General features: G+C 38.0%; 1 protein-coding gene across 1 annotated transcript; it reads left to right on the plus strand.

Annotated features, from left to right (window-relative positions):
- The first annotated feature begins 23452 nt into the window (after positions 1-23452).
- On the plus strand, positions 23453-85505 carry LOC131072161 (cyanate hydratase). Its single transcript, XM_058008241.2, has 4 exons — positions 23453-23789; positions 24664-24735; positions 84784-84892; positions 85093-85505. The coding sequence occupies exons 1-4, from the start codon at positions 23524-23526 to the stop codon at positions 85126-85128; spliced, it is 483 nt and encodes a 160-aa protein (XP_057864224.1). The 5' UTR covers positions 23453-23523; the 3' UTR covers positions 85129-85505.
- Positions 85506-144179: the final 58674 nt, after the last annotated feature.

Raw genomic sequence — 144179 nt, forward strand, 5'->3', positions numbered from 1 at the left:
TCCACACGCTTCAACAATGATCTCCAAATGCCAAGTCTCGAACATGATCACCAACAATATCCCTAAACTCCATCAGAAGCTGCACCAACACCAATTATGCAATGCATCAAAGATCTCCACCAAAAGCTCTAGTGATGAAACCCTCGCTGAAACCAGAAACTAATCTTCATAGCAAGCAGGATAGCATTCAATCACCAAACCAAAACCAACTGACCAAATATGAGTATAATCATTATGAACAAGTAAATTCCATCACCAAATTATACCAAAGTCAACCGGATCATGTCAGATCCAAGTTAACCAAAAAATACTCAACCTACCAAACCAGAAGGGTGTCCGTAAAGCATCCAAACAACTAGTGTTGACATAAATGTCAAAACATCAATGCAACACATAATCAATTCTACCAAATGGCCAACATAAGCTAGATGGAGATGTTGCTCTAGGAAGACATGATGTTATTTTTATCTGAATATAACAATGTGTGAAGATAGCAAGATCTTTGAAATTTAAAGAAATCTTGGTCAACCAAAGTAAATTCGTCAAATGAATAACAACGGTTATTGCAATTTTGGAATCTCTTTTGAAATGAAGTTAAGTTTCCTTTTAAATTTCCAAATATAAAAGGAGGTTCATTTTAATCAACACCAAAAGAAAATGATGTTCAATTTTAACCCTTTGCAGAAATGGGTCATTTTGTTTTGTTCCTTTTAGAGCCCAAAGAAAGATGATCCTATCTTGCATAAAAGGAAAGATTTGATTTTGTTGTTCTTTTTAATTATGCAAAAAAGAAAGATGAAGTCTATTTTAGGCACCAAAAATAAATGATGTTGTTCTTTTTAAGCCTCCAAAAGAAAGGTGAAATTCATTTTAAGCCTTTGTAATAAGAGAAAAGTGAGTTCTTTTTACCAATTTATACAAGAAAGTAAAAAAAAACTAATCAACTCCTCCTTTTCCTGCACTGAAAAATGTTAGAACCTGCACAGAGTTAGTAAAAAAATAATTCTTGAAGGTGGGCTTCACAAGCCTAAATTTTCTGATTCCATTACAAATTTTTCTTCTCTATCAGAGCCACGCACTAAACTTTCGTACAAATGCGCTATAGTATGGTGTAGAAGCGCTAAAAGAGAGAACCCACGCACCACTTGAATGCCTGAATGTGCTATACTGATACTCCTATGCGCGAAAAAAGCAGAGAATAACACGCGCCCGAAAGAAAGTTAAATGCACTAAGGAATGGTTTCTATGAGCTAAACAGTGTGATGAATGCGCTAAAGTTTGCCACAAATGCACTACAGAAAGTTCCAGATGCGCTAAAAGAGTATTCCAGTGTGCTTTCAATCTTTAACCTGCACAAAAATGATGTTATTTTTGGGGACGTGCCCCACAGTGGGTGCCAGAAATGTACGTGGGAAAATGCGGTGACCAAAACGAATAAACCGAAATCTAAAGACCCACGTACCAATGAGACTCTTGGTGTAAGTATATAAACTAATTGAACTAGTTTAACTTCCCAAGGGGTTTCCCATTGTTCTCTATCTCACGGGATCCCTAAAGACAATGTTTTGCTCTCAGATCATTGAGCAAGTGACTTAGGAATGAAAACTCCAAGAATGAGGGATATTTGATCTACATGCATGAATGCATTCTAAGATATATATGATGTGTTAAAACTATGATGATTAAGTTAAGATGAATATAATGATATGATAAAAGGTTAATAAATTATCCTAACATGATATACTAGCCTAGCATGAATATTCTATGATATGGAAAATGCTTCTAAATACTATGATGATGTTTTTAACAAAGAGAGGCTTAAATGCTTAGTAAATTAGGCTATAATGTAGATGCATAAAACTTGGAGATATAGATAATGAAGAATGAGAGCTCTATTTATAGGAAAAATAGGGCAATGAATGGTTAAGATTGAATAATCTTAACAAGGGCTAGGATTGAAAGTTAATCAATCCATGTTTACAATTTTCACCAATGAAATGGTGACAATTGTCAACAAGAGGTTGCTTGAGAGGAGGTGCAAGAGGCATTAAATGCCTGAGAAGACATGAAGGTTACCCTAGGAGGCAAGGGTCAAGGTTAGGTTAGGGTTATCCAATGGACAAAGCTTTTACCCAAGGGGTAAACTCTTGTGCAAGGGTTAATAGGATAACCAGGGTCAAAGCCATAATTGTTTGATGAGACCCTTGAGTCAAAAGGATGGTTAAGTTAGAGGAAAGTCTCTAACCAAAGGTCAAAGGTGAGTTAACCATAAATGGTTATGTAAGAGCCTTTAATGGTTTGGAAGACTTTAGAGGTTAACCATTTGAAGACACAAATCCTTTAAAGATTATTGAAGACTTTGGAGGTTTTAAGAAGTGACTTCCCTTTTGCTTAGGAATGTGACAATAATTAGGAGATGAATTAGGCTGAATTGGAAGTGATTAGAAGAATCTAGAAGGGGTTTAGGAGGCAAGTGGGAGATGTAGGAAAATGCAAGTGGATGAGGGAAAATGATTTTAATTAAAATAAAATTACTTTATTTTAACAAAAAATAGATGCAACTTGCATAAATACATGTGGGGGATTTAATAAATAAATTAGATTTATTTATTTGCAAGGATCAATTTAATTAAATGTAAGTTTAATTAAAAAGGGAGAAAGGGGAATTAATTAAATAAAATGATTTATTTAATTAAAGGCTAAAAAAGGTTTATGTGAATTTAATTAAATAAATTGAGTAATTTATTTAATCAAATAGATGAATGCGAAGAAATTAATTAGATAAAATTTAATTAATAAGGGGAATGAGGTTAAAATAAATATTAAATATTTTATTTTAGGAAGGTGGTCAGATTTATACGTCTACATATCCTTTCAAGGATAGGGTTTCTCCTCTGTCAGAGCCAATTCAATCACTTCCAATCTGCTATTTTAAAGCTTATTCCAAGTTGCGATTTACTCCCACCATTGATCCTCAAGGACCTTTCCCTATAACCGGCTCTCTCCCCCTTCAATCTCCCACCAATTCCTCTCACCCAAGGTGCTCGATCTCCTCAAAACTATTTGGGCTCCCTCTCAAATGCCATGCACCAACATCCCCAAAATGAACCTCCTCAACCATTCACTGTTCCTGTCCATGTGGCAATAGTAACATGAAACTTTGCCACTAATGATGTCCTCTAGAAGGTGACCACATGTTAATAAGTTGGAGATGAGGAAATGACCCCAAACTAAAAACAAATGATTAGCTAGCAAAACAAAACCTAACCAAACCCAAAATTTGAGGAAGGCAATGCCCCTACATCAAAAAATGAGTATTTATGACCTTTAATTTTTTTAAAACAAAAATAGTCTCAAAATACGTGTTTCAAGTTTTCAATATGCTAAAGTAAGTGCACGTAGCTGATATTATCTTCATACATTTTAGTCCTCCACTTCAAACTTCCAAATTTGAGTGCATTTTGTTGTGCACTCTTACTCAATCTACAATAATGAGTGAGTGAGAATTATGGTGTGGAGGTTAAAAAAATACTTTAAAAAGTAAAGATAAACATTTGATAATTATGATACTTTAAAGTGATATTGAGTTGTCAATGGTGTAAGATAGTGTAACTTTCTTTGTTAAATTGAATTTGTTAATGTTTTTTATTAAGGTAAAATAATTTTTGAAGGGGCCCAAAATACTTTCCATCAAAATGTTACCAAAAATCAGAAGACAAAAGAGACCCGGTAGCCAACTAACAACAAAACAAAAGTGACCAAAACATGGACACAAACCTCAACAAACTTACTGTGATTCCTTTAGAATTCTATAATCTTCAAAATCCTTCTAAATTAGGTAATCATGTAAATCCATCACCTCTTAGATGACTTGTGAATGGTCATCCACCGATTTAGATTGAGTTTGTGCCTTGGATAATATGGACATTGAAATAATTGTTCTTTGTGAACCTTGAAATTGTTTACGAACATAGGTCAATCCTATAGTGATGGATCATATCCATACGTTGGAGACTTTAAATATTTTGTGTGGATTTGACCTTTTCATACAAATTTGAACCTAAGGTCTTCAAATATTTAACAAATGAACTAAAATTTTACTTGTACTTGGTCTCTAAGGAGAAGACTTGTTGATGTTGAAGAACATCTTTAGAAGTTGTTATGCTAAGGACTAAAAAATGTCTTGTTCCCTCATTATACCTTGGTCAAAACTCATTGATTGATTTAATGATTTTGGTAGTTAGAAGACAACAATCAACAAATGCAATTGATATTGATGTGATTGTGATGATGCTATATGCTCAAGGATTGAGACTTGATGCACAATAAAATGTAACTCAATACATGTTGGAGTGGCCTAGTAAAAGAATTGAGATTTTGATATTTGTAGATGTAATTATAGATAGGATTAAACACAAGAGACTAAGAATTTTTTGTTGATTGATCCTTTGTGAAAGATAGATGTGGAGGGACTATCTTAATGATTGATCTCTTGAATGAATTGTTGATATTGTTTATACATGTTTTAGGTACACAATTTGAAAGTTTTAACTTGAAAATTGATGAAATATATTTAATTAAGAGTAAACTAAATTGAATCTATAATTAAATTTAAAATGCAAAGTGTGTGCTCAAAAAGTGTGGAATCTACAAGAGAGAATCAAACAACATCAAACACACACATGAAACATTATGTTAGAGTTAGAAATCAAAATAGAAACTAAACTAAGTTAGGTTCAAAATCAAGAACCCCAAGAACGTCTCATGTTCCTCTATCTCCAAGGATCTTCAAGATTCAAGGTGGCTCTCACTTGGAAGAGCACTTTATCTTTTAGATGTCAACCTAAAGAACGAGATTGAAGGATATGCCAAGATCAAAATGAATGCAACTAAGATCCTAGCTAGATGATCAAATGATATGAAAAGATGAAATGCAAGATATGAGATTAAGATTGATTCCAAATTGAAATCTTAGGTGTGCTAATTAAACTAATATGGATATTTCTATGAAATTGATATACAATGGCTATGAATTAAGCTAGCATGAAAATGGGATTAGCATGATACTATCAACTTGATGAAAGCTAAACTAGCATGCCACTAAGATGATCTAAGTGCTTGAAGATGACAAATTGAGCTCCTTGATAACCTGCAAAATGACTATAAGTTTGATGCACAAGATGATGGATCCTAAAATTAAAGAAATGGGCTTTGTTTATAGACAAAATAAAGAAATGGATGGCCAAGATTGAGCAATCTTAACAAGGGCTATGATTGGAAGTTATCAATCCGTGAGGGGGATTCAATCCAATCCCAAGTTGACAAATGTCACCTTGAGATAGCTTGAGAGCATGCTAAGTAAGCATTAGGGATAACCTCAAGGGATGTCATCATTGGATAATGCTATTATCGAAGGGAGCATGCTATTGTCCAAGAGGTAAACTCTTGTGCAAAGTTGAGGGATGGCCAAAGGGACAACCATCATGGGCTAGGGTGATGTCTTTGTAAGAGGCATTAAATGCCTTTGAAGAGTTTGGAGGTTAACGTGTTGTAAGGTAGATAACCTTCAAAGCTTTTGTAAGAGCCTTACAAGTTTGGAAGACTCAACAAGTTAACTTGTTGAAGAAGGTAAAGTCTTCAACACATTTTGAAGAGTTTCCCCAAACTTGGAGAAGTGACTCCCCCAAATTTAGGGATGTGACATGATTAGAGGAATTAGGATAGTTAATGAGGGATTAGAGGGGTTCTAGAAGAATATTAGCATGCTAATGGAAAATGTAGGAGAATGCAAGTGGAGGGAAATAGGCATTTTTAGATAAAATAAAAGATTTATTTTAGCCAAAAGGGGGTGCAACTTGCATTTGTAAGATTTTGCAAGTGGGGGGACTAATCACAAATAAATAATGATTTATTTAAATGCAAAGAGATTTTAATCAAATGTAAATTCAATTAAAAGGGAAAAGGGGGGTTTTAATTAAATAAATAAGATTTATTCAATTAAATGGATAAAGGGTACTTAATTAGACCTTAGTTTAACTAATAGGTTAGGCTAGAAGAAAATGATTTTAATCAAATCTTTAATTTGATTAATACGCTGATTGGAAGAATAGGGATATTAATTAAACCTTAGTCTAATTAATAGGCGAATAAATGATGATTAAATGAATAGAATTAATTTAATTAGTTGTGCAAGTTTTAGGTGTCTACACAAAGAACGTATATATAATCTTGAATCTAAAAGAACAAATAATAGTTCTAAAATTATTTAATGTTGATATAAATTATATATGGATTACAATTTGAACGTGCCACTAAGATGTGTAATATGATATTTGATTTAAAATAATATTGTTAGAATAATTAATTTTTCAAAACTACTAATATGATTAAATATCACTAAACCACTTGACATATTATAGATAAAATTTGTTGAGTGACTTCCAAAGTTTTACTTCTAAATGATGTTTAAAAGGTAAAATAAAAGAACTTAATTCAACAAAAGTAAAAAATTATGTTGCAAATATGATCAAAGAGAGGCAATACTAAATGAGAATTAAATCTCCAAATATGATGTAATTTAGTGATTACATTTTAACGTGGAGTTTATCTCATAGTGGATGATTAAGTGGTGGTGTTGTTATTGTGGCAACCAAGGTTCAAACACCTGTTGGACCATTGTGATCACAGTTTTGTGCCTTAATTGATCCAACATGCTTGCAGATTTGAACCATAGCATTGATGTTGTTGGCATTCATGTTAGGTGACTTAGCAAACGTTCATGTCTGTGTGCCTCGATTGTGGCCCCACTTGGTTTGGGTTGGCTAAAAATATCATATTCATTAAAACATGGATGCATTTAATTTTAAATTGATGTAATGTGTTAGAATTTACATATATAGTGTTTCTTGAGTAACCTATAAAGCAAATTATAAATATAAAATAAATTGAAAATATAACTATTCATTTTATATAAATATTTTTATGATTAATTTTTTAAATATTTTAAATTAAAAGGTGTAAATTTTAATTTATATTATTATCGATTATTTTAATAACATGCTCTCATATTTTCTCTATTTCATATTTTCAATAAATTAAAATTAACTCAAATATGATTAAAAATTGTTGCATTCATTGGCCCACAATCCTTTAAATTAAAAATAATGTGATTTATCATATCTAGGATAATAATTATGACATGAAAATAAGTTTGCACTATTAACTTTTTATAGTCAAAATAATAGTTAAAATATTCAATTGCTTACATCACACTTGTAATACTATTCACAATTATTATCTAATAGAATGATAGATAAATTAATTTTAATATATAAATTATTATCATTTATATCATCATTGATTAGTTTAATCACAATATCCCATATTTTCTCTATTTCATCTTACAATTATTTTTAATATTTTAAAAATATACATTAGAAAATTTAGGTAGACTACTTTAATTCTAGCATCTCATTGGTTCATTTGTTGACAACTAATAAAACATATGAATACATTAGTATTTTCTCTTGGTAGGAACTAATAAATTGAAAGACAAACAATTAAAATCTTGTACTTTAACCAAGCATATTGTGGCTACGTGTTCAAACCCCAATCATTACTATATTTGTGCTACTATCCTCATTAATGATATGTTGTAGGATTTTATTCTATTTAATCACCCAAGTCTTCCTTTGAGAGAATTGATCTGTAGGAGTGGCTTCATATTGGATTTTCGAGGGTGATTTTAACATGGTTGAACATCCTTCTAATTGCAATTAGAATAATTATACTTGTTTCTCTCATTCTAAATTTAAAGTTTGGACTCTGACCCAAAATTCCCTTGGAGTGCACGATCCCATCCTTGGAAAGACTAGCCTCCAAATGCCCAGTATTGCTCTCACATGTTGGCCTTCTTGTTTCGTTGGATCTTTCAGCTACCCTATTTGATCACCTTCCCATCTTCACCACCCTTTCTCTCTCCACCCAACTCCCCTCTACAATGATCTTCCTTTTACACTGAATTTTACCATCTTACAAACCAAGACTACATTAATGGCCTCTTAGCACTTGGAATGCTAAACCAAAACCTCAACAAGATAGGTGTATTAGTCAGTGGGAGTGAACCATTGCTAAATGTTTCACTTTTCCTTGTTATTAAGGTCAAAGGATTGGTGCGAGGTTTCAAAGAATTGAAAAATCTCTCAAAGGTCAATCAGAGCATGGGCATACTATTGTTGCTTCCAATCCTCACAACTTTCCTCGTATCAATGTTGTTAATGCTTTTCAATAAAATGACTTCCTGTAAAGGAAAAGGTGTTCAAGTGTGAATCTGTCTCTAATGGATTTAGGATGGAAATTGTGGGACAACATTTTTGTTTTAATTCCTCAAGCACATGTACAAAATGGAATACATTCCTACTATTAATTCTGAAAAATGGGATTCTTCAAACCAATCAGATTGACATTATGCAAACCTTCTATGATCATTTAAAAAACCTATTTATTGATGAATTAGTGAAAGACTTCCTTCTCCCTATCCTTTAAGAATGTGTTGTTGGTTGAATTCCCAAAAAAATACATCCTAATGCAACAAATGCCTTGACCATCTTCTTTTTATTGAAGCGATTGATGAAGCTTTACAATTTATGGCCTTGAAAAAAAGCCCAAGAATTGATGGTTTACCAGTTGAATTTAGTAGATCTCTCTGGCCCCTTATTCGAGAGGATCTTTATAATGTCTACCTTGAAGGCATTGGAGCTAGTTATTTGGGTGTGGTTATTAATCAAGGTCTAATTAAACTTATTCCCAAAGGTAAAAATGAAGATACTATTAGTGATTGGAGACCCATTACTCTCCTCAATACCTCATATAAAATGATTGCTAAAGTGTTAGCAAGAAGAATCAAGGCCATCATACAAAGAGATTTCTTGTCCAAAGCATATTGACTTTTTGGAAGGAAGATTCATATTACATAACCTGGTCCTTTCTTGGGAGATAAATGAATGGGAACAACAAATTGTTCAATATTTTTTAATTATAAAACTTGATTTTGATAAAGCCTATGATCACATTCGTTGGTCCTTCATTCTTAATATGTTAAGTGGCTTGGATTTGGTCCCAAAATATGCAATCAATCAAAATATTGCTTGTGGATGCTAATGCCAAAATTTCTATTAATGGAAACCTTTCATCTCAATTCCCCTTGCAAAAATTCATTCACAATGTTTTCCCCTTGCGCTATTCTTGTATGTGCTTGTCATTGATGCTCTTGGATATGTTTTTTAACGTGCTCTATCCATTAAGATTATCCAAGATATCTCTCTTCCTAACAATGGTAAAGCTTTAAACTTACATTTTTTTTACGACAATATGTTATTTATTTATATTAGAATTGATTTAAGTTATCGACACTTTTGACATATTGGAGCTTTTTTGTTCTATTTTTGGGTCTAAGCTAGTCATGCATAAAATTGAGTTTTATGACCCGACCTAACCCTCGTCCACTTTGGATTCCTAGTGAATAGAGTGAAGTTAAATATTACATGATAACTAGATACCTTAGTATTTTCTTTGGTATAGGGGTCTCTCTTAAATATGTGTGGAATTGGTCCTCTCCAAACTTAATGCAAACTATTAAATTTGACCAACAAATTCTTATATCTAGCTAGATGAAGACAAGTTGCCAACAAAATCTTCTTGGCCAGCCATGTGTACATCTCTTCTTGTTGGATTCCTTATAAAACATGTTATAATTAGATCACTCAAATGAAGGGCTAAATGGGGAAACAAGAAAGGGTTGTTTACTTCGTGGGTTCATTTCATGGAACCAAAATATAGAGGGGGGTTGGTAATCATTGACCCATTTACTTAAGGTATTTTCCTTACAACTAAATAGATTATAAGGGCATTAGATGGGGATTCTCCTTGGAAGCATTTGGTTTTACATCACATACAAACTGCTATAGTTGATCAATCTTGGGACTTGGTCAATAGGAAGGATAAGCTTCTTCTAGTACCTTTTTTCAAGACTCGTGGATCTATCCCCTTTAGCTCCATTTGGACTGCATGCCAAATCACTTAAAAAATACTATAATGGTGTAATGTCGTAAATTATATCCCTATACAATTTTCATCCTCACTTAGGCCTCACTTTAGCATTTTGGTCTTTCGTGCTTTTGACCGTGTTTGACTTTGCTCACATTGGTTTCAATTCTCAAACTTCACCTAGAATATGGTCTATGGATCTTTCTTCAACATTGATTGGCTATACAAAGGCACCTCAGGTGCCTTTGTCCTAGGATGGGGATGCTCTAGGCACTCTTGTCTAGACAAAAGGGGCCCGATTTTGGTCCCGATAATGATCATAAAATGTCGGTGGGAATCTCCTTCCCGTGTTGACCTGCCTCAAAATTTCACACACATTTGATGTAGTGGGGTAGAAAAGAAAGCCTTAACCCCTCATTGGAACAATCCCTCTTACATCTCTTATCAAGGTGAATTTTCTCTGCAATTCAAATTCAATTGAGCAAGAAAATAAGTATTTTTTAGACATTGAATGAGGGGTCAAGCATTTAGATTCAAGAATTCAATATGACATCCATGGTCCTGATATTTTATGAAGACATCCTACATGACAACATCAATCCTTGCATGAATACTTCAGAGCAAGACTCATCAAGTTATAATGTTTCAATTACAATCTTTTCAATTTAGATCTAGCTCGTGTCCTCAAAAGGCATGCTTTACACTTCCAATACATTTAAATTATAGGGTTAACGCCAAACTCAGGGTTTGACTTAGGCAAACCCCTATCCACAACACCTTTCTTCTTATTTTTCTGTGTACGTTACCTATTTAGGAGTTGTAAATATAGAATTATGTAGAGTAGATAGAGACAATTAGATCTAGCTTTTGTAGGTACAAAAAGTGAAGGATAGGGTCACTTCACACTCCTTTGTTTGATGATTTTTTGGTAGAATTTGAGAAGTATTCTAGTTTCAAAATGATAAATTTCATCTATATTCAACATTCTAGGGACAAGGTCATCTAGAGTTCCATTTTCCTACCTTTTTAGACTCAGAATCCAGTCACAGGTTCCATTCATCTTCCTCATCTCAGATCTGTGTTTACAGCTTCATATCAAATTTGGAACTTTTTGCTTATGATCATTTATGTGAATTTTCCATATTTAGCCCCAGATCTAGCATTCACTTTACACATTTTACAGTATCTAAATCCCCAAAACAAAAGAGGAGTGAAATTTAATCATTCAACCCTTTTCACACAAAGGAGGTTGAATCTATTGATCTCACTCCTCTCCAATGTAATGCTTTTGTGGAAATAGGTCTAGTTTGCATGCCTAAACTTATAAACCCTATTTTTACCACCTTACAATTGGTATGATCAATAATTAAGTCATGGCTTAAGCTTCACCCCATCTTCCATTTGGTGGAATTGGCTAGTTAAACCAAACAACATTCCTCTTGCTAAGATCAATTGTCTTAAATGAAGATACCTTTTTAAAAAAGGTATCCATTTTTTTTGTAATTTGAGGGGTCCCAATATTTTTTGTTGGAAGTATTGGAAACATCTCAAAGCCCAATTCAAAATCTTCTCTAGCTAACAATGAATCAATTTTGAAAGTCTAACAACTTGTTAAGCCTGAGTTATCATGTATGCTATCCATCCCTTGTCATGATAACTTTCCCAAAGATTTCAAATGACCCAATTATGACAGCTTCCATTGTTTTCCTCTTAAGATTGCTTATCCTTCCTTCCTTCTCCTTTTCTTTTCGACTTAACTATTAAATAAAAATTTAATTTTAACCAAGATAGATAGAACAAGTTAAGCTCTAAGATTTTGAAATCCTAAGTTGATGCTCAATTCTAATTGATTGTGTAGAAAGTTCTTCACATTAAATTACCTATTGGTGATTGTATTCCCTTCAACATTCCCTCTCCTTCATGACCCTTATGCACTAAAAGGTATTCTATTAGACCCACATTTTGGCTTTTCTTTCATGCTCGTACCCTCTATTGTTATCTTTCCGACATTTTTTCTACTATTTTTCTTTGGAATTAGACCTAACAATCTAAACTTCTTATACTTTCCCAACACGATAATATCATTTCTCAAATCCTCAAACAAATTATCCTTAAATCCATTTGGAGATTTCAGTGCTCTCCTTCCTTATCTCACACCTTTTTTCCCTTGCAAATGAGGCCTTGATATTGTAAGCATTGAAATTTGAAACGTAATGATCTTCCTAGGGCAACCACAAAACCCTTGAATCAAAGCAAAAATTTAGACCATTAATGAAGAGAAATAAGAAGGCATGCAAATAAACTAAATAAACATTAACAAAGTAATATCAAACATCCTCCTCATTGTGATTTTCCATTGCTCATGATTCTTCTTCAAAATTGAACTATTATTGCCCGTAGAAATCTACAAGTAGTAAGTTAGATTTATAAAATAAAAACTCATGAAGTGTGGTTAAAGAGAAAATGGAGGGAGATTCAAAAATATAGATTTTGAAGGGGGGGGGATCAACAACAAAGTTTGAATTCGTCCCAGAAGGGATGGATGACGAAGATCACATAGGAGAAAGTTTGTCAAAGATAGGGAGAGAGTGAAAATATGTTGGAAGGAATCCAAGGACAAATGGAAGAGGTTGTAAGAGAGTAGAGAGGTGAAAGGGAAATAAGAGATAAAATTGAGTAATAAAGTTATTTAATTCACTAGCAAGGGAAAAGTAAATAAATATTTTATCTATTTACTTGGTTGGAAAGAAAAAGATGAATAGTCTAATAAATTAAATAATTCATTAGATTATAGAAGAAAATGTTAGATAATTAAATAAACAAAATTACTTAATTATAAAGGGATAGAGGAGTGTGAAAAGATTAATCAATTAATTAAGGGAAAATATCAATTAATTAAATAATAAAATTATTTAATTAATGTTAGAAGAAGGGGGATAGTTAGTAAGGCAAATAAATAATAAAAACTTAATTATTAGAGAAAATTGATGGATAACAAAAGGCTCAAATTTTTATGTTTATATTTTGCCCCTCTTTAAGACAATGTGATTTAATGAATTAGAAGAAAATGTTAGATAATTAAATAAAAAAAATTACTTAGTTATAAAGGGATAGAGGAATGCGAAAAGATTAATCAATTAATTAAGGGAAAATATCAATTAATTAAATAATAAAATTATTTAATTGATGTTAGAAGAAGGGGGATAGCTAATAAGGCAAATAAATAATTAAAACTTAATTAGTAGAGAAAATTGATGGACAAGAAAAGGCTCAATTTTTTACGTTTGTATTTTGCCCCTCTTTAAGACAATGCGATTTTGAGTGTTGTTTTAAAAAAGAAGAGGAAAATCGAAGCAATATGTCTCAGTATGCCCTATAAAACTATGATAAAGAGGTACAATGCCCCCTTGAGAAATTGAGATAATTTTTTTCAAAGGAGGCTATTTCTCGACAAGATGAAGAAATCAGATAGAAGAAAAGTTAGTAGGACAAAAAGAAAAGTTAGATTGGTTGGGGAAAATAGATAGATCAAGGGAAAAGGAAGAATGAATTAGAAGAGAAAAGACAATAGATAGATAGATAGGGAAGATATAGATAGATATGGAAGACTAGGATTGTGAGTTTTCTTTGTAAAAGTGCTTATTATCATTATAGGGTGTTTGGATTTTTACAAATAAATAGATATACATGAAGGCATGAAAAGACCAACGTGAAGATGATATCACTTTGTAAAGACAAAAACATTCCAGGTAAATAATGATCTCTTCTATCATGAGGCACAAATGTCTAAGGTTGAGGTATGTGCGAAAATCATAAAAGCATGATGATCTGTGTACAAAAATCATTAGATGACCTTTAATTTGCATAGGATGTAAGAGAATTCCATAGGATGCAAGAGAATTCCTTGGATAGTGTTCTTGTGATATGTATTGAAATGTACCATGGCTACTGAAGGTATGATCAAAGATGTTGGTAGGATAATGATAAAGGGAGATGAGATGGATGAGGAGATGGAAAGGGGTATGAATTTTTGCAAAGGAGTGGATGAGAGGGATAGAAAGCTGGAAAATAGGTGTTGGAAAATGGATGGGGTTTGGAAGAATTGTGTATGAGTGGATGAAAATGTTGGCAAGATCAACATTGGTACACACCTTGATGGGTGATGGAATGATTCAGGAAAAGTGGATTTTGGATTTGGATATTTTGATGGAGAAGATGTGGATTTTGTAACATGAGGACTCAAAGTGGATGGCAGATTTATGATAGTGGATTTATGAATGAAAGAATCTTTTGAAATAGCAATTTTGGATGCTAATTTTGAGTTTTCTTTGGGATACAATGCTTCTATGAGAAATTTGGGGATCCATATGGTTTTTTATTTTTATTTTTCTTAATGAACCTTTGTGGCCATTTGGATTTTTCCTTTTTCTTGATGGGACTTTGTGTCCTTTTGGATTTTTCTTTTTTCTTTTGGATAATGCTTTGCTTTATTTTTCATGTCTTTAAGATGAGACATGTTGATCCTTGAATGTATGTGGATTTTTTGATTTATAGATTTTATGCCCGACATCCAAATTTCTTTCAAGAGGAATGGGGTTCATGGATGGATATGAATGATTTGGAGGTATTTTGGATGGTTTGATGTGGGTATATGGTTGAAAGGCTCTCAAAGATGTGTGCATTTGTTGATCTTGATTTATCACAAGGTAAGTGGATTGCAAGCTAGGGGTGATATGGATAGTGGATGGAAGGATATAAGGGTCCAAAATGAATGGAGGGGATGAAGGATCTGGTTTGGAGGATAAGAAATGTGCGTGTTTGGATTTAGAGGGAGAGATGTGCGATTTTGTAGGGATACCAATGTCTTGAGGGTGAGATATGTAGTTGAGGCCATGATAATTGGGATTTTATTTCATATGAAGGGATTCTAATATACCTTGTTCATGGATGCCTAACCCCTTTCCTTGATAATGCATGTTTTGACAAATCTTTTTATCAATGTGATATTGATTACTCTCAAAAGAAAAAGCGAGTCCATTTTGAGGGGGATATGGTATGGAAGGAATGACAAGCTCATGGAGGAAACTAGATTGGATGAAAGTGGAGAAACCCATTTGATAATTAAGGTGTACATGAATAGATTGGATAGAGGTGATGGGATCTTGAGAAGGATTAGGATCATGAGGGGGATTAGGAGTGATGTTGGGATCTCAAGGAGGATGAGGATCACGAGGGGTATTATAACATGAAGATGAAGGGATAATTTGATCTTGACATGGAAGAGGATCATTGGATGGAGTGGAAAGTGTGCTTTGCTCTTTATTTTGGATGGAATCATTGGATAGGATGGAAGGGATACTGTGATATTTCTTAGGAAGTGGATTATGAATGATATATTTAGGGACACTTTTTTTGTTGAGATGGAAGGGGATAATATTGGATAGAATGAAGATGGATGGTGAGATCATCATGGGATTATAGGAAGATAAGATCTTGGTCAACAATTGGATGGAATGGGAAAGCTTCGAGATCTTGATCTTGATTCATTTTGGGATTTGTTTCTCTAGGGAATAGATCTAATTCCAACAATGGGGTATGATTTTAGACCTACATGGGAGATTCTTGAGTGCATTCAATATTTTGGCATGATAGGAATGGATTTTGAATAATACTCTATGTAGTGGGTTTGACTGGTGATGAAATATATGATGGCATTGGATCTAGAATTTATGAATCATAAAGGGGATTTGTATGAAAAAAGGGATTTTGGAATGAGCCATTGTTAGACATAGATATATGATTTTGGTCATACTTAGAAAAAGTGCCTTGACATATGTCTAATTTCTCATTAAGTGAACTATTGAAATGTTTTTCAAAAGTAATGTCACCTTGATCAATAAAGGTCCTGAATGAGATTTTTCAATTTTATACAATCATAAGTTCTATATCTTTTAGTCCCATGGTATTCACAAAATTTTGTATCTTGTCACCATGTAGGTTTGATATGAGGTTCATAGTGAACAATTTTAGGTAATGTGACGATGTTTGATTGGACCAATTTTCTTAAGAAAGATTCCTTTGGTTTTCCAAGATTAGTGTATATTTGTGTTGATGTTTGGAGAATTATTTTATGGGTTTTGTTGGTTCCCAAATGGCTTTACACTACAAGAGGTAGAAACCAAGCTGATTCTTCAAATATCTATGGAGAAGCCAACTCCAACTATTAAAATCCTCAAGAACTTGGACCAACTAACAAGGATTCTGCAAATCCTTCTATACTTTGGGCTCTACATAACTCAGGAGGGTGTTCCCTTATTGAATTTTATGATCTTTACACCACACTCAAAGATTCACTAAAACAAGGCAGATGATCTCATATGCAGGCTCGACGACAGGGAGAATTCTCAAGGATGGCAAATCCTTCAGTGATCTTCAACCTAATTGGAGCATGAAACAGGTAGAATACACAATAACATACATAAATTGAAAAATATTCTGATAATCAACCAATTTATAGAAAGGACAGAAGAATCGAGCACAAAACTGACTGTAAAGACTCAAACAAGCTAATGACCAGTGCCTTATTCCATTGGGGAGTCAAAATCCTGAAATATAAGGTGAATTACAACATAAATAATCTGATAGCATATTGATCTAAGAAAATATTGCCTTACAATACATCTCAACTATAACCCAAGCCCAAAACTACTTATCAAAATCTCTGCAGAAGCCTTACCACTCTGCAATTTTGTTTAAGCATTTAATCGACCCCTTGGATCAAAGCATACACACAAATCACATACATCATAACAATGCACTGAAGGAAATAAACACTTGATTTATTTCATTCAAAAGATAGTAAAATAATACATTGGAGAGAAATAAATCTGAATTCAATTTTATTTATTCAAATGCTATATCTGCCATTAAAAAGTATACAATTCAGTCCTTCAAAACCTGCATAAAACATGACAGAAGACTCATTATATTTTGCTCTGCAAAAGACTCTACACTTTGCTCATTTGCATCTAAAACCTGCTAAAGGAACAAAAAAAAATCAGAACCCCGTCTCAAGGCCTTGAAATCCCTTTTATAGAAATAAGGGAGCAAACAAGCTATGGGCCAAGAGAGACACATGTCAACAAAAGATTTAATCTTAGCAATTAGGCCTAAAAGGCCATATGTAATTCTGTTACAAAAATATTCTTAATAACTTCCTAAAACTATCCATACACTAGCACCCGTGATAAAACAGAATCACAATTTGTAACTGAACATTGGTAGAAACAAAAGCGCTTGAGCTGTGCCATTATCACCCTGATGCCTTCAGATGGAGTGTGAGATGCTACGTTCTGCCTTACAAAGAGTTTCCCTTCCGAGAAGGGAAGCTGGATCTTGGCAAGAAGTAAAGTCACCCCAAACTAGAGGAAGACCTCTAGCCTTTATGCCCAGGATCAGAAAAAGTGGAAGGAGGAGCTTACAGGGAAACATAATATGTTGGGAAGAGGTTGCATCTTCCATGCCGTCTCAAAGACGATTGGCTGTCACTCCCCACTCAAACAAATCCTTCTTTCATTCCCCTGTGGGCTCCTTCCTTAAACCCTCTGCTAGCCAGTGGCAGAGTATAAGCAGAGGATGTATCATGCGTGGCCTTTTCTGATGAGAAAATGCTTTCACGCCCCCTCTGACAATCCTTTGCACTTTCACAACCCCTCTGACAATAAGAAAACTCACACAAGAGAAAGAAAACCCATCCGGTATCACAGAGCACACAACAACTCTATGCACTATACTGCTCAAACATCATCTTCTTCGCTGATGAAAAACCGCTCTCAAAAAATGAAGAGGTTTCTTTTCTCTTCTACCAATTGAATCACCACCCCATTGAATTTATAATCAAAATCACTATTACTTGGTGGTGCTCATTCATGCGAAAAATCATCGTTCTGGTGCTTTCTGCTCATCTCGCCAGCTATAGACTCTAGAAGTCATGCCTATCAAAACCAGGACACTGTCACATCAAAGCTACCAATCCACTGCCTCCTGCTAAGGCTCATCTTATGTGAATGATTCTATTCTGATCTTATTCTTCCTTGATTGCACAAATTCTCTTCAGAATCCCTAACAACAAGCGACCTCTAATTTTACAGAGAAGTCCGTGATCTCTCATTTCTAACTCAGAAGTTATCCAAATCACCTTATGCCTCTGAAACCATCATCCTTTCTTTTCTAATCAACCTCGACTCAGTAGAAACCTTCAAACTAGTCTCTCATGAATGAGTCGGCAACCAAGTGTCCCAACTTGTCCCTATCTATTCCATGTTGACAAGCCTGCACTTTGCCTATTCTAAATTTCCCGCATGGGTGACAAATAATGCCTTTAATTACCTTTTTAAATTTGGTTTGAAATTCCACTGTAGATCTTACCCAGCCTGGCGAATCAAACGATTGCCAATGGTCAATCTGACATTGACCTTCCATCATGGCATGTGGACCCATCAAAATATGTGACGTAGCAATACCATGCCATCTTCTATCCTAATGCTATCAGCGGCCCTACCAATGGTCTTCTCAGTCAGCCCGAGACACGTGGCATCACCTCGTGATGCCATGGTCCATAACCTTCCTACATCTTCCTTCAGGGGTTACGAGGGTTGTTGGATCTATTCGCATTTTACCTTGCGGCCACAGTGCCCGCCAACCTTTGCAAATTAAACGTTGAGCACCTTTTCACCTAGATTATAACATTGTCGTCCATTAAAGCATGTGCAAAATGATGGAACCATTAGTAGTCCAGTCTTTACCCGCTAGGAATCGGTAATATCAAAAATGTTTGAAAAGTCAAACCGCTGGCTTAACCTTCCTCGTCAAGGACATGTGGCATCATCTTGTGATGTCGCCGTTCTTACCTTCTTTGCACTTTCAACTGCAGGGTTGCGCGAACCTTAGGATCTTCTCGTGGTTTATCATAAAGTCACTAGAAAAGTATTAAAGTTTAGACTTAGGAAAATTTAATGCACTGGCAGAAAAAAGTTAAACGAGACCCGCCTAAGATAATTTTATGTGCAATCTTAGGAAAATATAAAAGGGCCAACAAAAGAATTAATTGCTAGGAAAATAACATGCCCCCCTCGACGATAAAACTAACCCTCAACTTAAGTGGAAAAAGGTAATGAAGGAATATAACAAGCTTAGGGTTTTTTTAAATAAAACGTATAAACCCTAAACCCTGAAAAAAGGGCAAAATTAATCCATAATGACCAATATCTTGACTAAGGCATGAAGATTTTTGCACAGTCACTTTTAGGACTATTAGGTTTGTCGTCCATTTTCAGTTTCTTACTTTGGGATCTGCTCAAGATTGACATGTAAGAGATCTAGAGACCATAAAAATGTTGATAAAATGCAAGTTAAAAGTGAGATCTAAAGACTATGTGTTTTTGGATTCCTAGATATAATTTTCTTTTGGATTTTTGGGATATTTTGATTTTTTTGATATGTTTGATGATAAGCTGAATGGTTTTGGATTTTTGAGGATATTGGAATGCAATAATGAAAGTGAATTCAAGATTTTGAAAGGATATATTTAGACCTCTCTATAGTGAAGGCTTAGGTGAAGATTGATAGGTCAAACTTACACTAATGAGTACAAGCCTAATGAATGAAAGTTTGACTAATCTGACTCTAGATAGGGGTCAAATCAATGACAAAAGAGATTTAAGATCCTAATCATGATTGATGAAATCAGAATTCACAGTTAAGGAAGTTGATCTAAATGCAAATGATTCATTGAAACTAAGGATGCAAAGCAAGTGCAAGGAATTGAAAAATGCAATCCTACTGGTCTAAGTCTCAGTTTCAGACTTAAACTCTTGTGAACCCTCAACTCTCTAGTTTTAGTTTCAGTCTCAACACAATATGACAAAAGCACAGGTCTGGTGCTTAAAAGCGCACCACCAAATGTGCAAGCCTGGTTAACACATGCACAAAACTAGTTGACAAAAGCAAATTTTTGTGATAAATGTGGGCTTTTGGTGAACAAAAGCATACTTTCAATTTTAGGTCTATTTTGAAGCAAGTTTTGGTCAATTTTTCTAGATGTTTGACAAATTTTGAGATCCTTTTGAAGCAAGAAAACACTTGACAAGCACAAAGGAAAAATTTGACTATTTGACTTTGCCTTTGAAAGTATGAATAGGGGGCCTAAATGAGCCCAAAAAGTGTTGTTTCACCGGTTTCACACAATTGAAAACACAATCGTGTACAACTTAGATATTGAAGTGGGTTGTTATTTGACAAGACCAAAGCAATTGAAATACCCATCCAAATTTGATAGCTAGAGGTCTAGTCGCAAAAGCACAATGGCAAGTCGCTCACCTTTCCTCTTACCTTAAAGGTTTGAAAACCTTATTAGCACAGGGACTAAAGGGGGTACGTGTTGAGTATCTTAGGGTATGATCCACAACCCTTGCAGTAGTCAAATAATGCCAAAGGCTGACTTATTAAATCACAAAGGTGTATACTGGGGGAACTCCTAAGAACACCAACTTGTGCATAGAGTGCTAACACCTCGGGTCCTACATCACCAGGGAATCCAAAGATATGCCTAACATAACATGATTAGATTGAGCTGCAAAATTCACTCTCGCCCCTTTATATAGCCTGCTAGAGATACTTGCTTGAGGTCAAACCCTAGGGTGATGAGGTCCCCAGGCAGGCCTCCTACTAAAAATGTAAAAGAAGAATGCTATGGTTTCTCTTGCACCCAAGGTCCATGGAGGCGAGGGGAGAGGATATGCCACAACACTCTTGTCTAACACAACAAAAGGTGTGCAAGTGCACAAGACACTTATAAAGACAAGAGTTCATTTTATTGCACCAATTGGGAGTTTTGTTTACCCTAGGAACCAAAGATAATAAATCAATCAAAGCCTTGCAAAACCACAAGTTAGAAGTTTCAACTTCACCCCCCTTTTCGACATTTTGAATCCTATAACAAGAACATTAGTAGGCTCAAGGGTCTTCATCACTTGTAATATAAGCTGCACAAACTGGTTAGAGAGAGATTCCTTATAAAGAACATGCCAATGAAAAAATGACTAGAATCAAAGAACCAAAACATGAATGGCTAATAAAAACTTACTCAACTAGTATACCTTATAGAAGTGCAACATTGGTGAGTGGATGTGCATCACTGGTGAACAAAGGCATATGTTTAGTAAACAAATGTGCAGGTTTATCTAACAGATGCACAAATTCTCTACAAATGTGCAAATCCTCTATAGTTGCACAATTTGAGTTTGCAGAAGCGCAAGAACGACCCAATAGGAGCACAAATCTTTGGAGAAAACTTGTAAATTTGACAAAACTCACAAGAAATGATTAAATTCGAGACGTGGGGTCCTATCGAGCGTGCCAAAATGTAAGCTTAGAAACCTGAAACACAATGATCTTCCTAGAGCAACCACAAAACCCTCAAATCAAAACAAAAATCTAGACTCACAATGGAAAAAAAAGAAGGAATGCAATAAACGAAATAAAAATAAGCAAAACAATATGAAACATCCTTCTCATTGTGATTCTCCATTGCTCATGAGACTTCTTCGAAATTGAACTACTATTGCCCTCATAAATCTCCAAGCACTATTTTAGATTGATAAAAGAAAAGTTCACGAAGAGTGGTTAAAGAGAGAATGTGGGGAGCGATTCAAATTTATTTATTTTGAAAGGGGAAGATCAATGGTGGAGTTTGAATTCAACCCAAAAGGGATGGACAAGGGATGGACAATTGAGACCCTAAACCCTAAACCCTAAACCCTAAACCCTAAACCCTAAACCCTAAACCCTAAACCCTAAACCCTAAACCCAATAGGAGCACAAATCTTTGGAGAAAACTTGTAAATTTGACAAAACTCACAAGAAATGATTAAATTCGAGACGTGGGGTCCTATCGAGCGTGCCAAAATGTAAGCTTAGAAACCTGAAACACAATGATCTTCCTAGAGCAACCACAAAACCCTCAAATCAAAACAAAAATCTAGACTCACAATGGAAAAAAAAGAAGGAATGCAATAAACGAAATAAAAATAAGCAAAACAATATGAAACATCCTTCTCATTGTGATTCTCCATTGCTCATGAGACTTCTTCGAAATTGAACTACTATTGCCCTCATAAATCTCCAAGCACTATTTTAGATTGATAAAAGAAAAGTTCACGAAGAGTGGTTAAAGAGAGAATGTGGGGAGCGATTCAAATTTATTTATTTTGAAAGGGGAAGATCAATGGTGGAGTTTGAATTCAACCCAAAAGGGATGGACAATTGAGATTGCATGAGAGAAAGTTTGTCAAAGATAGGGAGATAGTGGGAATCTATTGGAAGGAATTAGAGAGTGGAGAGGTGAGTGATAAAAAGAGATTAAATTAAATAATAAAATTATTTAATTTCATTAGTAAGGAAAAAGTAAATAAATATTTCATCTATTTATTTGATCGAAAAAAAAGGTGAATATTCTAATAAATTAAATAATTCATTAGACTATAGAAAAAAATGTTATATACTTAAATAATCAAGATTATTTAATTATTAAAAGATAGAGGAATGCAAAAAAAATTAATCAATTAATTGATTTAAAAAATGTCAATTAATTAAATACTAAAATTATTTAATTAATATTAAAAGAAAGGGAATAATTAATATAATAATTAAAAATTATTTAATTAATGAAAAAAATTGATGAACACAAATGGGTCAATTTTGAATGTCTACAATACTAAATATTAAGTGCAAATTTTTCAGTCCATGTCACTATTCTTCTTTCACTCCAGATCCCTGTTCTTCACCATAATTTCCTATCTAACTCTGATCTCCAAAACAATTTGGCCAACTTGCAAGCACAAATCCAAGCATTTGAAGCCAGTTTGCACTTTGCAGGCTACTAATTCAAGTTCTTGCATTACATGAGGCAAAGGATAACAGTACAGGCTTCCCTTGATCCGGAGGATGATCCTTATGGTGGCCATTGCGCTACTGCAATGGTTCTGGAGCAGAAGCTTTATGCTGTTGAGGGTGTAGACATTACTTCCTCTTTCATGATGCAACGGTAGAATTTTGATAGCAACCATGACTTCTTGTCGGGCCTGTGTATTTTCATAAAAAGCCTTTTTTTTTAATGGAAGTACTCAGAAGATTTTTTAATTTCCGTTCATGGTTATCAAGTTGCTGTTGTTGATGTAATGGTGTTAGTTTGTAGATGCTGCTGTTTAACGGCTATTAATCGTAATTTTTTTTAATTGTGTAATTTCTGTTTTCTTATTCCGATAAGAAAAAATAATCATGTACTTTATAAAAAATAAAACGAAAGGGAAGAGCCAAAAGGACAACACTTTATCCCCGAGACAATCCAAGGGTACACGGGTTTATATATATATATACATATTGGGACGAAGTATTTTTATGAAATCTTAGTGAGCGGTTTCTATGGAGAATAAAGAAGGTGTAGTCGCTTCCTTGCAGTCGATCAAAGAACTCAGTGGAAAGACCTGTTCTGATATAGCTGCGGAAACAGGGCTTACAAATGTTTATGTGGCGCAGCTGTTCAGACGCCAAGCCCAATTGAAGCCCAACACTGTGGAGTCTCTGCGCAAGGCTGTGCCTTCCCTCAAGGATGATCACATAGCAGCCATGATGCGCCCTCCTATGCGCTCATATAATCCCAATATCTTGCAGGAACCGTGTATTTACAGGTATGGCATAACATCCGCCTTCTTAAATTATCTACAAATTTTTGGCCCTCTTTCTCTCATTTGAATTTAAGATATGGCTGCTGTAATATATTTCAATTGCTCGAGGATTGTAGAAATGGCCGCCATTGTAATTGTAGGAGTACTGATATTAGAATTGATTTTGCTTTTTAATTTATTTTTAATTTGTTAATTTGGAGTATGCGTTGTGGAGTAAGCTTTAGCATCTTTGTCACAAAGAGGGGTATCTGTTCTGTCATATTCAACTGTGATTTAATCCGGCCTCATCAGTTTGGGTCTGCCACAGCCAAGATTTAATCCATTTCAGCACTTCATCACGTGTTTTCTGTGGATTTGAACCAAAGGCTCCACTGTGGAAGCTCCATATATGTTTTTTTTTAAGTTGATAGGATAACCATGCTGGATTTTTTGCCAACCTGTTTGTATCAGGAGTGTGGAGAAATAATTAGCTTTTTTTTTTTGGCTTAGTACAACTGTACAAGTATTAAGGGGTCTCCATTCCACCAAGATTGCAAAATTTGGATGCACATTCTAGAAAATTGTTTGATAAAAATGCATAATTTACTATTTCAGATTCTTTTTGGGTGGAGATATAATGATCAATTTATCTTTCTTTAATAAATATAGTATATTTGTCCTTTGGGGAAATTTGTTTTTGAGATTTTGGTGCAAAAAATAGCTACTTGGTGACATACAGCTTAAAGATATCCACTTGTATGTTGTGTTTGATCATATCCTAATTACAGGGAGTTCAATGGGAATAAAATATGGGAATTTACTGTAATTGCTTACAGACAAAATGCATTTAGGTGGAAGTGTGGTTGCATTTCTTATTTGGGTTTGTGTTTGTGCGCAGATTGAATGAGGCTGTCATGCATTTCGGAGAGAGCATCAAGGAGGTTATCAATGAGGATTTTGGTGATGGCATGTATGTTGTATCTTTCCTTAAACTATTTGATGTAGAGCTCATATGCACATGGCTTCTTTTGCATGCCATTTTTATTGTTCTGATTGGTAATCATTAATCGATTCTAAATCTTACAGCTTGATTTATTGAAATTGGAATCACTGGGTCCAATTTGATCGTTATGCTCCAACAAGTGGGGTTTGAATGGAACTGTTGATACGTTATGTCAATTCCTTAGCAGAATTCCCTATGCATCTCTAGTTAAAAAAAGGAATTATTGTACGTATTAGAATTTGGGTGTCAATGTCAGATGGCAAGGTAGTTGAAATCCTCTCCTTTCGTCTCTTGCTGTTAATACTTATTGACCTCTTTAAGAGTATCATTTTCAATAAGTGTCTTAGGGTAGCAACTGCCTCTTTTCTCAAAATTATAAGTCGTTAACTGTTCAATAACTTTAAGAGAAAAGAGAAATATTGAAAGTATCAATGTTTCTTTATTTAATGGCAAATTCTATTAGTTCTATGATTAGTAAAATCCTTATAGGAGGGCGTCCTCTTTTGGAATTGAGCTATACATCAGACTTATGAAAGGTCAAAGGAGTGAACTATGACTTAGGGTCTGCTGATTGTTTTGAGTGTCTCTGGCGTTGGTGCCTATGATACAAGATACATATAAGTAGACCCAATGAAGCCTTGCGTACGAGAATGCTATGATTTGATGAAAATTGATTTAGATATTATAAATTGAAACAGCCAAATACCACACAGAAAAGGGTTCCTGTCCTTAGGTAGATCAAACAAATTTCAAGTCATACACTGCATCAATGCCATCATCTCCTCCGTGGAGTTTTCCAAGACTTTTTCTTTTTGGATGTGAGAGCCTCTTCCATAGAATTTGGTTCACTATTAGTACAAATAAGAGCAAAAACATAATGAAAATCTACTTGTTAGGTGATCTCTGTTGTCTTGTAGATCGTCTCACAGCTATCAATGAAGAATTTCCTATTGCATATGCACTTTGTTCTTCTTTAGACTTTGCACCAGATGAGCTTGCCTCTTCTTCTCTCAAATTATTATGCCCGCTATGCTATTCAGCTTTATATGCATTCTACTCCTCCAATTTTGTTTCAAAATGCACCTTTTCTCTCTTGTTCTCCTTTAATTGTTCTTCCTTGGTCAAGTCTCTAAGTGCCTTGAATATAAACAGATTTTGGATTTTAGAGCTTGTAGCCTTTAACCTTCTCACCATAACCAATGAAAATACACCTTTAAGCTTTGAAATCCAACTTAGACTGCTCTTCATTGGCACTTGAACAAATGCCTCACAGCCAAAGACTCACAAATACGTCACAACTGGTTTTCTACCAGTCCACATTTCATATGGTATCTTTTTTTCTAGTGTAGAGATAGGAGTCCTGTTCTTAAAGTAGCATGTGGTACTAATTGCCTCAGTCCACAATTCTTGTCCTAGACCAACACCATTCAACAATTTTTAGCCTGATTTAGCAAGGTTTTATTGAACCTCTAAGCCACTCTATTTTGTTGCAGTATACATGGTGTTGGCCTTTGCTTTACAATTCCAATATGCTTATAGATTCTTTCAAACTCATTAGAGAAACACTCATCACCATTTTCTGTTCTAAGTACCCTTAGTTTCTTACCGGTTTGATTCTTAACAAGAGCTCTAATCTACTTAAACTTGAAAAATACCTCAAACTTATTCGTAAGAGAATTCACCCAAGAATATCTAGAAAAATCATTAACGAATGAAGCATAGGATAGAGACATACTAATGGACTGGATATCCACAGGACCAAACACATCATTGTGTATCACCTCCAAAATCTCCTCTACTCTAATGCTTCTAGAGTTGAACTACATTCTATTTTGATTTCTCAGCACAAAATGCTCGCAAAGGTTAATATTGGTTGAACAATCAACAATACCATCTATTGTATCTTTATTTACCAAGGTTTTTAGACCTTTGTCACTCAGGTGACCCAACTTAAGATGCCACAACAACCTTGATTTGAATGCAATTACATTACACAACCAGATAATGTTGATGCATCTAACCTATAGAGAGTACCATGCTGCACTCTCTTAGCAAGCACCAAATTACCTCTTGCCAACCTGCAACCTTTTCCATCAATTGTGACATGTATTCCCTAGTTAGCCATCTTTGACACAAACATAATGTCTCTGCCAAACTTAGAATATACAGAACATCTGAGAGTGTTCGAACTTTACTATGCATGAAGGCAACCTTCACCTTTCCTTGATCAGCTGTCTTCAAGGAGTTGTTATCACTGAGACAAACTTGTCCTTAATTGCACTTGGAGTACCACTCTGCATGCAGTGTCATATGAAAAGAAGCACTTCAGTCAATAAATCAGGAATCATCACCAATAATATTAGCAGAGATAAGTGCATCATTACTGAATCATTATTGTTAGAGGACCTATCAGAAAGGTCATCCTTCTTCTTGGACTTGCAATCCCTTTTTATACGACCTTTCTTTTCACAATTCTAGCATTTTACTTTAGACATATTCAAAGATTTAAACTTGTCCCCTCACATTTAGACTTCTTATCTCCGTCCTTATTCTCACCTTTCTTCTCCTTAGACCTTTATCTAACAACTAGGGCATCGTGAGAATTATTATCCATGGACTTTTTCCTAATCTTCTCACTTAACACAATGCCAATGACATTTTCTAGTTTTAGTGACATAACATTATTGCAGATAGATATAATCAGGTTTTCTCATGAATTCGGTAAGGAACAAAGCGATACAATGCACTTGTCCTCTTCATCCATCTTGACTCCTATTGATGCAAGTGGACTTAAATCATACTAAAGATATTCAAGTGATCAGTTACTGAATCTCCCTTCCTCATTTATTTAAAGATTATATCTTCTTTTTCAAACCAATTTTATTAACTTGACTCTTAGATTGATATAACATACTTATCTTCTTCCACAATGAATTTGCAGTTTGTTTCTTAGACACATTCATTAACAGAAAATCTGCCAGATATAACCAAATGGTACTTCTTGCTTTCTTATCCAATTCTACCCAGTGTTTGTTAGACATACTTGAGGGTTTGGTTGAAGAAGACTCCAAAGTCCATCGAGCTCTTTTCACTGGATGGTCCTCCATCTTCCATGTCCATAGTTTGGAGTTTCACCCATTGAATATCTCAATTTTAGACCTTGATGTGCTAGCCATAGATTTAATATTATTTTTCTCTCTTATAGATCCTTTCAAAGTCTTCTTTTGTGTCCAGTTATACATGAATCACATCAAATGAATTGCTATAAGGTTTACCACCACCCACACTAGGGTTTGGACTCCCAACAAAGTAGTAACCACCCACACAACAACCTACACTCTGAATTAAATGCTGGGAATTTTGACCCCAGTTGTAGATAACTGATAGAATGTGATGAAGAAAACTTACGATTATATATTTAGATAACAATCAACAACACTTGCAAAATCTATCTAATGTATGTAAGTAATGGAACAATATGTATACACAAGATTACACAAGACATAAAGATATACGTGGGAAACCTCTTTGGGAGAAAATCCCACCACTAAAAGACATTCACAGTTACATTATTCAGAATCAAGAATGTCTTTTGACTTTTATAGTCTTAATCTAAGTATCTTTCTTCTGCATTCGCTTTAATGTTCACACTAGGCAATGTTCAATTCGGCCAACTTGTATAACTATTTAACCTTCTAACCTTGATGCATTCACATGAAGTGATATGTATAGACGTTCACATGGGAATACCAACCATTTAATCATCCAGACAACACCTGGAATACCAAGAGACAGACCACAAAATGACATCAGCTTGTAGCACATATCACCAAGTATGAAGTTTCCACATGGACAATCACCTTACACACATAGCCATTGCCACACTATGAAGCAATAGTTTTATCCTGAACACTTTCAGTATTCATATATGTTTCTAGTATAGCCACCACTACCAGCTCTTTGCTTGTGGTAGCTCACAGAAACACAAACTGCTTCTGACTACTTGCGGTATCTAATGCCATCTTCTAGAATATTATCCAACTCTCTTGCAAGTGCTCAGGTATCATTGTTCATACTTCCAACAAAATTATTTTTAGAAGTGTTTGTGAGTACTTCTTCCAGATGACTTGCAGTTGCTGTCATAGCACCACCGCATGCAAACAAACCTTGTATGTTGTACCACGACTTACTGCCACAACATCACTGCATGTAAGACAACAAAATGTGAAAACTCACTGCAAGCTACTGCAATGTACATTGCAGACAAACTCTTCCTACATGGACTCTCTGTAGCTGAATATCTCCCAAATCCCAACAATTTACACCAGCAAGATACACATTTAATATGCAAGTTGCATCGGCAAGGGACACATAATCCAATCAAATACAAGTATTGGTAAATCAAACGGAGCCATCAAGGTGTTTTTGTTTTAAAATTGAGTAAAAGGTTACAAATGAGAGATGTGTCCACTAAGGACAAACTCATATCTAAAAAGACTTAAAGAGAATACAAAATGACTGCTACAGCAGTATACATCATACCAACAGCTAACTACAGTATCAAAATATAAACCTACTATCAAACTGCGCCAATAATATCAACAAAGTTCAAATAGCTCAGTGTAATAAGTATCGGTCCTTACAATGTTGTATGATACAGTTGAATAGTATAAAGGAGGGTGTGAACATCATAACCTACAACAACAAGCAAATCAAGAAGTTGGAGAAGAAACTCTGGGAGCTAGTCGAGAAGTTCCTTATCCTCAGGCTCATTAGCTTCCTTAGTGTTAGTAATGAGTCCCTCTGCCACTCCACTGCCTTGTCTTTTTCTGGTCACTTCTTGTTTGTCCAAGGCATCTAGTTTGCCTTTCATACGGTCCATTAACCTTGGCACCCACTGTTGTATAACATTCTCCACCAAGTTCGGAAACACACATCTAAAGCCTTTGGAGGGCATAAGATACTCAGTCAAAGAGGAATCTGAAGAAGAGTATAGTCTGACATGGCAAACTTATCCCCAACTACACTTGAACCTAAAATATAGAGATCACTCAATGTACTTGTCTCACAACCTCTACCTCTTTGTTGCATTCTATTGCTAACCTCCTGAAGGACTTGCATTATAACATTTCTATCTTGGTTTTATATCCAAACATCAAACCTAGCTAGAGGAACTTGAGGTCCCTTTTGAGTACACTCATCAATTCTGCCATCTTCTTTCTCCACCTTCTGTCTAATTCATTTGATGCTGACAAGAAGCAATCATATTGTAGTATATTCCACCTCTCTTCATCACCTGACTATTGCTGAATTGCTGATCAAATACTTACGATATATCTTAAGCACTGCAGTAGCCAAGAAATTTCTTTTTAGTCTTTGGGATTCTGAATTGATTTCCTACCAGGAAACATGCAAGATTGTATGAAATCAGGAAGTAATAAGTATCCTTGTTTTCCATTAAATAACACCCTTGTCGAATAGATCTCTGCAACTTGATGAACTCGCTAAGCTCCCCATTTATCTCAATTTTATTAGTATCATAATTAAATGGTATTGAAACCATCCTACAAAAAAATTCCCTAAACCCCAAATTTCTGACTCTGAGAATCAAAAGTGTAAGACCATTCAACCTTGTCATAAGATTTTCTCTGTGCCCAGTAGGACCATGCATGCACTTTGACCTGTACTTTTAGGTTAATGTATACCTTCCTAGATTGCAATTAAATTTTCAAGGATACAATTAATCTCTACAAACATTGTTTGAGTTGCAAAGATGATATTAGGAAGGATCTTGTTTACTCATTAGTCAATACCTCGGTGACATGTTTTGCATAATAATAAGCCTCTAATTCTTCAATTAATTCTTGCCTCAAGCCTTTGGGATGAACTTGATCAATCTGTTATCAACATCTTTACCCAAGGTTTTCATTACACAAGTTTCCTTATACAAATCTACCAAATCTATAGCCACTTACTCCATGTGTCCGCTATAGAACTCAGTTGAGAACCCATCAAAATTTGGAGAATTTCATCCTGCATACGATCAATGATATATGCACTTGTAATGCACAAATTTTAGCAACGACAAAATAGGTAAAACAACTTTTTCACATTAACAATTGCGACCCTAATTGTGAAGCAATGCATGCTGACGCACTAGTTTGTCATCAAGCATGATAACACTACACACAAACACTCTAAACACATGGAATATATTTTTGATGCCCACAAATAGATAGGTGTCATCATCTCGATTTGTGAGGATGTCACAAATCTTGATGTGTCAGTAACACACACAACCAGAAGACTTAATTCTCGTTGAAAAATATAACACAATAATACGTATACGGATAGTGACACAAGTCATACCAAACTCTAAGGTAACTAGATAGGGGAAATAGGGTCGCATCATATGATTGTGCTATAGGTATGATGCCTAATGCTATGGACAACTGAGCATGAATAAAAGGTAACTAAGAATAAATGTTTCATTTTATTTCATAAGGAACGTTCCTACTAAGGTGAATTAATTAGATTGAATGATAATTAAACTCATCTTTTCATAATCTTTGTAGGTTCATATAACTAATTACACAGTTTCAGCATGTCAAAATAATCATGAAGGAAGGTAACAAGCTTCAATACGTTAATTCAATTACTCTATATAAGTAAAAGGCATTTAATAATGAAAAATAATTATTATTACATCTAAGACATGATACATTTTCATTACTGAAGGAATAGATATAACTAGGAGATTCATCTAGTCATAAACACATATGCAAATGTTTTTTTCACATCTGAGTTACCGGATTCGCCTGTTTTGGTCCATGCACCCGAACCGGGTTTGCTTGGGTTTGGGTTCACCCTGGGTATGTACCCAGGGATTTGGGTTCGCCAGGTACGAACCCAGGTATGAACTTGTGCATATCCAAAGGCACTGAGCACCAAAACATAAGAAAAACAGACATTTTTGACCTTTTTTTGCATCCAAAAACTCTAAAATGTCCCTAAAAGCACCCCTTCTATCGTTGGGTTTTCCTCATGCATTGATCAATGATGAAGTAGCATACTATTAAATGTTTTTCTTCTGCCATTTTGCACTGTTCCATCTTCCAATTCAATTCTGAACTATCATTTGGCATTGATCAATAATGAAGTATCATACTATTAAATGTATTTAGTTTTATAATTTTGTATATTTCTTTACATTTTTGTACACACACACACACACGTATGGACGAACCCGACCCACGAACCCAAAGGGCAAAAAAAATTTGCTTGAACCCATGAATCGGGTTCGCATGCCCAAACCCAAACCGGTAACTTAGTTTCACATTAAAGGGTACATCATGAATAAAAAGATCAAATTACAATTAAAGAATCATTATGAGTAATACAAACTACTGTATATTCATTAATTAATCTCAAAGAATCATTCTTTAATCAGCATTCTATCAAATAGAAGGAACATAGATGTTTACTAAAAATGCCTCAAACATAATATACAAGTTTTCAAAATGTCTATAACACACGAAACAGTGACAGAGCATCCTAAAAACATCCTAACCATGGAAATAATACTTCTACAACATGCTTAATGAAGCAAGAATTATGCAATGAAGTTCTGGGAAGAACTGAGCTTAACTGAGTAAATACGAAGAACTTTTTAGAAACAAAAACATATTAGGGAGAGTAAAAATTCCTTTGTCATACAATAAAGGGCTTTGTGAAATTCACAGTTTAGGGTGTGAATGTGAGAGCTGGATGCCACTGTTAAACCCAAGATGCAACCACAAAAGCCTAATAAAAAACACATGGAATCTGATTATGCAGTCTGTTGCGTAGGTTTTCTAATAATTTATTCTAGCCCTTGAGATTGATAAATTAAAAATTTAGAAAAAAAAACACTTGCCACTTTCTAAATGGCTTGACAAAGAATGCTAGCAATAAATGCACAATCCTTCACCTCTCCTTCACAATCCATTGCTCTCAAAAACATTGCTCCTTTAGGGGACATTGCTGATGGACACCCCTGTTTAGATTGATGAATCCCTATGTGCTTCAAGGAGTCCTCTATGAATTTCACCTCTTTACTAAATAAGGTGATACTCACCTTTTCAAAACTTGGGCCCTTGTACCCATTTGGAGTCACATTAATTGATTTCACCATTTTTTGTCAATATGGTGAGTGGACAACATTGAATGCCAATCCATTCACATAGACACATCTTGCTATGTGTTGATTGACAATCTCTCTAGACTTGTTTTGAAATGCCTTTTCCAATGGTCCCTTTGATCTCTTTTGTGTAGAGGTCAAAAGTTGTTCTTCAAAAAATGGATGGCTCCTTGTAGATTCAAAATAAGAAGGCAGTGGAGAGGGCTTCATCCCTCATGATCCTTTCCTTAGAAAATGATGATTTGTTTTACACCCTGGTGCTTGGTTTGCTTTTTCTTGCTCTTCAATATATGCCAAGACTACTTAATTTGGAAGGCTTTTATCATTTGGGGCTGGACAAAATTTGATGCCTTGTCCAAGGATCTTTCCCAAATGGCCTTTCACTCGATTGTATGAGCTCGAATATCTAGCTTTACAATGGCCACAAATTCAAACATAACCTCCACCACCTCGAAGTTGTTGTACCATTTTAACATATTTCCAAAGGGGAGAGTATGGGTTTGTTTTGAAGCAGGGTTGTGTTGTGACGTTTTCACACATCGCCCCATTGCAAATGGGGACCCCTGCTTTTTTTTGCTTTTTAGGGTTTGTTTTTAGTTTTTTTAGGGTTTTGTCAGTTAGCTTTTGCATTTTGAGTGTCACCAAGGGGATCACATGGATAGCAAGTTTGGCTTGAGTGAAGTCCTGATCCTGAAATTTGGCTAAGTTTGGAATGTCCTGATCTTGAAATTTGGCTAAGTCTGGAATGTCCTGATCCTGAAATTTGACTAAGTCTGGAAACTGAAAAACCTCCAAAAATTAGATTTTGCAATATAACTCCTGGAGGTCTGAAACCACTCTCAAACATCCTGAAAGTATATATGGAATATAACTTAAAGTATAAGAAAGAAGAAATCTTATACTTAAATGTTATATTCCATAAAAATTATCCTGATAGAGAGTTCAAAAAGTCAAAAAGTGCTCTTGTCCTTCACTGAGGATCCAGAGCGAAAAGCGCTCCCGTCCCTCTCGAAGGGACCAAGGCGAAGCGCCCCTGTCCCTCACCAAGGGTCCAGGGCGAAAAAGCTTATTTAAGTCATTCCTGGCCTTGTTTGGTCAAATTGAAACATCAAAGGCATGGTGGACGGCAAAATGAACATGATAGAACATCCAGACTTGATTAAAAACAAAGAAATGATGAAGTTTTTGCCTAGAGGGTCAAAAGTGCTCCTGTCCCTCACTGAAGGACCAGAGCGATTTTCTTTATAGGCACAATTTTAGACCTTTCTTGGACATTAACTCTTATTCATAGCATGAAGTAAGATGAAATCTTCCCTAGCAAAGGAATTTCAAGATGAAAAGTGAGACAATTTGGCTTGGAAGACAAAAAGTGCTCCTGTCCCTCACTGAAGGACCGGAGCTTGAATTTCAAATTTGCAACATTTTTGCAAGATTAAAGTGATTTTACGATTTGAAGAGGTCAAGGGAAGCATGTTTTGTCCATTGAATATAATTTAAGTGGTCTACAAAGGAGTAAATCAACCCAAGTGACAAAAAGTGCTCCTGTCCTTCACTGAAGGACCATGGCACTTTTTCAAGTTTCTCCTCTTTGTTTGATATTTTAGGGCAAAACTTGACTTGGATGGGAAGGACGAAGGATGTTTTATGCCTTGGACGCAATTGAAGGTTTAAAAGACAAAGAAATACACCAAGATATGAAAAAGTGCTCCCGTCCCTCTCCAAGGGACTAGAGCGATTTTCCAAAAAGTGCTCCCATCCCTCTCCAAGGGTCCAGAGCGATTTTCCAAGAAAGTGTAAATTTCTTGCAAAGACAAGGCAAGTTTGTGATTGAAATGAATGGAAGAGGACATGATTAGCCCATTGAAGATAATTTGGGAAGCTAGCAAAGGACGGATAAGCTTGAAGTTGAAAAAGTGCTCCTGTCCCTCACTGAAGGACCAGAGCGCTTAACATGTTATCTAGCCTTTCTCACCAATTTTGGACAAATTGAGGCCAAGGCGCAAGTTTGAAAAAGTGTTTAAAATGCCTTGAAGTGGAATTGAGATGTGAGAGTTGCAAATTTTGACGACAACTGGCAAAAGTGCTCCTGTCCCTCTCCAAGGGACCAGGGCGAAATTTCCAAATATGCCCATTTGCCTTACATTTTGAAATGATATTTTTATTACCAAGACTCAAGAAGGAGTGAAAAATGATGTTCTACGCCTTGAGGGTAATTTGAAGATTAATGTGATCAAGAATTTGCACAAGGACTCAAAAGTGCTCCTGTCCCTCACTGAAGGACCAGGGCGATTTTTATGAAACAACAAATTCCCTCCGAGATTATGCTAAGGCAAAGTTGTGTGAGATGGGAAAGATCTTCTAAAGCATGGTGAACAAAGGTTTGACTTCAAAAAATTGAGAATCCTAGCCTAAAAATGAAAAAGTGCTCCTGTCCCTCTCCAAGGGACCAAAGCGAAGTTAATGGCATTCATTATTTTTTACCATATTTGGGCGTTAATATCCTCCAAATCGCATTAGATGCCAAATTGCTAACTTTGGAATATTTGAAAAAATTAATTAAATTGGCATTTAATAAATTAATTTTGGGCCTCAAAAAATTGAATTTCTATTATAAAGGCATTTAAAATTAATTTTTGTGAAATAAAAAATTAAAAGTTGAGCGCACAAGGCATTATTTTGCCTTTATTTGACAAGTCGGCCTACTCCTTTTGAGGTTTTATTTATTATTTCACCTTTTATTTGCTAAGTCGGCCTCATGGGTAAGTAGAAGGTGAGCGCTCTATATATTGGAGGTGTTTTTTTTCACAATTTAAATCATTCAATCATCCTTTCAAGTGCGAGTTTGGAGAGCTAATTGAAGGTGCGAAATCTAGCTGGAGTGGAGCGAATTTCTACCAAGTGTGGAGACTAAGGTGGGCGAAATTCATATTGAAGGCCATTGGAGAGGCGTATTTCTTGCTAGTTTGGAGGATAATTTCCAGATTTTTTGAAGACATTTGAAGGCGAATTTCCAGATCTTGAAGAAGCTAGTGGAAGGTGGAGTTCTTTTCCAAGCTAAAGGAGGTGCATTTTATCCAAGGGAGGACTATAATCTAAGCTTGTCCATCAAAATCCGGTTTTCTTTCATCTTTTGCCAAGGTTTTGTAGTTAAGCAATCAAAGAGGAGGTATGAAGAATCATTTTTGAAGTTCTTATTCAAGACTTATTGTGATCCCATTGCAATTTTGTAAAATCTAAGTCTTGAAAATCCAATTTCCATTCATTATTAATTTGAAAATGTGTAATTCTTGATTTATCATGACTTTTTCAAATTAATATCTTAAGTTTTACCTTTGAAAGGTCTTAAATTTCATACTTTAAGGTTTGATGCTCAAAAGACTAACTTTAATATCTTGTGTAGGCATCAAATGGAGATCTCGGAGTTGTAAAATCAAGCCAGATCAAGGACGGTCTCTTCCAAGAAGATCAAGCAAGGACAAGGGCGACCTCCTCTAGTCTAGCATCGACAAGGATGGCTTTCTTTGATCAAACATCAACAAGGGCGACCTCTTCCAATCCAACATTCCAAGGCGAGGTACATCAATCATCCTGCACATCAAGGACACAAGAAGTCAGAGCAAGGGTTCGTTGAAGAAGCAGATAGTTCTAGATGAGTTAATTAAAGCTAGCTTCTCAACAACATCAAATTGAATATCTACCAAGCTACAAGTGTCAGATGAGTTGGCATCCTAGTCATCACTCCTCCAGTCGGATTGGTCCACCTCAACAATGTCCAGATTCAATGTACCTAACTCATAGAAGGTAGCACAAACTTCAATGTACCTACCCCAGGTATCCATTGGTTGAATTTTCCAGAGAGGACATGTGTCCAAGCAATACAATTATTTCATTGGTCAAGCATTAAATGTTATGTAATGGTTGTAACAAACCCTAATTAGGGTTTTCATTATTGAATCTTGGCCATTGATCTCAAATTGATCTTAGCCATCGAATTGTATTGTGGGCACTATATAAGCCTCGGCTCTTCATTTTGTAAAAGGATATAGTTAGAAGCAATAGATAGTAAGTAAGTTAGAGGCAGTAAATAGATAGAAAGAAATAGAATACTAAGTTATAATAGATAGAAAGCAATAGAATAGAGTTAGTGAATAGAGAGTAGTTAGAAGGTGATTAGAATAGCAATTAGAGTAGAGTAGAGAGAGAAGGCAAAGATTGTTGCCAAGATGTTGTTGTAAAAGACTTGTAACTTCATTGAAGAAATGGTGAAATTTATGGGTCGATTCGACAATTTGCATGGTCTTTATACTTCTCATATTTGATTTCATGTTATTAGATGAGTGGAAGAAATGTGCTTGATTGATGGTGGAATTCGTATATCCATACTACTGGCAGTTTGTTGATTGCAGACTTGCCTTGCGTAGTCAACTGGAATCGTTCAACTTAAGCCTAACTTCAATTATCGCTTCTTCATTGATATGCATCAACCTGATGGTGTCTATGCCAGCAGTGATGATTTGAACATCATAAAGCTTTCCTTCGAAGATCGCACTAACCTTGTGGAGATGTTCCTGTGATGTCAAAACAAGATTTAGTTAGAATTTCATCAAAGATCATTCAATTTCATCAAAGATCATTCATTGCTCTTACATTCTTAGTGTTAGGATTAGATCCTTTCCTAGCCCTCGTCTTTTTTTCCTTTTTTTTAAATCAAAGATAGTAAAATCCTGTGATTCCAGCAAATCAGATGTTCAGGTCATTGAAGTGTAAGTCCCCTTGTGATTCCAGCAAAATCACATCATACCACAAAGAGCTTATCCACACGTAGAGACCCTACATACAAGAACCTTGAAGTCATCCCGATTGATCCTTTTCGCGACATCTTCAGCATTCAGAGACTTTACTCAAGAGAGGATAAGGTACCCTTGGGTATTTTATTCTGTGTTTGATAGTGTACAAAATACACATCAACAGGTTGGTTCACGGAGCTAGAAATGGTTGCCATTGTAATACCTAAGACAACAAGTTCAATAAACAACATTTGAAGAATTGAAACAAATGAAATTTGAAAACAAAAATACTTAAAACAACTTAATAGTTATATTCTTTTTAAAAAAATAAGCTTGTTTTTAGATTCCTAGAAGAATGAAAGCAAACCAAAATCTTCAAAACAAAACAAGAGAGTTTCATTTGTTAAAAAATGTAGGGGAAAAAAACCAAAAAGTTAAAAAAACCTACCTCTTTTGAAGAAATCTTCCTCTACGATCTCCTTGACAACAAATGAACACTTGCAAATGCATAGGAATAGCACAACTGACTTGGAGCTTTCTATGATCAATCTTCAACTCTATTTGTGCAATGGCAAGCAAGAAAAAAAGTTTCAACAATGGAGGAAAATATTTTTGTTTTTCATTCACAATATGAAAAATGAGTTTGGTTTTTCCTTTTAGTTTTTTTGTATGTCATATTTTAGGGTTAGGGGGGCAAATAGATCTTTTTGGAGTAAAAAACAAATTAAAAAAGTAAGTTTTTAATTAGAAAAGCTGTAAATTCGGCAGATTCCTACATTGGAGGACGAAATACATCCTGGGTTCGCTTGGGTCTATCCAAGCTAGATCCATAGTTTTGTGGCAGAAACCTGTTCAGACCCATAGTGGACTGGATCCGAACCACGAACCGGCCCAGGACTTGGCTGCTTACATGCAGATTGGTAACATAGCCATAAACATTTTGTAAAGGGAATGATCTTCGTAACCACCTAAAATAAGATTTCCTTACCACTACATCACTTAATTGCATAAGAAAATTTGATTTTCAAAGGCATTTATTATTTAATGAACTTAATTTTTTTATTCAAAAATCTAACAAGTAGGCCACAACTAGCAGATGACTAGTATGCCACTATGAAGAGTTCAAAAGAGTTGTGTACTTGTTCAAAAACAGGGTAAAACAGAGTATATGCAAAATTTAATTCTTGTAGAAGATCGAATGAAAGTGGTCTAGTGAGCATTAAATTTATCCATGACAAAAATATATAAAATAAAAGAAAACAGGAAAAATAAATTGGTAGGAATGCACTAGATTTTGCCAATTGACATGCTGAGAGATGTTGACCATGCCTTGACTAGACTATACTTGCTCATTGTGCACTGATTTGGCATTGTAGATAATATTTACACTTTTGGGGGTGTATGATCAAGCCATTGATGGAAACATGTCAAAATCAGCCCGAAGGAGATCTGGACCGATCAGAGGTGAGAAAAAATGAAAATCCAATGCTTAGTATTTTTCCTATGTTTCAATATTTTGCATTTTCGGAGGCCTTCAGAGCGAAATTTGGGGTTGAAACTGTCCTTGGTGCTTTAACTCAATAGCCAAAGGCATAGTGTCAAGGGACTGAAACTAGATCTTTTGAAGACCTTTCCGACGACGTAAGCGGTTTCAGATTTCGAGCACCGAGCAGAAAGTTATGATCCCACCAAGTCAAGACCAATTTGTTGCTGTTCGCCGAGAGTAAGTACAAGCACGTCACAGGTCAGCATGGCGCGGTTTCTAGCAAGCCCGCAGCTTCTCACTCTCCTGAAGGCGCACGAGAGTGCCACGTGTGTTGGTGCTGTGGGGTTTTCAAAGGCAAGAGGAAATGAAGTCTCTAAAAGCCCCGCCAGCATGCCACGTGTTCATAAAGCGCGGGCCCATGGATGTTTTGAGCCTGGGAAGATTTCAAAATCGCGCCTTTGTTTCTTTTAAGGGAGGAAGCCCGCAGGAGGTACCGCGTGGTGAAACCAGAAAGCGGGAATTCAAAAGAAGCCCGCGTGATCAAGCAGTTGCAACAAGAAAAAGGGAATCTCCAGGTGGCATCCATGCCGCGCGCGGAAAGGGAAACAATGATTACAATCTGGATAGCTGCAACAACCTACATGATGGCTGTGGACACGCGACGAGTATGCATAAATCTGTCCAGTTACAATCATCGTTTCCAATTAGAGAGGTTTTCTCTATATAAGCTTGAGGGCGTATTGTAAAAAGGGGTTCCCAACTGTTTATCGATTTCGGAGAAGAGGAACACTTAGAAAATAGCTATGAATTTAGTTTAGACCTTAATTGTGATTCAGTCAATAAACATATCAGATTGTGCCCAGTTTGCCTCTTTTGTATATTTATTTCTTTTTTATGGATGAGTCTGTAGCTCTGTGCCATTTCAAATGAATGTAGCTTTTAATTGTTATGGTTTTCGGCTTTTATAATTTCATCATAGATTGACGGGTCATTGAATCATGTTTTGCTCTTTCAATCATCTGTAGTAATTTGTGATTTGGAGTTATACTATGCCATTTGGTAAGCAAATTTCGTAGGGAATAATTGTTTTAGCGAGATAACAGGAATGCCCTTTGCGAGCCTTAGTGGGTGCTTCTCACGGAAAGATCTGAATATTTTGCCCTATGTCTTTGTCACTTTGTGCATTCTGTTCTCTTTCCAACAATGAAGAGTTTGTGGCGTTCTGTGCTCATTCTTTTGGGGTAATCTGTTCCTGTTATTTATAAAGGGGATCTGAAGTGTTGAAAAAGCTTTGGCGTATCGCCTTAGATTAGGTTGTTGGCAGCATTATTGTACACGAGAATAAGACTAGTTAATTATGTGTAATTATCTTGGTTAGTTGGCAACCGAGGGGTGGTCGTTGCGGTGCGACGGTTGGCGCTTGCATCCCCTCTGTATCTTTATATACTTCGGAATGTAACTTGTAACACACAATTATGAATGGAATAATATCTCTTATACTTGTCTGATATCTATGGCGGTATTATTCTGCATTACGTGCTTTATGTTTTAAGTTATTCACCCGAGAGGGCAAACATTTGGTGTCGTTGCCTAGACATACTCGGGAACGGAAGACGCGGATGGCGCACGGACACGATGGGCCTACCTGTTGGTGAGATAAACCCAGAGGCCGATGACGCGCGAACAAAACTTTACACAGGAGAAGACACTGCAACGAGAGAATTTTCAATTTTGCTCCAGGTAGCCATCTAGACCTACGTCCGATGAGAGGCGACGGAGGCGGAAATCCCACCAAGTGCTGTGTGGACAGCGTTGGAGGTGAGCCCGACAATAAACCGGTTGATGAACCATCTTCCCCGGTTGCTTGCACAGGCATCGCTGGCACAACAAGCTCACCTGGAGGAGATTGCCCAGGAAGAGCGACGCCAACAGATCCTTCAACAGTACGAAGATAACAGCCGACGGGATGGCGCCAGGCCAGGAAGGATTGAACCTTGAACCTTCTATATTCAAATAAAAGTGTCATTGACACGAGTTGTATCTGAGGAAATGAATTAATAAAGACGTGTTTTGGTTTATGTATTGTGAATTATGGAAATGTACGGCAATTAATGCCCAACCTATTGAATAAAGATAGAAATAAAAAAGCAGAAACAGACGAGTGGGAGGCCGTGCAGAGGGCCTTGATTCTGGAGTAGCAAGTAGAACGTAGACGGAGGCTGAGGCAACTTGCCGAAGGACGACCTGCCGAAGGGTGGCCTGAGGGGAACCAAGGAGGTGTCACGGAGGGTGCAAAAGTTGACGAAAATTTCTATGCGTCGCCAGAACACCGTAGGGTGCGGAGCCACGAAGAGTTTCTGGAGGAAACAAGGTTACGACAGAATCTAGTCGAGGAGACTCGGGATCAGTTTAGAAACTTATCCCTTACACCACGAAGTGAGGATCACCAAAGGGAGCCAGGAGTGGGCGCGGGTGAGAACAAAGGGGAGGACAACCGTACGGCTGTAAGTGCGACACACGGCAGGCAGAACACCGTACCCCCAGTCACCCACGGGCGCCGGAGGGAGCGGCGCAGGGGCTCAGACACAGCTACAACCACCTCAAGGGAGACGACCCCCATCAATGGCAAGTAAACAAAAACTACCAAAGTTCAATGGCGACGGGAAGGAAGATCCCGTTCGTCATTGTCGAACGTACGAAACCATATGGTCAGCAAACGGTGTTACCGATCAAGATGAATGGGTAACACAATTCCCAGCAACCTTGAGAGGAGGGGCCATAGACTGGTACTCAGATATGGACAAGGCCAAAGTCGGCACATGGCCCGACTTGAAGAAGGAGTTTGGGATAGAGTTCCGCCTCCTGAGAGATGACGACGAAATAGTCGCCGAGATCTATGGAACGAAGCAGAACAAGAACGAGACTGTTCGAGCCTATAGTCAACGACTGAAGGAACTATTGGGAAAAATGGAGAGTCAACCAGCAGATGGGTTGAAAAAGCGATGGTTCGTGGAGGGACTGAAACACTCCCTCCGAAAGAAGATGAAAATCGTTCCACCTACATCGTACGAAGACGCATACAATAGAGCGATGGATCTCGAGAGCAAGACCAAGACATCGAAGAAAAAAAAGAAGGATAGCTCGTCCGAGGAGGATGACTCTTCATAGGAAAGCAGCAGCGACGGCGAGGCTGGCAAGCGGGTGCAAGCGCTTCAGAAAGACATGGAGCGAATGAGGAGGGAGTTCAAAACAATGATAAGCACTGGTCGGACTGAAGGGGACATATGGTGCGCTGAGTGCAAAGAGGAGGGGCATACAAAGGGTACTTGCCTGAAGAAAGCATTTTGCGAGATTTGCCAAGTGATGGGACACTCCACCAAGGAATGCCCATACAACATGAAAACCCGAAGTACGCAAATGAACCAAGTGCTGTTCATGGAGCAGGCCACAACATCCGCACCAACGGGTACGGGCCAACAAACTAACACAACGGCATCATCTGGAGGATACCGGGATAACAGACGTGGCGGCGGAAGAAATAACAACAATAACAATAACAGAAACTGGATCCAGTATGACGCCAAGGGCCGGCTAATGATCCAGTGTAGGGCCTGCAATAAGTGGGGACACTTCGCCCGTGATTGCACAAAGGAAGCCAACCCTCAGCACCTCTGCCGATGGTGCGGGCCAGGCGACCATGAGGACGCAAATTGCCCGAAACTTGGTGTAAACCTCCTAAACATAGAACCCACAAAAGCATAAGTGTTGGCAATCACAAGGGCGCAGGCCAAACAGGGTGCATACCCAAATCCCCACACGGAGATAGCGAGAGTGCGGGAAGCAAGAGACAAGATCACAAAGGAAATGGCCGCACAAGGACAAAACAGCAACCAGACCTCAAATCCGCCATGAACGAGGGGAGAAGAGGAAATCTTACGACAAATATTGCAGATGGAGGTACTCGTGAGAATACAAGACCTCTTGGAGACCGTGCTGCAGTTAAAAACGGCTATCTTAAACTCTGTACCCTCACAGGTGAAAATGAGGGAGGTCGTGAGCCCCACAGTCAACCCTGCGTTAAGAGAGGTCTTAAGCCCTACGGTCGACCCCATGTTGTTGGTAGTCAACAGCAGATGCCAACCGGCGGTGGTAGAAATGGGCATACTGGGGACTACCTTGACAGACACTATTGTGGACGGAGGGTCAGGAGTAAATGTGCTCCCAGAAGCCACATGGAAAAAACTGGGAAAGCCTATGTTGTGGCCCCCCACGTTCAACCTACTAGGGGCAGATCAACATGGGATTAAACCCCTTGGTACCCTCATGGGCCAGCAAGTGATTATTGGCACGCAGCCATTCGTGCTGGATTTTGTAGTAATTCCCCTGAAGCAGAAAGGGTATGACGCCATCCTCGGGCGTGGGTGGCTCATTGCAGCAAAAGAAAACCATAACTGGAAGCGGAATACTCTTTCCTTGGAAAAGGTGGGGAGGAAGTACGTGATCGATCTCCGTACGCAGATGGTGAGTGAGGAGTTGGCATCCTCCTCCGACTCGAAATTTGAGGGAGACCAGTTGGCGGAGGGCGGAGACGGACGTTGCATGGAGCCTAGCGACGAAGGGGTGTTAGAACTGGAGGCATGCTCAGGGGACGACAGGGACTCCTTGAATGGTCTCTTCCATTGGCAAATGGGAGACTATGAAATATTTACACCCTCGTGCAATGTATTGAGCATTGAGGAAGAACCAGATGTATTTCCCCCAGAATATGGCGAGTACAAGGAAGGGAGGGCCTCAGTGAACGAGACACCGGCCCACCAATTCCCGAAGGGGGAGCCCATTAAATACCAGGAAGCCAATTTAAAGGAGACAAACCTCGGGGGGATGAGTGACCCCAAGATCATCCTTGTCGGAGATGACTGGAATCCAGTGCTGAAGGCTGCAGCCTTCAAAATTTTTCTTGAATACAAGGATGTCTTTGCATGGACGTACAAGGACCTGAAGGGCGTGCCCCCAGAGTTGTGTAAACCGAATAACATTGGTACCGGAAGCCCAGTCGGTGAGGAAGTGGCCTTAATGTATGAACAAGAATTATGCTGCACGGGTGAATGACGAAATTGAGCGGATGTTGGAAGCGGGCATAATCTTCAAAGTTCAGACAAGCGAATGGGTGTCTCCCATTGTGATTTCCCTCAAGAAAGAGGCCAATCAGATCCGGATCTGTGTAGACTTCCGATGTCTGAACGCTGTCACTATTAAAGACCCGTTTCCATTACCCTTCACCGATAGCATCTTGGAGGAAGTAGCTGGACATGAAATCTATTCCTTCATGGATGGGTTCTCTGGGTACAACCAGATATCCATCGCGGAGGAAGATAAGTTGAAAACAACCTTCGTGGTGGAGGACGGGGTGTATGCATACAACCGAATGCCCTTCGGTCTATGCAATGCACCTGCCACCTTTCAGCGCATCATCTTGCACATCTTCGACAAGATGTCGGTGGGGAACTTCAAAGCCTTCCTGGATGATTGGTCTATTTACAGTGGACAGGACACCCACCTAAAAACCCTCGGGGAGTGCCTAGAGAGATGTTGGAGGGCACGGTTGGCCCTCAATCCAAAGAAATGTAGATTCATGGTACCACAAGGAAGATTGCTTGGACACATTGTGTGTAAAGAAGGATTGAAAACAGACCCGGACAAGATTCGGGTAATAGTAGAAATGGAGCCTCCTACGGACGTCACCGGGATAAAATCCTTCCTTGGTCATGTGGGGTACTACAGGAGGTTCATCAAGAACTTCGCTGGGGTGTCCCACCCGTTGGATAGGTTGACATGGAAAGGGGAACCATACATCTGGACAGAGCAACAGAGCAAGGCCTTTGAAGAGCTGAAGACAAGGTTGATGGGAGCACCCATACTGGCATGCCCAAATTGGGATAAGGAATTCCACGTTCACGTGGATGCTTCAAACTACACCATCGGGGCTACACTAGCCCAGGTAGGAGGACACGGGTTGGACCACCCCGTTTATTTTGCCAGTAGGTTGCTCTCGAAAGTAGAAAAGAACTACAGTACCACAGAACACGAAGCCCTCGGTATGGTCTATGCCGTACAGAAATTCCGTCATTACCTCCTGGCCACACCATTCACATTTTATGTAGACCACCAGGCACTCATGTACTTGGTAAACAAGCCTATTATCCAGGGGAGGATAAGCCGTTGGCTATTGCTACTACAGGAGTTCACATTTTCAATTGTGGTAAGACCGGGGCGAAGCCAAGTCATAGCCGACCAGTTGTCCTGGATTAAGTCGGGGGAACCTCCAGAGGGAGTAAATGATGATTTTCCGGACGCGCACTTGTTCCAAATAGCCGTACTTCCTTCGTGGTACACGAAGATTGGAGAGTACCTGTCGACGTCCCGATTTCCGGAGGGTATGCCTCCAGGGGAACGGAGAAAGCTCGTATTAAGGAGCAGGACTTTTTCGCTCATCAATGGGTTACTCTACAAAATGGGGCCGGACCAGGTATTAAGGCGTTGTGTCATGGAGGAAGAAGTCTCGAGTGTATTAATGGAGGCACACGAAGGACCCGCAGGTGGACGTATGGGCCCAGACACTACAGCCCGCAAGGTGCTTTTGGCAAGACTGTGGTGGCCAACCGTATAGCACGACACCAGGGAGTGGGTCGTGGGGTGCGACACTTGCCAATGGGCGGGCAAACCTTTGAAGCGGGACTTCATGCCCCTCAACCCGTCGCACGCACAGGAACTCTTTGAATGATGGGGACTCGACTTTGTAGGGCCTCTCAAGGCTAGCCGCACATGACGGTGCCGGTACATTGTGGTTGCGACGAAATACTTGACTAAGTGGGTGGAGGCGAGGGCTCTCCCGGATAACTCTGCAGTAAGCACGACTAAATTTATTTATGAACAAATCATTACGCGATATGGCATACCTATCCAGTTGACCAGTGACCGGGGGGACCACTTCGTGAACAATGTCATACGGCTGTTGACCTCAGAGTTCAAGATTTTTCACTCATTATCGAGCCCGTACTACCCATGTGCCAACGGCCAGGCCGAGGCCACAAACAAAATATTGGTATCGGTAATTTACAAGTCCTGTGGAGTAGAAAAGGAAGATTGGGAGGAGAGGCTACCCTCTGTACTATGGGCCTACAAAATGACTTACAAAGTGACCACGGGTCAGACTCTGTTCCAACTCATGTACGGGTAGGAAGCGGTGGTGCCAGCGGAATTCATGGTGCCAAGCCTTCGCATTACAGTAGAGAACAGACTCGGAGATATGGAGAGCTTGAGGGAGAGACTGTATGCCTTAAGTAAGTTGGACGAAAAAAGAATGCTGGCATAATGGGCCACAGAGGCAGCCCATCAGAGACGGAAGGTCTGGCACGACAAGCATCTTTGACGAATGAAGTTTACTCCTGGGCAATTAGTGTTGAAATTCAACGAGAAGAACGAAATCAAACCAGGAAAATTTAAAGTGTGATGGCTAGGGTCCTTCAAGGTACGCCAGGTCAACGCCAACGAGGCGATCAAGTTGTGGACACTGGACGGGAAGGAGATACCAGACGCCGTCAATGGGTCAAAATTAAAGGTTTATCACGAACGGAGGGAACCTGGACCCTCCAGTCAGGATGTTTGACAGTCTATTAGAAATAATAATAATAAAAAAAAACGTACGGTCATACAGTGGACCGTACAGTCCCCCCAAAAAGTCAGGGCGGAACACCGTACGGTGGCAACACCGATGGTGGGACCACCGTACGGTGGCAACACCAATGGTGGGACCACCGTACGGTGGTAACACCGATGGTGCGACCACTGTGCGGTGGCAACACCGATGGTGGACCACCGGCGGTGGGCAACACTGACGGTGGGACCACCGTACGGTGGTAACACCGATGGTGCGACCATCGTGCGGTGGCAACACCGACGGTGGACCACCGGCGGTGGGCACCACTGTGCGGTGGACACCACCGACGGTGGACCACCGTGTGGTGGACACCACCGTCATGCGGTGGACACTGCTGCGGGTTAAAGTAGCACAAGGCCACACAAAGTAAAAAAAAAAAGAAATAAAAACAAGGCCGCACAACCCCGCAAACACAAAACGTGCAACACACGCAAGAAGTGAACTCCGCACCACGCAACCCACGCAAGGAAAAAAAAAAGGGAGAAGGAACGCAAGGAAAAAAGGAGGAGAAGGAAACCCATAGCCACCACGCACGAAGAAAGACACGCAACCCAGCTCGCACAGCAACAGCCATACACAACAAAAGGAGGTCGTTATGAAGGGGTCCAACGTCCGTACGATTTTAACCAGAAATCAGTTATACCAGAGATTAATGGATTCAGCGGGGAAATGAAGTTGGAAAAAAACAGTTGTAGGCTTCCTCCAGTAGCAGCTAGATGGATAGCAATACCAAGGTTTTATCGTCAGGTGTACATGTTGTAGGCAGCACCATGGATGCCAGCGCCCAACAGAAGCAAAAGCAGAAAGCACCACAAGCTGCCATAAGTGGGAAAAATACGTTAACACCCTAGAATATCACCTTTGAAGGCTTGAATGGGTCGGAATGCCGGAAATGGTGGCAGGACACTCCCGACAATGATCTGGTGAAGCAAAACCTCTGTAAGGCAGAAGTGGAGTGGGCTATTCGGATGCCCGTGTTTCCTATCCGCGAGTACGAGGGTGCCCTACGGTTCATGGTGGACATCTTCGACAGACACACACGCACCAGTACTTTTGAATACCTCGGGAGGGATGTTACCATATCCTTCAAAGCGGTGGACTTCACGAGAGTATTCGGCATTCCAGGTAGACAGGACAGGAAAATAGAGTTGAAGGCTAAAAAGATGAAGCGGGAAGAGAAGGAGCCGTGGATTAAATTAATCTCCAGGAACTTGACGGCAGTAGAGTTGGATAGTGTGGCTAATGCCACAAAGGGTCGAGGAATCCGTAAGACCTTTGTTGCAAAGGGCCACTGGCGATGCATTATGGATGTCATCAAGAGTAGATTGACAGGGTCGGGTAGGGCGTCGGACATCGCCCTCCCTTAGATTATGCTTATGAACGGGTTGATGAATGACATTGTGTATGATTGGGCCGTGTTACTAGCAGAGCGCATGTATGAGTTCTTGACGATGCAGCATCGCACATTCTATATGCCCCACTATGCTATAGGGTTGTTCCTGGAGGCCACGCGGGAAGCAGTGCCAGAGGCAGAGTTGGAGGTACGGCCACAGGGACCGTTGGCAGCAGGTGAGCCTCCTATCATGTATTGGAGGCACTTGGACATTGGGCACTCTTCCGCGAAGCGAAAACAGGCGGTAGATACGACATCGGCCTCAGGGAAGCCTGACAGCGGGAGGGATTCAAGTAGTACAGAGGATTCAAAAGCGGAAGATGAGGAGGATAATAGCAGCAGGGCGACGGAGGAGCGGGTCCTGTTTGCCCCACCCCTGCTACTGATGGGCATGCCTGTGCCATCATCTGGAGTGGGCGACACCTTTATTCCGGCCTTTGGGTAGGGCCGCATGCCAGTTACACTTGGCCCCATCCAACAACAAGTAGCATCACTGGGCCCGGGCCCAACCACGGCGGCACTTACCGAGGACATGGCATGGTCAGGAATGGAGGAGTCACCGCATCGGGTAGTGGTCGCTGAGGAGCAGGGGCTGAGGGAGGTGGTGGATACAGAGCCTCAGGTGCGGTTGGACGTTGTGGGGACTGAGGCAGTGGTGACTATTTCCGCGTCTTTGTTGGAGGAGCCGATGATAGCGACCCATCCCCTGGTCGTAGAGATGCGTGCCGACCCGTCGGTCGTGGCTATGGAGAGCTGGCTCACACAATGATTTCAGATGACATTGGCACAACCGGAGGGAGCTGTTGTATTCTCACCGTGTCAAGAGACTAGAACCGAGGTAGTCGACTTGGATGATTCCTCTGGCGAGACACATGTGCCAGTAGTTGGGCATGCGGTAGGAGAGGTCGTCTCTGCCATCCAGGCGCTAGGGGATGGTACACCTCTAGTGACGGAAGAGGTACCTTCATACCCGTAGGATGCGGTTGTGTCAGTTCCGCCAGAGACTTCACAACCTTCAGAGCAGGAGGGGGAGGATATTGAGACCTATCTAGCTGACATGGTGATGAGGGGTAGGCAGGTGGTGGCACTGCCCAGACGCGAGCATTGCAGCAGGTTGTGGTGGAGTTGGAGAGGGCCCTACGGTTTATGCAGGTGGGCTGCCCTGCAGCCTTTACTACATGCTTTTAGTTTTGGGGATGGCCGACTATTGAGACAGAGGAGATGCTCCAGGCTTGGATGGTGCGTCAGCCCGTTTTGGAGAGTTGGGTGACGACAGTTGTCTGAGAGATTGAGCAGGTCTATCGGGACGCCTACTATTCACTACGACGTACACATCATGAGTCTGCGGTCCGCGAGGCTGCTAGAGTCGCGTTGGAGAGGGATGTGGCCACTCAGCAGGCCCCCTGGGCAGCAGAGAGGGCCCAGTTGTTGGCTCAGCTAGAGATGACCTACGCAGAGAAGGCAGCGGTAGAGACTCGCCTGTCAGCAGAGCAGAGTGCGAGGAGCCTCGTGCAGCAGGAGTTAGAGGCAGTCACTACCGAGAGGAGTCTGTTGCAGACTCGGTTGGTCAGTATGACAGCGACAGCGGATACCAAAGAGAAGGAGCTGCTAGAAGCCGCGCATATGGTGAAGACGGCTTTGGAGAAATTATTGGTGGTGGAGCGGGATGTGACTGCACGTACTCAGCAGGTTTATGAGCTCCGCGCCCGCTTGGCAGCCCAGACACCGGCGTCTTAGCCTTCTACTTCAGGGATGCTTCCCCAGCCCCCTTCTTAGTTTTTTCTGATGTATATATTGTATAGGTTGCATTGTCTTCGTTTTTGTTGTTAGTCGCTTGGAGACGACTTTTCTTTTTGGGGGGGATGATGTTGGTGGCATTATTGTACACGAGAATAAGACTAGTTAATTATGTGTAATTATCTTGGTTAGTTGGCAACAGAGAGGTGGTCGTTGCAGTGCAACGGTTGGCGCTTGCACCCCCTCGGTATCTTTATATACTTCAGAATGTAACTTGTAACACACAATTATGAATGGAATAACATCTCTTATACTTGTCTGATATCTATGGCGGTATTATTCTGCATTACGTGCTTTATGTTTTAAGTTATTCACCCGAGAGGGCAAACATAGGTTTTCTTATGTTTATTCCCTCTTTCCCTTTCCATCCCCTCTAAAATTCGAAGAGTCGGCTTCTAAAATCCTGAAGGTCGTTTCACAAGTCGCATTTGGCCCCACACCTGTGAACTTCCTGAACTGCCCTTGAAAATTGGTGAAAGCCAATTTTGGGGATCAACAAGCATAAGTGTAAAAATAAAGGACCAATGAAACTCAAGTTCAACACATAATTTCGAGGAATTTTTCTCAAAATTTTCAATTTTCCATGTGGATCGTACATGCCATAGAAGCAGTTCTTGAGAATTTATTGTGATATATCATGAGATCTCATTTCAGGCCTTGCTTACTGAGAAATTCCTGAAATTATTGCAATATCAATTCATGGTCAATGTGATTTTGACAGAAAAATTCATCAACATCTCTTCGATTTTCCCCCAATAAAATGTGATTTTTCTGAAAGGCATGCTTTTATGAAGATAAATCACTTTTTTTGTGTTTGTATAACCCCCTGCAGTTTTTGTGTCATTCTTTCTAGGTTTTTTTCTGTAAAATTGAGTTTGATTTTTTAAAGGTTTTCAATAGTGAATTTTAGGGTTTTCTAGGAAGCCACGTATTTTAAGATTTTCCAACAAGCAAAGAATTTTAGGGTTTTCCAGCAAGTATTGAATTTGAGAATTTCTTTTGCATTTGAGCTTAAAAAGAATCAACAACATGCGGTTATGTAAAAATTAATAGAATACAATATTTTAATATTCTATCAAATAACTAGGTACGATTACAAAGAGGTACATCTCCTTATATAGAGATTGGAGAATGAAACCATGCAAAAGGATAAACATGATATGACTCACCCAATGCTAAAAATATAGAGCTAAAAATTTACAAAAAAAGACTTGCCACTAAGGTGACTCTACTACAATTATAAGCCTTATATTTTAATAATTATTTAATATTATTCTAATACCTCTTCTTAAGGCTTACTTCATTGAAAACAAAACGTATAAAATTAAAAATACCCTGAACCATGAATTTTCCATTCTTTAGAAGCTTTTCTTAAAATAGACCATACAATAAGTAGCACTCCAATGTTAATCTTGGATCAGACTGTAGCAATATAGATAGCAATAACAGATAATCAAATCAATGCATACAAGGAACATTAAAATACCCTGGGAAAACCTCCCTCTTGGAGGTGAAAAACCCAGCTATAAATATCAGATCTTATTATGCAATAATCAGTAAGTATCTTTACAATTTGGCTTCAACACTCGAAGCATTTAGAACCAGCAAACTATGCACAGCAGTATTATGTCTTCAACCTAGGGCGAACACAACAATGAAGAACTTATCTGCATTACACAAGATGTTTGCTGCCACAAGGAAGGTCGCTGTCTCTTGAATGGAGTTCGCTGTTCCTAGGATGAAGTTCGCTGTCTAGAAGATGATTCGCTGAACACTGCTGAAAAGATCGCTGAATGAAGATATTCACTGATCATAGGATGTATTCGCTGTATGAAATGATTGTGTTGATACAATGATTGATGCCTTGTATATATAGGAGACTTAGCCTTCTAATTCACCTAAGTCGGCTTGCAAGGAGAGCACATTTAATTACAATTCAATGCATTAAGATTGGCGCCAAAACAAAATTAGCCCCACACGTTTCAAGTGACCTCAACATAGGTCAACCCCAACACGTTTTGATACAAGTTATGACTATGCATATGAGACGTGACTAAGGCCAAGGGTCAATTAGTCACTTAAACGTGCTAGGTCGGCCCTAGAAGGGATCCAACCTAGCTATAACATCAACATCCAAGCTGCCTTGAACTTTTGTAAAGGTGTAACTCCCTGGCTGAACTTCCAAGTTCCCAGATAAGCACTTCTTGGAACTCCTGAAACATGGATCCCTAGAATCATTGGACAACAATCCATGTTCAACTACACTCATAGAGCTCCAACAAGTTGTTTCATAACCCTCATAAGGGTATGACTCCCAAGATCACAAACTCCCAAGCTAACTAGGCAACCATCCACTGTGAGTTTTATCTATATTGGATTCCTTGTCTTCAAAGTGTGGGCTTCTTAAAATATGTGCAATTCGTCATACATCTTGGCATAGTAATCTTTCCAGTCTTCTCTTGGCAATGAATTTGGAGGATCTTCAACATGGGGACAAAGTGCACTGGTATTAGCTTCAAGAAGTACCTCGACACATTTTACTTCAAGATACCCATAGACAAAGTGCATGGCTGTCCAACCTTTCGAGTCATCTCCGTCTTTGTTTGTATCAAATAAGATGACATTGAATGCAATTATTAGAGTCAATGCTACTACTACCCTTGTTGCAAAGGTAGGACTCCTTGGATGTATTCATATCCTTCTTTCATTCAATCCTACTTCATTAGCCTCATTATGTTGTGTAGGCTATTCTACACCTTACACATATGTAACAAAGTGGTCTTCCCTACATTGTCAAAACGAAAAAACAAAATCCTGGCCTCCTTTTGCCACAAGCCCATTGTGGTCCAATCAAACAAAAATATCTTTATTTCCTTGTCAAATCCTAACATGTGCAAATTTTGGAATAAAAAACCTTGAATTAATAGGAATAAACCCTAGCCTTGCAAAACTAGCCAAGAAAATTTGAATCTCATTGTTGTAATGCATAGATCTGCCCTAGCTGAGAAATTGCTGATGAACTAGTCGTTGTTTTTCATTAGATAAAACAACACTGTTTTTCCAAAAAGAGGTGCTATTTCTTTGAAGAAAAATAGAAGAGATTTAATGATAAAACAAAACACACAATATGTAGTCACAAACTCACAATTTTATCAAAAATACCTCCACAATTTTATCATAAAAAAGGCCTGCACACCTAAAAAAGAATTCACAATTTTTGCCAAAAGGAGAAGGCATGATTTGTAGAATATAACTTTTATGTGATTTCTTTTCATGTAATTCCCTTGTGAGATTTCCTAAGAAAAATAGGCCTCAAATTATACCAAGAACAACTCGCGGTTCTTGCCCTTTGCTGCAACTGGTGAATTCATGTGACCCCCTGCTTTGATACCACATTGTAAAAATTAATAGAAGACAATATTTCAATATTCTATCAAATAATTGGATACAATTACAAAGAGGTTCACCTCCTTATATAGAGATTGGAGAATGAAAATGGCAAAATGATAAACATGACATGACTCACCCAATACTAAACATAGCAAACTAAAATAAAAGGAAAAAACACTTGCCACTAAGGTGATTTTATTACAACTATAAGATTTATCTCCTAATAATTATTGAATGTTATTCTAATAGTGGTTTATATCAAATCAAGATGTGATCTCCATGAAGAAACAAATTCACCAAAAGTAGGGCATATTGCCTCATGGAGCAAGACAACTGCAAATTCTAAATTTTCAAAACTAGCCTTGCTATTACCAATCAACTAATGAGGTTTGGCAATTTATCATATTCGAATTGAGCAGAGTTGTGCTCTAGTAGATACTAATTTAGGTCTCACTTGGGACTTATTGCCAGTATCAAGTTTTGACCACTTCACCAGTTATTTTTACTAATACTCAAAGTCCAAAGACCCACAATTATTGAGACTGTCCAAGCTTAATTGCACAAGGCAATGGAGGCAATAATTGTATTTCTCTCTTTTGGAGAGGAGTTTTCTCCCACTGGGTTATTCTCCCATTTCGTTTAGTGTTTTTTATGCACAATCAAACACTGAATAAAATACCAATCTTATCTTCTCTTGAATAAAGTCTCTCAAATGCTATGCTTCACGATCAAATGAGATGACTCCAAGGTTTCTATTGTCAGGTCATGACTCGTGGATAAACTCAATGGTTGATGTGATTGCTGGTAATCCAATAGGGACTTAGGTTGAATAATTGAATGCTTGAATTGCTGGAACTTAGATTCTAACTACTAGTTTGGAAAATAAAATAAAAAGAGCAAAAGGGATGGGTTCAAGGAGTCTAATCTAATCCTTAGAATGCAAGAGCAATGGACAACCTTTGGTTAAACTCCACTAAGCCTTGCTTTAACATGCAAAGAAACAACTCCACAAAGCTTAGTGCGATCTCCGAAGGAAAGCATATGATGTTCAAACCACCACCACAAACATAGACACCATCAAGGCGATGCATGTCAATGAAGAAGTAGCAATTGAAGTAAAGCTTGGCTAAATAGATTCAGCTGACTACGCAAGGCAAGTCTACAATCAGCAAATTGCTAGTAGTATGGATATATGAATTTCACCATTGATCATGCACAAAGTTCTTTCATTCATCCTTTATCATTATCTAACATGAAGATCCAACAAGAAACCATGCAATTGTAGAAGAAACAACACATTCCACCATAACTTCAATGAAAAGGATGTTTATTTACAAATTTGGCAACAATTTCTACCTTCTCTTCCTATTCTACTCTAGCTGCTATTTGCTACTAAACTATTCTTGAACTACTAATTATTAACTTGCTATTAACCTCCTATTTTCTATTAACCTTTACAAATGAGAAGTTTGAGCCTTATATAGAGAGCTCATTACAATTCAAAGGCTCAGATCGATATGAGATCAATGGCCGAGATTACAAGATGAAACCCTAATTAGGGTTTGTTGGAACAAACTCTTCTTAGCCAATGAAATAATTACAATATTTGGACACGTCTTCTCTTGAATATTTGGCCAATAGATAGTGAGGGTAGGTACATTGAGGTTTGTGTCTCCATGGGTGCATTGCATCTGGACACGTTGATGTGGAACTCCTTGATTTGGTGAGTGGTGACTAGGATGATACCTCAGTTCGCTTGTACTTGGTAGATCAACACAAAGTGTTTGAGCAACATCTCTTGATATTCAACATCTTCAAGTTTCAGCAGTGATGATGATGTAGGCATGTCCCCAAATTATATCATGTTGTTTAAGCTAATCTTCTAACTTTGATTAATTCTTCTGGAACTATTCTCTTCCTTGATCATGTTTGATGTAGACTATGTGATGCCCTTGGTTGATCTTGTCTTGCTCATGATCCTATCTTGGTGAATGATACACCCGGTTGGAGTTAACTCCTCAATGTACTGACTTTGATTCTTGGATTCCCGAAGGGAATTCAAGATTGTGAAAAATTTTCTCCCTTGAGTGCCTTCATTCTCATGTTGTATTTACTCTGTCTCTCATGTTGCTGATATTGATGTTGACCTCCTGTCCCACTTGTCTTTAATTTGAACACGCTGGCATTGATGCGTGAGTTTTCATCTCCTTCAAGTGATAGAGTTCCTTCTTCCTTGCTTCTATAACCTCTTAGAAGGCAAAGGAAGTTTATTCTTCTCAAGTAGCAAAGGAAGTTCGCTCCTCTCAAGGGGTCAATGGAAATGATGCCGCTCCTCCAATGGGGCAATGGAAATGATGTAAATCGCTGTGATTCAGTCCTTGTTCCCATCGAATTCTTCATTAATTCAGTCCTTGCTCCCAATCTTCATGCCAATCGTCTATGTCAATGAGCAAAGGTGAGATTGCATTTGAGATGAAGCACAGGAAATGCTCAAGGTTTTTTCTGCTCTATTCACTGAAGCTCTTCCATTTACCATAATCACAACTCTTGGTGCCCAAATCGGACTTCCAAGGAGTCAAAATATACATTCTATGCCCGATCGGTGACTGAAAGGATTAAAACATTGCTTAGCAAAGGAAGTAATTCGGGATTTTTGAAGAGCAATGGAAGTCATTTCGGACTTTAGAGAGAGCAAAGGAAGTCACTTCGTACTTTTCAAAGGGCAAAGGAAATTTTTCTATATTTAGTCAATTTTCTGCCCAAGTGACTTGCCTCTCAAACTTCCTTGCCAAATCAATCATTAGGGGTTCATTTGCACACCATACATGATCGGCATTATGAGTTTCATTTGTGAGAGTCTATCAGATCTGCTCAATCTTTGATTGTTTTGTTGACACACAGCAAATTGGTGTTTTAGCTTCCATTTGTATTAGCTTATCCCTTTGATCAAGTGATGATTGCCCTTCTCTGCTAAGACAAATCGGTCTTTTAGGCTTCATTTGCATGCAATGATCTGATTTATCAAATTTTGCTTGCCTTCACCTTTTGAATCCTCCTTGATTTGGGGCTGCCATCTATCTCCTGCAATTTCAACATCTTAAATTACGGTATTGAAAGGATATTGAAAGCAAAAATGAAGGGTAATTAAATTCTGAGAATTAGAGAATTATAAAATCTGATAGCTATTCTGATTTCCAGCCTTAGACTCATACCCTAGCCCTTCATTAAACTCAGATTTTACTTGATAATGATCACGTTAATACAATTTCATCAACAACAGAAACAAAATTTGGTAATTGAAAGCCTAGAAATGAGTCATCCTGAGGTAATCATGATGCTAAAAACTCTACATATGTCTGCTCCAAACCTGCACTAAAGAGGTTTAACTTAAATCAGGCTGAGAGTTAATGAAAATGTCTTAGAAATCACAGCAAATGGTGTTTCCAGGTCTGAGATTGCTCAGAAATTCACTCTAAGAGATAGTTAAATTCACCTTAATGCTGTTTGCTTGAATCCCAACCTTAATGCTCGCCCAAATCTTTCTCTTTCGTCTGCTCTTTCTTTTTATGATCTGATAGGTAGAAATTTGTCTTTGTTTAGGTCTGCAATACTGGCTTCAATGCTTGATAAGACCCCTTTTTATGCCTAATTTTACCTTATGTGGATTTAAATATCCAGTGTTTTATTTTTGTGATACATCTTTTACTTCCAAGGCCAGCTTCCTTATTCCTTAAAGTCACACCTTGCCTCGTGTCTCATCGTGGCATGTGCTGGAGATATTAGGGGTCAAAAGAAACGGTGAGGTGGATGCTCCCCTTTTTTCTCTTTAAAATGCCCAAACTCCTGCCAATGACCACACCAAGCAGCGGCATGAATAAACAATTTTGGCACCAAAGTTTGAATTTAAAGAAAATGTTTGAAATGCCAATCAGGTCGGCCATCTAAGGAAACACTATTAATTTTATTTGGAACAATGAAGTCGGCCTATAACTAAAAGACACATCTTTTCCTTCAAATGCCTATAAATCCCAAGTTATAATTGGTCATTTAATCATAAATTCAAAGCGAATCCCTTCTCCCGACAGTGAATTTAAGAGCAGAGCAACAAATTTAATCATCAAAAGGAGCAAATTTTATCATAAAGAGCAGCGACTTTTAAAAGAAGAGCAGCGAATTTGACCAGGTGCAGTGAATTTGATCAAGATTTATTCATCCACCTTCAGCATCATTGAATTTTCCAAACGTTATCAGTCACATCTTTTGATTAGGAACATCAATTCAGGGTTGAAATTGTCCAAATTAGAGGTAAGTAGGATGTGCAGATTGGTTAAAAGCTATGTGCAATTCTGATTTATGTTAAAATTTTGATCATTTTATTTAAATTAGACCCTCTTCATGTCCTAAATTTAGAAGGAAATTGCAGATAGCATACTGAAAATGAGGAATTAATGATATTTAAATATTCATTATCAGATTTGAGTCAAATGTCAGTCATTGTCATTTCTAAGGTCTCATAGGCATTGAATCAATAGCTTAAATGCTCTTCACACATAACTCCAACTTAGGCAACTCTCAAACATGCAGACTCTTCCCGTATTCAAAAATGTGTTTTTTAGGCACAATCAAACACATAATAAAATACCAAGGTATCTTATCTGTTACCCCATTATTTGTTTTGAACAAAATAATGTGTTTTTAATTTTGTTTCCCTCATTCGGTTTGATCTGTCTTTAATCATGCACCTTTTGTTCCTTCATGCTTCACCTTTTATGCCCCGTTGAACCCGTCAGTCGAACCTGCGTATAGGTTCAAGGTTCAAAGTTCATCCGGTGCCTTTGCGTGGGTCGCGACTTTGTAATGTTGTTAAGCGAGCGAACGTGAATGTGTTAAGTTGGTCTTGAACTTGAACTTTGAACCATTTCTAAACCAGTTCAAGGTTCAAAGTCTTCCTTTATGTTTGTTAAGGGTCTTCGCTCGTTCCCGGTGTTGTGTCGAGCCGCAAGTTGAGAGTTCTTTTGTTTTTCTCCGGATTGAACTAAAACCACTGAATTCCTTGCGAGATGGTTCAAAGTTCAACGGTTCATTCCTAGTTTTGCCCTGAGGACATTAAAAACACTAAAGGTGGCATGGCAAAAGGAATATTCTTGGCATCTTATAATTTAAAATTCTAAATTTGGAAAAAAATCATGAAAACGTAAACCGTTTGTGCAGAGTTGATGTGTTATTAAGAAAGTTGTCAGGTTCCCATCAAATCATTGGTTGTCTCACACGTTCGAATGAATCATTATGAGGCGTGTGTAGATGTTACTCAGTTTTTTTTCGCTTCTTAATATGTGAATTCTCAAATTGTGAAAGTAGTAGCTGTTATTATTGAAGGAGCGAAAGAGGCCGAAGGTAATTTCAACTCCATACTTCCGAGGGTTTCATAGATTTCATGGTGGTAACAGGTGAGTTTTGATAATTTCCCTCCGCTATGTTACTAGCTTAGAAAGTCAGTGTAGGAAAATTCTTTGTTTTGGAATAGAATTTTGTCCTATTTAGGAACTGTTTGATAAATGTAAAAGTGGCCATTATGAGGCCGACTCTTCCAAAGCTTGGTCGCACATCATGCCTAGTTAGTATACTTCCAGAGCTGGGTGAAACTTCTTTGGCCCAAGCTGACTTAGGAGATTTCTTAGAAAGACCTAAAAACCCTGGGGCAGATTTGATGATGGAAAGAATAGTTAGAAGTGGCCTGATTGAAGCTGCTGCTTTCCCAACTGCTGCTCCTTGTCCAGATCTAGTAATAGCATGTATGAACAGATATGATGCTGATACCAGGTGCATTAGGACCAGCAGTGGTGAATTGTTAGTGGAAATTAACAGAGAAACGGTGATGGCTGCAATGGGAATCCCTCATAAAGAGCTGTACGAAGACTGGTCAATTGGAACCTCATATGCATTTTTCTCTGAGAAGAAAAGCACATATGGAAGCGTTATTGTAAGGAATTGGCTTCTAAAGGTTCAGAAAGGGGGTCCCGGTTACCCAAGCCTCTTACCAGAGAGCATTTCATCACAGAGGTGCGAGACATTGTAATATTGTTAAATAGACTCAAAGGGAACTCACACTCTTTCTATTGGGAGGATTGGATGTACTTCTATATTCAGGTGTTGTTAGTTGCTGAGAAATACCTTGACTGGGCGAAAGTTATTGCCGAAAAACACCATGAGGGTTTGAGCAACTTTGTTGGAATGTCTAAGTTTTACATGTCCTCATATTTATTTTATATATTGGCTTGTACCAGAGAATGGACGGGGTTGCATAATGAGCCTTGGGTGGATGGCATGAAGGTTTATGATTATTACCCTTATTTACAACAACAAAGGCATGCAGAAAATTTCACAAGGTGGAATGATGTCTTTGCAGGAAGGCTTGCCTTTGAACTACAGGGAGACATAAATAAAAGAATGTCAGCCGAGGCCATGGAGCTGGTTAGTATATATGGAAGCTACTTTATCCAGTTTCCCAGGTTTACTTACATTAGAGTGGGGGGCTTTGAAGGTGAACCATTCAAATTTCCCAGGTATGCCTTTGACAGTTATGTGCTTATTGAGGTTTGTAGTTAGTTTGTCCACATTGACAAAAGGTTACGGAAAAAGGGTAAATCCGGGGTTGCCTTTCCGATTGAACTTGGTTACTACAATTGTAAATCTGTATCTGGTGCCTTGAACCTAGAATTAGAGTTCAAGAAAATGAATTTGCAGCCCTACATTGCCAGACGGAAATTTGATAGCAGGGGATATGCTATAGAACATCTAAATGTTGATGACCATTTCTTCCATGAACCTCAATTAGAAGATTACCGGGAAAATTGCTGTGATGATTTTGAAGTGAGGAGGAGATTGTGGTCAAGATTTACTTTGCAGTAGGTTGTTACAATGAGGTTGTCCATTAATGTGTCTGGAGTACAAGAAGAGGAAGGGGAAGATGTATTAGATCCCAAATTCAATGAAAGGGTTCAAGGGCAACCTATTCCTGAAATTGACTGGGATAGAAGAGAAGAAGAAAATATTCAAGCCAAATCCTTCAATGTCATAAGAAGAATAGAGAAGTGGTTAAGAGGCCGAAAATTTAGAAAGGAGTCGATTATCACTCCTAATGAATTAACAACTGGTCCACTTGCTACAACACAGATTCCCACTTCCTCCTCTAACAAAATGGTTAATGTTGCAGGTGACACAAGGCTTACTATTAGAGAGGTTCAAACCAGAAGATCAAAGAGGTCCCCATTGAGTTCTTCAGCAGTTCGAGTTACTCATTCAAGGAGCAAAAAGAAGAGCAGAGAACCAGTGTCGGATCAAATTGTTGTGGACTTGGATTCAAGCGAAGAAACCCAGGTGATATGGATCAACAAGTGCTAAGTAACCCTTCAGTGCAGGATACGGATGTAGGGAAAGAACCTGAAGAAGATCCAAATCCGATGAGCATTATTACTGTTGTCAACCCATCGGATGATCAAACACCACCACCAAAAGAAATTTCCAGTATTTCTCGATGGCTTGGAGCTTCAATTGGAAAGAAACGCAACATTGTCCCTATTACAATTCCCATGGAGGATATGTTCATTGGGTAGCGGAAGTAGGTAAGCCCATCTCAGATAGAGATCTAGAAAAACCACTGAGAATGATTTTATTGTTGAGAAGATCGACCTGGGAGTTGCTTCAAGGGCTGTAGATGCCAAACATTTAGAATCCTCTACAAAGAGAATGATATCTAGGACTTGGAAAGATGAGAAGGATAAATGGGAGTTGAAACAAGTTGTTACCTAGATGGCAGAGTATATTAACGCCATACATCACCCGAGTCCTCAGCCCCTGACACAGATGACATTGTCCTTTGATCCCAAAGCACCAGTGAATCAAAAACTGTTAGATCAAGTCCAGAGAAGCCGCATGATAGCTGAATTTTTTGATGAGTGGCTTGATTCTATAGTGCAAGAGGGCACGAACTATATTGCTAGCTTGATCAAGGTATATGATAACGCCATAACTGTGAGTAAAGAGCTGGAACAAGAAGCTACCGCATGGGAAAATGAAAGAACTAAATGGGTAGCAGTTTTGGCGCAGATGAATGATGTGCAAAAATTTGGCTTTATGAAATTTCTAACTGAGAAACCAGTGGAAAACTTGGATGACAACATGCTGTATGTTTTAAGAAAGAATGTTGAATGGAGAAATTCTATCATTAAACAGGGTCATGAAGAATCTGTCAAGCTACTAAAAGGATTAAAAGAACTAATTGATACGATGCAGAAAGATCTAAAATGCATCGACATACAACTCTTGAAGGAGGATGGACAGACGATCGAACCAGCAACGGATATGGTCAAAACCTTTAAAGAAAGGTGCAGCTTGTTAAGGAGACGAAGTCTCTAACTACAGACGACTTTTCCAAAGTGGCAAGGATAGTATCCATGTTAGCAGTCTGCTTCGATCACTTGGAAGCGCATAAAATGAAAGTTATGCAGGTGAACATGGACAAAGAAGTTTGGAAGCAGGGCATCCTACACATTGGACTCCCGCACTATCAGGTTATCCTGAATTTCTCAATAGGGCATCTGGAGTGGCGAAATGTGTGTGGTGCCACAACAAAACAGGACAAATCAGCAGTCTCTTCTTCCACGATGGAGTCTTTATCGGTTTATGGATGAGCTGTCATCCTGTCTGTGGCCGTTGTTCATTTAGGTTTTATCTAGTTCAAAGCAAATAGTTTCTTTTTAACTCTAGGATAGAGTTTAAGAGTTTAGGGTTATTTTCAAAAGAACTATTGGCCTGGAGGTTATAAATGTAATTAAGCAAGCTTTGTTTAAGGTCCGAAAAACTTTGATTTGAAGGAGCAGACTTAATCTTCTTTGAATTCTAGTGTAGACATTTGATATATGAATGCAATGATATATTTTGTATGATCTTCAAATCTGTGCATTTGAATGATAGAGCAATCTCCGTTGGGATGTATGCTTGTGTACAAAATATTTTACTTCATTGTCAGTTCTTCATAAGTCTGTGAATTCATTGTTTAAGAGAATAGTGGTACATTGTTATTTAAATGAGTTTAAATGATTTTGGTCCCCCTTGTCTGGTGAGGCATGAGCGAGTATCGATCAACATTTATGCTACATTGAATATGCTTCGTGAAATAGGTTTTACATTGAATTGAAATGCTCAAGGTTTAAGTCTGTGAGCTTTGCATTTATTCTAATTATCTTGTAGCATTCTTATTGTGTTGACAATTGAATGTGAATGCCTTTCTCGCTTTTTGGTGAAAAGTGTCTCTTTCTAAGTTATTTGCATAAAAATTCATTGAAAATCTTACGAGGAGCTGCACTCTTATGTAGAGGGTAAATCGAAACTCGGTTCTCCCAACTGCTGGTTCATTTGCTTTTTCATGAAGGGTATGCATGAGTCATCATTTAAAAATATATAAATATTAAAGGAAAGGCAAATCTGTTAACCAACATATTTTTGGCGGCTTTGCTCGGGAAATCGAATAATAAGATTGGTTGCCTAGTTACAAGATACAAAGAACTGTCTTGTGAACTTTTAATAGTCTATCCAGTTCTATCAAAATTTGGCATTGTGAACAGGGTGGAGCCAAGAAGGTATACTAGGTCTCAGAGGCGTGAAGGAGTATTTGACTCTGTCTTTGAAGAATTGCAAAGCCTAAACTTTCAGCTGTCCTTTTTACTTAAGAGACGAGCAAGAACTAGACCTCCTTCTCCATCCCCTTCATTCCCTGTATCTCCAGTCTGTCAAGCCTTAACCTTGCATGGTTTTACCTTACCCAGTGTAATCAACCCAACACCTGTTAATATCATTCTTCCAATGGCAGCCAACAATCCTTGGGGGGCCGCAGTAGGTCCATTGAACCTTGGTCTGAATTTAAATGCTTTACCTAAAGGAGCGAGGGATCATTTGCCTAAATTCAGTCACAGTTGATGAACATTTGAATGCATTTAATGTTGCATGTGGTATAATAGCTGTCCAGCATGAAGATGTTGCAGTAAGGTTGTTTGTACAAACATTAACTGAAGCCACTGCAGATTGGTTTTATCATTTGCCAAACAGTGTAATAACAAACTGGCAAGATTTGAAAACTAGATTTGAAGTTAGGTTCAAAGTAGCAGAAGATGAGCATTCCCTTTTGGCCCAGTTAGCTCAATTAAAAAAGGAGATTCCTCAATCTATGAGGGATTTCGTGGCTAGATTTGATAAAATTGTTCATAAAATTCTTGCAAATCAGAAACCTTCAGATGATAATTTAAAATGTTTCTTTACAAATTGTATGCCCTCAGAGATAAGTTTCTTGATTCGCAGACAGAGAGTTGCAACTCTGAATGATGTTAAAACACTCGTTGTTGAGTTAGAAGACGACTTGATTACTGCAGGAAAATGGAAGAGAGAAGTGCAGGTGGTTAATTCTCAACCCTCTACCTCTTCAAACCCTATAATTCAAAGACTGATGAATGATGTCATAACACTCAAAAGACAGTTACCCAAGGCTAGTATGTCTTACCTACAACCTTATCAAGACATACCAAGGAGGATTACAAATCAGTCTATGGGAACTGGGAATAAAGCCTTACAATTGCTTCCGGCTCAACAAAGACTAGCAATTGAAGCTCCACCACATAAGGGGAATATGTGTGTTTTTCATCTCACTGATGATCATGATGGTAATTCTTGTCCAGAGATGGTGCGATATGCACAAATGATAAATACAAGAGAGGCCAGACGTGAACTTGGTTTAGAAGAAGAAGTCCATGGGCAACTTGGCGACTCTGGAATACACTTCCTGGAGTATGAATCGGATTCAGACAGAGGAGGTGATATATTGGTAACCCTTGGAGATCCTTCTTGCGCCATCCTCACTAGAGGTCAGCGTCAATCTAAAAATATAGGTACCACAACATTTCCCGAAACTGTAGCTAAAGGTAAAGAACCTTTGAACCGAAACTTAGAGAATGGTTCAAGTGTTCAAGAGGTTCAAATGTTGAAGCATGCTGACCCTGATTCTTCTTTTGAAATTGTTGAATTTTGTAAGGCATCGAAAATTCAGATTTTTCCTGCTAAATATCTTAGGTTGAATCCTAAAGAGTTAGAGACATTGATTAAATATGTTCAAGGGGAAACTACTCAGTTGCAATACACCAACACACCATTGATTAATCTTGAGTCTTCACAGGATGAAAAAGATACCAGGTCTACAGAGTTGTCTAGTACTGTTCTAAAGACATTAGCTAATGAACCAATTGAATCACCATTAGTACCTGACCAAAATCCTGAGCCATTCTATGTGTCCTTATTTATCAATGGGTTTAAACTTAATAATTGCATTATTGATTTTGGGGCCTCTAATAATATTATGCCGTCTACAGTTGCTAAAGCACTAGGCCTTTCACTCACTAAAACATTTGGTAAATGCTATGCAATGGATTCAAAGCAAATTCCTTTACTAAGTCAAATCAAGGATGTGCAGGTTGCTTTGGCGGTACACCCTGGCAAAAGAGTGAAGTTGACTATTTTAGTTGCTGATATTCCCGCAAGTTATGGAATGTTGTTAAGAAGGACCTTTTGTAAGGATTTGGGAGGAGAAATTAAAATGGATTGGTCTGAGGCAATAATTCCCATTGGTAAACAAAAAATTGCTCTTCAACCTGAACCAAAGTCCAAGTACACCGTTTTTCCCTCTGATGACACAAATATTGTATCATGAATGTGATTTTGGTAATTATTTGCTCTTCTCTGATGATAAGGAAAGTACACTAGAAGTTGAAGTGGATCTTATTGTAGGCTTGTGGGAGATGGAATTTGATGGTAGCTGTGCATCGATTGGATTTGGTGTTGGAGTGGTGCTCATTTCCCCACGAGGTGAAAAGATTCCTTTTTCTTTCAAACTAGAATTTAAGAACACTAATAACACCGTAGAATATGAGGCATTGTTGTTAGGAATAGAGCAAGCTAGAAAAAGGGGAATCAAATTGTTGCGTGCCAAAGGTGATGCAGAATTGATTGTTAAACAGGTATGAGGTCTCTTCTCGGTAAAGAATGAAAGGCTTAGACATTATAGAAACCAAGTTTGGGATGAGATTGAATATTTTGATGCTTTCTCAATTGAAGCTATTCCTAGAGATCAAAATTCCCGGGCAGATTCTTTAGCAATGTCAGCATCTCTGTTACTCCCACATCTTGACTTCCCACATCTTGACTTTGGTGCAGAGGTTTACAGGATTGAAGTTGTATATCGTCCTAATGTACCTGACAATTCAAATTTCTGGCAAGTGTTTGGAAATGATAAACACATAAACCAATTCTTGCAAAATGCCGAAATGTTTGCCTCCTCTTTCTTTGAAGGTTCTGAGAATGAATGTAATGAATTTTGTCCAGATATAGGGGGAAGCCTTAAAAAGGAAGTTTTTCAATTGAAGGGAAATTGAATTCCAAAAGGCCTTGTATCCTTAGAACGCCTCTTTGATCGCAATGACAGGTATGTTAAAGAAAATGTTTCTCAAACCCCTAACACATCGGGAGAAAATGAAAAGATTAATTTAGGTGATGAAAACAACCCAAAGATGGTCAATTTAGGTAGGTCTTGCAGTCCTAAAGAAAGACATTTGTTTGTTAAACCGCTACAAAAGTATTTAGATGTTTTTGTCTAGTCTAATGAGGATTTGAAAGACTTCAGAAATGGTCAGTTTCAACATCATATTCCCCTCAAGCCCGGAGTAGCTCCTTTTAGACAAAATTTAAGAAATTATAATCCCAAGGTTGCAGATGCTATTTTCAAAGAAATAGATAAGATGCTTCAGGCAAGGATCATCTATCCTATTCATCATTCTACATGGGTGGCCAATATCGTTCTAGTTCGCAAGAAGAATGGAGAAATAAGGATCTGTGTGGATTTTCGAAACTTGAATTAGGCTAGTTTAAAAGATAATTATCCATTGCCAGCGATGGATCATATTCTCCAAACTGTTGTTGGATCATAAATGATGTCGATGCTTGATGGTTTCTCTAGTTATAACCAGATAAGTGTAGCAAAAGAAGACCATCATAAAACGACCTTCACAACCCCTTGGGGAACTTTCGCCTACAATCGAATGCCTTTCGGTCTAATAAATGCGGGAGCAACTTTTCAAAGGGCAATAAACCTCTCATTCGGTCACCTCATTGGTAAGACTATAGTCATCTATCTTGATGATTTGACAGTTTTCTCTAAAAGAAGGAAAAATCACCTAAGAGATTTGGAGACTGTGTTACAAAGATGCAGAGACCATGGTATTTCTCTCAACCCGAAGAAGTCAATTTTCTGTGTTACAGAGGGAAAGTTACTAGGACATATAGTTTCACAAGATGGTATCAAGGTAGATCCTGATCGGGTAAAAGCCATTCAGCAGTTAAGTTTGCCATCAGACAGAAGTGGTGTCAAGTCATTCTTTGGGCAAGTGAGTTTCCTTAGGAGGTTCGTGCTAGACTTTGCTGAAATTACCAAACACATTGTAGGGATGATGAGTGAGAAGCAAGTTTTCAAGTGGAAGGAAGAAGCAAAAAGATCCTTTGAAGAGGTAAAAGAAGTAATTGCTCATGCTCCAACATTAATAAATCCAGATTTTAAGAAAGATTTTATCATGTATTGTTATGCTTCCGAACACAATGTCTGGTATTCTTTTGCAAAAGAATGAACTGAATGAAGAAGTCCCTATTGCATTCATGAGTATTCCACTCAAAAAGCATGAACTGAATTACTCATTGGTAGAAAAGCAGGCCTTTGCAGTTGTTAAAGTTGTAAAGCATTTCAGGTATTATGTTCTGCATTCCCATTCAATTGTCTTTGTACCAAATCCTACTGTGAAAAGTATCTTGACTCAGGAAGAGGTAGGAATGAATAATAGAGCGACTTGGGTTTCAAAGGTTCAGGAGTTTGATCTGGATATCCGACCAACAAAATTAGTTCGGGGGCAAGGATTATGTTGTTTGATAGTTGAAAACAAGGAAGAGGTCGACAAACTCCCACTAACTTTATTTGTTAGCTTGCAAGATGAGTGGTTCACTGATGTGGCTCATTACTTGACTTATGGAGAATGCCCTGAGCATTTAACTGCAAAAGAAAAGAGAAATTTGAGATTGAAGGCGGCTAAATATGTGATTGTTGATGATATCCTATATAAAAAAGGTTTGGATGGGTCGTTCTTAAGGTGTGCTGACAAAGAACAGCAGGAAAGACTTTTACAAGTTTTTCATAATGAGGCATGCAGAGGACACTATTCATCCACTGTAACATCATTCAAAATCCTCAGGAGTTGTTACTACTGGCCAAGAATGTTTAAAGATGCATATAAATGGGTTGCAGGTTGCGAGAAATGCAAATTATTCTCAGGAAGACCTTAGTTAGCTGCATTGCCATTAAAACCGGTAATCATAGATGAACCCTTCAAGCAGTGGGGATTAGATTTTGTTGGTCCATTGAATCCTCCGTCAAGTGCTGGTCATACCCATATCCTCACAGCTACGGATTATTTTACGAAGTGGGTAGAAGCAGTCCCTGTCAGGAAGACTACTTCAGAAATTGTTTGCACCTTCTTGAAAGAAAATATCATGACTAGATTTGGTGTACCTTGGAAAATTGTGACCGTTAATGCCCCAAATTTCTCTTCCGAAGAACTCAGCTTGTTTTGTTATGATCATGGCATTTACTTATCTCATTCTTCAAATTACTATCCGCAAGGAAATGGCCAGGCCGAATCCAGTAATAAGAATCTGATTTCTATAATGTGAAAGTTGGTTGCTGAGAATGCAAAGGATTGGCATAAAAGGTTGTATGAAGCACTATGGGCAGACAGGACCTCACCCAAAAGGGCCATAGGTATGTGTTGTGACGTATTCACACATCGCCCCATTGCAAATGGGGACCCCTGCTTTTTGCCTTCTGGGGTGTGTTTTCTAGGTCTTTTAGGGTTTTGTTTGTTAGCCTTTGCTTTTTGAGTGTCGCCAGGGGGATCACTAGGATGGTAGGTTCTGCTTGAGCCGAGGTGAGTCTTTGGGGCCCCAGAATTAGGGTTTCTTTGAAAGTCTTCCTTAGGGCCTGGTTTTGATCTTGTTGCTAATTGTGTCTTGCTTGGTGAATGAGTATCATTCTTGAAGCTCTGAGCTAGGTCAAGTTGGTGAGTGATGAAGTCTGGAATGTAATCCTGATCTTCAAATGCCCTGAAATTTGGCTGTCTGGAATGTCTTGATCCTGAAATTTGGCTGTTTGGAATGTCCTGATCCTGAAATTTGACTAAGTCTGGAAAACTGAAGAATCCTCCAAAAACTAGATTTTGCAATATAACTCCTGGAGGTCCGAAACCACTCTCAAACATCCTAACAGTATATATGGAATATAACTTTCTTATACTTAAATGTTATATTCAATAAATTATCCTGACGGAGAGTCCAAAATGCCAAATTTCGCTCCTGACCCTTCCAAAGGGTCCAAAGTGAATTTCGCTCCTGACCCTTCCAAAGGGTCTAGAGCGAAATTCTCCATAAGACATTCTACTTTGACCAAAACCTAGAACTAATGTATTCCCAGGCTTGAATGAAGGTAAAAACGCTTGTTTGAATGAAGAAATGTGAAAATGAAGTCAGGATCTTGGCCAAGAATAGGGATTTTGCTCCTGACCCTTCCAAAGGGTCCAGAGCGAAAATCCTTGAAGACCTCAAATTCTCACTTATCAAGGCCAAATTTCTAGTTCCTAAGGCATGTTTGAAGGTATTTTTGAATGTTCTAGCCTTGTCAAGATTGAAAGATGAAGAATTTTAGTCAAGAAGATGAATTTCGCTCCTGACCCTTCCAGAGGGTCCAGAGCGAAATTCTTGAAAACACTCATTCTTCCTTTAGCAAGAGTCAAGACCAAGGTGGAGATGCATGAGGAAGGATCTATGTTTGCCTCCCAAAGAGGATGAAAATAGGAAAAGTCAAGGATCCAACCCAAAACATGATTTTTGCTCCTGACCCTTCCAAAGGGTCCAGAGCAAAAATCTTTGTAGCTCTCATTTCCTTTCAAATTTTGACTAAATGTTGGTTTCTAGGGCATGTTGGGGGATGAATTGGTATGTTCTTGCCTTGAGATGGAGTTGATTGATTTTGAAGAACAAGATTTTGGCCTAAAGGAGAATTTCGCTCCTGACCCTTCCAAAGGGTCCAGAGCGAAATTCATCATAAACTTCATTTGCTACCTTGTTTGACCTTGAAACCTTCTTCCTCAGGTGGAAAATGATCTAAGTTTGCTTCTTGAAGTGGTTTGAAGTTTGAAAAGTGAGTAATCTAGCCTAGAATGAGATTTTCGCTCTTGACCCTTCCAAAGGGTCCAGAGCGAAAATCTTCCTAAAGCTCATTTCCTCCCTAGTTTGACCAAATTTTGATTTGCAGAGCATCTTGAAAGGAAGGATGGACGTGTTTGGACTTTGGAAATGTGTGAGAGCTTTGAAAAAATGAAGGATTCTAGCCAAGAAGGTGAATTTCGCTCCTGACCCTTCCAAAGGGTCTAGAGCGAAATTCCTTGCAAGCCTATTCTTTTGACCTTGTTTTGGCGTAAGACCTTATCCCTTGGGTGAAGAATGATGTCTAGTTGTCTTCTAGAGTGGATTGGAGTTGAAGAAATGGAGAATCAAGCCAAGAATGAGATTTTCGCTCCTAACCCTTCCAAAGGGTCCAGAGCGAAAATCCTCCTAGACCTCATTTCCTTACCTATTTGACCAAATTGTGATGTCCAAAGCATGTTGAAAGGGAAAATGGACATGATCTTGCCTTTGAGAGTGTTTGATAGCATCGAGGAATGAGGGTTTTAGCCAAGAAAGGAATTTTCGCTCCTGACCCTTCCAAAGAGTCCAGGGCGAAATTCCTTACAAGCCTACTTTTTGACCTTTCTTAGGCTTAAAACCTTGTTCCTAGGGCGAAGAAAGGTGAGATTCTACCTTGCAATGAAGTTTCAAGTTGAAAGAATGATGATTTTTGGTCAAGAATGAGATTTTCGCTCCTGACCCTTCCAAAGGGTCCGGAGTGAATTTTCTCAAAACCTCTCTTTGCTATCAATTTTGTGCTAGATGAGTGAGGGCTAAGGTAAAATCAAGAAGGAGATGTCCCTAAGATTGACTTCAAGTTGCTAGAAAGCATTGAAACTAAAGGAATTGAACCAAAACAAGATTTTCGCTCCTGACCCTTCCAAAGGGTCCAGAGCGAAAATCTTAAAATCACCTTTTCTCCTTGCAAAATCAAGTCAAACTTGGGTTGGATGAGACAAGAGAGGTGTTTCCTTGCCTTGTGAGGTGAATTCAAGATGAAATGATGGATGAACATGCTAGAAAACTTGAAAATCGCTCTTGACCCTTCCAAAGGGTCCAGGGCGAAATTTTCTCAAAACCTATCTTTTCCCTCAAATTTATGCCAAGTCTAGTGTGGGTCAAGATTAGAGGTGTCTTTAGGCATGTCCTTGAATGGTCAATAATTATCAAGTTTGAAGGAATTGAGCCAAATGATGAAAATCGCTCCTGACCCTTCCAAAGGGTCCAAGGCGAAAATTCTTCAAACACCTATTTTCCCTTGCAAAATCAAGTCAAACTTGGGTTGGACGTGAGAGGAGAAGTGTTTTCTAGCCTTTTGAGGTGAATTCAACTTGAAATGATGGAGGAATAAGCCTAAATTAAGAAATTCGCTCTTGACCCTTCCAAAGGGTCCAGAGCGAATTTTCTCTAAATCACCTTTTTTCCCAATTTTGTGCCAAGCCAAGTGCTGAGTAGGGCGAGTTTTGATGGGAGAGGTCCTCAGGAATGACTTTGACTTAGCAATGATTAGCAAACTTGAAGGAATTGAGCCAAAAAGTGATTTTTCGCCCCTGACCCTTCCAAAGGGTCCAGAGCGAAAATCCTAAAACCACCTATTTTCCTTGCAAGTCTAGTCAAACGTTAGGTTTTCATGGCTTGGATGGGTGTGAGGAGACATGTTCTTATCTTTTGAAGTTAATTGGTGTTGAAAAATGATGAAAATTGGCCCAAACCAAGGATTTCGCTCCTGACCCTTCCAAAGGGTCCAGAGCGAAAATCCTAGGATCACCTACTTTCTTTGCAAGACAAGTTAAAATTTTGATTTTTATGGCCTAGATAGGAGTGAGGCAATGTGTCCTTAGTCTTGGAGGTGAGTTCAAGCTGAAATGGAGGAATGAGTCTAAAACAAGATTTTCGCTCCTGACCCTTCCAAAGGGTCCAGAGCGAAAATCCTAAAACCCATCATTTTCTCCAAAATTTGTGCCAAGCTAAGCCTAGACCTAGGTAAGATAAGCCTTAAGATTGCCCTTGAATGGATTTTGGTCACCAAAAATGTAGATTTTGAGCTAAAACAAGGATTTTGCTCCTGACCCTTCCAAAGGGTCCAGAGCGAAATCCTAGATAGGTCCTGTCTTTGGCCATGATTTTGAGCAAATTTTTCCTTTTAGGCCTTCCAGGGATCAAGCAAATGTTGTCAAGTTGAAAGATAGATCCAATTGAGGGAGTCAAGGGGAGACAGAGTGAGAAGAATGGAATTGAGTGAGGGAAGACGAGCTAGGAATGAATTTCGCTCCTGACCCTTCCAAAGGGTCCAAAGCGAAATTCTTCAAATCAACTATTTTTCCCTTATGTGAGGCCAAGACTTTGATTCTTAGGGCGTGGTTGAGGATGGAAGGATGTTATTTAGCCTTGCAGGATAGATTGGAGTGAAGAAGATGAAGGATCAAGCTTAAAACTTGAATTTCGCTCCTGACCCTTCCAAAGGGTCCAGAGCGAAAAACACTAAAACCATCATTTTCTTCAAATTTTGTGCTAAGTCAGGCCTGGACTAGGGTGAGAAAAACTATTTGGAATGCCTTGGAAAGATGTTTGACCTTCAAAAGTGTGAATTTTGAGCTAAAATGAGAATTTCGCTCCTGACCCTTCCAAAGGGTCCAGAGCGAAATTCTGGATAGGTCCCGTCCCTAGGGAGAACCTTGAGCAAACTTCATTTTGATATCTTCTTGTTGATGATTTAAGGTGTAAAATACTATGTTGAAATGAATTTATTATATGTCCTTAATCATCTTATGGTTTGTCTTGTAGATGAAAGAAGACCAGGCTAGATCAAGGACGACCTCCACAGGACCAGGCCAAGACAAGGACGACCTTCTCCAGTCCAGCATCATCAGGGACGACATCTTCCAGTCCAGCATTCCAAGGAAAGGTACATCATCCATCTTGCACATCAAAGACAAAGGAGGTTAAAGCAAGGGTTCGTTGAAGAAACAAACAGTTCCAGAAGAGTTAATTAAAGTTAGCTTCTCAGCATCATCAAATTGAGCATCTACCAAGTTACAAGTGTCAGACAAGGTGGCATCCTAGTCATCACTCCTCCAGTCGGATTGGTCCACCTCAGCATGTCCAGATTCAATGCACCTGACTCATCAAAGATGGCACTAACTTCGATGTACCTACCCTGGTTATCCATTGGTCAAATATTCCAAAGAAGACGTGTCCAAATAATGCAATTATTTCATTGGTCAGAATTGAGTTTGTTGTAACAAACCCTAATTAGGGTTTTCATTGTAAAATCTTGGCCATTGATCTCAAGTTGATTTGAGCCATTGAATTGTATGGAGGGCACTATATAAGCCCTGGCTCCTCATTTGTAAAGGCTAATGGTTAGCTAATAGACAATAGGTAGAAAATAGTTAGCTAATAGTGAATAGTCAGTTGATAGAATAGCAATTAGAGTAGAATAGAAAGAGAAGGCAAGGATTGTTGCCAAGATGTTGTTGTAAAAGACTTGTAAACTTCATTGAAGAAATGGTGAAATCTATGGGTCGATTCAACAATTTGCATGGTCTCTATACTTCTCAGATTTGATTTCATGTTATTAGATGAGTGGAGGAAATGTGTTTGATTGATGGTGAAATTTGTATATCCATACTACTAGCAACTTGTTGATTGCAAACTTGCCTTGTGTAGTCAACTGGAATCATTCAGCTTAAGCTTAACTTCAATTGTCGCTTCTTCACTGATATGCATCAGCCTGATGGTGTCTATGCCTGTAGCGATGATCTGAACATCATAAAGCTTTCCTCCGAAGATCGCACTAATCTTGTGGAGATGGTCCTGGGATGTCAAAACAAGACTTAGTTAGAATTTCATCAAAGATCATTCATTGCTCCTACATTCTTAGTGTCAGAATTAGATCCTTCCCTCGCCCTCATCCTTTTTTCCTTTTTTTCAAAAAATCTAGGCTAGTGAAATCTTGTGTTCCAGCAATATTCAAAGCAAATCAGATGTTTAGTCATCAAGTGTAAGTCCCCTTGTGATTCCAGCAAAATCACATCATACCACAAAGAGCTTATCCACGAGTAGAGAACCTACATACAAGAACCTTGGAGTTGCCTCGACTGATCCTTCGGCGAGATCTTCAGCAGTCGGGAAACTTTGTTCAAGAGAGGATAATATACCTCAGTATTTTATTCTGTGTTCGCATGTGCATAAAAAACACGTCAACAGTATGACACCATTTGAATTGGTATATGGAGTTGAAGCTCAACTATACTTGCCTCTGGAATTATCATTTGCTAGGTTGCAGAAAGTAATAGAAGATAAGTTCTTTCAAAGTGCCCTGGAAAAGAGGATTATGTACCTTTCAAAAATTGAAGAGGAGAGACAAGAATTGGTAGATCACATCACTATTCATCAGGCAAGGGTTAAATTTTTTTTTGATCGCAAAGCCAGACCACGACAGTTCATGCTGGGAGATCAAGTTTTACTCTGGGACAAACGCAGAGAGCCGAAAGGAGCTCATAAGAAATTTGATTCTCTGTGGAAAGGACCATTCACGATCACGCAGGTTTTGGGTCCTAACTCATTCAAACTTGAGTATCCTAATGGAGTTTCACTGCCCCCGTCTTATAAAGGGCATGATTTGAAGTTGTATCAGTTGTAAGCAAATCTTTTTCTGCTCTGTACATAAGTATTTGCCGTGTTGTTTGTTTTTCTTATTGTGTGTTTGTTGCGTACGAACCTTTGTCCTTTCCTGCTTGCATGCGAAACCAGAGACTCTAAGTTCCTTTCCTGGTCCTTTTCAGTCCTAGTCCCCAATCAGAGTCGATGTTACCCCATTATTTGTTTTGAACAAAATAATGTGTATTTAATTTGTTTCCCTCATTCGGTTTGATCTGTCTTTAATCATGCACCTTTTGTTCCTTTATGCTTCACCTTTTTTGTCCCATTGAACTCGTCGGTCAAACCTGCGTATAGGTTCAAGGTTCAAAGTTCATCCGGTGCCTTTGCGTGGGTCACGACTTTGTAATGTTGTTAAGCAAGCGAACGTGAATGTGTTAAGTCGGTCTTGAACTTGAACTTTGATCCATTTCTAAATCAGTTCAAGGTTCAAGGTTCAAAGTCTTCCTTTATGTTTGTTAAGGGTCTTCTCTCGTTCTCGGTGTTGTGTTGAGCCGCAAGTTGAGACTTCTTTTGTTTTTCTTCGGATTGAACTTGAACCACTGAACTCCTTGCGAGATGGTTGAAAGTTCAAAGGTTCATTCCAAGTTTGGCCCCAAGGACATTAATAACACTAAAGGTGGTGCGGCAAAAGGAATATTCTCGACATCTTATAATTTAAAATTCTAAATTTGGAAAGAAATCATGAAAACGTAAACCGCTTGTGCAGAGTTGATGTGTAATTAAGAAAGTTGTCAGGTTCCCATCAAATCATTGGTTGTCTCACACATTCGAATGAATCATTATGAGGTGTGTGTAGATGTTATTTAATTTTTTTTCGCTTCTTAACATGTGAATTCTCAAGCTATGAAAGTAGTAGCTGTTATTGTTGAAGGAGCGAAAGATGCCGAAGGTAAATTCAACTCCATACTTCCGAGGGTTTCACAGATTTCATGGTGGTAACAGGTGAGTTTTGATAATTTCCCTCTGCTGTGTTACTAGCTCAGAAAGTCAGTCAGTGTAGGAAAATTCTTTGTTTTGGAATAGAATTTTGTCCTGTTTAGGAACTGTTTGATAAATGTAAAAGCGGCCATTATGAGGTCGACTCTTCCAAAGCTTGGTCGCATATCATGCCTAGTTAGTATACTTCCAAAGCTGGGTGACAATTCTTTGGCCCAAGCTAGTCGACTCAGGAGATTTCTTAGAAAGAGCTAAAAACCTTGGGGCAGATTTGATGATGGAAAGAATAGTTAGAAGTGGCCTGATTGAAGTTGCTGCTTTCCCAACTGCTGCTCCTTTTCCAAATCTAGTAATAGCATGTATGAACAGATATGATGCTGATAACAGGTGCATTAGGACCAGCAGTGGTGAATTGTTAGTGGAATTAACAGAGAAACGGTGATGGCTGCAATGGGAATCCCTCATAAAGAGCTGTACGAAGACTGGTCAATTGGAACCTCATATGCATTTTTCTCTGAGAAGAAAAGCACATATAAAAACATCATTGTAAGGAATTGGCTTCTAAAGGTTCAGAAAGGGGGTCCCGGTTACCCAAGCCTCTTACCAGAGAGCATTTCATCACAGAGGTGCGAGACATTGTAATATTGTTAAACAGACTCAAAGGGAACTCACACTCTTTCTATTGGGAGGATTGGATGTACTTCTATATTCAGGTGTTGTTAGCTGCTGAGAAATACTTTGACTAGGCGAAAGTTTTGCCGAAAGCCTCCATGAGGGTTTGAGCAACTTTGTTGGAATGTCTAAGTTTTACATGTCCTCATATTTATTTTATATATGGGCTTGTACCAGAGAATGGACGGGGTTGCATAATGAACCTTGGGTGGACGGCATGAAGGTTTATGATTATTACCCTTACCTGCAACAATAGAGACATGCAGAAAATTTCACAAGGTGGAATGATGTCTTTGCAGGAAGGCTTGCCTTTGAATTATAGGGAGACATAAATACAAGAATGTCAGCCGAGGCCATGGAGCTGGTTAGTATATATGGAAGCTACTTTATCCAGTTTCCCAGGTTTACTTACATTAGAGTGGGGGGCTTTGAAGGTGAACCATTCAAATTGCCTAGGTATGCCTTTGACAGTTATGTGCTTATTGAGGTTTGCAGGTAGTTAGCCCACATTGACAAAAGGTTAGGGAAAAAGGGTAAATCCGGGGTTGCCTTTCCGATTGAACTTGGTTACTACAGTTGTAAATCTGTATCTGATGCCTTGAACCTAGAATTAGAGTTCAAGAAAATGAATTTGCAGCCCTACATTGCCAGACGGAAATTTGATAGTAGGGGATATGCTATAGAACATCTAAATGTTGATGACCATTTCTCCCATGAACCTCAATTAGAAGATTACTGGGAAAATTGCTGTGATGATTTTGAAGTGAGGAGGAGATTGTGGTCAAGATTTACTTTGCCGTTGTTCATTTAAGTTTTATCCAGTTCAAAGCAAACAATTTCTTTTTAACTCTAGGGTAGAGTTTGACAGTTTAGAGTTATTTTCAAACGAATTATTGGCCTGGAGGCTATAAATGTAATTAAGCAAGTTTTGTTTAAGGTCCGAAAAACTTTGATTTGAAGGAGTAGACTTAATCTTCTTTGAATTCCAGTGTAGACATTTGATATATGAATGAGATGATATATTTTTTATGATCTTGAAATCTATGCGTTCAAATGATAGAGCAATCTCTGTTGGGATGTATGCTTGTGTACAAAATATTTTACTTCATTATCAGTTCTTCATAAGTCTGTGAATTCATTGTTTAAGAGAATTAGTGGTACATTGTTATTTAAAGGAGTTTAAATGATTCTGGTCCACCTTGTCCGGTGAGGCATGAGCGAGTATCAATCAACATTTATGCTACATTGAATATGCTTCGTGAAATAGGTTTTACATTGTATTGAAATGCTCAAGGTTTAAGTTTGTGAGCTTTGCATTTATTCTAATTATCTTGTAGCATTCTTATTGTGTTGACAATTGAATGTGAATGCCTTTCTCGCTTTCTGGTGAAAAGTGTGTCTCTTTTTGAGTTATTTGCATAAAACCTCATTGAAAATCTTACAAGGAGCTGCACTCTTATGCAGAGGGTAAACCGAAACTCAGTTCACCCAATTGTTGGTTCATTTGCTTTTTCATGAAGGGTATGCATTAGTCATCATTTTAAAATATATAAATATTAAAGGAAAGGCAAATCTGTTAGCCAACATTATCCTCTCTTGAATAAAGTCTCTCAAATGCTATGCTTCGTGATCAAATGAGACAACTCCAAGGTTTCTACTGTCAGGTCATGACTCGTGGATAAACTCAATGGTTGATGTGATTGCTGGTAATCCAAGGGGGACTTATGTTGAATAATTGAATGCTTGAATTGCTGGAACTTAGTTCTAACTACTAGCTAGGAAAACTAAAAAAAAAAGAGCAAAAGAGATGGGTTCAAGGACTGAATCACAGCGATTTCAACTCATTTCCATTGCCCCCTTGTCCAGGTTTTGGTTAGTTTTGACCTTCATTTTCCTAGCTTTCTGAGCAATTTCGGGTTTCAGATCAGTCATTGCAAGTAGGAACTTTTTGCTGTCATTGCAAGTAAAGTCACTATAACTAGGAACTTTTTGACCTTATTGCAAGTAGTAGGAACTTTTGGATGGCATTACAAGTAAATGCACTTACTTGTAGTCAGGTCTCTAAGACCCGATTACAAGTTAGTTCATTGTTTTAAAGTTGTCTTGCATTGTTATTTGCAAAGTCGGGTCTTTAGAGCATCATTACGAGTTGCATTATAACACTTGCAATCGGGTCTTTAAAACCCGACTGCAATTAAAGTCTCTTTGGTGGTGCATTTTTGTGAAGTTACTTGTCAAGTCAAGTGGGGGTTTTACGTCCAACATTTCAAGTAAATCAACTTTACTTGTAATCGGGGTTTTGAAACCCGATTACAAGTTCGCTTTATAAAAGGAAAGAGACACACTTGGTCACTTGTAATCGGGTTCTAGAAACCCGACTGCAAGTGTGTAGGTTTTTATTCTATTTTATTGCAAGTTAAAATCACTTGCAATCGGGTCTCTTGAATCCAATTGCAAGCCCTTCATGTTTCACTATTGGCAATGTATATTTTACTTGCAATTGGGTCCTTGAAACCCGACTGCAAGTGTGCAAGTACTACCTTTTCACTTGTAATTGGTCCTCCAAAACCCAAAATTGGTCCAAAATGCACTAAAAAATGCTTGAAAATGAATCTCTAGATCCAATTACAAGTGCAAACTTGTATTTTCCCATTGCACATATGAAGTTGCATGTTTGGTCTCCACAATTGCAAGTCAATGCTCTTGTTTTGCCACACATGTAATGCAGTCCTCAAAACCCGAAATTCACTTGTGAGCCCATTTTTGCATCAATTTATCCCTTCCCTTGTTAGTCTTGTTTGCACACATGATCGATCAAACCAACAAATCAAGGCATGAGCATTGTTTTATAACATCTCATCTTGAATAAGGTGTTATGGGTTCTTCATCAATGAACAAAAGAAGAAGAGATACAACAGTAATTCATGGGGCAGTCCGAGGGTCAATAATCCTCATGAAGTCATCTAGTGACAAAGTGAATCAAGCATGGAGAAAGAACACAACGAAGAGAATAATTTCCCTCTTGAAGAAATGGTACTACCCCAAGCATGTGATAAGGTTGAAGTTCGTTGGCCAAGGACACAATGACTATCAAGGGTGCAAGTTCTTGTTCCAGTTCAAGATGCCATTCCCAAACCTGAGCACTTCAATCATAGAGTGTCTTATAATAGCATGAAGATCAAATAGAGGATGATGTAGATAGAGTCGTGTCTCTGGACACTTAGTTTCAATTATGCATTTGTTATTTCATTTTGACAAATTACATGTAATGTTAGAAATTGTAATTGCAAGAGATCATATCACTTGCATTCTTGTAACCTGTAATTGTATCTAAAAAAATTACAAGTCGAAAGTCAGTAGGCTGTAATTTGAATAAGTCATAGTTAGTTAGTTAGTTGTGGAATAAGTCTCAGTTGGTTAGACTTCTCCCACATTTTGCTCTCGGACCTCTTCTATATATAGACGAGGGTGCTCTTTGTAATGATCATCTTTTGGCAATGCAACAAAATTCTGCCAATTTATATGTGCACTCTAAGACTTTGAGTTTAAATGTAAATCAAATTGTTTTCAATAAAAGAGGCAAGTTGTGTTGAGACTTTGTGCCAATTCAAGTTGTTATGTGACAACATTTTCTAGAATTGATCATGATTTTTGTTCTTTTGTTCAAGAGGGATTTAAATTCAATCTTGCAAATTTGAGCTACTAATTGTGTTTAGAGTTATAGGTTTGGTTTTCAGACTTGGTCTTGCAGACTTTGAGCTACTTATCACGTTTGAAGCTATTGTAGAAAGCTCAAGTAAGGAGATAATTTGTAGACTTTGTGCTGCTTTTATTTTTAAAACCTGTGCATGTAAGGTGAAGTGCATCATATAGATAGACTTTGAGCTGCTGTGTGTTGTACACTATTAGCATTTTGAGAAGGTTGATAGGACAGTAGAAATGCTGAAGACTTTGTGCTTTCATTTCTATTTTCCCGTCCCGGGGAAGTGACGGAAGTCTTTGTGCTTTCATGGAAACTTTGCTTCCCTTTATGTTCTAAAAATCCTACAAAACGTTTCATTTCTGTATTTACCGTTGTTGGTGTAACTTCTTTTCTGAAACAAGAGAAAGAATATCATCTGTTCCTGAAGAAAGAGAATAAGATGTTATCACACTCAAATTAGATTAGTGTTAGTAGTAGAGTGTTATCATATAGACAGACTTTGAGCTGCTGTGTGTTGTACACTGTTATCATTTTGAGAAGGTTGATAGGACAGTAGAAATGCTAAAGACTTTGTGCTTTCATTTCTATTTTCCTGTCCTGGGGAAGTGACGGAAGTCTTTGTGCTTTCATGGAAACTTTGCTTCCCTTTATGTTCTAAAAATCCTACAAAACGTTTCATTTCTGTATTTACCGTTGTTGCTGTAACTTCTTTTCTGAAACAAGAGAAAGAATATCATCTGTTCTTGAAGAAAGAGAATAAGATGTTATCACACCCAAATTAGATTAGTGTTAGTAGTAGTAAATTAGGAGAGTTTTATACAAACACATTGTGGTTGAAACCACAATTTTGCACATCCTCCCGGGTGTACAAAATTTTCAACCAACATTAAGCAATGATTTTGATCTTTTAACCAGCCTAGTAGACATTTTCTTATCATCCAAGATGTCCGATATAGATGCAAGAGTCCGGTTGAAGGTGATTTGATCAACTTAGACACATGGAGAACATAAAACCTTAAGCATTTCTTATGCTTCGTTTTGTACACAACCTTGCCTTTGCCCATTGACATGGCATGAGCAAGAGAAGAGATCAAATTGATGGAGAAATTGTTGGAGAAGTTGATGGAATGCTGCTGGAGATGGCGATTTCAACTCATTTTCATTGCCCCTGGAGAGGAGCGAACTTCCTTTGCTACTTGGGAGGAGCGAGCTTCCTTTGCTCCCTCATAGGAGTGAACTTACTTCCTTTGCTCCCTCATAGGAGCGGCCTGACTTCCATTGCTCCCTCATAGGAGCGTAGAGGAGCGGGCACACTTCCTTTGCCCCCTTGGAGGAGTGAACTTCCTTCCTTTGTTCATTCAAAAGATCGAATTGATGGAGAAATTGTTGGAGAAGTTGATGGAATGCTGCTGGAGATGGCGATTTCAACTCATTTTCATTGTCCCTTGAGAGGAGTGAACTTCCTTTGCTACTTGGGAGGAGCAAGCTTCCTTTGCTCCCTCATAGGAGTGAACTTACTTCCTTTGCTCCCTCATAGGAGCGGCCTGACTTCCATTGCTCCCTCATAGGAGCGGGCACACTTCCTTTGCCCCCTTGGAGGAGTGAACTTCCTTCCTTTGTTCGTTCAAAAGCCTGAACTTGCACATGTTTAGAAAGAAATCAGGATAAAACTCAGAAATCAGATCTGAGAATGATTAAATCTTACTTAAAAGTGAATATTCAGAATGAAAGTATTACTTAAAAGTGAATACTCAGACTGAAAGTATGATAAAATCAGACCTTGGAGATGAAAATAAAAAAATTGAACAAAAGAAATCCATTTCAGATTTTAAGATTGATATTGTGTTTGATCAAGGTTTGTGTGTTTTTTAGGTTATAGAAGCAAGGAAGAAGGACCTTTATCACTTGAAGGAGATGAAGACTCACGCATCAATGCCAGCGTGTTCAAATTAAAGACAAGTGCGACAGGAGGTCAACATCAATATCAGCAACGTGAGAGATAGAGTAAATACAACATGAGAATGAAGGCACTCAAGGGAGAAATTTTTTCACAATCTTGAATTCCCTTCGGGAATCCAAGAATCAAAGTCAGTACATTGAGAAGTTAACTCCAACCAGGTGTATCATTCACCAAGATAGGATCATGAGCAAGACAAGATCAACCAAGGGCATCACATAGTCTACATCAAACGTGATCAAGGAAGAGAATAGTTCCAGAAGAATTAATCAAAGTTAGAAGATTAGCTTAAACAACATGATATAATTCGGGGACATGCCTTCATCATCATCACTGCTAAAATTTGAAGATGTTTAATATCAAGAGATATTGCTCAAACACTTTGTGTTGATCTACCAAGTACAAGTGAACTGAGGTGTCATCCTAGTCACTGCTCACCAAATTAAGGAGTTCTACATCAGCGTGACCAGATGCAATGTACCTGACTCACCCATGGGGACACAAACTCCAATGTACCTACCCTCACTATCTATTGGCCAAATATTCAAGAGAAGACGTGTCCAAATTTTGTAATTATTTCATTGGCTAAGAAGAGTTTGTTCCAACAAACTCTAATTAGGGTTTCATCTTGTAATCTCGGCCATTGATTTCATACCGATTTGAGCCTTTGAATTGTAATGAGCTCTCTATTTAAGGCTCAAACTTCTCATTTGTAAAGGTTAATAGAAAATAGGAGGTTAATAGCAAGTTAATAATTAGCAGTTCAAGAATAGTTTAGTAGCAAATAGCAGCTAGAGTAGAATAGGAAGAGAAGGCAGAAATTGTTGCCAAATTTGTAAATAAACATTCTTTTCATTGAAGTTATGTTGGAATGTGTTGTTTCTTCTACAATTGAATGGTTTCTTGTTGCATCTTCATGTTAGATAATGATAATTAAATGAATGAAAGAACTTTGTGCATGATCAATGGTGAAATTCATATATCCATACTACTAGCAGTTTGTTGATTGTAGACTTGCCTTGCGTAGTCAATTGGATCTATTTAGCCAAGCTTTACTTCAATTGCTACTTCTTCATTGATATGCATCGTCTTGATGGTGTCTATGTTCGTGGTGGTGGTTTGAACATCATATGCTTTCCTCAGGAGATCACACTAAGCTTTGTGGAGTTGTTGCTTTGCATGTCAAAGCAAGGCTTAGTGGAGTTTCACCAAAGGTTGTCCATTGCTTTTGCATTCTAAGGATTAGATTAGACTCCTTGAACTCATCTCTTTTGCTCCTTTTTTTTAATTTTCCAAGCTAGTAGTTAGAATCTAAGTTCTAGCAATTCAAGCATTCAATTATTCAACGTTAGTCCCCCTTGGATTACCAACAATCACATCAGCCATTGAGTTTATCCACGAGTCATGACTTGACAATAGAAACCTTGGAGTCGTCTCATTTGATCGTTAAGCATAGCATTTGAGAGACTTTATTCAAGAGAGGATATCCTTTCAATTTTTATACATGTCTATTGGATGTTATTTTTCATTGGTAAGCAGCTCCCTTTTAGTCATGAACGGGTCTCAGGTTTGGGTAAGATGTAATGACCAAGGAGTATCTGGGTAAGATGTAATGACCAAGGAGTATCTGTTATGTCAAAATCAGCCAAGGTTTACACATAGACTGATTGATGAAGCATTGCAAACCTAGAATATCATGCAATATGTTACTAAAATGACTTGTCTCTCCAGAATTTGTACTTGGACACCCAATGATTTACCACTTGAGCAAAACATAGTGGATAATTCTTTATTGAATTACTTTCTTTATTTCTTGTGGGCAATATCCTACATTTCGTTAATGATCAAAAATATCTATAGAATTACAAAAAGTTTGTAATATTAGCTCTCAATATGACCTCCCCAATAATATGCTTGAGCAACTTTCTCTAGTCTTTAGAACTACCCTAGGAACACCACATGACCTTATCTTCAAAGGTTGAAGCTTTTGGTGCTTGCCACATGATAATTAGCTGCATAAATAGAATATTATAAAATATCTTACTCATCTCTTAAATACTATCCTTGTGATCACTTTTTGACATTTTGTGCATTTATCTTGTCTTGGTATCAAGGCATATTAGATCTATCTCATACAAAACTCCATGTTTTCTATCAATGCTCTCCCTTAAATTAAAGGTCTTAAAGTTGGCTAGACTTTTAACTTATTCAAACTTCTAAGTTTATGATCTATGGCAGCTTTGTTCCATCAAAGAGACCCTCGCCTGATTTGTATACATTGATGACTAAGTTTTTGGCGTAGCTTCATTAAATTTATAGAAAGAGGTAAATTAACGAAGATCTGTCATCCCTTTCCCAGGTTTCATTTTATTGCTATAATCAAGCCCAAGAGTTTGATCTCCTTGCTAGCCTTTATTGCTTCCTTACTGCTGGTTTTTTGCAAGCTTGTAAACAAATTAGCCATATTTATTATATAACGATTTTGAATAGTAATACACTTTTTTTTCTAGAACATCTGTCAAGCACAGCAAATTTTGAAACTAGAATGTTGAAGATTAATTTAGTTATGAACTTGCATTACGGTATTAAAGATTTTAACCTCAGCATTTGCACTTTTTTTTATTATTGGATATTAATTCTTCAATGCAAATGGTATTTGATTTATAGTTATTCTCTATTCTGTGTTCACCACATCCCTCCCTGTTACACATCTTTTAATCTTTCACAAGAATACGATTCATTTGTCTTTAGAATCTATTTTTCTTCCTTCACATTCATTTTCTATATAACTAATCTTATTCAGCCAAATGGAGAAAAGTGTACCAGCTTGTGAAGAGGGAAAATGATAAAGCAATGATTGCTCATTAACAGGCTGACTTTTTTCTCCCAATAAATAAAATTTTGTACTTAAGAATTGCTAAGTATGTTTTTTTGACAATATTTAATTTAATTTTCATGTGATTTTCAATTGTAGAATGTCAGCCATAGATTTCTACTGTTCGGTTGATAAAGTAAAAGGAATAGATGGAAAGGAGCGTGTCGTTTTGACATTTGATGGGAAGTACTTGCCCCACGTTGAGCAGGTAACTTGACAAAGGGCCAGGAATAAGAACTATCTGGTTTTTGAATTCCTTGTTGCTATTGCTGAATAAGTTTTGGCCATTTTAAGAATCATTTCTTGTATGGCTATGATAAAATATTTCAAACTGAAGAATCTATTGTAATGTCATAGCTAGCAAATTTTTATGATTCGTGCTAATTCCTCCTGTTGGAATCTCAACAGAAATCAGAAGAAAGTGCTGCAAAGTTGCTGAAATGATGAAATATAGAAAGTTCTTGGGCATTGGGCTATTCTGCAGGCATAATGGCAAACTTCCTTATGGAGCTTTAAAACTATCACGACTTATGGAGGTCATGAACATTTTCCTAAATAGGCTCTTGGGTAACTTTAAAAAAAAAATATAACCAAGGGTGAGCAAGTTTCTCCGTGGAGAACCAAATACTTTGGTATTTTAAGCTGATGGTACTTATGATTGATTTTCAAGTTGATGGAGCTTTGACTTTCAGAGCAAATAAGTATACACATATAGTATGCAACATACCTTCAAGAAAGAGATGCCTGATAGCCTTTTCTTGCACTTGTGCTTTTCTATGATACAAGTTGATGAAATTTATTGGGAATATGTTTGTACTGTCTCTTGCATGTTTAACTGGAAAAGGAAGTAGTGTTTGCTAAAATCAATTTCGTTTGTACTTTGTTCTAGTGCAATGCTTAAGAACTAAAAAATATTACTTATGTCAGTTCATAAGCACCGCTGCACAATTTCATAATAGTAGATTATTTGTTCTTACTGACTTTAGTCAACTGCTTTTGGAAGAAATAAGTTTGATAATTTCTGCACAACATGCCGTGTAATCTCATAAATGATATAGTGAATTAATGGAGATCTCTAGCAGTGTTTCATCAAATGATATTTGCTTTTTTTTTCTCAAATTTTTAATTAATGCAATAATACCGTCTGCCACAGTTTTAACTGAAACTTTTAGTTGATAAGAACCATAAGGCATTCAAATTAATTAAATGGTAAAGAATAATCATCTTTGAGTCCATTGTTGGGGGATGAGCAATGGATGGAATGGTTTATAACTTTATTAATTAATCAGATTTGTGTGATAAATCTTAAACACGAGAATGGGCTTAATTATAAAAAATTCTGTCAGATCTAAGTAATCATTTTGTGTTTGATATGTATAATTTTGTCTCTTAGCTTTTAGCATTTTTTTTTCAGTCAACTATCTGTAGTAAACCACTTTAGCTACATTTGGCATGTATCAACCAAGATCAAGTGCAAAACTAGGCTGTTATAAATCATGGTCAGGATTTTCCCCTGGCTGTGAAAAGGCATTTTGATCATCTATAATTGTTTTTATATGTAAAGTCCAGGTTTATGAATGACTCATATTATAAAGGATCCAAAAACCAACCAGGAATGTGTTTACATTTAACCATATGATAAACTGCTCCTTACGGAAGAAAATTAGAGGCATCCGATTCAAAAGTTGCAATCTCCATTTCATTATTGGAAAGTTAAATGCTGAGGATTAATAGGTAATGTCCTCCGAACTAGAGAAAATAATAGAAAAAAGTTAGAAGATCTGATGAACCATTAATGACCATGTAAAGACATAGGCATGAACAAACTCACAATTTGAAACCCGAAGCCAAGAAAAGAAAAAAGGAGTTGAAATAGAGGGCTAAGAATCAGTAAATATTTTGTCTCTTCATTGATCTCTTTGCATAACTTTGAGCCATCCTTACCAATAGAAGGCCAATATTAACCCATCCTAGTAATGCATGGGTGGTGGCTTAGCCACTAAAAAGACCCACCACAACTACTACCATGGAAATCTTCTTAGGGAACACCCTATTTCCTCATAATTATTATATTGCATCAACATTTGATCAAGCCCTCTCTAGTAAGGCCCAACCATTTTACAACCCTAGTAGTACCCCATACACTTTAATTGGAGACATTCATGCTATTCTTGGCATCCAATGGCTTCATTCATTAGGTGAGATCACCTTGAACTTGAAGACAATGGAGTTGAAATTTCAAGATTGTGTTAAGAGGAATGTCTAATGGTGGACATTGTGTTGTCGTATGCAAGAGAATGAAGAGAATGTTCTATCATGGGAAAATAAATAGAGTCAAGACAAAATGAAGAATGACATGAACAAGAGTCTGGAAATAGGTTCCTAACTTTTGATAAACCCTTGCTTGACATGGATGTAGAGTTAACATTTTGTAACAGATTTTTTTCGTAGACATTAATTGGGAAGAATGTCAAGAGAATAAACTCTTGGAAGAACAATTTTCTCATGACAATATCTTGGATCATCATGGCATGATGGTAAACTTTGTAGGATTGCCACAAGGGGAGGAGTACAATCTTGATTTAAATAGTATTTGTATGGAGAGCATTAGTTCAAGTGTTGAAACTTTAAGCATCACCAAAATCTCTCTAGACAAAGTTCACATGAACATTAGAGTAGTACAACATAAGCTTGTTGGAGCTACTTCTTTAGTGAGTATGTATGCTAGAGTTTATCAACAAGGGTTATGGGAGATTAATGATGATGGAAGGAATGTAACATAGGGAATTATGGAACAAAATTTTAAAATTAATATTGTTTTCTTTTTAAACAATCATCATACAATTCCATTTTCATGCTTACAAGTGGATTGAAGAGAATTTTAGTCAAAATTTGGAGTATTGCTCCTTTCGTGACTCTTGGGAAGATATTTTTAGTTGATAGAATGTTCATTTTTTAAAAATTTTCCCTAAGAAATCAGTTTTGCAGCAATTGTTCCTCTTTCAAGGTGCTCATAATAAAATAAATAAATAAAAAAAATGTTGTTGATTTTAAACTTGAATAGTTGGAAGAATGTGCATTTTCAGACCACTCAATCATTGGAGATAGGTAGTTTATGGTTTCAATTGAAAGGGATGAGCATTTCAACTAACCAAGTACTACATTGGAAGGGACTTCAAGCACCAAATAGTTGTCATTTCTTGTTTTTAGTTTGCATTTGTGGTTTGGACCAAAGTTTTAATACTCGGACTTGCCATGAACTCGGCAAACCAAAAAAATGGACTCGGACTCGTGAAAGACTCACGAAAGGACTTGGCAAAAAAAAAAGCCGTAGTTTTACAAAAAAAACATAAAGAAATTAATGCATTTAGAGAACATAGAGCCATAATTGAAACATTACACGTGTCATATGATCTCCAAACACTCAATATTTGAAATTTCATCATTCATACTCATAGTTTCAAACTTAAAAATGTATAATAGCAACATAAGTTTATAAATGCTAACAAAATTACATATAATGATATGTCCAAATGTGAAAAACAATAATGAACAAACGAAAGAGAAGACTACATCTTCCTCTTTGTACTTCTCCTAATATAGCTCAATTTTGATATGTCCAAATGTGAAAAACAACAATGAACAAACTAAAGAGAAGACTACATCTTCCTTTTTGTACTTCTCCTAATATAGCTCAAATTTTCAGGCCTTGAGCTAGTAGTAGTTGTTAGAATGCTCCGATACCAATTGTTAGAATGAACCGGAGGAAAACTAAGAGAGGGGGGGTGAATCAATTTTCCACAAGTTCAACAATTATTGCAAATTATAAACCTTCTACCAGAACAAAATGAAAACAACACAGTGAAAGATAAAGCGTGAGAGTACACAACACACAACACCAATATTTTGATGTGGAAAACCCGGTGAAGGGAAAAACCACGTTGGGAAACCCTACCCACAATTAGATAATACTTCTGCAGCAGTAAGTGAAAATATTACAATGGGGATTGCACTTGCAATCAGGCCAACTGTCTAGAGGACACTCCTCAACACAAAAGGGAAGTCTCATTGACTTACATAATCATCAGACTACAATCCGGAGGAAATGAACTGTGGAAATAACATCTCCTAATGCTTGATTACAGTTCCGGTTAAGCATAGATGTCTGCCCTGCAACACCAAACTCTCCACAACACTTTGCTGAATGATATATCCCTATTCACACTTTTACCTCTCTTTAATAATGCAGACATAGTACCTATGTCAAAATTACATAAGCATATCTCCTATATATACAAATCATCAACCTTGATAACAAGGTCGGCTAAACCCTCAACCCTCAACTCATAATTACAAAGACTACATTACACGATACAAGGATCGATCACCAGACCAATATTATGATTTACATTACATAGCATGGTCCTAATTCAAATTCCCAAACAATTACATCCACCGGAAATCTTGTCGAGATCAACTGCAACACGTTACACCAACTGGGAAAAACCCTCAGTGTCAATAACATAGAATATCCTACCAGACCCAAATAGGATCACCAAATCTTCACGCCAGCCAATTGGAAGCCACCAAACAATTGGGACATGATCAAGAACACCTTTAGCACGTTAAGAACCATTTCAAGAAGCAAATATCACCAACCGGGACCAAGAACATCAACCGGTAGTCTAGAACATAATCAATAGCTTCCGGAGCACCAAATCATGAACCAATTGAATATGACATACATATAATCATCATGAATATCCTTCCAAAACTGAATCCAACAACCTGAACATACCGGAGAAAAATCTTTGACAACCTTTGCTAAAACCATGTCCAACCGGAGTAGGTTGACAACCAACTGGAGCAGGTTGACAACAATGACAACACATAATCAATTTTTGCATATTGCCAACAATCTCCCCCTTTGGCATTGATGGCAACACTGAATGTGAAAAACATCCAAGTGCCAAGGAATGCCAACAATCTCCAAGAAACTCTCTCCCAACATAACAACAAAAGAACTGACTGATCTCTCCCCTATACTGGAATATGTTTTATGTTTTTCACATGGACATCTCTCCTCCTTGGACATCAATGACAAAGGGTTGATGCCAAGGTATTGAACTAGTCAACTGACTACTCCCCCTGAGTAGCAACACCATCTCATCAACCCGGATCAAAAGATATTTATGATAAGCTTACCAGATTGATGCATCTCTACATCTCTAAGTCTCTTCCGGAGGGGTGGTGACCCTCAATTGATTTATGAGACATTCAAAAGTATCTTTAAGCAATGGTTTTGTTAGGATCTCTGCAATCTGTTTCTGAGTGGGCACATATACCAATCTGACTTCCTTTGCTTCAACCTTTTCTTTCAAGAAATTATATCTTATAGATATGTGTTTTGATTTGGAATGAAATACCAGATTCTTTGACATATCAATAGCAATTTTATTATCATAGTGAATAAGAATAGGCTCATCATAAATTACCTTTACATCCTTCAACATTTGCTTCATCCATAAGATCTGAGTACAATTTGTTGTAGCAATTACATATTCAACTTCAATAGTAGATAATGAAGTGCATGTTTTTTTTTTGCTAACCCATGAGACTAATTTATTTCCAAGAAAGAATGCACCACTCGTAGTTCTCTTCCGGTCATCAACATCTCCTGCCCAATCTGAGTTTGTATAGGCACATAATCTGAAATCATCATCCTTTGGATACCATAACCCATAACTTGTTGTTCCTTTCAAATATCTGAATATCCTTTTAACAACAATGTCATGATTTTCTCTTGGATTAGACTGAAATCTAGAAGCAATGCAGACAACATTCATTATATCCGGTCTGGTCTAAGTCAAGTACAATAGTCCACCAATCATTGGTTTGTATCTAGATGATTTCACTTTAGGAGATTCATCTTTCTTTGACAGTTTGCAACCAGTTATCATAGGGGTTCCAACTGGTTTTGAGTTTTCAAGTCCAAATTTCTTTAGCAATTCTTTCACATATTTAGTTTGACAAATGAAAATACCTTTATCAGTTTGAGTGATCTCCAAACCTAAGAAAAATTGCATCTCACCAATCATAGACATTTCAAATTCATTCTTCATGTCATTGGCAAATGTCATGCATAGATTTTCTTTACCTCCAAAAAAGATATCATCAACAAAGACTTCAATGATCAATATGTTATTATGCTCAATCTTATAATATAAGTTGCTATCAGCATTACCTTTGCTAAATCCGAGCTTCAAAAGATGTTTATCCAATCTAGCATACCAGGCTCTAGGGGCTTGTTTCAATCCATATAAGACTTTCCTCAATCTACAAACCATGTCCTTGTCCTCTGATAGTGAAAATCCATCAGGCTGCTCAATGTAGACTTCTTCTTCAAGATCTCCATTTAGGAATGCACATTTGACATCCATTTGATATACCTTGTAGTTTTTGTGTGCAACATAGACAAGAAATAGTCTTACTGCTTCAATCCTTGCAGCCAGAGCATAAATTTCATCATAATCAATTCCTTCTTGTTGTGAGTATCCTTTGCAAACCAATCTAGCTTTGTTTCTTACAACCTGTCCTTCTTCATTTAGTTTGTTTCTGAATACCCATTTAATTCCAATAGCATTTTTGTCTTTAAGCCTAGGAACCAATTCCCATGTGTTATTCTTTTCTATCTGATTTAATTCCTCTTCCATTGCTTTCATCCAATTCTCATCTTTGCATGCTTCAATAACTGATTTCAGTTCAATTTGAGAAATTAAACATACCTCTTCAACAACTAATCTTCTTCTTGTCATCACACTTGAGAGTCTTTGGATTATCTTGAATTTCTGACTCTTTATGCTCTTCAATAGTTACTGTGGAATTTTCTGATGTTATCGGAGTAACTGGATCAATGCTTTGCTTGATTCTTGCATTACCGGTTCTGATTTGACAATCTCATCTTCCGGTCCATAGTCACATGATCTGATTTGATTGTTGCTTTTCTCATCCACTATGACATTTATGCTTTCCACTATCCTTTGCAATCTTTTGTTAAAACATCTATATGCTTTGCTTTTAGTAGAATAACCCAAGAATATTCCTTCATCACATCTAGGATCAAATTTCCCTATTCCATCATCTCTTTTGATATAGCATTTACTTCCAAAAATTCTAAAATACTTGACAGTAGGAGTATGACCGAACCATAATTCATAAGGAGTCTTACCGGTATCACCTTTAATGTGTATTCTGTTGAAAGTGTAAACTACAGTATTGATAGCTTCTCTCCAATAAATATCAGGCAATTTGGCTTCCATCATCATTGTCCTTGCAACATCTAAGATAGTTCTATTCTATTCTTTCCACTACTCCATTCTATTGTGGAGTTCTAGGTGCAGATAATTGTCTTCTGATTCCATATTTCTCACAAAAAATGTTGAATTCACCGGATATAAATTCACCACCTTGATCCGATCTTAATAATTTTATCTTCAATCATGTTTCTGTCTCAACCATAGCTTTAAATATTTTGAATTTTTCAAGGGCTTCTGATTTTTCTTTAAAAAATGTAACCCACATCATTCTAGAGTAATCATTAATAAACAACATAAAGTATCTATCTCCTTGAAAGCTTTTAGTCCTTGCTAGACCACATAGATCAATATGAATAAGATCAAGAATTTCATTAGATCTGTCATGTATGCTTTTGAAAGAAGTTATAACTTGCTTACCCATTAGACATTCTCTACATACTGGATTATGAGGCTTGATGATATTGGGCAAATCTTTAACAACCTCGGTTGAACTGATCTTTACTATGCAATCAAAATTCACGTGACACATCCTTTTATGCCATAGCCAACTTTCATCAATCTGAGCAATCAAGCAAGTCTTCTCACATGAGTTCAAATGAAAGATATGTTAAGGATATAGCTTCATTCGGATTGAAGCAAGTAATATATAACGACATTGAATGAAGGGTCATGTCCCCGTAGGGTCATGGCTCTATGTGGCATAAGCCACGTAGAAGTCTTGCCCCTACGTGGACATGACTCTTCATCCTTTTATTTATAGGCATCGACACTTGCTGTGAACTAAAACCAATAACCGTGGCAGTTTCATGAACCAACAAGCTGTTGATATTATCATAGAAGATTAATAGTTAGAGTTATATATATATATATATAGACACACACACACACACACACACACACACACACACACACACACACACACACATCGAAGGTAAAACATATTCATTGCAGTGATCTTATTAAAGTCAATCCTTGGTAATAGACTATTGTATTCTCTATCTCTGATCTAAATTCCTTAATATGGTATCAGAGCTAGGTCCAGGCTAGGAGCCCCAAGCACACGAGAGGTGTGGCTTAAGGGGGGGTGTTGGTGTTGGAAATAAGCCACACCTGGACCGACGATGGACTGGTCCAAGAGGGGCCAGTAGCTCAGTGGTAGAGCACTCTAGCAGTGTATGGAAGGTCCTAGGTTCGAGTCCTAGCTAGTCCATGTCTCAACATGGTATCAGAGCCAGGTTGGTAGAGAAATAATAAATAGTGACACCTTTTTTCTAAAAAAAAAAATTCAGACTTGAACTCAAAATCAAAGGAAAAACAATCATGGTGAACAGTGTTAGAGTGGAGGATAGACTCGAAGGCGCATCCAACTTCATCTCATGGATAATTCGAATAACAACAATTCTTCAAGAACTCAAACTAGATGCATACATAGAAGAAGATACTAAGATGCCCAAAGATGAGCTAGAGAAAACAACCTGGAAAAGACACAACAACAAGGCTAAGAAAATCATAATTGATGTTGTTAAGGGTGAACTCACAAAGTTGGTTCCCACCTTTTGGTACATCCTGAATTTTGCTGAAATCATATATTTTTTGGAAAATATAATTATTTAAGCTTTAAGAGGTCCCATTTGAAGTAATTAATTGAAGAGAGTTAGATCAAAGGCTCTTAGATCAAAATTTCTTGGATAGAACCTCTCTACTTCTAAATCATACTTGCAATGGAGTCTCCTTTGCATCTATCAAATGCTGATAAAAACCAATTTTACATTAGCTTTTCAGGGGTCAAACGAATTCATTTAGAATTTTTGTTTGCTTGAGGATTTAGTCCTTATTATAAGCTTTCCAAATAGTATAATTTTTAATATATTAAAGTTTATTAATATATTTTTATTTTATTTTTTATGAATGTAGGTTTTTCACCAAACATGAACTTCTTTGTTCAATGCATTGGGAAAAATAGCAAACTAATTCAAAAAAATTCTGAAAAATATCTATGCCCTAGGTATTGATGTCTTCTTTCTAACAAAAAAAATAAAACTTAATTTTGATATATATAGAGCAAGTTATGTGTTCAAACGTACACCTATATCTAAATTATAATTAGTCAGACTTCAAAACTTAATAAAATAAAACATATTCAACATATCACTATCAAACCAACTGCATGCCCTGGGTATTGATGTTACAAACCAAAATTTAAAAGAGATAAGTTTTTATCATTTATAGAAAAAAATTTATACATTTCGGGATGCACATCACTCTTAAAAAATGTTGTTTCCTGTAAAAAACTACTTTTCAGGGAGATGGAAAAATCAATAAAATTTTATTCAAAAAAATTTGAAAAAAATATATTTAGAATCTACAAAAGGGATGTTACAAATCACTAGTTTACATCATCTTCAAATTCTTAACGATTTAAAAGTTATAGGTGTCGGAAAGTGAAGGTTTTTTGCAAAACGTTCATCTAAGTGTCAAAGTTGGTCAAAAAGTGGGAACCAGTATTGTGAGTTCACCCTTAAAGATTAGATTCTCCCAACCATCTCAAAACTAACTACAACTTATGATATGTTCAAGACCATTCAAAACTCATATGAAATTATTAATGCAAACAGATTGCTCACTTTAAAATAACAATTAATGCATATCTACATGAACAAAGGAGAAACAATCACATCCTATTTCATGAGAATTTTAGAATTAAAAGACCAATTGTCAACTATTGGAAATAATATAGATGATATGGAGCTATCTCTAATAGCACTTAAGGGATTACCATCCAGTTGGGAATCCTTTATTCAAGGCATTAGTGCTTGTCCAAAACTACCATAATTCGATCAACTCAAGAATGATTGTACTCAAGAAGAATCTTGACTAATCACAAGAGGATTGGGTCCAAACAAAGGGGGAGAAATTCAAGCACTGCATGCTAACACAAACAACAAAGAGAAGAAAAGGAAGTTCAAACGGAAGAGGGGAAATAATCACAAAAGTAAAGACTTCTCCAAGATTCAATGCTACAAGTGTGATAAATTTGGGCACACTCACAGGTTCTGTCCAGAAAGAAAGAAAGCTCAAGCAATCATAGCTGAAGCCAAGGAAGTAGAGAATCCTCTATTTTTCTTAGCCCTATCAAGCGAACTAAATTCAAAAAAACATATGTGGATAATCGACAGTGGATCATCTCGATACATAACCGGTTTTAGAGATCAATTCGAAACCTTTGAAGGCCACTCAACTGAAGAAGTTACAATAGGAGACAATTCTACCTATCTAGTGAAAGGAATTGGGACCTGCTCAATTCAATTAAGAACATGAGTTACATTACAATTGAAAGATGTTCTCTTTGTACCAGGTATCAAAAGGAATTTGGTCTCTATTTTAGGACTAGTTGATCAAGGATATCGTGTCACCTTCCATAAAGATAAAGTTCTACTCTGGCCTAAAAACTCTAACATAAAGAATGCTATTCCTATAGGATCTAGAGATGGTAGTTTATACAAAATATGTAATACTCAAAAACAAGCACTAAATCATGAAGCATCAAACCCTAATGAAATTTGGCATAGAAGATTAGGACATCTTCGATTTAGTGCCCTACCTTCTATAGGAAAAATTACCACAGGATTACCCAATCTAAAATCTGATCATGTTGGAACTTGTAAAGGATGTGCTCTAGGGAAGAACTCAAAAGGGCCCTTTCCATCAAGTGAACACAAATCAAAAGTTGTACTAGAACTTGTCCACATTGATTTGTGTGGTCCAATGTCATTACCATCACTAGGGGAGTTTTTGTATTACGTGATATTTGTTGATGATTACTCTAGGAAAACTTGGATCTATTTCACAAAACTCAAAGAATCAAATGAAGTGTTATTGAAATTTAAAGAATTTAAGGCCCTAGTGGAAAATCAAACTGAGAAAAAAATAAAGACTCTAAGATCAGATAATGGGGGTGAACATATCTTTGAAAATTTTAAAGAATTCTGCATTTATGTTGGGATTAAGAGGGAGTGTACTGTACCTTATAATCCTAAAAAAAATGGAGTTGTCGAAAGAAAAAACAAAACCATCATTGAAGCTGCTAAAGCCATGATGCATGATCAAAATCTACATATCTCATTTTGGGCTGAAGCCTCAAATACAACTGTGTACATTCAAAACAGATGCCCTCATTCAATCCTAGAGAATATAACACCTGAAGAAGCCTTTGCAGGAAATAAACCATATTTAAGCCATCTAAGAATCTTTGGTTGCCATGTGTATATTCACATTCCTAAAGAAAAGAGAACCAAACTAGAACCCTCTGAGAAGAAAGGCATATTTGTTGGCTACAGTGAAACCACTAAAGGATACAAAGTCTATATTCCAGGATGAAGATCTATCGAAATCAGTAGAGATGTCAAATTTGAAGAAGATGCTTCTTATAAACTATCTCTAAGTGCAAAAGATGATCTAACCGCAAAATCAGATGAAAATCCTACAATTGAAAATCAGAGGGAGAATAGCATGGAAAATCATGAACTTCAATCACCTAATTTCAAGAATGCTAAAAATCCTAACAACAACAAAAAACCACTATGGGCAAGAGAGATGATTGAAGAAAATAATGTGGAACCCGATGAAATCTTCAAAGAGAATAAGAAAACAAGAAGTCAATCATGCTATGTTGCACTCATGACCGAACTTACAAAATCTGAACCATCAAATGTTGAAGAGGCTTTAACATGTCAAGCTTGGAAAGATGCAATGATTGAGGAATACCAATCTATCTTAAAAAATGATGTATGGGACATTGTACCTAGACCAAAAGACAAATCAGTTGTCTCATCAAAGTGGTTATTCAAAATCAAATATGCACCAGATGGTATTATTGAAAAACACAAAGCCAGATTCGTTGCCAGGGGGTTCTCTCAAAAGGCTGAAATTGATTACAAAGAGACATTTTCTCCAGTTGCCCAATATACTTCTGTAAGAACCATCATTGCCATTGCAACTTACAAAGGGTGGAAGATACACCAAATGGACGTGAAGACCATATTTTTGAATGGTATTATTGAGGAAGAAGTATATATAGAACAACCTGAAGGCTTTGCCACACATGATATAAATCTCTATGTGTGTAGACTAAAAAAAGCTCTCTACGGCCTTAAGCAAGCTCCTAGGGCATGGTACAGAAGGATAGATAGTTATCTCTCCAAACTAGGATATTCCAAAAATGAAGCAAACTCTAACATATACTTCAAAATATCAGATGGTGACATGTTAATACTTATTCTCTATGTTGATGACTTGTTGATAATAGGAGAAGATCACCTCATTGCAAAATGCAAACAAGATCTTGTGGCTGAATTCGATATGAAGGATCTAGGTCTATTGCACTATTTTCTGGGCCTAGAAGTATGGAAAAATGAGAATTATATTTTCCTAAATCAAGGAAAATACACCAATGATATCTTGACCAGATTTGGTATGATAGATTGTAAGCCTCTATCCATTCCAATGGAAACAAATCTTCATAAGCTCAAAAGTGAAGTAGCATATTTAGAACCTACAGATCCTACATACTATAGATAAATTATTGGATCTCTTATGTACCTAGTAAACACTCGCCCTGATATTTGTTATGCTACCAATGTGTTAATTCATTTCATGTGCGAACCTAAGAAGATTGACCTAATGGCTGCTAAGCATATTTTGAGATACTTGCGTGGCACTATTGGACTTGGCCTGAAGTATAAAAATGTTGAGATACAACTCCACGGGTATTCTGATTCCGACTGGGTAGGAAGTTCCTGATAACTCAATGATGAACGAATAGTACCAAACCGGTACTGAGAGGGGGGGGTGAATCAGTACAGGCAAAAACACAATCCTAAAACTGGTTTGTCAACAGACACTGTGCTTTGGCAGACAGACAGTAACACCGGTCTTAAACAGAGTACAACCGACAAAACCCAGAATAACTGAGACAAGCATAAACCGGTTGACACTTATCTTTTCATACAATCTAATACTTTATTTCCATTCCACCCTAGTGCATGAATAGGTAATCTATCATCAATGAAATATAAACAACTAGATTAACATGATTTACCTTTAGACACAAATTACTCAAACCATCACATGAATAACACCACACATGACATAGATTTTTCACGTGGAAACCCAACTGGGAAAAACCATGGTGGGAATGAATACCCACAAGCTTTTTTTGAACTCTTTAGAAGTCCGCTCTATTAGGAGCCTTGTCCGGTTAGAGACTGATACAATAGGTTTTGTTAGGAACCGATCCTGTTAGGGATCACATAGTTAAGGGATGGCTAGAATACCCGGTTAAGGGTTAAACCTTGTTAGAGGATTTCAAGAACTCAATGGTTTTGAGTCACCCTGTTAAAGGATTTATAGCAAGTCGGTTAAAGCTACCCTGTTAAGGGATTTCCCAACTATTGAAGTGGTTAGAGATCAACATGTATTACAATGATCTGGTAACAATACTCAATGCCAATGCAGATCCGCTTTAGCTCCTCTTCACCTTTTGCACTTACACTCTGTAGGTATTACTTTCTCTTCTGGTCTAGCAAGAATCACGTATCCCTTCACTTGGATACACACACACAACTTTTGCCAACAACCTCAGAAAGAAACACAACATCGACCTTATAGGAAACAGATAGGTCGGTAGCATAAACCCTAAACCCTAAACCTGTTAGGTTAAGCAATTAAAACAGTTCAATCCTGACTGTTGAGAACATTGCATTAAATGCAACAGCCTTGAACCAATCTCAAGACGTTCTCCATCATTCGTTTTCCACCGATTTCATGGCGGTTGATAACCCAACCCGCGTTATCACCGTTTATAGACTTCACACATTCTCGAGGTAGATAGGAACAATCTCCTTCATGTAGGATCCTTCACGCGCACAAAGCTGACATGGCAACATGATCTGTTCTTCATTGCAATGCTAACTCATCACACAAAGTCACCGGTTGAACCACACAGGCTTGAAGAACTTCAACCGGAAACTCTGAAGTTGAGACTACCAACCGGTAGTCATACAAAGCTTCCATGTGCCGGTTCCCATAACCACATGCCGGTTCACCTTAAACAAACACATCGCTTCACTTTGGCACAAATACCGGTTCACAGTGTTATACCGGTTCTCACATATACTGGTTCTCTCCTCTTCAACATATTGACATCAATGACAACATATAATGTCATCATGTCCTCATACCGGTTCACATAATGCCAACAATCTCCCCCTTTGGCATTGATGGCAATATACAAAGATATCTCTCCGCTTCACACATTCTCCCCAAGTTTCTGCAGATATCTTCTCTGCTTCTCTTCTTCTCCCCCTCTGACAACAATGCCAAAGTGGAGGCACAAGCTTCTCTGTTCCATTATGCTGCTCCCCCTAAGGAGTAGCATCCTTCAACACATCAATCCAAAAAAAATTTGACTATGCAATACTTGGCTGATGTGGAGCATATACCTTTAGTTGACCTCCTGAAGGGGTAGCACCCCTAATTCACCTCTTATGTACATAAATGTAGCCTTTGGGAGAGGCTTGGTGAATATGTTTGCTAATTGCTCCTTACTGGAAACATGTTCCAATGCAATCTCTTTGTTTTGAACCTTTTCCCTCAAGAAATGATACTTAAGCTCAAAGTGCTTGGTTCTAGAATGTAAAACCGGATTCTTGGAGATGTTAATTGCACTAGTATTGTCACAAAATATACTTACCGGTTCAGATATAGGAACTTTGAAGCCATTTAATACATGCTTCATCCAAATTGTCTGAGTGCAGTTCATGAAAGCTGCAACATACTTTGCTTCAGCTATAGACTGAGAGATACAACTCTGCTTCTTACTCATCCATGAGACCATTCTATCACTGAGAAAGAATGCACCACTGGTTGTGCTCTTCCGGTTGTCCACATTACCTGCCCAATCAGCATCTGTGAATACTTTCAAGTTGAAATCCTTGCTATATGGATACCACAATCCATAATCAATAGTTCCCTTCAGATATCTAAGAATCCGCTTGACTACAACAAAGTGGGATTCTCTGGGACTCTTCTGGAACCTTGCAGTAATGCCAACTGCATGTGCAATATCTAGTCTGCTATGCACTACATAATGCAACTTACCAATCATTGATCGGTATTCCTTCTCATCAACCAATGCTAAGTCATCCTCTTTGGATAGTTTACAACCGGTCACCATCAGTGTACCAACTGGTTTGCTATCTTCCATGCCAAAGGTCTTCAACACCTCTTTGACATACTTGGACTGAGTGATAAAGATTCCATCTTTCATCAGCTGGATCTGTAGTCCAATGAAGAACTTAATCTCCCCTATGAGTGACATCTCAAACTCTTTCTTCATCTCATCTGCAAACTCATGACTCATCTTGTCATCTCCACCAAAGATAATGTCATCAAAAAATACCTCACAGATCGAGATTTGATCTCCTTCAGACTTCAAGTAAATATTGCTATCTTCGCTTGTTCTCTCAAATCCAATCTTCACAAGATGGGAATGCAGGTGTTCATACCATGGTCTAGGTGCCTGCTTTAGACCATATAAGGCTTTATGTAGCCTACACACCATGTCATTATCTTTAGATAGGGAAAACCCATCTGGTTGCTCTATACACACTTCCTCTTCAAGTACACCATTTAGGAATGCAGATTTTACATCCATTTGATATACTTTGAATCCTTTAAAAGCTGCATATGCAAGAAGCATATGAACTCCTTCCAATCTGGCTACAGGAGCAAAGGTTTCTCCATACTCTTCTCCTTCTTCTTGGGCATATCCCTTACACACCAGTCTGACTTTGTTTCTAATTACTGTGCCATCCTCATTCAACTTATTTCTGAAAACCCATTTGGTACCAATGACATTTTTATGCTCTGGTCTGGGTACCAAAGACCATGTACCATTTCTCTCTATCTGGTCAAGTTCCTCTTCCATTGCCTTGCACCAGTCTTTATCTTTATGTGCCTCTTTGAATGATTTAGGCTCAAATTCAGAGATCATACATGAGCTTTCTCCGACCTTTCTTCTTGTAAGGATTCCTGCATCCTTATCTCCTATGATCTGCTTAGGATCATGATTTAGCTTGACATACTGAGGAATGGCCTTGATAGATTCCTCTTGCTTTTCTTCTTCATCCTCATCTCCATCAGTATCAACATCTACATCTACTGGTGTAGGAACACTATTGCTGGTACTTGGTTGACTAGCAACCGGTTCCCAAAAGGTTGCAACTGGTTCATTTACCACTTGCTCACTACCGGTTTCCTCAGTTTTCTCAGAGGTTTCATCAACTCTTACATTGATACTTTCATAATTCTCTGAGTCCTATTGTTGAAACACTTGAGAGCTTTGCTCTTGGTGGAATACCCTAGGAATATTCCCTCATCACATTTCACATCAAATTTGCTTTGGTGTTCGCTCCTCTTGATGTAACATTTGCTACCAAACACTCTAAAGTAGCTAACCACAGGTCTCTTACCGGTCCAATACTCATAAGGAGTTTTATACTTACCTTTTTTGATGAGTACCCGGTTCATTCTATAGACTACAGTGCTCACTGCTTCTCTCCAAAAGGTGTGAGCTACCTTTCCTTGAATCAACATAGTTGTGGCTACTTCAACCACAATCCGGTTATTCCTCTCTGCTAGGCCATTCTGCTATGGAGTCCAAGGGGCAAACAGTTGCCTCTTGATGCCATGTTCTTCACAGTACTTGTTGAATTCATCGGAAGTGAATTCCCCTCCTTGATCAGTTCTCAGGCACTTAATCCTTTTACTGCTTTCCTTCTCCACTAATGCTCTGAAAGCTTTGAACTTTACAAAAGCTTCAGACTTATCTTTCAAGAATGTGACCCACATCATTCTTGAGTAGTCATCAGTGAGAATCATGAAGTACCTATCACCCTGCACACTCCTAGTTTTCATAGGACCACACAAATCAGTATGCACAAGATCACGCAAATTGTCAACAGTTAAAGGTTTACCTTTAAAGGTTGAGGAAGACATTTTCCCCAGTTGACACTCTCTGCACAAGGTATTTTCTGGTTTGCTTAGCACTGACAACCCTCTAACTGCCTTGATCTTACTGGCCTTCACAATGTTATCAAAGTTTACATGGCTGAGTCTCCTATGCCATATCTAGCTATCATCAAATTTAGCCATAAGACATGTACTGATATTTGCATTCAACTGAAATACGTTACCTTTGGTTTGCATACTGGTGGCCACCAATTCACCATTCTTTCCTTTGATTCTGCACACTCCATTCTTGAATTCTAGAGTTAGACCACTGTCATTCAGCTGGGAAACACTCAGAAGGTTGTGTCTTAGACCATCAACCCAATACACATTGTCAACACTACTCTTTCCATTCAGAGAGATGGACCCTTTGCCTTTGACCATACATGGTGCATCATTACCAAAGCGAACCACACCACCATCATACTCTTCCAAGGATAGAAACTTGCTCCGGTCACTAGTCATATGGTGAGAACAACCATTGTCAATAATCCACTCATTGGAATTATCAAAGCGGGAGACAAGGGCCTTCTTGTCTGACACATCTTCCTTGACAGCAAAAAACACAATATCTTCATTTTCTTCATCTTCTGATTCCTCATCAATGACACCTTCATCAATTGCCCCAAAACAGTTTCTCCGGTTTCCTCCTTTGAATTTCTTGAACCTTTCCGGTTTGTCCTTGTTGTCACCATTATGACAGTTTATAGCAATATGTCCTATCCGGTTACAAGAAAAGCATTTCAAAGGGAGCTTACCTCTGTATTTGCTAGTTCCTTTAGGAAGTTTCCTGGCAAGAAGAACTTCAAATGCCATCAGAATATCCTCATCATCCATTTCTCTGCTCTGTCATGGTTCACCACTAGTGCTAGCTTCTTTTCCTTTTCTAGATGGTACAATAGAAGCTTTAAAAGCTGATTCAGTCTTTTGAACACTGCCATCAAAACTATTTAGCTCATAGACTGTCAACTTTGCAATGATGGAGTCTAGGGATACCTTAGTCTTGTCTATTGATCTCAACTCCTGAATAGAAGCAACCCTTATTGCATAGACCGATAATAAGGATCTTAGGACTTTGCTTACCACAGTGGAATCTTCCATTTTACCACCTGCACTCTTGATATCTCCGACAATAGTTTTGATTCTTATTCCATACTGTTGAATGGTCTCACCTTCAACCATCCGCATGCCTTCAAAATTCCCTCTAAGACTTTCTTCCTTAGCTTGTTTTACATGCTCATCACCACCATAGATACTTTCAAGAGTATCCCATACTTCTTTGGGATTTACCTTATCTTGGACATCAATAAACTCAATGTCAGATAAACTACTAATTAGGGCTTCCATGACTTGCCCATTCTTCTGCATCTCTCTCTTTTGGTCATTGGTGAGAGTACTAGTAGGGGCAACATAGGCATTCTCAACATAGCTCCAGTGTTGAGCACCCATGCTTTTGATGTATATCTTCATTCTGTCTTTCCATATACTAAAATTTTCTCTGTTGAACATTGGACCTTCCCTCTTCATCATTATACTGAGATTTTTACCTCAAGCGGTTAAGCTTATAACACAAAGGACCTGGAGGACACTCTGATACCAATTGATAACTCAATGATGAACGGATAGTACCAAACCGGTACTGAGAGGGGGGGGGGGGGTGAATCAGTACAGACAAAAACACAATCCTAAAACCGGTTTGTTAGCAGATACTGTGCTTTGGTAGACAGATAGTAACACCGGTCTTAAACAGAGTACAACCGACAAAACCCAGAATAACTGAGACAAGCATAAACCGGTTGACACTTATCTTTTCATACAATCTAATAATTCATTTCCATTCCACCCTAGTGCATGAATAGGTAATCTATCATCAAAGAAATATAAATAGCTAGATTAACATGATTTACCTTCAGACACAAATTACTCAAACCATCACATGAATAACACCACACATGACACACAGATTTTTCATGTGGAAACCCAACTGGGAAAAACCACAGTGGGGATGAATACCCACAAGCTGTTTTTGAACTCTTTAGAAGTCCGCTCTATTAGGAGCCTTGTCCGGTTAGAGACTGATACAATAGGTTCTATTAGGAACCGACCCTGTTAGGGATCACCCGGTTAAGGGATGGCTAGAATACCCGGTTAAGGGTTAAACCCTATTAAAGGTTACCTTGTTAGAGGATTTCAAGAACACAGTGGTTTTGAGTCACCCTGTTAAAGGATTTACAACAAGTCGGTTAAAGCTACCCTGTTAAGGGATTTCCTAATTGTTGAGGTGGTTAGAGATCAACAGGTATTACAATGATTTGGTAACAACACTCAATGCCAATGCAGATCCGCTTTAGCTCCTCTTCACCTTCTGCACTTACACTCTGCAGGTATTACTTCTCTCTTCTAGTCTAGCAAGAATCACGTATCCCTTCACTTGGATACACACAGACAACTTTTGCCAACAACCTCAGAAAGAAACACAACATCGACCTTATAGGAAACATATAGGTCGGTAGCATAAACCTTAAACCCTAAACCTATTAGGTTAAGCAATTCAAACGGTTCAATCCTGACCATTGAGCACATTGCATTAAATGCAACAGTCTTGAACCAATCTCAAGATGTTCTCCATCGTTCGTTTTCCACCGATTTCATGGTGACTGATAACCCATCTCGCGTTATCACCGTTTACAAACTTCGCACATTCCTGAGGTAGATAGGAACAATCTCCTTCATGCAGGATCCTTCATACGCACAAAGCGACATGGCAACATGATCTTTTCTTCGTTACAATGCTAACTCATCACACATAGTCACCGATTGAGCTACACAGGCTTGAAGCACTTCAACCGGAAACCCTGAAGTTGAGACTACCAACCGGTAGTCATACAAAGCTTCCATGTGCCGGTTCCCATAACCACATGTCGGTTCACCTTAAACAAACACATCGCTTCACTTTGGCACAAATGCCAGTTCACAGTGTTATACCGGTTCTTACATATACCGGTTCTCTCCTCTTCAGCATATTGACATCAATGACAACATACAATGTCATCATGTCCTTATACCGGTTCACATAATGCCAACAGTTCCATTGATCGTAAAAGTACAACGAGGTGTTGCTTTAGTCTTGGATCAGCTATGATATCCTGGTTTAGCAGAAAACAATCAGCAGTTGCTCAGAGTTCCATTTGAAGATGAATATGTGGCTGCCTCCATGGGAGCATGTGAGGCAACATGGTTAAGGAAATTGGTAGTTGGACTATTTGGGAAGCCCCTAAACCCCACTGTGATTCACTGTGATAATCAAAGCTGCATCAAGCTTTCTGTAAATCTAGTTTTTCATAATCGATCCAAGCATATAGAAATCCCATACCATTACATAAGAGATGTGGTAGACAGAGATGTCATCAAATTGACCTACATCAACACTAAAGAGCAAAGTGCCGACATATTCACCAAACCTCTTGCAAAGTTGAAAGTGGAGTACTTTAGAGGTAAACTTGGTATGACTAAATTATAATGAAATTTTTTGATATTAATCTTAATCATATGCAATTGATATATTCATGAATATCTTGAATGCAATATTGCATGTATGTGTTATGTCATGTAAGGTGACGATCTTTCATGTGATGTAAATGTAAGATCGCTATTGTAAGGTGACAAATTTCACAATAGCTTGATTTGTTATCAAGATTGCCTACATTAAGTTGCTATCCCGGAATGTGCCGGAAAATCTTGATACAAAATTTGCTATGATGAGTTATTGAATTGTAATCATTAAATGATTGTTTTGAAATATGTCAGAAATTATGATAACAATCATATCATGATTGACTACATTAATTTGTTGTCCCAGAATATGCCAAATATCATGATACTAAAATTATTTCACCTGTGATAATGACAATGTTACAATTGTCACTAGAATCAAGGTTGTAATATGATAAGACTTCAAGTAGTTGTTGTCCTAGAGTGCTGGATATCAGATAATCCATATCTCTCTGAGATATGAAGTATTTCACTAGTAAGTGTTACTAAGTGAATGATCATGTCAAATGAATGTGTATATCTAGAATGTTGTTCCTTAAAACTTAATTATGAAATTCAATCCTCTTTTGCTAAGAGGGAGTGTTAAGGATATAGCTTCATTCGGATTGAAGCAAGTAATATATAATGACATTGAACGAAGGGTCATGTCCCCATAGGGTCATGACTCTACGTGGCATAAGCCACGTAGAAGTCATGCCCCTACATGGACACGACTCTTCATCCTTTTATTTATAGGCATCGACACTTGCTGTGAACTAAAACCAATAACCGTGGCAGTTTCACGAACCAACAAGCTGTCGATATTATCATAGAAGATTAATAGTTATATATATATATATATATACACATCGGAGGTAAAACATATTCATTGCAGTGATCTTATTAAAGTCTATCCTTACTACATATTACCAAACTATTGTATTATCCATCTCTGATCTAAATTCCTTAACAATATATCTCCTTTGGTCTAAGTTCCAGATGCAATTTGCAATCCAGATCTATTGATGATCTTGCATTTTCCATCTTTGAATTGAAAATGAAATCTTCTATCCACCATCTGTCCTACACTCAAGAGATTATGCTTCAAACCTTCAACATAATAAACAATGTCAGTATTGTTCTTACCTTCCAAGGATATTGTTCCTTTTCCTTTGATCTTGCATGCCTCGTTGTCTCCAAATCTGACTAGTCCACCATCAAATTCTTGCATAGTTAGGAATTTTCTCTTATCACCAGTCATGTGATGTGAGCAACCACTGTCTATAACACATTCATCTTTCTCTTCAATTTTAGCAGCTAGGGCTTTCTCCTCAGTATGAGTTGTATCATTGACAGCACCTGGAGATTCATCCTTGATAGCAATAAAGACCCAACCTTTTCCACTACCTAAGCTTCCATTACCGGATCCACTTACAGGTTCATCATCATTAGAATCATCAGTAATACCAAAATCATCATCACCAACATAGTAACATGATTTGCCCTTATTCTTTCTATATTTAGGTTTGATCTGAAATTCCAGATTATGTTTATAATTCCTCAAAAATCTTTCATGATTCCTTGCAGCTCTTTTAGGACATCTAGAAGGAAAATGACCAATCTTATTGCATGAAAAACATTTAAATGGAACTTTTCCTTCATACTTACATCCAACTAGTCCTTCAGGGATTCTTCTGGCAATTAGGGATTCCAATTCTTCAAGTTCTCTATTCTCTCTTTCAATGTCTTCCATCTCTTTAGCATATAACTCTTTCCAATTTATCTTCTTCTTACCAAAGGTAGATGCTTTAAATGTAGTTTCTATTTTAGTAGCATTCTAATCTCCAAGCTCTTCAAGTTCAAATGCAGTCAATCTCCCAAGTAATGTATCTTTGGTAACAAGGGTATTTGACATTGTCTGGAGTTCATTTATTACAGTAGCTTTGATCTTGTAAGCTAGAGGTAAAACTCTTAGAATTTTTGAAATGATCTCATCCTCATTAACTGTTCCATCGCAACATTTGATTCCCATGACAATCTCATTCACTCCATCCATGAAAGAACTTATCTTTTCATCTTCTTCCATCTTCAAATTTTCATATCTCACCCGGTAACCTTCAAGTTTTGCAATCTTTACTTCTTGGTCGCCTTCATATAGAGTTTCAAGCTTCAACCAGATCTGCTTTGCATTTTCCAGCTCTATGACATTCAACAATTTTTCATCTGATAGGGCAATTAACAATGCTTCTTTTTCTCTAACATCGTTATTAACATTCTTCTGTTCATCAACAGGTGCCGGAGTTCCAGAACTAGAATCATGAGGTGCATAACCTTTTTCTGTTATCTCCCATATGTCAGCTCCAAGACATCTCAAATGAATCTTCATTCGCTCCTTCCATAATTTGTAATTTGTACCATCAAATCTGAGACTCTCCTTCTAGTAGAAATTAGATGAAGAACTTGATGACATCGGATCCCCTCAAGATGTTAGGCTTTTGCAGAGAGGACCTCTCTGTGATACCAATTGTTAGAATGAACCGGAGGAAAACTGAGAGGGGGGAGGGGGTGAATCATTTTTCCACAAGTTCAATAATTATTGCAGATTATAAACCTTCTACCAAAGCAAAATGAAAACAACATAGTGAAATATAAAGCATGAGAGTACACAACACACAACACCAATATTTTGATGTGGAAAACCTGGTGAAGGGAAAAAACTGTTAGGATAATCGGTGGACAACTGAGAGGGGAGGTTGAATCAGTTGTCAATAGATTATGAAACTTTAAGCACACAAAACCTTTTACTGGAAATCATAAACCAAATACCAGAATAAAAGATAAATCAATTAAGTACAAACATAAATCAGAGAGCAATTACCAACCATCCATAACACATAACACCAAGATTTGTATGTGAAAAACCCGGTAAAGGGAAAAACCATGGTGGGAAGCCTACCCACAGTCAAATAATACTTTTGCAGTAAGTATGTGATTACAATAAGAGGGGCCTGCAGATGCAGGAAGGCCAACAACCTAGAGCACACTGCTCATCACAAAAGGAGCCTCATTGGCTACAAAAGAAATTCAGACTACAATCTAGAAAGATGAATGAACTCCAAGAATAACATCTCCTATGCCTGAGTATAGTTCTGGTTATGCTCAATAGCGGAGGTCTTAAACCTCTTACACAAACCCAATTCAATCACCTATGATCGACCAAAACTTTTGCATATGATTACAACCTTATTCGCACACAGATAATCCCTTAACCTTAATCCCATGATCTACAAAGAGATCTTACATCATATTTATACCAATTCAAGACCTAAACACTTAGGTCGTCCACCTAAAAGATAATACAATAAATCCATTACATAATACTGCAAACCAATGATAAACCAAGTCGGCCTAAGACTGAAACAACATAAACCAAACAATAAATCCAAAGGGTAATACATCGGGAGCATCAACCAACACGTTACATAAACCGGTCCATAACCTAACATAATAACCACCAGACCTAAAAATAGGTCGCCATAAGCCAAATGAAACACCACCAATCAATTGGAACACAAACAAGATAATCATCAACATCCTGATAACCTTCTAGAAGCTACACTAACACCACTTATCAGATTTATCAAAAGATCTTCGATAAAGCTCTGTCGGTAAAACCCTTACCGGTAACCAAAAGGCTTACTAGAACAAACGATAGCTTCTAGATCATCAAATATCGAAACAACTAAATGTGATACACATCAGGAACACATGAATAACCAATCCAAACCAATTCCACAAGCCCGAACATACTTGAGAAGATCTCCAGATCAACATCATAATCCAACCACTCTACCGGAATCTAGTAGACAACAAAACAACTAGTGTTGACATCAATGACAAACATCAATGCAACACATAATCAATTCCTCCAAATTGCCAACAAAACCACTATGGGAAACCCTACCCACAATCAGATAATACTTCTGCAACAATATGTGAAAATATTACAATGGGGATTACACTTGCAATCAGGCCAACCGCCTAGAGGACACTCCTTAACACAAAAGGGAAGTCTCACTGACTTACATAATCATCGGACTATAGTCCAGAGGAAATGAACTGTGGAAATAACATCTCCTAATGCTTGATTATAGTTTCGGTTAAGCACAAATGTATGCCCTGCAACACCAAACTCTCCACAACACTTCGCTGAATGATATATCCTTATTCACACTTTTACCTCTCTCTGATAATGAAGACAAAATACCTATGTCAAAATTACATAAGCATATCTCCTATATATACAAATCATCAACCTTGAGGCTAAACCCTTAATCCTCAACTCATAATTACAAAGATTGCATTACACGATACAAGGATCGATCACCAAACCAATATTATGATTTACATTACATAGCATGGTCCTAATTGAAATTCCAAAACAATTCCATCCATTGAAAATCCTGCTGAGATCAACTGCAATACGTTACACCAACTGAGAAAAACCCTCAGTCTCAATAACACAAAATATTCTACCGAACCCAAATAGGATCACCAAATCTTCACGCTAGCCAATGCGAAGCCACCAAACAATTGGGACACGATCAAGAACACCTTTAGCACATTAAGAACCATTTCTAGAAGCCGCATCAAAACCACTTAACCATTTCATCAAATATTACCAACCAGGACCAGGAACATCAACCGATAGTCTAGAACATAATCAATAGCTTCCAGAGCACCAAATCATGAACCAACTGAATATGACATACATATAATCATCATGAATATGCTTCCAAAACTGAATCTAACAACCTGAACATACCAGAGTAGAATCTCTGATAACCAGAGCAGGTCAACAACTAACCGGAGCAGGTCAACAACCAACTAGAGCAATGCTGACAACCAACTAGAGTAGTGTTGAGATCAATGACAACACATTAAATTTCTGCATATTTCCAACAATGGTAGTAGTAGTAGTAGGTGTTGAGGCATCTAAATGGTGAGATGATTCTTCTTCTAATTCAAAGTCCTCATCTTTGTTCTCATCTTCGTTCTCATCTTCATCCTCCTCCATTTCATCCAATCTTGCTCCTTCTGCTTCTTGTGTTGTTCCTCTCTTTATTTCAACAAGTTCTTCTTAGGTAAGGAGGACATCATCACCATCATTTTGTTCATTGACAGTCCAATTACCATATGGATCAATTTCATCCAAGTCAATGGCCTCGTGTGAAACACCCTCCACCTTTCTAACTCGAAGGTGAAGGTTGTACCAAGCAAAGACAAGATCATTGAGGCGCTTTTGTGTCAATCTATTTCTCTTCTTTGTGTGAATGCTCTCAAATACACTTCAATTTTGTTCATACCCAGAAGCACTGCATGACTGAGACAAACCACATACGACTATCTTTTGAAGATTAGGTGTGCCAACACCATAAGTCTCCCACCATAAATCTACAAAAAACATTTAGAAATATTAAAATTGAGAAAAAAAAGTAACAATCAAGTTTGTAGTTTTTTTCTTGTAGTATTGAACTAAATTTTTTACCTAGTTGTTGTTTTCCTCTCCTATCAATTGCTAGTTGTGAAGAGAAGAGTCTCCCCTTTGCACTCTTGTAGATCTTGAACAATGAACATTTCCAAATTCATAAATAGATAGTCAAAGTGTTAAACTCAATAATGAACATGTCCAAATTCATAAATAAAGATATAGCAAATGTCAAATCTCACCTCCATCTCATCAAAAATATTGTCTCTCAACTCAAGATCATGTGCCATCTTATCAATGCATGCAATAACACCTGCCATGATCTCTTCATCAACCCTAAATGAATCAAAGAAGTAGAATTTTGGGTTCAATAATTAGGCAAAGGCATGTATCAGTTGGTGGAGCTGGTTTGTCCACCTATGATCAATGATGCGCGAAAGGATTTCACATTTTCTTGTATTTCCACGATAGTAATGTGAAATGGCCTATTTGGCCCTATCCATGGCCTCATAAATAAAACCCAATGGCATTCCCTCTCGATCCTCCATACGAAGAACCCTTACCAAAGGTTCTGTCACCTAAAAAAAAGAAAACAAATTTTAAATTAGTACAAAATTAACCCCTAAAAAATGAAATCAACAAATAGACTATCTTATATAAAGTGCGCGTTTGTGTTTGTTACTTACCGCAGTCAACTCCTCTCCACTTTTGTTGAACCCTTCATCAAAAACAATGCTTACAATCTTCTCTGCTTCAGGTCTTTTGGAGTATGCAAACTCTAAGCAAGCATCAGACACAAACACCAACTTAAGATGAGGAATGACACCAAGAATGCTCTGCAAAATGATTAAGTGGCTAGAAGATCGTGTCACTCCAGGTCACACAAGGTCCTTGCCATTTATGTGTTTTCTCATCAAAGAAAGGACCCAAGTATGGTTGTAAATGAATTTGGTGACACTTCTTGCATCTTCAACTACCTTTTTCACCCATCCAATCTTCCTAATGTCCTCTATCAACAAGTCCAAGCAATGTGCAACACAAGGACTCCATGCAATTGTAGGATCTTTATAAGAATTATACCTGCAAATACATATGCAACTGCATTGTTCGTGACAATTTGGACAATATCCTCAACTCCAACTTCTTGAATCACCCCATCCAATAGATTACAGAAAGTCTTTGCATTTTTAATTTCATTTGAGGCATCTAAAGACTATAGGAATACCATTGAACAATTTGAAGCCACCAAGAAGTTGAGAAGAGTCCTATTCCGTCCATCTGTCGATCCATCTGTCCATCCATCCAATAAAATGTTGCATCTTTTTCTCTTCCAATTTTTTTTTCTGATCATCAACCATAACTTGTGTATTTCTTACAACTTTCTCTAGCAATGGCCCACTAAAGTCATGACCTGTTGGGGCCTTAACCCCTTACCCACAATTGTTAATGCACTAAAACCAAACATTCCCAATACACATTGTTTCTCACATTGAAAGGTATATTATTATAAAACTAAAAGTTTGATGTTGCTATCCTTGCTTGTTCATGCTTCTCTCTATTCCATCTTGTACCTTCAAGTGAAGTTGTGCACCCAGAACATTGCGTGGAACAAAAAAATCAAGGTTTGATCTAAGAGGAGTGCCACTAGCCTCACCCTCATTGTCACCAAAAGATGAAAGTGACTGACATAAATTTGGGCTTCCATGACCATGAGTGTGACCAATGGGACCTGAAGTGGACAATGTGAGATTCATTGTAGCTGCCATGACTTATTTTGTTTTTTTCCTTTCTTCCATTTGCATATCATGCTCAACAAGAAGGGCCTTCATCTCTCTAATAATACCTGGAGTTGATTTGGGGCATATCTCCACACCATAACCAGGTATTTGTGCAAGGTGGTATTTTAATCTATTGATTCCACCAGTCCTCCATTTCATACCTTTGGTGCAAGTGACCTCCCCCTTTTTGTTTCCTAGAATCCCACCCTTCTATGCTTTATCTTTTTGTCTTCCTAACCTTGGGGTTTCCCTTGGAGTTGAACTTGCCATTGTTGTTTTAACATGAAAAAAAAATCAATAGGGTTTTTTTGGAAAAACAACAAAAAAATGATAATGAATCATTTGGAAAAAATAGCATTAGAAAACAAGCAAAAAGTATACGGAAATAAGTTAGGAATGGAAATAGAATTTTTTTTGGCAGCATATCCCCTTGTTTTTCAAGATTTTTTCGATTTTCAAAACATGGAAATGAAAAAAAAAAGAGAGGAAAAATCCTTACCTAGATCTTTTTTGCTATTTTAATCTTGTTTTCTCTCCTCCTTCAAACCCTACAAACTTGTTTTCAGCAAGCAACAATGTCAAATGAGTGAAAAAAAAGTAAAAAAAAAACACTTAAAACCTTGGCTGGGCTTGTTAATTGGGTCGCGTGAGTGTGAGTGAAAGACTTGCGAGTCCGACCAAAAAACTTGCGCGAGTCCATTGAAAAAACTTATGAATCTTTTTGAAGGACTCGCTAGGACTCGGCTCGCAAGTCCTTGGTGATTTGACTCGGCCCGCCAATGGGCTCACGAGTCTATGGCGAGTCCATGAGTTTTAAAACTATGGTTTGGACAACAAACCACTACACAATTGTGACTATAATGCTAGAGTTCAAGAAGTTAAAATTGGGAAGGTAAACATCAACTTTCTGGAATTTCTCCAAATGGTGCAATGGAATTGTTGTAAAGGAAATTCTAATTTCTTGCAAAGGATTGTTGTTCTTTTAACAAGAAAGGTGAAGAAGGTTTTATTTGCATGCATGTTGCAGAGAAGTATATCAAACAAAAGGGTTCACAAACCTCCAAGATTGATTTGTCATCTTCAAGCCACATTGATTCATCAAAACCAAACAATTGTTTAAGGCTTGCAATTGCTTGAGGGTAAATAATTATGGGGATGGAGGACCATAATGTCACCTTTAAGTAAAATTGATTAATGAACAATTAGACAAGTTTTTGAGTTTTCTCATGGGCTTTTTGTGTTTGGGAGAACTCTAAAATTCTATTTATGGCAATGAGATTAGTTGGCAATGTGGATTATGATGACACTTTCAAAAGTGATTTTTGACTTTGGGTGGGCTCTTTAAACTCCTTAGAGGAGAAGTCTATTTTTAGTACATTTATTGGTTGGCTCCAGTCATCCCAAATCTTTAGATTTGTATTGGCATGATAAGAGTTTGATTTAAATGATGTTTAAGTGTTTCCCGAACTTGGATACATTAATTTAATTATTCACTTAAATTTATAATGTTATATTATTAAAGTGATGACTTAAGTATAATATCTCTTTGAAAAGGTGATGTGTTTCTGAAGTGGACACCTAGGAGAGAATGGGGGCCTTTGCACATGAAAAGATATTATTGTATTAATTAGAGGTTGTTTTTGAGGAAAAATGGATTATTATATTTTTAAATTGAATATTTCCCTCCAAAAAGCTATATAAGGAGGATGTGGGCTCATTTGAGAGATGGACTTGTGAATGCTATTGCTACACTACTGGAATGAACTTGATTTCTTCCAAATCTTTTTGAGGATGAAAACCCTCTCAAGGTTACCAGTTTTGGGGATGAAACCGCCCTAGCTAGTTGGTGTGATCCCATGTAGGAATCACCATTTCTGCAAATTGAAGTTTCGATGGTTTGTAGTCATAGATATTTATGATGACCTTTATGATTGTAGTTTTGAAATGATTTGTGAAGATTTGTTGAGGATTTTGTAGTGTTAAAAGAGGTGATTGAAGAGGTGTATTTCTTGTTGGTTGTACCATTTCCTAGCTACTCATAGAGCTTTTCTTGGTGCCTCATTTGGTAATTTTGGCATTTTGAAAGGGTAAATTAATTTGTTCTTTGTCATGGTTGAGTGTTAGCTTCCTAGGGGTTGTTCCATTTATATGGTAGGTTGTACCAACAAGGGGTGTGATGTGTGAACCAAGGAGAGAAGCGATGTTGTTTAAGGGCTTATTTGCTAGCATTTGGCGGTACCTTGACCATGAATGATTTTTCTAATTCTATGCATGATGGACAAATGAGGTTATGCGTATTTTTATTCAATATACCCTTGATGTCCTAAGGGAACTAGCAACAAATACTAATAGTTATAGAATTTTACCTACTTTTCTTCTTATTTTAGTCTTATCAAGTCTCATCTTCACATATTTGGGAGTGTTCTAAGGAGTGTTGGAGTGGTTTTTTAGTATAGTTGGCGATTGGGTGTTTTCAAGGCAACATCTTCTACATTTTATAATCTATTTTAGATCATTTTAGACTTTCACACTTGAATATTGCACATCAATCTGACATCAAATCATTTTTGGTGATAGTTTGAAGATTTTTTGAGGAGTTGATGATGTACCTTCAAACATTAGTAATTTGGGTATGTTAGTATGCTTCCATTTTTATGTTTTATGCATTACCAACAAGTATCCCAATATGATTTGGCAAGTAAACAACAACAAGAGGGTGTATCAAACCTCATGTGTATTGCACTAAATTCATACAAGGTTTTGCATTGTCATTTCATTTGTTAGTTGGGTTCTTCTTAATATTAGGCTATTTTTTGGGATTGCTTCAGCAATTGGGTTATTATCAACATTTATACCAACAATTTTCCTTCTTTACAATCTTCATATTATCATATAATGTTTCATATGGTTATTTTATTGATGTTTATCTTTTAATGCAATCTATAGTGTAACATTGGATGGTAGTACTGCTAATATGTTAGCTTTTGTTTTGTTGATATGCGTACCCCATTGAACAATTTGTTTAATTGTATTAAGCTTTCTCATTGAATAAGTGGATGTTACTTTGTTGCTCACCACTGGAAAAGTGGTAGAAGTTTTGTTTCCCTTTCAGTGTTGTATAAGATTTTCCACTAGATAAGTGGACATGTCTATTTTGCTCACCACTAAATAAGTGGAAGAAACATTTTAATTCTAGTATTGTATATTCACCCCATTGAATAAGTGGTATCAGTTGGCTCGTCGTTTGGTGCACTTATTTTAGTTTAATTGCAATCCTAAACAATGTATGCTCTCACTTTTCCCATTACGTTATCTGGGTGATTAGAAAGTGGAAAGGAAGTTGATTGCATCTCAATTTTAGTTGATAATATTTAAAAAAAATCTAGGGTTGATGTTATATGATGTCTTCCTAAAGAGCCCATCCATGGGTGTACTACCAGCAAAATAACATCTAGTAAGAGAAGTCAATTGACAATCAACCACCTTAAGATAAAATAGATGCTACACTAAATCCAAAGGAATAATAGGTGCAGTGGAAAGAGGAGGCTAAGTATCAAATTTAGGAGTTGGATGAGATTCACCAGATCTGTGCCAACCCCACAAAAACCCCTTACGAGTGTGTTTGGCAGGGGGAACAAGAGGAGAAGACCTAATAATATCATGATAAGAGTCATCATCAAAAGCATTGATAGTAAAGTGATCATTATTGGCATTTTTCCACCACATATCTACTCGCTTATGCCAAGAGGGAATAATCAGGAGCCAAGTGGTTGATGGCATCATCTACATTTGAAGGGAGGCATTTATAGTTAGGCAATTGAGTCTAATGCCTAGCCCCTAAAATCATAACAATTTTCTCATAAAGAGCCTTAGAAATGTCTATTTCCACCAAAATATGGTCAAATATAGGGTGACTCATAAAGGAGGTATATAATCAACCTTTAAGAAGCATAACAAATATTTCCAGTGGCCTCATAGAATAATAATAATTTTTTTTAATTTTTTTTAATAAAGGGGTAAAAACTTAATTGAAAAACAAACACAAGAATTACAAAGAGAACCAGAGCCTCGAGGCCCCAAAAAAGAACCACAAAACCATCCCCAGATCAGCCAGCTTCATAACTATCCATGTCCTCAGCAAAAATCTTCTGCAAGTCCTGACAATAATCCAAGGAGAGATGCTCCCAACCTTCAACTTTCCAGTCACTACCATGTTCCGAGGCCCACTTAGCCAGGCAATCCGTTGCTCTATTCCATTCATGAGGAATGTGGATGAAAGAAACCTGCTCCATTAAAGAACAAATTTGAAGAATCTGTTGAACAATCCTTGCCAACTGCCACTGAATCCCACACACCTTCTGCTCAGTAAACAAGTTAACAACAATTTGTGAATCTGATTCACAAATAACCTTCCTTCGTCCCAACTCCCAAGCACGCTCTAGGGCATAGAGAATCACAAATCCCTCCATAAAATTATTAGACTGCCACCCTTTATGCACCAAAAAGAGGAAAACCACCTCCCCCATACTATTCCTACCAACCCCACCAACTCTAGTAGGGCTTGGGTTACCCCTAGAGGAGCCATCAATGTTGATCTTGATAAACTCATCCTGAGGAGGTATCCACCTTCCCACCCTTTGAACCTTCTTCATAGCACGTCTACCTCTTCTAACACAAGCGGAGGTGAGAGATAACTCCTGCAAACCAAACCTACTCAAAATATCCACCTCGTCTCTACCCAGAGGAAAATTCACCTCATATTTAGCTTCCACCATCTCCTGGATCATAACAATGATTCTATTCCACACTTGCTGAACTAACAATCTGACCTCACAAAAGATCCTCTTATTCCTCTCGAGCCAGATATGCCACATAATGAAAATGGGCCCAATATACCAGACAGTCTGGAGTAAGGAGGACAAGATAGGAGGTCTACCCAAGCTGCTCCAAAATTCCACTAGAGAATCTGCGTGAACACAAGGGTGCTTCCACACCCCCCACCAGTAGTGCCAAATAAGAAGGGACATCTGAAGAACAGGTGTGAGGAATCTTCCTCCCCATTACCACACAAAACACAAATAGAAGGCCCCAAGAATCCCCGCTTGCGGATGTTGTCCCAAGTTAGGCATCTATTCAAAGCCAAAGTCCAAGCAAAGCAATTACACTTCAGCCAAGAAAAATTATTCCACACCTATTTCCACCAGTGCACCTCTCTTCCCTCCAGTCTTCGGTTCAACAGTTCTCGGTATCCACTAGCCACAGTAAAGACGCCCTTAGGCTTTGGATACCAAGCAAGTCCATCCCTTCCCTTGAGGGAAATACAATGTCTACTCGCCAGGATGCCATGCAACTTAGCACACTCTTCCTCCATCCCAGCAACCGACCACTCATTAGGAGCCTTCCACCACTCCAAATCCAACCACCCACACCTATAAACAACCTTGAAGTCACTCACCCTTGACCACCCTACCTCCAAAAACCTCTGGCACAAATTCCCAAGGTTCAAAAACTGGTCAAGGATGGGGGGGTATCCATCCCAAGAATCATTCCAGAAAAGGACCTCTCCCCCCCTCCTACAAATCCAAAAGAGTCCTACCTCAATGAGAAAATGCCCCCTCTTGAGAGTATACCAGATCATTGAACCTTTTCCCTCAAGTGAATATCTATGGATTTCCTCCATCGGGATCCTCTGCATATATTTGTTGGCCAAAATCCTAGCCCTACCTCGATCCTACTCAACACACCACCTCCAATATAATTTAGTTGCCAGAGCTTACCCAAATAAAATAAACTGCCTTAAACCCAACCCCCTCGACTGCTTTGGGCTACACACCAAGTCCCAATTGACAAGAATCCATTTGGAAGAGGAAAGATTGCCTGCCCATAAGAATTTCCCGACCAGGAAGTCCAAACCCTTCAAGAACCACTTAGGAGCCACTTGTAGCATACATCGATAAATCGGAAGAGCCTGAACCACCGACTGAATCAGTTGAACCCTCCCAGCAAAGGATAACCACTTGTGAGTCCAGTGAGTAACCTTCGTGCAAAATTTATCCAAGATACCCTACCATGACTCCCTAGGAGGGTTACTAGGAGAAATAGGGATACCCAAATAAGTCAAGGGTAGAGAGACAACTTGTAATCTCAAGATAAGAGAAATCCTCCTTTAAATAGTTCCAGGAGTGTTGAAAAAGAGGATAGAATATTTATCCTCATTGATCATATAGCTCGAGGCCACAAGATAAACATCCAAAACCTTACGCAGATTAGTAGCTTCTCTAATCCGAGCAAGTCCCATAAGGGCCATATCATCAACAAATTGCAAATGAGACTGCGGCTGCAAGTCATTACCCCAACTCCAGCCCTGAATAATACTTTGACCCACATTATACTTAATCAACCTCCCTAGACCCTCATCCAGAAGAATAAATAAATAAGGGGAGAGGGGGTCCCCCTAGCGAAGACCTCTAGAAGCACCAAACAACTTAGTATGATCTCCATTGATTAACATAGAGAAATAAGTAGACGTAACACAACTCATAACCCATTGGATGCATTCATCAACAAAGCCCAAAGCCCTGAGGATCTTCTGGAGGAAGGACCACCGAACTCTATCGTAAGCCTTAGCCATATCCAGCTTAATAAACATAGCTTTTTCCTTGGAGGTTGCCATAGAATGAATGGTCTCCATAGCAATGACCACACCATCCAAAATTTGGCGTCCTTCCACAAACCCACTCTGCTCCTCAGAAATAACATCCCCCAGACACTTCTTCAACCTATCCGCTATCAGCTTAGAGATGATCTTATAAATCACATTGCAGAGAGAGATAGGGCGGAACTGGCCTAACCCATCGACCCCATCACACTTGGGGATTAGAGAAGTGAAAGTCTCATTCAAAGCCTGAAGCATCTGCTTATTCCTTTAAGACTCTTGGACTACTTCCAGTAAGTCCAGTTTGATAATATCCCAGAACTCTTGAAAGAATTCAATCGAGAACCAATCCGGTCTAGGAGCTTTTCCTTTCGTCATGTGAAAAACAATCCTCTCAAGTTTTTCAAGGAAAATAGGACCCAAAAGCTGCTCATTCATCTCCCTAGTGACAAGAGAAGGAATGCAAGCAAGAACCTGATTCTCCTCCACCGACTCCCCTTGAGAGTATGCACTAAAGAGGGACCAAAAATACTGTAATGACTCCCTAGAGATCTCCTGCAAGAATAAACATTGTTCACCTCTATCATTGACCAGAACAGGGATGGAATTTCCATGTCTTATTGCTTTCACTGAGTTGAAGAAGAAAGTAGTGTTCTTATCCCTCACTTGAAGCCAATCAATACGAGCTCTTTGTTTCTAGTATATTTCTTCCCTAAGCTCCCACTCCTCTACAACCTTTACAGCCATGTCTTCCTCCCTAAGAAAGGCCTCAGACAAACCATGCTCTTTGATTTCACTGGTGATGCCATTCAGCACAATTTGAGCAGCTTTCTTAGCATGAAAAATGTTCTCGAAACCCTGACGATTCCACTGTTTAAGCTGAAACTTAACAAATTGTAGCTGCTTGGCAAAAGTGTACATAGTAGTGCCGAAGGCCGGCCTCCCTTTCCTCCACCACTCCGTTACAAGAGCTTGCAAAGAAAGATCCCTAAGCCACATAAGTTGGAATTTAAATGAAGGAGAGCGAGCGACCCAGGCTGAAGAAGAAACCAGCTTGATGGGCCAGTGGTCTGACCCTCTCCATTCAAGAATCTTAGAACTTTTGGTCCACCCCCCACCAATCCAAAAACTAGAAACTAGAAAATGATCCAACCTCTCCGCAATCCAATACTCCCCCACCCTCCTATTGTTTCAAGTTAACAAACCATTACCAGGCTTAATGTCAACAAGATGCAATGATGATATACTATCCTGAAAAAGGAAAGAAGAAGGTTCCAAATGCATAACACCCCGCTTCTTCTCACTCAACTCAAGGATGCCATTGAATTATCTCGCCATAATCCAATGATGAAAAGGGACCAACCTTCGCATACAAGAAATATGAGACCATAAGTTCTGCTTACCCTGAAGATCAGTAGGGGCATAGATGTTAGAAGACAAGATGAATTCCCCAATATCAAGACTAGAGACAATCCCAAATAACGAATATTTGGAGGCAACCTACTAGATAGGGCGAAACCTTAAAGGGTTCCAAAGATAGGCCACCCCTCCAGAGGAACCAGTTGCCCCAATACACTGACACTCACCTCGACCCCACAACTTCGGCACCAGACCCATCATACTCTCCACCGAAAGTTTAGTTTCTTGCAAGCATAGGACATCAGGTATTCCTAATCAATTCTCGAACAACTTTTTGTCTAGGGCTACTATTCAAGCCCCTCACATTCCATGAAAGCACAATCATTTTGGAGGATTGGAAAAGTGAGAATCCAGAGTCTTTACTGGCCCTGACTCAACCAAATTCTCTCCCATCAATTTGATCTTATCCAAATCCTTCTTTCTGCCAACCTTTGAGTTCTTCTCCGAAGCACTTTTCTTAATATCTTTTTGATGTAGACCCAGGTGAACAAAAGACTTATTACTTTTACCCCCTGCCGGATCCAATTTCAAAGCTATTGAAGAACCCTCCCCCCAACCAAATTCACCTCCAAACCAGAAGTGAGTCCCAACTGGACCCCTACTGGCCGATTCATCTCCATTTGCTGGCTTCCAACCACTTGTAGAGCCTGGGAAGGGTCCTCAATCACTCTTTCTGGAGCCCCCCTAAAGTACCTTGGTCCAAAGGGGTCAACCCCGGGTTCACCTCCTGCTAGCTAAGGTCATCCAAGGCCTCGAATCTGTTAAAGGTATCCTCCTCCTGTCTCTCCTGGAAGGGCCTCTTTTGTCCTCAATTCCTATTCTTAGTCTTAACTAAGACATAACCATCAGCACCCACACCCTCGACCGACATATTAGCTTTTCCTTTATCAACCCCATCTATGCTGTGGGGCGACATCTGAGGTTGGCACTCCACCGGTTTATATCTAGGGCACTTGCGCTGTAAATGCCCATACTCATGACACATACAACATTGACATGGTAAAGTCTCATAATCTAATCATTGAACCCATGAACAAGAGCCCACACACATATCTATAGCATCTGGAATATGTTTACTAAGATCAATTTCTACACAGATACGTGCAAAGGTCATTATCTTTCTCCCTAGGGTTTGTGTTGAAGATCCCACTGGCTTTCCAAGCAGTGCAACAAGCATCCGAAGCACATCCTCCCAGCAACATTCCATTGGAAAACATGGTAAATGAACCCATACTAGAACCCTATTCGGGAGCTCCTCCAAAAGGTTAAACCCCACATGCCAACGTTTGATGAACTACCCCATTTGGTTGTAAAAATACGGGCCTCCTTCAAAAACCCTATTGCGATCCTCCATGCAGTTGAAACTAACCATAAAGTAGTTGTTTGCCAGCAGCATAATCTCCATTTCCCCTTCCGGAGCCCAAGTCCTCCGTGCCCAGTTTTCCAAAAACTGCAAGGAAACCCTCATTCCCAAAAACTTGCAATATAGCGAGTGTTTTGAGAGGTACTCAATGTCTTCAGCTATCATCTCTGGAGGAATAACCAACCTCAACCTCTCACTGCATCTCTCCAAACAACCATTAACCTTCATAATGCGAGAGCTACCAACACTACCAGACCCTGAATCTGAGGAAAAAAGATTATTGTTACAAGTCTTCATGCTCTGGGTTGGGAATTTTGAGTCCACCGCAGCACAAAAATCCATGGCGAGAGGTACCTTTGAGGCCTCACCGCCAATACTTGACATTAAATCTCAAAAAGAAAGGAACCCACACCCCAAAGGGGCCTGCAAGAATGCACAACACCCAAGACCCCACCCCTTCCAAGCACCTCCAGGATGGAGATCCAACCGAGGCCCCCAGCCCCACTAGAAACCCTCGGCCTACAGAAAAAACCCCCAGCCGCGCAACCTACACCCTCCCGCAGACCACCGCATGACTCCCCACTCCCTGGGCCACTCCCCACCCTGCGTAGTCCTCCACTGCCCACCCCCGACACCCTGCACGCACAACCACTCACAAGCTAGGGCATCGGTGCCCTAGCTCGGTGCTTTGCAACCTCCCACACGCTCAACGCATCTCTTTGTCTTCACCCCAAAACCTCATAGAATAATAAATTGTTAATTTATCACTCGTTTGAGTATTTAAATGATAAACAAACTTGAGTATAATTTTGAATAGATAATACATGCTTGCAGATATTGATTTGAATGCTAAGATGATATATTGTTAAATCTGATAATAATACTAGGGTTAAAATTTGAATTTGAATAGTGTTTTAGGAAACCATGAATAAAATTGATTGCACCAGTATATATATGCTGGAAATTATACATGTTGATCAATGATTGTGATATTATCATTATGATGATGAATTATAACCTTGGTGGACACAATAAATCTCGATTATTGTGGGTTAGTATAATTCTAATCATGTTGCTTCAACTATCTATTCTTGATATATTTGATGTGTGCATTACGTGTGTAAGTGGATATACGTATATACAAGTTGGCCAATAGGAGAAAATATTTATTGAGAACTTTAGTTACTATTCCCACTTCACCTTTTGAAGTAATGAGAACTTGATAATGTTCACTAATTATGTCACTATCTTAGATTATGAGAGGATTAAGACTCTTAGGATAAATCTCGATGCCACTTAAGTGTTTCTAGTTTACTTGTTTTGATTTATATTTTTTGTATTTCATTTGTGTTGATAATTTAAATTTGCTAAATGTCTCCTTTAGTACAAGCCTAAATTTGCACAAAGAGCCAATTTTAAAGAGGTGTAAGAGTGATCTTTTGTAATTTTATGTCATTTTTTCCCATTTGTGCAATTATCTATGTGATTACATTTTTGGAGGCCTATTGGAGTGTTAAATGGGTTATATCTAGCCCAACTCTTTCTTGGGAAAAGAATGCCCTAATGAGGAATGGGAGTGATTGGGTGGGGGTTCCCAAGTCAATCACTCCTCTTCCCAAGGGTCCTTGTTAGTGGACACCATACCTAACATATATGGAAGCACATGTGAAGGTATGGGGTGATCATTTATGTCTTATAGAGATGGATATGTGTGCAACTGAGAGGCCATGTGTTCTCATTCAATAGGATGAGTGACATTACACTTCCATATAAGATTTCTTCTTTTGCTTGAGAATGTTAATCTTGTTCATTTTTATGTATTTTTTACTTGTATCCAACATATAATTTTTTGTTTTAGAATACAAATCATGAGGGTTATTTATCTCCTTCAAATATGATATAATGAACAAAACTTAAAATAAAATACACTTGAATTTCAATATAACATTTAAAGTAATATTATTATCTTCAAACTGCAAACTCTAAAAGTGCACAAAATCCTCAAGTATCCACCTAATTATTATAGTGTCATCGATCTATACAAGACACTTGTCATCCCCAAGCCAAGAGACCAAACTAGAACACAATAAACTCACAAATTGAAGCCAACGCAATATGCCAAAATGGTTACATGACATGAACAAACAATTGAGAAATGAGGGGCCAAGAAAAGTGGATCCGATACTCACAAAAAAAGAGCTCTCAAAGTCAACCACTTAAAAAGAAACTTAAAATGATGTGTTGTTATCATAATTTCTTCTAGAGGTCATTTTGTGTCCAAGTGGAATGCCATGTGTCTTCATCCCAATAAACAAGGATGAGTAACATGGTATTTAGGAAGGTCAATCTTGTTCATTCTTATTTTATTTAACGTGTAGACTTGAGAGGGGGGGGGGGGGGGCGAGCTCTTGTAACAAACTCTTCATTTTTGTGCAAAATCTTGAAAAATCCTCGATGTCTCGTAAGTATCATTATATATTTTGAGGGATTTGGGTATGCGATTTTGTAGTGTCTCCTTTTTTGAAATGAGATTGTAGACACTAAAAAATGATTAATGTCTGCAACTCCCCTTTTTTACGTGTCTCCTTATTCCGCATTTGGTTTTTATCATTGGTTGAAACTATGTCATTCTTTGATTAATTAATTATGTCCTCTAATTTTCTCATCTCTTACCAATTTTACCTAAATCGATCTTCTAGTTTACCCAATTAAATAATTCTGTCAATTATTTAATATCTACCCCCATGGCCTTAATTTGACCTAATCACCTCCTAGGGTTAAATAATTATTTAATTTTTTATCCCCTTTATGCTTACACGTCCTTCTTAGGATTCATTATTTATCTATCCTTTATTTCTTAAATTGTCACAATAAATTTTTTTTTTTTAATTGGTTAATTACTAATTTAGAGTGAATTAATAAATGAATATTTATTACTTTCACTCCATTTTGATCCCCACTTCCAACTCCACTTCACTCTTCCACTTTCCTAATTTCGCTCCACTTAACTCTACAACCTTCCATTTCACTCTCCATTTGGAAATTCCACCTTTCCCAGTTGGCTTCATTTAACTCATCCTCTCATTCAATATTGTTCGTCGATTGATCTTTGATACTATTTGTCCAATCAACCTTCAAAATCTATAAATTGAGCTTTCATTTCTCATTGCCATAACCATGATCCTTCGATTGCCCTCTTGATCACGCTTTTGAATTACCCTTTCTTATCACATTTGTGCACTCACCTCTTTGAGAGAAACATCACATTAAAAGAGAAAGAATAAGTGATGGAGCACCATCAATGGAGTGCAATGAGTTTGATTTCATTTTGAATTTAATGTTATTTACTTTGTCATGCATTTCATTTTGATAACATTATCGGTGTGATTAGGTTAAGTTTTCATGATATTTGGCTTTCGTCGTTGGCTTTTGATATAATATTTATTTGTAACCATTTTCCTATTCAAAATTTTGGCGAACTCACGTGAATCACATCAAAATTTGATGAATTTATGAGTTTTCGTTTTGCATATAGGTGAGAAGCTATGGATTCAGTTTTCTATATAAGAAACGCTTAGATCTACACACTTGAGAGCCAAACCTACACATTTGGGGCCTAAAGTTGTGCAAGTGAGCCCCAGAACTACGTAGTTGAGTCCCAGAATTGTGCAATTGCACAATTGTTAAAGTTTAAAGCGCATTTGTCAATGTTTGTTGCGTAGTTGTGGCTTATCCCTGCGCATTTGTGACCTGTTTCTACACAGTTGAGCCTTAGAGCCATGCACTTGATTGGTAAAAGTTTGCTTCATGCTTTGAGTTATCCTTAAAATCTATAATTCTCTGATTTTGTTTACATAGAAGGGATTTGATGTTACTGATGGTTTGTTTAGCATTGTGGTGTTCACGGGAGGAATGTTTTATGTGAAACTACTAATGAGTTTGATGCAAGGCACTTGACAAAGAAATGTGATTTCAAACATTGTATGTCTATTTTTATAGTTTAGAGCACACTTCCTTTTCTAATTGGTTAATGAACAACGCGTGTTTGAAATTGTCATGTGCGCTTGCACTTTGTGGGGCAGACCTACTGTTGTTCTTAGCATCCTCTCCCCTTTGTTGGGTGTAAGAGAAAAGTGACAACAATACCGTCTTTTTCTTCTTAGAAAAGAGCCCGCCTTGTTGGGAAAAAGTACTCAACCCAAGGGACGAATCTAAGTGGTGTGTTTCGTTGGTTCGCTATATAAATGTCAGGCTAAAGTTGAAGCTACTTGGTAATGTTTATCTATACCCAGAGTTCCCTAGTACCCGCATTCATGTGAAATATATCAAACCCCTTTTATAGGGCTAGGATAGGCTCTTAAATGAGTCACTGTTGTTGGTATAAACATCAAGCCCTCGAAGTTCCTCCAATAATTTATTAGAAACCCAAATCCTATATTTGTCTATTTATATTTGTCTATTTAGGTAGTGTGCACCGTACCCCAAAGACACCCTCCATGTACCTTTCATTGTGAGAAAGTAAATTCCTTAATCGCAAGGTTTTCAAACCTTCGTGGTAAAAGAAAAGGTGTGTCAGTGTCGTGTTGAGGGAGCACACACCACTTGATCTCTATCTGTCTACAATGTTTGTGGTATTCTATTGTGAGAGCCTCCACATGTATCAACCATTTCCAGACTAGAGTGTAAATGTTTGCAAATATTTTTAAATTGTTAAAACCAGTGATCTCAAACATGGGCTAAATTAGGCCCCTCAAATCTTATTATAATTTTTCAAAGACAAATGACCATTCTATCTAATGTATCTTATGTGAGTGTTAAAAAAAGCTTTCCAATCAAAATATAACTCACTTAAAGTCTCAAGCAACTATCCAAACACAATTGTCACAACAAATAAATTTTAAAATATTGTCCAACTCAAAAACAAAACATTTGTGATCAAAACATCAAAAAACTTTGAGAACTTCATTCCAATCTTGCATTGTCATTCAACCATCATTTTTTTAGGTCTTAAGTCCATTATTACATTGTGTCAAATCTAGGTCATTATTTATTCCAATCTCAAATTATTTCATATTACTTCATTACATTATCACATTTCCTTAGATTGTATTTAGATTCAGAAAATTAGGTTCTGAAAAACCTAAAGATCAAGTCTTAAGATCAAATCCTAGGTTATTGTTAAGGATTCTAGACCTTGTCAAAAATTGTCCTTTATCACCATTATCAAGTCAAAACCCTAACTCATTAGTCTAGTGATGGGTAGATCTTTGTCTTTTGTCCATAATTTTATCCCTTTGGTCCTTTAAGGTCTTAACTTTATTTCGGTCTCTTAGGGTTATGTCTCTAGATTTGCATTCCTAAGGTCTTCTAAAGCTCAAAATCCCAAAAATATAGATTGTATTTGTCATCCCTTCATTGCATTTGTCACTCTTTGACAATACCAAAAAAATAGGGTTGCATTTGTCATCCTTAGTTGCATTTCATTTCATCCAAAATCTCAAAATTTTTAAGAAAATCTCAAGAAATAAATCAAAGCATTGGCCCAATTTCATCACCAAGCATCCTTGATCTTAATCCAAATCAAGTATGATGACTTGGCATTACTGGTATCATAGAAAAGGTGAACCTCCATTTGAAAGAGCATCATCCCTATATCAACCTTCCAACTCTCATGGGACCATATCATCACAATCTAGCAATCAAATATGTCAATCCAACTTATACATGTCCCAAAACTTGGATCAAACTTATCATGTCCAAACAAATATCATCCCTATTTATCCATCTCCAAAGGAAAAACTAGCGAAAAATAGTGAAAAGAGTAGATCCCAGATGTCCAAACTATTTTAGAAATTTAAAGGTCCAAGTCCAAACTTCAAGCCAATTGACACACAAGCTCTCATCTCACAATCAGACATACCAGCTCTCATCTCACAAATATACATGGAAAACCAATTTCAAACAACGAACACAAAATTCAACCAAGTCCCAAATCAAACCTAATATGACCAAGTCTCAAATCAAACCTCATTAAACCAAGTGCCAAATCAAACCTCATTTAATCAAATCCCATATCAAACTCCATTAAATCAAATCTCTAATCAAATCTTATTCAACCAAACATCATCAAAGTTCAACCTAACACAACCAGAGGGTAAAAATTATGCAACCGGAGTTTGGAAAAATTCAACTACACCAATAAAATTTGAACCAATTTTTCTTCCAATGCAACCAGGTGTTCCTCAAGCAGCCGCATAACCTCCAAGACCACAAGTAATTGTGCAAACAATTCAATTCCTACCAAGGTCATATATAATTACACAACCAACTTTGCCTCTAGTCGCATCACATGTCAATGAACATCCTCTTATGTCCTCAAATGCACCATCAAGAGTGGTCCAAACAAACACAGGTGTAGTTAAAAATGCACCACCCTTTGGATATGAACTAAACATAGTCAATGTGTCCCTCATCATGTAATAAAGGTCAATCAACAAATACCTTGTAACACACAAATGTCAAAGTGATATTAAACAAAGGTCACCCAAACAACAAAGATGCCAACCTAAAATTCTCAACAATTTTCTTTGAAAACCTGGCCATACACATGAGACTATTTCCAAACATGATCATCCACCCATGTCTATCAATGAATCATTTTAAAGTAATCATACCAATGATACAACCACCTTCCATTAATAAATTCTCCTCAAGTAGCCTCCATATCTCCCACCATTTCCTCATCCCCTAAAGTTACACAAGAGCAATCTACACTATCTCCATCAAATGAGACATCCAGTGATACAACCTCCAAAGGGCTATCCACAATAGGCTATCAAGATAATACAATTCATGATACAAGTCCCTTCCACGCTTTAGAAATGCAAGATCCAATGCCACCATATGCTCCCAATCCAAAGAGTCTCATTCAAGGTCCACCTCCCTCAAGTCAAAACATTGATTCCTTCCATGAATCCCCCATGCATATTCAAAATCATACCCCATGTCAAGAGGGTGATCCAAAGCATGAAGAAATAAGTCCTAAAACAAATCATGATCAAGATCCCAAAACTTTATTATTCCATCCAATTTTTGACTAGGATCCCATCTTCCCAGAATTTCATGATGATCCCACCATCCCTATCCATCCTATTTGAGGTGATCCCTTTGCATCTTAAAAACATAGTGTTCATTCAAGTCTTGTTGACACTTTTCTTCCTAAGAAACATTATGACATGATCCCTTCTATCTTTCCTAATGATTACATCCAAATTCAAGAGCAAAACACCCTTAAAATGGAGTCCAACGACCCCCTTCCAAGTCAAGATCAAAGTATCCCTTCACCTTCATATCTATCTATAGTGTCATAAAATTGCGCCTCTTGCAATTTTAACCATATTTTAGGTCCTCACCTCGGTGGCGACATATTCTTCCCCAACCGAGACCTCTTTTTGCATTTTCATCCCTTGCCCTCTTCCTGTTTGAGCCCCGAGATAGCCTCAGGATCCTGTCTGGGCCCCAAGATAGGGCAGGACAGGGGCATGGCGCCCCTATCCCACCCTCTTAGGGTGGCTCCAAGATAGGTCCCCCCGACCCCATCTACACTTCGAGATCCTAAATCTCCCCGATGTCGGCCTTTTATGAGATGAATTAATCTTCAAGAGGAATGTATAAAAGGGAGTTGGTTTTCTCATTTGCATAAGGAGGAATGGGAGGCTAAATTCAAGTGAAGTGGATCATAAGAAAGCATAGGAAAAGATATACATCATCAAGCCACAGAGATCACAGAGAAAATAACAGAGCTGAGATAAGGAAGAATTGTGAAATTAAGGGTAATATGGGAGGTAATAAAAAGAGGTTTGAACCGGCTTCTTGCTCTGATGGGAAGAAAAACAATGAAGTTTGGGAGATTCTTCAAGAGGGAGGTTTGAGTGTTTCTATGGAAAGGCTCTATGACAAAGACCCTACTATCACTAAGCATTTCATTAAAAATTGGAAGAATGGTAAGGTTCTTGTTGGTACCCAGATGATGAAGGTGGACGAGGATGTCATTGCTGAAGCTATGGGTATGGTTAAAGAAGGTATTAAATTTTACAGAGATTGAAGTGTGTCTGACAAGGCTGCGGATAGGTTTCCTATCACTAGTGGAGAAAAGAGGAAATTGTGAAGGCGGATAATCCCTACCATTCCCTTAAGCATATTTGCAGGTCGTGGAAGTTTGTGTTATTTTCCACCATCGACTACATTGCTCTGGACAGGAGATTCACAAGGGCTTATGGGCATCACTTTGTGATGCTCAATCACTTTGTGATGCTCAATCACTTTTGCCATGGTGACAAGGTTAGTTTTCTTTACTATCTTGCTTGCTCTATGGATCATACTATTCGTGAAGTGCAGAAAGACTCTCAAAGAGACCATTCCCTCCACCAAGGTTTAATGGTTTTAGTTTATAAGATGTTGAAGGGGAAAACTATTGAGAAACCCATTAGTAAAGGCAAACAAATTAGGGATGATGATACTAAAAGTGAGAATAGTGGGTTCAATCTCTATTTTGAAACTAACGGTGAGTCTAAGGATTTCAGTAACAAAGGGAAGACCAAGGGAAAGAGCAAGGGGATTGTTATGGATTCTGACCTTTCAGACTCTGAGGACGAGTCTTTTGATGATAAATTCATAAAAAGAAAGAAGAGTGGGTAAGCAAACCCAAAGGACCAAGAAGACCCGTAAGGGGATAAACAAGGTGAAAAGGAAGATTATTATTTCTTCTGATGAGGATACCGAGGTTGAAAAAACTGACAATAATAAGGCTAAGGGGGAAGATGAAATGCTGGATGGTGATCATGGGGAGAACATGAAGACATAGAGAATGCAGAATGAGGGTCAGGAGAACAACATGGGAAATCAAAATGTCTGTCATGGTGCCATTGGTAATGACAACATCAAGGGTTTTTGTGAGGTCATTAGCAAAATGGCGAAAGAGATTAGTGACTTGAAGACTGACCTCAATATGATAAAAAAGGCTACTATGGGTGAGAAGCCTCTCTCTGAAAACATTAAAGAATTAATGGTTTCTATCAACAAGGTTGAAGCAATTGAGGCTATGGTTAGTAAAATTATGGAAACAGAAAAGAAGGTGAAGGAGCAGGAAGGGATCAGAGATGATAAGGGTCTGGAAACTAACCTGAACAATCTGGTCAATAGAGTGGATAGGATGAATCTTACTGTGAAGAGGATTGCTAAGCAAAACTTCTAGATCCTTAAGGCCACTGTTGACCATGTTAACATCCTGATTAACAAATTTGAACAGATTAAAGGCAAGGAGGATGATAAGGATCAGATTGAGAAGAAGGGTCACAAAAAAAGAACAAGGGCCAACACTCGAAAACAGGTTGATATCAAGGAAAAAGAGCTAGAAGAAATGAAAAATTATGCAATCAATATGAAGCAGATGGTGGTTCATGCTGAAGAACTCATGAGAAACATTTAGCTGTCCTTGTGTTGTCTCGGTGTTGTCTTTGTGCTTTCCTTTGGCTGTCTAGTGTTGCTTCCTTTGTCTTGTGCTCCCTTTTTGTTTTGACTAGGAACTGTTCTATGTGTGGGTGATCAGGCACTGTTGTTTTATGCCTCTTTTATGCTTTATCTTTCTCCTGCCATGTAACAAGGTTCCGGGTTCCTTTCAAAAACCTATTTTTAATTAATCAAAACATTTTCCCCACATGTTGTTTGGTCCTTCGACGAAAATGTCAGATTAAGGGCATCTTTATCGTGAAACCCTAGGTGTCGATGGGGTTTGTGACTAGTCTAATAAGAATTGGATGGATCCCTACAACCCAGTTGTTATAAAAACTCAAACTTTATTCAAATGAAAGGTAAGAGGCTTCCCTAATTCTTTCAATTGGTTTTAGACATCCACCAATCCGTACTGATCAGAAATGAATAGAAAAAACACAGAATTTCAGAGAACTCCAAGTATATTGTATTGCTCCAAACTCCAAAACATCATCAAATTTCATCAACTACAACAACCACGCCAACCAAAGTTTGGAATCGATCCAAGTGAGGATAATATAGCCTCCCTAACAGTTTCCAACCACTTTGCAAACTTTGGAACTATTGGAGGATTAGTTATCACTTTTTACAACATTTTGCAATGACAACAAAAGTTGTCAACTTGCACTTTTCAAACTTGGTGACTCCAAGGTGTATTCGACCTATTCCAAGGATTGGTCTGATGTTTCTAGGACCAATATTTATTTTCCTAGACTCCTATTGAGCCACATGGTCATTTATCCATGGTGTCTTATAAAATGCAACTAGGACAATGCTTTACATCAATTAGGTCTTACTGACTCGCAAAACTATCAACCTATTACAGATGATCATTTTCACCTCATGGGTGTTATTAGGCTCTTTTAGACTTCATTTGTGTCCTCCTTTGTGTCTTTGGGTGCTCCTGCACCAAATTTCCCCTGAATAATATGGTAAAGTCTATCAGATAATCCAATACATGGGGTATTCAGGTACATGTCCTCTAGGAAAATGTCAAGAAGGAATTACCGAACCCATCAAGCTTCAAACCAAGTCTACAAAGGACAAAACCGGACTTGGGTACCATGTAGATAAACCATCAAGTCAAAAGCGACAATATTATCAACTACATCAAACACCAGAGGAAGTCAACATACAACAAACTTAGGAAGAATATTAGAAAGAACAAGAAGAGCCAGAGATCAAAAGAGAAGAAGAAGCTTATAACCACATTCCAAAGGTACTAGCAGGAAAAAGACCAAAAGTAGTTTTTCCAGAAGAAATGAGAAAACAGGTGGAAAGAATCAAATAAATGTTTGCACCATTAAACATTCCTGTCACATATACGGGAATGATGCCAGAAGAAGATTCAGATACAAACTCAAATAAGTATGAATGGGGTCCATAACCTCTATCAGATGCATCTACTAAAGAAAACCTGAAGAATCCAATGATACTATAGTTGAAGCACAAGAAATAGCACACATGAAGCTAAAACGAGAACTAGAGGAAGTTAGACTAAAAAGACAAGAAGCTTTTGAGCAACGACTAAGAAAAGAGAAAGCATAGGAAAATCACTCACCAACTTCCCTCATAACAGTGAATGCCTTTGTCGTTGAACCACACGACTTGCTTCCATCTAACGAGCCAAAACAAATCAGGTATGGGAACACAACTCAAGAACTAGAGGCTAGTCAAGCAGGACTGGTCATCAATCCAGAAGAAGCTGAATGGGAAAGAAGACAAAAACTGGTAGAGTCATCAAGGCTATGTGAACAGATATGTCAACTACAGGTTATCACTAAACCAAAACAAGAAGGAACTTGTAGCATAAAAGATGTTCATATTGATACCATACATGCTTTTACTGAGTCACTTGAAGAGGAGCCAGATGCTTCATCTTCTAACTTTCATCGACTTGAAATGAGCTCCATCTTTGATATTACCTATTCAATACCAAACTATGACTACTTTGTCATGAATGTTGAAACTTTGTCTAAAGAAGCTATTGTTGTTGAACCACAATATGTAGTCCAGTCTGAAGTAGGAGAAGGGTCTAGTGGTAGGTCTGTTGGGTTAGATTCTCTAAATGCTAACGTAAGCTTCAATAGTCATGTTATGACTCTTCCCAGTCTCAAGATGCTAATGTAAGGTAGTCTTCTAGAACTCAACTTGACGGTCCACAGTTGTGATGACAATACTGTGAATTCCCTTGAACCCGTCGAATCTTTATCCCTGGTATACCCTAAGCTTATTGACATTACTCTACAAGACCAACCCATGGATATCCCTACTTTTTTCGACTATGCCTTAGCATGTTACCTTAATGCAGTTGAACCCATAAACTCTTCCATCAACGAACAAAGTGTGAACATGACATAAGCGGATGTCAAGTATCTTAGTCTCAAATATCAAAAGAAGAAAAATAAGTGTTATGATGGTGAAAACCACGCTGTGGCAGTATGGGAACTGAAAGAAGTAAAAAATAAAAGATGTATCTGATGGTGAAAACCTCCCTAAGGCACCTAAAGGTGAGATGCTTGATATTCTGCCTAATCACTTTCAAGAGCGATCATCAATATTGATTGAACCTACACAACCAGTGAACATTAGAACAGAGGAAATTTAGCATATAATACATGTGGCTCAATCCCTATCAACAAAAGAATTGAAAGAGTTTACTGATTTCTTGATAGAGAAAAAGATCAACTTCGCATAGACATATTCTGATATGTCGAGTCTAGATCGTGACCTTATAATGCATCATCTTTCTATTGCTCCTGGAGTCAAACCCGTGAAATAAAAACTCTGAAAAATGCATCCTCATGTTGCATTGCTTGTTAAAGCTGAGCTAGAGAAATTACTTAAAGCAGGAGTCATCCGAGCAATTGATTATGCTGAGTGGATATCCAACATTGTCTCTATTTCAAAACTTGATAAATCAATCCACATCTACATGAACTTTAGAGACTTAAACAAGGCATGTCCAAAAGATAATTTTCTACTGCCTAACATTGACATGATAGTGGACATGACTACTAGTTATGAAATGTACTCTCTAATGGATGGCTTTTTTGGCTACAACCAAATCAAAATCACACCTGAAGATCAAGAGAAAACAATGTTCACATGTGCCTGGAGAACTTTCTGCTGGAATGTCATGCCCTTTGGCTTAAAGAATGCAGGTGCTACCTATCAAAGAGCTATAACTACAATCTTTCATGACATGATGAACAAAAAAATGGAAGACTATGTTGATGATACCCTGGTCAAATCTATGAAAAGATTGGCACATCTCTCAGAATTGGGTCTAATCTTAGATAGAATGGAAAAGTTTAAACTCAAACTAAATCCTAAGAAAAGTGCATTCGGAGTTACATCTGGCAAACTGCTAGGATACATTGTTTCAACAAAAGGGATTGAAGTTGATCCAGAAAAAGTTAAAGCTATAATGGAAACACCACCTCCAAAGAATGTAAGTCAAATGAGAACTCTACAAGGGAGACTCCAATCAATAAGACACTTCATTTCTCAGCTAGTAGATAAGGCTCAATCGTTCATGAAAGCATTACGGAAAGGAGTTACATACAACTTGGATGAAGAATGTGAATAGAACCTAAAACAAATCAAGGAATATATTTCCAATCCATCCATTTTGATGCCACCAATTCAAGGCAAATATTTTATTCTCTATATATCAGCTACTGACACATCACTAGGGGTACTTTTGGCTCAACGAGATGAGAACAACAACGAACAAACTATATACTATATCAATAGGACATTGGTGTCCTATGAGATGAACTACACTATCATTGAGAAAGCTTGTTTGGCATTTGTATTTGCTTCACAAAAATTAAGACACTACATGCTATTACATTCTATCAAACTGGTTGCTATGATTGATCCTCTGAAATATCTTCTAAGCAAAGCAACACTCACAGGGATACTAGCTATTATGATACTCACAAAATTTGACATTGAGTAGGTAGAACACAAAGCTATAAAAAGGACAAGTCATTGTAGATCAACTTGTTGGCGCTCCACTTGAAGATAATCAACCTCTGAACATATAATTTCTAGATGAATCCATAATGCATCTTACTTAGTGATCCTGAAAAAATGTTCTTTGATGGATCTTTTACTTAACAAGGTTCTGGTGTTGGGATCCTTTTTATTGCTCCTCAGAGATACTCAATTTCAAAGGCATACAAGATCCTCTTTCCTTGTACCAATAATATTGCAGAATATGAAGCCTTGGTGAATGGAATCAAACTAGCTATTGAATGGAAATTTGTTGAGCTATACATCTATGGTGACTCTCAGTTGATAATCAACCAAATCAACGATGTGTATTAAACTCGGGATGAAAAAATAATGCCCTATAAAAGAATGGTTGATGAATTTAAGAAATACTTTGTCTTTGTTTCATTTCAGTAGACTCCTAGATCAACGAATAGAGAAAAAGATGCTATGGCTACATTAACATCTATATCACAACTACAAGAAATATAGTTCCTCTATGAGTTCCTAGTGGAAGAGCTTCGCTATCCTACTTATGATTCCTCCGATTCCTAGATGGTCTGTTATATCATTGGGAATGACTCATCTCGCTATAACCATATCTACTCCTACTTACATGACCAAGTCATCCCTGATAACCTTACTCACAATGAGAAAATAAACCTGATCCATAATGCTTCACGGTATATCATCATAGCTAACGAACTATATAGGCGAGGTTTAGATGGTACTTTGCTTAGGTGTCTAGAACTTTATGAGTCTCAATGTGCATTATCTGAAGTCCGTGAAGGTATTTGTGGATCTCACTCAAATGGTCTTGTATACACCTAAAAATGGTTTGAAGATAATTAATTAAATAAGCAATTATTTAATTAATCCCCCTTCCCAATTTAATTGAATTCACTAAGCAATTTGATTAAATTCCCCCTTTTCCTCTACTTATTAATAAATCTAAGGATTTATTTAATAAGTTCATTTCAATAATCCCCTTTAATTAATTAATTGAAATTAATTAATTCCCTCCATCAAATTCATTTCTTCTAAATCCCCTAATTAATAAAAACAAATCAATAATGAGTTGTAGAGATTAATTAGCCTTTTCCTATTATTTGAATTTTTAAATTCAAATTCTCCTAACTTCTAACCACCTAACCTAACCCCTTCTAAACCTAACTCATTTTATCTAAACCCGGGTTTTAATTAACCATCTTAGCTTGCACATCCTAACCACCATGTCCCCTTTCGTTGAACATTTTGCCCTCTCATGAGCAAAGCTTTGTGACATTTGTTGTTAGGATTCCCAAAGATACTACGAGGGGGGAGGGGGGGGGGGGTGAATCAGTATCTAACCGGTTAATGGATTTTTTAAACTTATTAAATGAATTTTATTCCAAAACAGTGTACCGATAAACAAGAAACAATGCAGTAAATAAGATCAATAACCACAACATAGAAAGCACACCATAACACAATATTTTTAACAAGGAAACCCAGTGTGGGAAAAACCTTGGTGGGATTTGTGACCCACAATATTTTCTCACTGGCCAATAAATGAATATTACTTACAATAGGGGCCTGCACATGCAGGAAGGCCAACTGCCTAAAGCTCATTGCTTAAATACAAAAGGGAAGTCTGACTGACTTACAAAAATGGATTATGCAAATCCAATATCATGTATTGCTTTGGTTCAGCATATGCTATGCCAGGTTCAGTACTAGTTTAAGCTCATACAACTTCCATAAACCTTATTCCACAATCTGCCTTAATATTCGCATCTGCCTATTACATTTCATACTTGCTTACTTACAAAAATGATTTATAAGATCTCATACTTATATGAGTCCTATTACAATTCAACTTGTCGGCTTTACAAAAATATTTTACAATTAAATACAAAATAAAATCATGTCGGCTGGGGTGTCGGTAAACATCTTTGCCGGTGTCGGTGTTGGTGCTGGTGCCGGTGCTGGTGCCAGTGCCTGCCGGTGCCATAGGATTGTAAGGTTGCCATCAATGACAATACCTTCAATCATCTACAATTTCTCATTGGAGTGTGCATTTTCCAACACTTGTCACTAAGTGATCCCTTTCATCCAACTTCTTCTAGAAGCCTCTTGACAATTGCCACCATAGAGATGACAAATGTTCCCTTTCATCCACCTTTCTAGAAGCTTCTTGACACTTGTCACCATAGAGATGACAATGTTCCCCTTCATCCAACCTCTTTGCCAACCTCCTCCAATTTAACCATTGATATCTTCAGACTTAATCTTGATTGTTGATTCCTGCCACCTCACCCCTAGCCTTGGAAATCCTATAAATAGACCCCATTTTGGAATTCAAAGGATCCCGAATCCCATCTCATTTTGCATTAAATCATTGTTAATATAGGCATATGCAATCTTAGTTTATCATTTTAGCATTGTTATCATGATCAATTATAGCTTAATTTTCTTATCATCTATCTTAATCTCATCATTTCTAGCTCAAATCATTATCTCATATAGATCATGCATCTTCATCATTTAAATCCTCCATTTAAGTGAAGTCAAGTCACTGAAATTTGCCTAACCAGATTTGAGAGAAAAATTCATACTCGCATTTACTAGGAGGCAATAGATCACTTACCTATGGTTTTACCTTTCTTTGCTTTAAATTCATTAGCCATGCTTGTAATGATCTATTGAGTGTTTTGTGTTTGCAGGTACAGGTACACTTCACAGGCTTCAACAAAACTTCATCTCTGCTAGATCTTGATTTAGAATGTCGTACAAGTTGATTTTCCAACTCGTACGAACTTCCTTTTAGGCTAGGACGAAACCTAATCTTGACTTGTATCAGGTGAATTATGTGTCATACGAGCTCATTTACCTTGTCGTACTAGATCTAAAGTTGTGTCATATGAATTTTTGATTGAATATATTCTGACTCGTATTAGCTTGTTTTTATGTCGTACGAGCTTGTTTTGGCTTGTGTCTGAGATCTAAATTTGTGTTATTTTAGCTCATAAATCATGTCGTACGAGTCTCTGCCTCTGTGATTTTAAAATAAACTGCATCATCCAATGGACATAAGTTTATCATTACTACCACCGAATACTTCACTAAGTGGGTTGAAGAAGTTTAGCTAATAAAAAAAACCGGCAAACAAGTGGCAATGTTCATTCTTAACTACATCATCTGCAGGTATGGAATCCCCTCCTTAATTGTAACTGACAATAGGGGGAAATTCAAAAACAAGGATATAGATGAGCTCTGTGACATGTTCAAAATCAAACAACATTGGTCTTCCATATACTATCCTCCAGGTAATGGACAGGCTGAAGCGTCTAACAAAACTCTGTTGACCATCCTACATAGAAAAGTCAACAAATCTGGAAAGGATTGGCATCTGCAATTCAATCCGGTGCTATGGGCCTATAGAACAAGCATCAAAACACATACTGGGGCTACACCTTTTGCTTCGGTGCATGGGGTTGAAGCAGTCTTGCCTATTGAGGTTGAAATTCGTTCTTTGAGAGTTTCTTTGCAAGGTCTTATCACTAATGAAGATCGTAGAATATCTAGATTGCAAGAACTCAAGTTGCTGGATGAACATTGGCAAGTGGTATTCGATAATTTGAGAGCTTACAAGAAGAGAATGTCTAGAGGCTATAACAAGAAAGTTCGACACAGAGAATTTCAGGTTGGTGACCTTGTTTTGAGAGAGAATCCTAAAAATCAATAGCATCAAGAACAAAAAGGGAAGTTTGAACCCAATTGGCTGAGTCCCTACATTGTAACCGCAATATTTGGCTCTGGTGCTTACCAACTCTCAACACTGGAAGGAGAACTGATAACTCAATGATGAACCACTAGTACCAAACTGGTACTAAGAGGGGGGGGTGAATTAGTACAAACACAAATACAGTCCAAAACCGGTTTGACAACAAATACTCAAATGACTGATAAACAAAGATACCGGTAAAACAGAGTGCAACCGGTAACATCCAGTATAGCTCAATCGGTCATGAACCAGTCACTCAATAAGCTTTTCTCTTAGCTCAATACCACATTATCATTATATTCTCATGCATAAACTAGTAAACTTAACCATCAAATCTTCACAACAGAGAGTTCAATATGTTTTATAGACAGGCATAAAACATAGAACCTTCATGTGCTTAACAGATAAAACAGAGCATCACAAGACAAAAGCATTACACATGACACACATATTTTTCACATGGAAACCCAACTGGGAAAAACCACGGTGGGGATGAATACCCACAAGCTGCTTTTTGAACTCTTTAGAAGTCCACTTTATTAGGAGCCTTGTCCGGTTAAGGACATTACAATAGGTTCTGGTAGGAACCGATCCTGTTAAGGATCACTAGGTTAAGGGATACCCGGTTAAGGGTTAAACCCGGTAGGGTCACCTTGTTAGAGGATTTTAAGAACTCAATAGCTGAAAGGATCTCCTAAGCTTCTCTAGCTTCTCAGAACTCATAAGCCTCGAGTTACCCGGTTAAGGGATTTGAAACAAGCCGGTTAAGACCACCCAATTTAAGGGATTTTGAATCAAGCCAGTTAAGGCTACCCTGTTAGGGTATTTTACAACTGTTGAAGTGGTTAGAGATCAACAGGTATTACAATGATCTGTTAACAAAACTCAATGCTAATGAAGATCCATTTAGGCTCCTCTTTTCCTTCTGGACATTCACTTTGCAGGTATCTCTTCTTTCCTTTGGTCTGGCAAGAATCACGTATCACTTTCCTTGGATACACACTCACAACTTTTGCCAACAACCTCAGAAAAAAACCCAACATCGACCTTATAGGAAACATACAGGTCGGTAGCAAAAACCCTAAACCCTAAACCTGTTAGGTTGAGAAATTCAAACGGTTCAATCCTGACCGTTGAATCATACTGCATTAAATGCACCAGTCTTGAATCGATCTCAAGACATTCTCCATCGTCCATTATCCACCATTTTCATGGCGGTTGATAACCCATCATGCGTTATCACCATTTGACAGACTTCGCACATTCCCGAGGTGGATAGGAATAGTCTTCTTCATGCAAGACCCTTCACACGCACAGAGCTTACGTGGCAACATGATTTGTCCTCCATCATACTGCTAACTCATCACACGAAGATCACCGATTGAGTCACTTGAGGTGCTCCAACCGGAAACCCCGAAGTGGAAGCTACCTACCAACCGGTAGCCATACAATGCTTCCATGTGCTGGTTCCCATAACTACATATCGGTTCCCATAACTACATGCTGGTTCACTTTGAACAAATATGCCGCTTCACTTTGGCATATAAATCGGTGCATACATATGTCGGTTCCTCTCTCTTCACTCATCACATGCGCCGGTTCGCACTATGTCCCATATTTACATCAATGACAACATACAGTATCATTATGTCTTCATGCTGGTTCACATAATGCCAACAATCTCCCCCTTTGGCATTGATGGCAATATACAAAAGATATCTTCTCTGCTTCACATCTTCTTCCCCATTTGCTGCAGCTATCTTTTCGCTTCACTCCTTCTCCCCCTTTGACAAGAATGTCAAAGTGGAGGTACAATCATCATTGTTTCATCATGCTGCTCCCCTTGAGAAGTAGCATCTTTCAACACACCAATCAACCAAAACTTTGTCTTTCCAGTACATGACTGATGTGGAACAATCACTTTTAGTTCACCTCCTGAAGGGGCAAGACCCCTAATTCACCTCTCAAATGCACAAATGTTGTCTTTGGGAGAGGCTTGGTGAATATGTCTGCTAACTGCTCCTTACTGGACACATGCTCCAGTGCAATCTCTTTATTCTAAACCTTTTCCCTCAAGAAATGATACTTAAGCTCAAAATGCTTGGTTCTAGAATGTAAAACTGGATTCTTTGATATATTGATAGCACTTGTGTTATCATAGAATATACTTACCGGTTCAGATACAGGGATCTTGCTCTAGTGCAATCTCTTTATTCTGAACCTTTTCCCTCAAGAAATGATACTTAAGCTCAAAATGCTTGGTTCTAGAATGTAAAACCAAATTCTTTGATATATTGATAGCACTTGTGTTATCATAGAATATACTTACCGGTTCAGATACAGGGATCTTGAAGCCTTCCAGTACATGCTTCATCCAGATTGTCTGAGTGCAGTTCATGAAGGCTGCAACATACTCCGCTTCCGTTGTAGACTGAGAGATACAACTCTGCTTTTTACTCATCCATGAGACCAGTCTACCACTGAGAAAGAACGCACCACCGGTGGTGCTCTTCCGGTCATCCACATTACCGACCCAATCAACATCTGTGAACACTTTCAGATTGAAATTATTGTTGTATGGGTACCACAATCCATAGTCAACTGTTCCCTTCAGATACCTAAGAATCCGCTTGACTGCACTCAAGTGAGATTCTCTTGGACTCTTCTGGAACCTTGCAGTGATGCCAACTACATGTGCAATATCCGGTCTGCTATGCACTACATAATGCAACTTACCAATCATTGATCGGTATCCCTTCTCATCAACTAGTGCGGAATCATCCTCCTTTGTCAATTTCCAACCGATCACCATCGGTGTACCAACCGGTTTGCTATCTTCCATGCCAAAAGTCTTCAACACTTCTTTGACATATTTGGACTGAGTGATGAAGATTCCATCTTTCATCTGCTGGATCTGTAGTCCAATGAAGAACTTAATCTTCCCTATGAGTGACATCTCAAACTCTTTCTTCATCTCATCAGCAAACTCATGACTCATCTTGTCATCTCCACCAAAGATGATGTCATCAACAAAAACTTCACAGATCAGAATCTGATCTTCTTCAAACTTCAAGTAGATATTGCTATCTTCACTTGTTCTCTCAAATTTAATCTTCACAAGATGGGAATGTAGGCACTTATACCATGCCCTAGGTGCTTGCTTTAGACCATATAATGCTTTATGTAGCCTACATACCATGTCACTATCTTCAGATAGGGCAAACCCATCTAGTTGCTCAATATACACCTCCTCTTCAAGTACACCATTTAAGAATGTAGATTTTACATCCATTTGATATACTTTGAACCTCTTAAAAGCTGCATATGCAAGAAGCATACAAACTCCTTCCAATCTGGCTATAGGAGCAAAGGTTTCCCCATAGTCTTCACCTTCTTCTTGAGCATATCCTTTGCATACCAGTCTGGCTTTATTCCTAATCACTGTGCCATCCTCATTCAACTTATTTCTGAACACCCATTTGGTGCCAATGACATTTTTATGCTCTGGTTTGGGTACCACCAACCATGCACCATTTTTCTCTATCTGGTCATGTTCTTCTTCCATTGCCTTGATCCAGTCTTCATCTTTATGAGCCTCTTTGAATGACTTAGGCTCAAATTCAGAGATCATACATGAGTTTTCTCTGATCTTTCTTCTAGTAAGGATTTCTGCATCCTTATCACCTATGATTTGCTTGGGATCATGATTCAACTTGACATACCGAGGAATGGTCTTAACTGGTTCTTCTTGCTTTTCTTCTTCATTCTCATCTTCATCAGTATCAACATTCACCGGTTCAGGAACACTGTTACTGGTACTAGGTTGACTGACAACTGGTTCCTAGAAGGTTGCAACTGGTTTATTTACAACTTGCTCACTGCTAGTTTCCTCAGTCTTCTCAGAGGATTCATCAATTCTTACATTGATGCTTTCCATAATTCTCTGAGTCCTATTGTTGTAGCACTTGAAAGCTTTACTCTTGGTGGAATATCCTAGAAATATTCCTTCATCACATTTAGCTTCAAATTTGCCCTGATTTTCACTCCTCTTGATGTAACATTTGCTACCAAATACCTTAAAGTAGTTAACCACAGGTGTCTTACCAGTCCAGTACTCATAAGGAGTTTTGTCCTTACCCTTTTTGATGAGTACTCGGTTCATAGTGTAGACTGCAGTGCTCACTGCTTCTCTCCAAAAGGTGTGAGCAACCTTTCCTTGGATCAACATGGTTCTAGCTGCTTCAACCACAGTCCGGTTATTCCTCTCTGCTAGCCATTTTGCTGTGGAGTCCGGGGGGTAGACAACTATCTCTTGATGCCAAATTCTTCACAATACTTGTTGAATTCACTAGAAGTGAATTCCCCTCCTTGATCAGTTTTGAGACATTTGATCCTTTTACCGCTTTCCTTCTCCACTAATGCTCTGAAAGCTTTGAATTTCCCAAAAGCTTCAGACTTGTCTTTCAAGAATGTGACCCACATCATTCTTGAGCAGTCATCAGTGAGGATCATGAAGTACCTATCACCCTACACACTTCTAGTTTTCATAGGACCACACAA

This window comes from Cryptomeria japonica, chromosome 11 (genome assembly GCF_030272615.1).
Source record: "Cryptomeria japonica chromosome 11, Sugi_1.0, whole genome shotgun sequence".
NCBI classification, from domain to species: domain Eukaryota; kingdom Viridiplantae; phylum Streptophyta; class Pinopsida; order Cupressales; family Cupressaceae; genus Cryptomeria; species Cryptomeria japonica.

What these genes read in the sequence shown, in the direction of transcription:
- LOC131072161 (XM_058008241.2), top strand. Translation starts at nt 23,524, where the DNA reads ATGGAGAATAAAGAAGGTGTAGTCGCTTCCTTGCAGTCGATCAAAGAA. An exon ending in CAGGAACCGTGTATTTACAG is followed by an intron (nt 23,790 to 24,663) that starts GTATGGCATAAC and finishes GTTTGTGCGCAG; the next exon opens with ATTGAATGAGGCTGTCATGC. An exon ending in GAGGATTTTGGTGATGGCAT is followed by an intron (nt 24,736 to 84,783) that starts GTATGTTGTATC and finishes TTTCAATTGTAG; the next exon opens with AATGTCAGCCATAGATTTCT.